The following is a 106897-nucleotide window of genomic DNA, read 5'->3' on the forward strand; positions in this document are numbered from 1 at the left end:
CTCACTTCCTTCATGTTTTTGCTCAAATTTAACTTTCTCAGTCCAGACCTACACAGACTCCCAACATAAAACTGCAGCCCCCACGCCCATCTCAGTATTATATATTTTCCTTACTCTGCTGTTTTTTTCTTTCCATCGTACATATCACTTTCTTATATCCTATGAAATTTACTTATTTATTATGCCTATTTCTGATTTTCTCCCAATAAACAATGAACTCCACAAGAGAGATGTATTTCTATCTTGTTCACTTCTGCATCCCTAGTATAGGGTAGGTATTCAAGAAATATTTGTCTCATGAGTAAGTGAATAAAGATGGACAATCATCCTTTTTTACTCTAGTATTTAGAATTATTGTGGTTCATAGATTCTTTCCAAAAAGATTTCAGTTATTTATACTCTCAACTAGTAATATATGAGTATGCATATTTCCCCAATATTTATTAGCATTGCATGTTATCAGTTTTTTTAACTTTATGCAATTACAGTTCATTGACTTTATAATTTACAGGTTTATTAATCACTTATTTTTCTTCTAGGAATTGCATGTTTATATTATGTGGTCACTTATTTTGAAATTTTTTTTAACTTAATGGGCTCTTTTACAAATTAACTTAATCCTTAATCTATCAGATACAGTCTAAATATTTAATTCCATTCTCTCTTGGTCTTTTAAACACTTGTCTTGAAGCATTTAGATATTTTTCTGTTCAAAAAATGTAAGAATATGAATGTTCCTTTTTATTATCTAGATGAAACAAAAGAAGTTTATTTTATAGCCAAACTTTATGATGTCTTTTTGCAAGAAAGGCTTATTTTCAAGGATCAAGGCTCTTAACCAATTAGCAGTTGTATTGAGCAGCAAGGACAGGAAACTGTCAACAGATGACTTTGCACAAAATCTTGCCTTTCAGGAAAAGGAAAAAAAGAAAGATAATTGCTAGGCTAGCTTTAGATCACTTGACCTTACTGACTTTGTAAGTCAGTGAGAATAAAAGATTTGTTATGGTTGATTTTTCCTCTGTTTTTTGATAAAACAGAAAAGCCACGTAGTTTTCAGGATAACCAAGTCATGATTCTATGATCAAAGGATAATAATTTTTATAAAATGGTACATTTCATTTGTATAATGTTTATAGTTTCTCTGTACTTCCATAAACATTACCTGATTTGCTCACCAAAAACAAAACCATTTTACAAAAAGTAAACCAGAAGTTCATACAAGGTAACTCTGGCAACCAGTATCCCATATTGATTCTATTACTGTCAGATCCCATGGCACCCAAGGAAGATTTCCTAATCAAGTGAATTATTTAGAATTTCAATAAGTTAAAATATTAAAGAAAATGATATTAGAATATTCAGTTGAACAGGATGGACCTCAAAATAGATTATTTCTCCTTTTTTGTCCTAACTGGTATCTGGTACCACACTGGTATCTACTTAATGCCTACTCTTGACCTGGGTCAGTGTGTGTGATTTACAGAATGCAAGTTAACAGTGTCCAGAAAAAATGCTTCTGGCAAATCTTACTCTATTATTTTACAATCCCTTAAATTTTGAGGTCCTTCTTTCTCCATAATACATTTGTCTTGGGTCCATAGGTTGAAGACATTTTTTTTTAAGATGCAAAAGAACAGCACAACTTTTAGATAGTAATCAGGGCATTTTTATTTTAAAAGTATATAAGATCACAAAGTGATGCCTATCTATGTATTCAAAAGCTACTGAATCATATTCAAATATATGGCAATCCTATTTTTATCTACTTCTATTTTCTTCTTAGAGAAGCCATTTTTTTTTTCTTAGAAAAGCCATAATGAAGTTAAATAAGAGATAATCTGTTAAGTTCACATTTACAAATATCCCTGGTGAGGTGTCCATATGCATTAAGATCCACAGATTCTCTGAAACACTGGACTTGCTTAGCTCTATAAACTGAGGCTAACTCCATATCCGCCGACACATTCCATACTCAGCTGGTCCCTGCCATTCTTAATTAAGTCCATTTGTGTCGGATATTTTTAATCTTTCATGCCATCTGCTTCAAACACTGTTTTTGTTAAGACCAGGCTGAGTTACCCTCCATTCAAAGTCCCTATATTTGCTTCCAGTTTGTGACTGCAGTGTGTCAGAGTTTGTGTTTCAGATATTGGTTTCATTACTTTCATAAACTCAGGGGAGGCATCAACTTTCTCCTTATTTCAAATTATTCTGGCTTTGGGCATTTCCTTAGTATTAGGCCTGAGACATGAGAAGGCCTTGTTCAGTCAGGAAAGAAAAAAAAAAGCTAGCTGGCAAGACTATGTATTAACCTCAGTTTGAAAGGTAACTCATATCAGCATCACCTCATGCCAATAAACAGAGGACTTTCAGCAGTCTGAGATGGAAATGTTCAGAGAATAACAGTGTTTTTCTTCTGTTGTAAGTGAAGATGGGGCTTTTGGCTTGAAACCACCTGTGGGAATGGCTTGCACTGATTTGTTCCAGAATACCCATTTTTCTTGGAGAAGGAAATGGCAACCCACTCCAGTATTCTTGCTTGAGAAATCCCGTAGGCTGAAGAGTGTGGCAGGCTACAGTCCATGGGTTTGCAGAAGAGTCAGATAGGACTTAGTAACTAAACAAAAACATCCATTTTTCTGCCAGTAACATCCTGCCAACTAAATAAAAAGAAAGATATGTAGAGGTTTTCTTAAGATGCCAATAGTCACTTGCTATTAAAATAGGCTTCTTCTTGCATAACTTGTTTTTCTATTACTAGAGAAAAATTATTAACCCACATGTTCCTGAATTTCAGCTTTAACTCAGTACAAGTCCAGAGCAACAGAAATTTCTTTGGAGGTGAAACAAAGCAAGAATGTTGAAAATAAAAGCTTGTAGCATTGTAATTTTCCTCAATCTAGGTCACAGTTATCTGCCTAGGATTTTATTTTTAAGACAGAGACCATCATATCCATTTAGTTTTCTTCCCCTGGATCTGCCCAGGATTTGAAGATATGACTTGATAACACTCAGTTCAGTTCAGTCGCTCAGTCGTGTCCGACTCTTTGTGACCCCATGAACCACAACGCGCCAGGCCTCCCTATCCATCACCAACTGCCAGAGTCTACCCAAACCCATGTCCATTGAGTCGGTGATGCCATCCCAACCATCTCATCCTCTGTCGTCCCCTTCTCCTCCTGCCCTCAGTCTTTCCCAGCATCAGGGTCTTCTCAAATGAGTCAACTCTTCGCATCAGGTGGCCAAAGTATTGGAGCTTCAGCTTCAGCATCAATCCTTCCAGTGAACACCCAGGACTGATCTCCTTTAGGATGGACTGGTTGGATCTCCTTGCAGTCCAAGGGACTCTCAAGAGTCTTCTCCAACACCACAGTTCAAAAGCATCAATTCTTCTGCGCTCAGCTTTCTTTATAGTCCAACTCTTATATCCATACATGACCACTGGAAAAACCATAGCCTTGACTGTGATAACATTATTTGAATAATTAACCATAGGGCCTGTGCCTTCTCAATTTGATCAACAGACTTCTTATATTAGGCAAAGAGAATAGTGGGAAAAAATTTGACCACACCCCTGGCATGTGAGATCTTAAGTTCCCTGACCAGGAATTAAACCCATGCCACCTGCAGTGGAAGCACAGAGTTTTAACCACTGGACAGCCAGGGAAATCCTTGGAATTTATACTTCTATCTCTCCTTACAACATAATTCCCTCCCAATATTCCTTATTGATCTTTTCTTTTTTTTATAATTCAATGAGCCCTGTGATTTTCCTCTTTCTCTCACTTTTCATTCTTACCTTATGCAAAACAAATAAACAAAATACATAATTCTAATATCTCTATTTTGGGACTTTTTTCTTGCCAATAATCAGGCCCATTTTTATGGCACTAGCTGATATATTACGTAGTCTCCCCTCCTCTTATGTCCCACCCACCCCAACTCGAGCATCCACTACATCAGGCTGGCCCCTTGTGTTCCACTCTAACATACCTGATGTGAAGACAAAGACTTGAAGAGTCTTACTACATGCAATTCCTGATCCTGCCTGAAACTAACTCTACTTTAAACTCTCTCATCACTTTCCCAGCAGGTTCACCGAGTGCAACTGCCTATCAGAATTGCCACAGAAATTGGGTAAATGTACTTTCACTTTTCCTCTTCATTGAAATGGATTATTGAAATTGCAGCTGACCCCATGTGCACATCAATAAGTCACTGGTTTTACAACTGAGACTTCTCAGTGGTTTAGGGGTACTCCTCCCACACCTTCTCTAAACCCTATTTTAGAAAAGGAGACTATAGGGGAATTCTTGTTCTAACACCCCCTTCCCCCATCTCTTCCGGAAGCTGCCAATGTACTATCTCTAGAAACCTCAGGCAAGTCTGAGAAACCCCTGATCCTACCCCCTGCGCTAGCTCTCAAAGGGCTTTTATAGGTCAGATCTTGGCAGAAATTTCCACTCACTTTTTGGACTGTTCGGGCTTAAACAAAATCACTAATAAATATCAAATCACCCTCACAATACCTTCACTTTCACAACTGCTCATGTCCTACACTTGAAAGAAATAAGCCAGACTTTCCAGACCCAGTTCAGATGCTCCTAAGGGAGCATGAGAAGCCAGGATCCTCTTGGTAGATTTTTCCTGACAAGAGTTCAGGAACCAAGGAAACAAAGAGCCCCTGGTATTTAAAGATCTCTCCCTGTTGGTAGCAACTGGGTCACAAAAGGAACTCTGAAACAGAGTAGATAATTCTACAGAGAAACTTTCACATACATTTGCATTCAGAAGATATGGGAATGAGGTGCTCTATTTAGTTATTAGAATATAGCTTATTAACTGGAATATTGGTTTGGCTGAAGTAACAGTGAGATTCTAAATAACAGTGGCTTTTAAAACATAGACCATTTATGTATCTTGAATACAAAAGGGCAGGTTTGCAATTCAGGCTGGTGAGGTGGCCCCACAATCTTGAGGCTCTTTTTTCTTTAAGACTTTTATCTTCAACGACTGGTTTCCATCTGAAGGTCTACAACGGCTGACTCATCTCCCACCATCACACCTGCTTTCCAGCCAGAGGAAGGAATCCAGGGGACAGGAGGGCACCCCTACCATCTGAGGGCACAGTGAGCCATGGCACACAGAACCTCACTCATATTCCACTGGCCAGAACCAAGTTCATGGTCATACCTGTTCTGCAAGGAAAACTGTGAAATAAAACTTTAACTGGGTAACCAAATACCCAGTTTAAAAAAAAAAAAGGAGAGAATGGATTCTGGAGAACAGCCACTAATTTCTGCCACCACCTACTTTCCAAGGATAATATAACATCCACAGTCAATAGAGTGGCTCTGATATTAATTTCCAACCTCCTCTCACTAAAAGTTGAGTAAAATAATTGTCTGGAATTACCCTCTTTTCATTGCTATGATTCCAAACATTTTTCCAAATCCTCTTCTGTGGTCCACATGTTTTCCAGCCATTATACTTTCATGCCAAATACAGATCCTTTCGAGTCTTCTCATCTAACATTTCTAAATGTTCCAAAAGGTAAGATTTTTTTTTACCAACTACATTTCTACAGTTATTGGTGATCCTGATTTGATCATAAGAGCCAAACAATATATGAATTTTAAGGAGGCAATTTGGAGGGATGGGAATATTTATGAAGAGTCGGGTTTCTCTATTTCAAATTTCAGCTCAACTTTTTAAACTATCTGCTCTTTGACAAAATACCTTTCTGAGCTACGTATTTTTCAGTTTTAATCAGGGAGCTGGGACTCCCTCTTTGCATAGCCATTGTAAAAATCAAATAGTCTGTTACATAATATTTTCTAGCACACAGCAAATGCACAGTAAACAGTCATCCTTTCTGCTTTAATTCTTGACACACTTCACAGAATTCCTGCCACAGCCCTTCATCTGGAAATGGTATCCCACATCCTCTTTGCTCTGTGTCATGAAGAACTGAAGACAGTCCTGACTTTGGAGTGACTCAAGCCCTACTTTACAGTGGCATATTGCTCGAAGAATTCTGTCCCAGAATTCAGAAGTCTTGTTTCCTGTGAAACAAAACCTTATCCTCTCTCACAGTTCCTTACACAATAGTTATAGGGGAGTTGGGCTTCACCATTTAATCGTTCCATATCAACTGTCCACAAATGTGCTAGGCAAGATAAGTTACTTACCAACATCTATCATTTGTAAACCTAAAAGGAATTTCAGGCAGCAGATAAAGATACATCTAGGACTGCAACAGTAGAAACAACACAACAATGTAAACCAATTGTATTCCAATTAAAAAAAAGACAAAATCAGAAAAATGAAACAAATGAAAACAAAGAATGGAGCATAAAAAGGTCTTCCCGGGTGGCACTAGTGGTAAAGAACCCACCCTGAACACAACTGAAGCAACTTAGTGCACGCACACACACAGACACAGGGCGTAAATGAAGCCAGGAGTGAAATCGGTGTCCAAATAGTCACACCAGAGCTCACAGTTGCCTCCCTCTGCCATAGGACTAAACATTGTATATTTTTTGCAAGGACTTTCCTTAGTTTAGAGATGGCCATCTTCTTGCTCTCACAGTGTTCTCCTTGTATGTTAGTACAAATTCCCCTTTATTGGAGAACACCGGTCTTATTAGATTACTAGTCATTCAATCATGGAGCCATCCCTTAAAGACCTCACTTTACTTGATTGTCTCTGTGAAGACCCTGTTTCCAAATAAGTGCACATTCCTTATTTACTGGGGGAGTTAGGACTTCAACCTCTGAATTTTAATGAAATTGGGCAAGCAAACCCTACCATTTATTATGCTGTTGCTATTTAGATGCTAAGTTGTGTCCAACTCTTTTGCGACCTGGTGGACTGAAGCCCCCCAGGCTCCTCTGTCCATGGGATTCTCCAGGCAAGAATACTGGAGTGGGTTGCCATTTCCTACTCCAGGGGATCTTCCCAACCCAGGGATTGAACCGACGTCTCCTGCTTGTCGAGCAGATTCTTTACCACTGGGTCACCTGGGAAGACCCTCAACCTCTGTATTTTAGGGGGATGCAATTCAACCCATAACACATTGCTTCTGATAGAACAAACTCAGAGCTTGTTGTCTTGCTTTGTGTTTTAACTTCTCAATATTTTGCTTTGGGATTTCACAGGGTCTTAGGATGAGCATTTAAACATCAGTTACTGCATAGAGCACCCCCCGTCACACAGGCTAAGGGATCACTAGGATTCTCTGAGAGGCAGCTTGCTGCCCCTTTGATGAATGAAGCTCTGAGTGCGTGCCCATGTGCTAAGTCACTTCAGTCGTGTCTGACTCTTTGCCACCCCATGGACTGTAGCCCACTAGGTTCCTCTATTTGCGGGATTCTCCTAGCAAGAATACTAGAGTGGGTTGCCATGCCTTCCTCCAGGGAATCTTCCTGATCGAGGAATCAAACCCGTGTCTCTTATATCTCCTGCATTGGCAAGCAGGTTCTTGACCACTAGCACCACCTGGAAAGCTCTAAGCTCTGAAAGCAGTTGGTAATGGAGACTTTCTCAGATTTGTATCTCTTGTCTCCTCCTCTATAACTAACATATAATACTTTCTTCCTCAGTGTTTCCTAGCACTCTGTGGAGTTCATGGTCACTTCTCTATTCTAGTAGATTCCCAGCAGTGCTGCTCAGAGCAATAATGTATCAGGATATCTGTAAAGTTATGGTAAAGGCCCTTTCACACCATGGAGGGAAATGTCAGTCAAGAATCTGTCTGAAAATCCAGAAGATAGTGAAAGGTCTTTACGTTTTAAATTTTTCTTAGTGAAAATAAGAAGCCACCACAATCTACTCTTTGTGGCATTAATGCCTCAACATTTCTCCAGAAAAGCAAGGAGTGAAAACCAGAATTTTAGAGCCAAAAGGCTTTAAATGTCATCTCCTCCTTCATTTTCAGGAGAAAGAATAGAGATACAGAAAGATGAAGTCTCTTGTCTCCCAATCCAGTCATCTCTTTATTAAGCTTTCTTATCTTTGTTAAACTCAAATTTAACTGCTTCAAGCACCACCTATGGTCAGGCTGTGAGAACAGCACAGGTGCCTTCCGTCTGAATCCCTCAAGACCACATGTGTTTATGAATTCAGGAAGTGTTTGGACTTCAGAAAGGCAATTTAGCACACACACACAATATATTCCATAATATCTTCAGTGGGGTTAGGACAGCACCTTCTAACCAAACACATTAATATTGCCTTAGTGGGCTGTGTGAGCATTCACATTACATATGCATACTCACATTGCTGCTGCTGCTAAGTCACTTCAGTCGTGTCCGACTCTGTGCGACCCCATAGACAGCAACCCACCAGGCTCCCCCATCCCTGGGATTCTCCAGGCAAGAACACTGGAGTGGGTTATCATTTCCTTCTCCAGTGCATGAAAGTGAAAAGTGAAAGTGAAGTCACTCAGTCGTGTCCAACCCTCAGCGACCCCATGGACTGCAGCCTTCCAGGCTCCTCTGTCCATGGGATTTTCCAGGCAAGAGTACTGGAGTGGGATACTCATATTATGTGCAATTAATAAGAATCATACATAGCTTCATGGCACTTCATGGGCCAGATTTTGCCACCAAAGTAAGTTATGAAAACTTTTCTGTGTTCAGAGTTTTTCATGCTCTCTGTGTCTCAGGATTGGGAATAAGAGTTTGTCAGCTCTCCTTCCCTCAGAAGAGAGATTCTTGAGCTTGACTGCATGAAGGGACTACAGGAGGTGCCCCAGCCTACAACTATTAAGATTCTTTGGGTTGTGGCCTGGGAATCAGAATTTTTGATAAACAACCCAGCTGATACTGATGCAAATGGTGGGGGCTAGGGAGGAAACAAACTTCAAGGAACACTGCCTAGAGCACAGAGTCCGGGCATGGGAGACAGGTGGGAACCCCAGCTGCCTTATTTTCATCACATGCCTCTCCCAACACCTCCCTTTGACATCCGTTTTACCCTACAGTCAAGTTTCACAGAATTTTTCCATGACATTTTAATGGGAAGTGGGTGTCCAAAGGGTGTGTATATACAGATATTCAAAGGTATGAGAGAGAAAAACAAAGCTGAATGAGGAAGAAAAATCTCTGTTCTCAGAATGTTCACTGAATTATGTCACATGTATTCATTCCTTATTTGAATGCCTTGCTGTGGATCAGACACCGATTCAGACGCATGTACAATCACAGAATAATAACTAATGTTAGTATTATTATATTATTATTATTAATTCTCTTTCCCCACATCTCTTCTCAATATTGATTTTTCTGAGGGGTGGGCATCAGCCACTGAAGCATATTGCACCCCTCCAGGCTATAGCTCCATCTGCTGGAATACAGGGCAATTAACCATTGCCCCACTGGTGCTTAATACAGATGATCCTGCACATATATCCCTGGTGGCCCAGATGGTAAATAATCCGCCTGCAGTGCGGGAGACCTGAGTTCACTCCCTGTGTTGGGAAGATTCCCCCCTGGAGAAGAGAATGGCAACCCACTCCAGTATTCTTACCTGGGAAATCCCATGGACAGAGGAGTCTGGCAGGCTCCAGTCTGTGGGGTCACAAAGAGTTGGACACAACTGAGCAACTAACACCACATATATGAAATCATAATCATATGAAATAAAATCTGTATGACTGTGTCAATTGTGCTGATGGAAGTTATTTGTTTGTTCTCTGTAGGTGAGTGTATGACAGAATTATCTGTGTGACCCCATCGGAGAGCATTAGACTAATCTATTGATACCCAGTTGAGAAGGCTTTAGTGTAAATAGGTTAACTTCCCTAATATAGCCTGCACTTGCTGGGGATGAAGAATTGACCTTCCTTGCAAATGCCTTCCTCTAAGCTTGGTCTGCTGAGAAAAGCCCCAGGATGGCTATTAAGGCCTCTGGGTGTTGACTCTAAGTAAGGAGCTAGGCATGGAGCCCAGGTGACCACGAAAGCTTATTAATGGGCTCTCTGGGTTTAGCAGTCCCTCTGGGCAGTCTGAAGTTGTTTTGTGATCTCTGATTTACCCCCTCAGCTGTCTCCCCTTTCCCCTATAATTTTCCCCACACTACCCATTTCTCCCTAAATTCCCTTTTGCATTTCAGTCATCAAAGCTCACTCTCTCAAGTCTCTTCCTTTGAGGCTCTGTACCTCTCGATTTCACTCTCTAGGCTTCCCAGGTAGCTCAGTGGTAAAGAATCTGCCTGCCTATGCAGGAGACACAGGAGACTTAGCTTTGATCCCTGGGTCGGGAAGATCCCCTGGAGTAGGAAATGACAACCCACTCCAGTATTCTTGTCTGGAAAATTTCATGGACAGAGGAGCTTGGCAGGCTACAGTCCATGGGATTGCAGAGTCGGACATCGCAACTGAGCACAGTCAGCTGACATGTGGAGCTCTGATGGTCTCTGCAGAGCTTTCTATGTGGCTTTCTGACTGGGGCAGGATCTCTGTTGGAAGGTGTGTGTCTCTACAGGAGGGAGTGGAGGTGGGCAGGTGACATTTAGATACATTAACATTCACAGGTGGGTATGTAACTGATGCTAAATTTTAGACTGAATGGCTTCTATGGAAATGGAGGATTGAGATGGGGGAGACAAGGAAAGAGGGTAGGGAGGAAGAATGAATGTTTGAGAAGGTTGGAATGGCCATGACCCTTGGATGGGCCCATGAGCTGACTAGAATGGCACTAGCCCTCTCCGCGACATCAGCTCCAGGAGAGCAGGGACTTCACCTATATGCTTTCTGGAGTCTCCTCAGGAGTTGAGGAGGGCCTGACAAGCAGCAAATGCCCAATATTTGTTGAACGAGTGAATGTTGTTGTTGTGAGATTGCTGTTGCCTAAAACTGCCATACAAGTACTTAGAAGTTTGTCAGTTGGGCAGTGTCTTTTAGACAACAAACATTTAGGAATGGCTGGAAATAGTTTGGGGAAGTAAAAATGAGCCCATTAAAGTTGGCCTTGAAGGACAGACTAGGAGTTTTGAGGTGGAAGAAGAGGTTGCAGTAATTCTGGTTGCAGGGAAGGGGCATTTTAGGAGCCAGACTCTACGGGACTCTTCACAAATCCTGCATCAGTCATCACAGCTCAGCTCCTTTCTAACTGGGTAAACAGGGGCAAGAGGCTCTTGTCAAATCTCTGAATTCTTCTCCTTGGCTGACTTATAAATGATCAATGTTGGGGCATTCAGACCTGAGGGCTTCTCTTTTTTCTCCTCCATGCCAATGACCCTAAACACCATATATATGCAGATAATCCCATTTTTTAATCTCTCATCCACATTTGGGTACTCAACTGTCTAAGTGACCTCTAGATTTGGCTGTGTGCTCGCCTTTTTTTTTTTTTTTTTTTTTAACAATCAAACTGGAACTCTTGATTTCATGTGCCATTTCTTTTTCTCAAAACCTGCTTCTACTCCAATCATCCCAGCTCAGTTCCTGGCCCTGGCATTCACCCAGAGGCTTAAGCTAGAAACCTCTTTTTACAGATATTTTTTATATGGGCTATTATTAAACTCTTTATTGTTAAAATATGGCTTCATTTTATGTTTTGGTTTTATGGCCACAAGATACGTGGGATCTTAGGTCTGCAAGCAGGGATTGAACTCCCGGCCCCACTCCTGCATTGGAAGACAAAGTCCTAACCACCAGACCATGAAGGAAGTCCCTAGAAACCTCTTTAAATCTTCCCCTTTCCTCACTTTCCTCCACATCCATGAGCAAGTCACAAAGGCTCTGTCTCAAAAACAGCCCCTTCATCTCTTCACTGGTGTGCATTCCACCTGCTCCTTGAGCCCAACCCCCATCCTCTCCTGCCCTGACTCTTACAGTAGCTGCCCAGCTGGTCTCCCAGGTTCACCTCTTGCACCCTCACCAGCCTTACATCACACTAAGCTAGAATGATGTTTGAAATTTTAATTCAGATTTGTCTTTGCACTATTCTCATTCCATCCAGTCTTCCCATTGCATGGAATAAGCTCCAAATTCCTTGCCATTGTGCAGAGCATTTTCCATCTGCGGCCTCTTTCCACCTCACTCCCCTCAACTCCCCTACTCCCTTTCCAGCTCCTGCTTGTTCTGAAGCCTCTGCACTCTCCCTTCCGTCCTTTCTTGGTTGAATCCTTTCTCACCCTGAACCTCTCAGCTTAAATGTCACCTAGTTAGAGATGCCTTTTTTTTTTTTTTCTTTAAAGGAATTTTTTATTTTTTTAACTCATTAGGTCTTTTTTAAACTTAGAATTTCAGCCATGAAATTAAAAGACGCTTACTCCTTGGAAGGAAAGTTATGACCAACCTACATAGCATATTCAAAAGCAGAGACATTACTTTGCCAACAAAGGTCCGTCTAGTCAAGGCTATGGTTTTTCCTGTGGTCATGTATGGATGTGAGAGTTGGACTGTGAAGAAGGCTGAGTGCCGAAGAATTGATGCTTTTGAACTGTGGTGTTGGAGAAGACTCTTGAGAGTCCCTTGGACTGCAAGGAGATCCAACCAGTCCATTCTGAAGGAGATCAGCCCTAGGATTTCTTTGGAGGGAATGATGCTGAAGGGGAAACTCCAGTACTTTGGCCACCTCATGCGAAGAGCTGACTCATTGGAAAAGACTCTGATGCTGGGAGGGATTGAGGGCAGGAGGAGAAGGGGACGCCAGAGGATGAGATGGCTGGATGGCATCACTGACTCGATGGATGTGAATCTGAGTGAACTCCAGGAGTTGGTGATGGACAGGGAGGCCTGGCGTGCTGCGATTCATGGGGTCACACGACTGAGCGACTGAACTGAACTGATCGTTAATTAACAATGTGCTGCTACTTTCAGGCGTGCGTACATGCTAAGTCACTTCAGTTGTGTCCGACACTTTTCAACCCTTGGACTGTAGCCCGCCAGGCTCCCCTGTCCATGGGATTCTCCAGGCAAGAATACTGGAGTGGGTTGTCGTTTCCTCCTCCAGGGGATCTTCCTAACCCAGGGATCAAACCCACATCTCTTGCATCTTCTGCGTTATAGGCGGATTCTTTACCCGCTGAGACACCTGGGAAGCCCTAGTTTCAGATGTACAGCAAGCTGATTCAGTTATACATATACATGTGTCTATTCTTTTCCAAATTCCTTTCATATTTAGGTTGTTACATAATATTGAGCAGAGTTTTCTGTGCTATGCAGTAGGTCCTTGTTGGTTATCCATTTTAAATATATGCCTTTTAAAATCAATCCAAAGTAGTCCAACCCACCTATCACTTTCTCACACAATACTCTACTGTTTACTTCTCAGGACTTCTCACAGTCTATGATTATTTTATTTGCTGATTTTGTTATCCCCAATTAGGATGTAAGTTACATATGATCAAGGACCCTGTCTTACACAGTGGAGGATCTCAACCTCTTAGAAAAGTATCTGGTGCAGACTTGGCACTCAGTAAACATTTCCTGAAAAGATGGATGAGCTTCCGGGGGCCTCCTTTTCTTTTCAAGTTTATTTATTTTTAATTTAAGGATAAATGCTTTACAGTATTGTGTTTCTGCCAAACATTAACATGAATCAGCCATAGGTATATGTATGTCCCCTCCCTCTTGAAACTCCTTCGCAGCTCCCTCCCCATCCCACCCCTCTAGGTGGTTACAGAGCCCTAGTTTGAGTTCCCTGAGTCATACAAAAATATGGAATGCTTCATGAATTTGCATAGGGGCCATGCTAGTTTTCTCTGTATCGTTCCAATTTTAGTATATGTGCTGCTGAAATGAGCATCCTCATTTTCTTATTCTGTGACTTAAAGGTAAAAGATACAGCCCTGTTTCATAGAGTTGTTATGAGGATTAAATGTGAAAAAATTCTAAGAGATCAATAAATGTTAGCCACTATGATTATTACCAATACTACTACTAGTAATAGTCATACTAGTAGTACCACTATTCTTTCAACAGCCCTTATGAGGTCGCTAAAATTATCTAGAATTTACAAATAAGGAAATGAAGATTAGACATTCAAATAGCTATGTTAATATCACTTAGTATGCCTTAGAGCTTGAATTTTAAGAGTGAGGAGTTGGAAATGACTGAAGAGCTCATTTCTTAGTGATTAGAAGAGAGGTGTTTCCGATGGCATTACCAAGCCTTGGACAGAGGGACTCTAAAGGGAAGAGATATGGTATGCTGAGCAGGTATCTGGATATCCAAGGTTTGATGCCTAGTGAATATCGGGGATAGAAGTCTCACTCACGTGAGAGGTCAGCAGTTTTAGATTTGTGTATCCAAGAATATAACCTCTCCATTGTGATCATAATACCATTATCTAGAAAGCTGTTCATTTAGTGTTGGCAGAAACACACATACACGTACTCCTTGAGGTCAAAAGAGAGTGGCAGCTCCTCAGATGGGCCCCTCTCTCTTCCCTGCCCCCTACTGGAATTCCCTTCTGTTTTCTAATCCTAGATCCTTCCTCACAGCATCCTGTATCCCTTTTGCAGGCTCACTTTGTGGGCCTCAAGCATTAACTTCAGGACCCAGAAGCAGGCCTTTGAGGTCTGATGTTGTATTATGCTTGGGTGATGTGAATTTTTTGGCATAAAAAAATAAAGTAGGATACCAAAAACTCTTTCTCTTCTTATATTGATGTCTTTAAAAATAGCTAAAATTGGTCCAGCACTTACCATATGTCAGGGACTATTCTAAGTACTTTAGATGAATATATAAAATGTTTGTTTTCAGGAATAAGGAAAAGAAGAGTGGTGAATAGAAGAGACAGAACAAAGACTATAAGGCTGATGGATAAAGAAGATGGATAAGGCATTGTTTTATGGATCATAGTAAAGAATCTGCCTGCAGTGTGGGAGACCTGGGTTCAATCTCTGGTTTGGGAAGATCCCCTGGAGAAGAGAACTGGCTACCCACTCCACTATTCTGGTCTAGAGAATTCCATACATACACACATACAGGTCAAAAAATATATATAACCAACATCCCAAAGACCCATCCTGTGATCCCTCCCTTCCCTGAGACAGAGACTATCAGGCCCAAGTTTCTCATAACCTCCATGCTATTCTGCCTCTTTGGCAGCTTCAAACACAAAAGCCATTGAATATTAGGGACCTTAGGCATTGTCTAATCGACATGCCTCCCCCTTGTTTTGAGTTCAGAGGGGTAATGACTTGTTTAAGATCACACAGAGAGTTACAAAATCTGAATCTCCTCTTTCTACTGGTCCATGCGGTCACAAAGAGTTGGACACAACTGGGCTCCAAAATCACTACAGATGGTGACTGCAGCCATGAAATTAAAAGATGCTTACTCCTTGGAAGAAAAGTTATGACCAACCTAGATAGCATATTCAAAAGCAGAGACATTACTTTGCCAACAAATGTTCGTCTAGTCAAGGCTATGGTTTTTCCTGTGGTCATGTATGGATGTGAGAGTTGGACTGTGAAGAGGGCTGAGTGCTGAAGAATTGATGCTTTTGAACTGTGGTGTTGGAGAAGACTCTTGAGAGTCCCTTGGACTGCAAGGAGATCCAACCAGTCCATTCTGAAGGAGATCAGCCCTGGGATTTCTTTGGAAGGAATGATGCTAAAGCTGAAACTCCAGTACTTTGGCCACCTCATGCGAAGATTTGACTCATTGGAAAAGACTCTGATGCTGGGAGGGATTGGGGGCAGGAGGAGAAGGGGATGACAGAGGATGAGATGGCTGGATGGCATCACTGACTCGATGGATGTGAGTCTGAGTGAACTCCGGGAGTTGGTGATGGACAGGGAGGCCTGGTGTGCTGCGATTCATGGGGTCGCAAAGAGTTGGACATGACTGAGCGACTGATCTGATCTGATCTGAGCGACTTTCACTTCCACACACTTTAGAATCAAGCGCTTCAAGGAAGAGATGGTCAACAGTCTCAAGTCTCTCTTAAATTGGAGGAAGAAAATTAGGTTCATATTTAACTTCAGAAAAGTGTTTATGTAGAGAACTTAGAACTCAGATTACTAGCAAATTGAGGGAGGAAGTATAAATGGACGGTATAGAGAGTCTTCCACACATTTGACAGCAAACAGAAGTAGGCAAGAGGCATGATTGCTAGAGAAGCAGCAAGGTAAAGGGAAATATTTGCTCAATTTGAGAGACCTATGAATTTTGAAAGGTGGAATGCAAGAAGCAAAAGAGGTGGGAGAAGAGTAAAGATATGGAAAGGGAGGGGGATAATGATGGGTGCAAAACACCCTTCAACGTTGATGTGAAACCAAAGCTGAGGTTCTTAAGCTGGGATGCATCATGGAGTCACTTGGGAGGGTTAAAAACAATCAGTGCCTGGATCCCACCTCCAGAGCTTCTGATTTAACTGGTCTGGAAGTGCCTGGGCATCAAAACGTGTAATATTTCCTAATTGATTCTAACATACAGCCAAGTTTGGGAACTGCTGATCCAGGACTCAAGAGACTCTCTCCTCTTTGAATCTGAAAATAAGAACTAAGAAAATGATGTAAGGATAGATCATTTGAATTGAAGACAAGTTTAACTGATGAAACTCACACATGTTGGCTTGGATCATCTTAGTAAAAAAAAAAAAAAATTAAACAGTTGATTTGATTATCAGTGGAGTGGGAAGAAGGAAGTTTGAAGACAGAGGCTCCTCAAATAGCTATCATGAGGGGCACATGGAAGAGACTCCTGCAGCAGAGGAGTGACAGACAACATGGAATAATGATGTTGTTGTGCCTGGGTGTTCGTTGAGCCAGTATTTCACACAGGTTGGTCCTCTTATAGCTGGGCTTCATAGACTGATTGAGATGTAGAGAGAGTTGATGGAGGGTGATCCACGGGCTCAGGAAAGTCAAAGGAAGAAGTCAATTGACCATAGAGTCCAGTGTTGGGCTATGGTTGGTTAGGAAACAAGCTGAGTAGATTTGGACAGTGGGAGAGAAGACCTGTAAGGTTGTGGTTAGAGAAAGGAACTTTAGCAACTGAAATCCCAATTGGAAAATAATCCTTAAGGATCTATACCTCTTAGTGAGCATTAAAAATGCAAGTATCATGTTTCCTCTACAATTCAAGGAGGCTTGGTGAAAGGAACAATAGACACAAATTCTCAGATCAATCATTAGACAGAGCTCTGCCAACAGCCAGTCCATCTGTCCATCTTCGGGGCTCAGTATATACTAGGAAGAGGCTTACTGTGATAACTTCTCAGGATTTGTATACCTGAATCACGACATCAGCTTGTCAGGTTGCTTAGCTATACATATCACACACCAATAAAAATATCTTTCCTTACCATAAGTTTCTGTGACTCCACCCCTCCCAACATTTTTTTGATGTCTTCTCTCTCCTCCATACTCCCATCCCCCAGATGGCTGTCGTAATCTTGATTTTAGAAACAGGCATCTTGAGGGGAAAAACCTCAAGGTTCCCATTTGTTTTCTAGCATTAAACTAGCAAAAAAATTTACTGGCAATTCGTTTAAAGAGGTGGAGCCTTATTAAAACCAAAAACAAGTGGCTCATGGGAAACTTCTTGTGCACTTAAGCATAACTCCTCATTTGTGTCAGCTAAAAGTTGTACTGACTTATATTGTCCTGTATTTGAACCAAATTCAAGTATCGCATAATCATTACCAGTTTCACAATTTTTTTCTTCTTTTTTTCTGTTACTGAAAAGTTGAGTTTAAGGTAAAACTTTAACCTGTAAAGTCAGCAGGGCCAACTAGTCCTCTCTCAGCTGACCTGTTTGTTTCATTTGAAATGAAACTCACTTTTGCTCTTAATTCTTTCTCCTTCTCTCCTCTCCCCTACTCTCACCTATTACCTGGAAATGTCATTCAGGTCAGAGTTCTCAGATGCAATGTGGGATGGTTATCTTCCAGACCAGATGGCAAGGTATTTGAAAGTACACGGTGCTGTGGCTGCAACATTTAGACGCAGGTGTGTAAGGGAGAAGTGTCTTATGACAGAATCTTATGTTTAAGGCAGACTTCACAGAAATTTTGAGTTGCTTAGTTACAAGTGAGTTTGGTTATAAAAGTAGAATGTGTGTGTATGAGTGTGTGCTTAGTCATTCGGTCATGTCCAATTCTTTGCGACCCCAAGGACTGTAGACCACCATGATCCTCTGACCGTGGGGTTCTCCAGGCAAGAATACTGGAGTGGGTTGCCATCTCCTTCTCCAGGGTATTTTTCTGACCCAGGGATCGAACCCAAGTTTCCTGCATTGTGGGGGGATTCTTTACTGTCTGCTAATATATGCAGATATATATATATCCATCTCACTGGTTTGCAAATGAAATCTACTGAAATCAAAGAAAACTTTATTTAAAAGTTACGCTATTACTGGCAATAATAATCATAATGCTTTATACTGCCACTGTGCTTCCACATACATTTAGTATGAGTTCTTCAGAACTATACGGGAGGGACTTCCCTGGTGGTCCAGTGGCTAAGACTCCATGTTCCCAAGGCAGGGGGGCCTGGGTTCAATCCCTGGTCAGGGAACTAGACCCCACAATCCACAATTTAAAAAAGATCTTGCATAACACAAGTAAAAATCACTCATGCCTCCAGGAAGATCGAAGATTCCAAGTGTCACAACTAAGACCCAGTGCAAATAAATAAATATAAAAAAGAACTGTGCAGGAGGTGGTTGAACATTCATTCACTCATTCACTCAAGCCAACTGTCCTATCTTGTGAGAGGGGCAGAAGTCCAAACAGCCACTTTGAGCTGAATGGACAGAGAGTTTGAGGAATGACCAGGTACTTACAGAGGCTGATTGCATCCTAGGACTCAGAGGTCAAGAAGTGATGCACAAGGCACTCAGGAGGCTCTCATAATTTACACAAATGATTCACACTAGAGTGAACAGCATGAGATTTACTGCAACCTGACAGCTGGGCAGGAAGGACGCTATTTTAGAGCCAAGTCACCAGGTGGACATCACTGGGATTCATGTTTAGCAGCTCACTGGAGCAACAGATTCTCATCTTGTCAAGGAGAAGGATTCATGCTCAACCACAAAATATCTTAGCGACTCCCCTCTCCCCATGCTTGTTGTTGTCTTCTTTGTACCCATTAATTGAGAAATCAGTCAGTCAATCAGTGCTCAGTCACTCAGCTGTATCTGATTCTTTGTGACCCTCTGGACTGTAGCCCACCAGACTCCTCTGTCCACAGAATTTTCCAGGCAAGAATACTGGAATGGGTAGCCATGTTGTCCTCCAGGGGATCTCCCTGACCCAAGGAATGAACCTGATCCAAGGATTGAACCCAAGGATTGAACCTTGGGTCAGGGAGAGTCTCCCACATCTCCTGCATTGGCAGGCGGATTCTTACCACTGCATCATCTGGGAAGCAATTGAGAAACACATAATGATAAAAACCAACTAGAAATCACTAAAATACATTGCCTTAGTCCATTTTAGCTGCTATAACAGAATACACAGACTGGGTGCCTTAAATCACAAACATTTATTTCTCTTAGCTCTTGAGACTACAAGTCTGAGATCAGGGTGCCCACATGGTCAGGTTCTTAATGAAGTACTTCCTCTTAAATGTCCCATCATCTGGCAGAGAAAGAGGGAAAAAGAACTAACTCTCTTCCTCTTTAAGGATGCTAATCCCATCATGGGGCTCTACCCTAAGACCTAATTAGCCCCCAAAGGCCTCACCTCCAAATACCATCACCTTTGGGCTTCAACATATGGATGGGAGGCTGCTAAGTCACTTCAGTCATGTCCAACTCTGTGTGACCCCATAGATGGCAGCTCACCAGGCTCCCCCATCCCTGGGATTCTCCAGGCAAGAACACTGGAGTGGGTTGCCATTTCCTTCTCCAATGCATAAGTGAAAAGTGAAAGTGAAGTCGCTCAGTCGTGTCCGACCCTCAGCGACCCCATGGACTACAGCCTTCAAGGCTCCTCCATCCATGGGATTTTCCAGGCAAGAGTACGGGAGCGGGGGTGCCATTGCCTTCTCCGATGGATGGGAGGAGGGGGACATAAACCTTCAGTTCACAACATGCACCTCCCCCCATTCCCTCACAAGCCCATCCCCTTGCCTGTTCTCCCAGGCCCTAACTGGAGATTGCTTCCTGCTTTCCCAATGACTATGGGCCAACTCTGATCCTGGCAGACAGCCACCTTCTCTGACATCCAGTGGGATGCTAACACACCTTCTCCAACAAGGCCTGAACCCCTTCTTCCAAGTTGTCATCCCATGGGTCCTCTTTCTTAGTCTTATGGTGCCCTTTAAAGTTCCTTTTACATCTTTGCAGTTACTCTTCTATCATAGTTTAATAACTCTTTGTAATAAACATCCCCTGCTTTACATCTCTGTATGGTTTCTATCTCTTGGTTGAACCAACATTAACACAAGTTCTTTTGGAAAAGTAATGACACATACGTGCATGAAATAATCAATCCACAAACAACAGCTAGAATAGAAAAGAATTCCTAACTTTCTCACAACCGCTATCTATAATCTTCCAGGTGTCCACAGTCAGTAGATTGGGAGACCCTGGGCTAGAACTTCAGGTTGGCAGAAACAAAAGCAGAATCCTGGAGCTATTCAGAGAATGACATGAATGCCCTGGGGTGGGGTGGGGAAGCTTCGAGTGTTAGGGAACCATGTTGATGTTCATGGTCAGGCCTGCCTCCTCCTCTTGATCCAGAATCTATGAACACCATAAAGATGAAATGTGTCTTGGATTGAAGAGGTGGGGAGAAGGAAACTGGGTCTACTCTGTCAGGATGAGTTCAGACCCTGGACTGGGATAGAGCCTGCAGGGGGGGGAGGAGAGGCAGCAGCAAACCTAATAGTGAAAATCTGAGACGGGCTGGGGATAAAAGGGCAGAGCTGACATCAGCCATCTGTCAAGCTCCTGATTGACAGGTGAGCCTCTAAAACAGGGGGTACCAGGCAAACTGCTGGAGAGTACTCAGTGTACAAGTGGAACAAGCATGACTGGAAAACAGGTCCTCTGACTCCTAAATAGGATTTCTGTTTATCACACTGCCCATCCTAACAGGGCTTACTATTAGGGGCAGAACAGAAGGTTTCTATCATTTCTGATGTTTTGGAACAGATTAAATAGTATAGAAATCATCTTTTTGCAGAAGATATTTATGGAATTTGTCTTTCAAAATATCCAGATCTGGCTTTAGGAGGATTAGAGTTAAGGAAATATTTTAAATTCCTCTTCGGTTTTCCATCTAATTGATTTGGTAAGGTTTTTTTAAAGCCATTCCCTGAGTCAATTTTGGTAATTTAAAATTCCTGAAAAAGACTATTGATTTTATTAAAATATTCAATTTCTTTACTTAGTGTTGTAAAGAGTATTTAACTTCTAAAGTGAAAGTTGCTCAGTTGTATCCAACTTTTGCAGGCTGTATACAGTTAATGGAATTTTCCAGGCCAGAATACTGGAGTGGGTAGCTGGTCCCCAGGGGATCTTCCCAACCCAGGTCTCTCACATTGCAGGAAAATTCTTTACCAGCAGAGCCACTAGGGAAGCCCAAGAATACTGGAGTGGGTAGCCTATCCCTTCTCCAGAGAATCTTTCCAACCCAGGAATCTAACTGGTGTCTCCTACATTGTAGGCAGATTCTTTACCAGCTGGGCTACCAGGCAATCCCATTTAATTTTTAAGTATCCTCTATATCATCTGTGGTTAAAACCTAGTTCCCACATTAAATGATGTTATTGTGTTTTTCTCCTTTCCTTCATGGTCACAGATGCCAAGGATTTGCCTATTCAATATCTTTTCATAGAACCACCTCGGTATTTCCATGCCAATTCTATTGTCCATTTCTTTCTTTCTTTCTTTCTTTTTTTAATTTAATAGGAGAAGTGTTACAAGGAATCTCAGGTGCAGAGATATGAGTTAATCATACTCCCTTCTATATGACTCACTTTTACAACTGTTCTGTACTGGACTCTCTATTTCAGTTCTTTTATTTATTTTCTACTTTACTGTAACCCATACTCTCATTCCTTTCCTCTAAATAGACTTCTTCCAGTCCTCGGATCAGTATCTTTTTTAGAAAAATGTAATGTCTTTTTATTTTAGCCTGTAATTTTTGAATTATTCATATTGCATGTTTCTGTTAATTTCTTATTGCTGCCATAACAAATTATTTCAAACTCAATGGCTTAAAACAACAAAATCATCATTTTACCATCCTGGAGATCAGGAGTTCAAAGTTAACATCAAAAGTCCACCTAAAGTCCCTGGTCTAAAATCAAGGGGTTGCCAGGGTTTGTTTGTTTTTTTTCCCAAAGGTTCTGAGAGAAGAATCTTATTTCCTTGACTTTTTCAGTCTCTAGAGGCTAAATAGGTTCAGGACTTCTTCCTTGCTTCTCTCCAATCTCTTGCTTCCTTCCTCACATCTCCTATTCCTGACTGTGAGCCCACTGCCTCCCTCTGATAAGGACTCCTATTATTGCACTGGTCCACCTGGATAATGCAGGCTACTCTCCCTCCATTAACATTCAGATCAGATCAGATCAGATCAGTCGCTCAGTCGTGTCCAACTCTGCGACCCCATGAATTGCAGCACGCCAGGCCTCCCTGTCCATCACCAACTCCCGGAGTTCACTCAGACTCACATCCATTGAGTCGGTGAGGCCATCCAGCCATCTCATCCTCTGTCGTCCCCTTCTCCTCTTTCCCCCAGTCCCTCCCAGCATCAGAGTCTTTTCCAATGAGTCAACTCTTCCCATGAGGTGGCCAAAGTACTGGAGTTTCAGCTTTAGCATCATTCCTTCCAAAGAAATCCCAGGGCTGATCTCCTTCAGAATGGACTGGTTGGATCTCCTTGCAGTCCAAGGGACTCTCAAGAGTCTTCTCCAACACCACAGTTCAAAAGCATCAATTCTTCCATTAACATTACTTGATCCCATTTGCATAGGTTCTGGGGATTAGAAGGTGACCATCCTCAGAGGGCCATTTTTCAGCCTGAAACAGTACTCATCTACTAATTCATCTCTTCTAACCACTGTGTAGTACTCAAGGCATACATGCACCATCCTTCACCTATCCGTGCTCCTAGAGATGAACACCTGCTACTATTTACATCTCTTCACTAAATATACTCTAACAAGTCCCCTTAAGAATCTGTGTGAGATTTCTCAAGGCTCTACAGAGGGACAAGGAGAGTGAAAGGAGCTGATAAAAATTACCAACCCCTACCCTCTGGAATGGTACAAGGGTCCAGAAAGGTATCAATACAAATCCCATGTAAAGACTTTAAATTTTTTATTTTCTGTATTTTTGAGTGCACTGTGTCTTCGTTGCTATGCACAGGCTTTCTCTAGTTGCAGCAGGTGGGGACTACTCTCTAGTTGTGGCGCTTGAGCTTCTCTCTGCAGTGGCTTCTCTCGTGGAAGCACCGGCTCTAGAGCTCAGGCTCAGTAGTTGTGACACACAGGCTTAGCCGCCCTGCGATATGTGGGATCCTCCCAGGGATCGAACCTGTGTCCCCTGCATTGGTAGGCACTGTTAACACTAGATCACCAGGGAAGTCCCCCATGTAAAGATTTTTGCCAATTCCACCTTGGTAGGAGACTTGAAAACAATTTTCCCTACAGGACAAAAATTTCATGCCCTGAGTTATACCCAGAAGTATTACTAATTGCAGTGTGCAGACAGGCCATTTCTCCAAAATGTCTATTGCTCTCCACCGGTAGTGCAAGAAGTTTCTTATTTCCCACATATGCCTGCTAACACTTGGTAATACCTGTGTAAGATCAGGCCAGTCAAGATGGCTGTTCTCTTGCTCTCTGCACATCTCCTGCTCCAGCAGACCCTGCTTCATTCACTTGCCTATCCAATACTCTTGGTTATAGGGTTTAATTAGTCACTGCCTTCCTGCTTGCCTCCTGCTCCAGCCACTGGTTTCCCTGGTAATTGATGAGCTAATCTGATGTCAATTCCACCTATAAAGGGAGCCTCCTCCTCCCCCATGTATCGAAGATGGCTGTCATTTTCTGCTTGCTGTCTGCTGGTCACAGTGGGATTTCAATCCAGGACCCTTTTGCTCAGGACATGGAAGATTCCCCTGTCCAATAAACTGTTGATGTCTCTGTCGCTATCTCTGGGTTTTCTTTCTCTGGTCAAAAGGTTGAGCAACCGTAAGACTTGCTAGCCTGCAGGGTGCGGCCCAACAACCTAATTTTCTAATAATTTACTATTTTATGGAAGTTAATGTATTCTCATTATTGTCATCAAGTTTCTATAATAATTAGTGAGGTTGACCATCTGTTGATATGCTTGTTATCAGTTCTGCTTTTTACTACTAGGAATCTTCCCTCATTTTCTTCCAGGGTATTTCATTTGTGGTGGTGGTTGATGTTCTTGTTTTTATCCATTTTCCGGAATTTGTTGTTTTCTCAATTCATTACTTGTCAGTTATAAATACTGCAAATACCTTCTCTCAATATATTATGCATCTCAACTTTTCTATGTTGCCTTTTATTTAACAGAAATCTTTAATTTTGACATAGTCAAACTCACTCACTTTTTACCTTAGCGTACAAGTACATGCTTTCTAACTCTTTAATTTTAACATTTATTTTCATTTCTTCCTTCTTTTTATTGTTTACTCTTTTTTCTCTAGAATATTAAGCTAAATGCCTACATAATTTTCATCTTTCAGTTTTTAATCAGTGAATATTAGTTAATATTCTTTTGGTGAGAGATGTTTTTGAATTTGACAAATTTTAAATAAAATTTTGTTGTATTTTGCTTCATTCTTTAACCAAATATTTTTTCTGCTTTGAGCTATTTCCCATCCACTACTTTGCAGATGTTAGGTGCATTCCCATAGTTATATTTTATTATAACTGGACTAAAATAAATTTAACACTGGAATATTATAAAAATATATTACTGGAAATTGTCATCTTCATGTCATAAAGAGGAAAAGTAGAGTATCCAATAACAAGTGAAAAAAAATTGCAAGTATAAGTCAAGCCCAGCCATTTCTTCCTATCATAATTTCACTTTCTTTTTCTAAGTTGTTAAATTTTAAAACTTGAGATTGAAGTGTTGGTTTTACTTTGTATAATAATGATTTGTGGGAACACTTAAAATCATTTGATATAGAAACAGTAAGATTAGAAAAGGAAATTGAAAGTCATTTTGTAAGCTTGCTGCTGCTAAGTCGCTTCAGTTGTGTCCGACTCTGTGCGACCCCATAGACGGCAGCCCACCAGGCCCCCTGTCCTGGGATTCTCCAGGCAAGAACACTGAAGTGGGTTGCCATTTCCTTCTCCAATGCATGAAAGTGACAAGTGAAAGTGAAGTCGCTCAGTCGTGCCCAACTCTTAGCAACCCCTACCAGGACCCCTACCAGGCTCCTCCATCCATGGGATTTTCCAGGCAAGAGTACTGGAGTTGGGTGCCATTGCCTTTTCCGTTTCTAAGCTTAATGTTATACAATTTTTAAATCATTGCAGGGAGGATAAGCTCATTTATACAGAATGCATATTTCAGCCAATGCAGCAGATACAAACTGCAGCTTTAAGAAAACAAAAGAAATACAGATGCTGAACTATATTTTGTTTGTTTGTTCAACAAATATTAAAGGCCTATCACGTGCCACTGTTCTGAACACTGGGAATACAGCAGTTAACAGAGTAGGTAAGATCGACATTCGAATGGAGCTTTGGAGTGAGAGATGCTGTAATAAAGAAATAAACTGGTAAATAAAGTAATTTTAGTTCAGGTATTTCCCAGGAAAAAGATAAAACGTGGTGGCCTGTGAGCCAGTAACTTACCGATAAGAAGTAGCCTTCCCTCCACATGGTGACGCACCTGGGCGGAGCCACAGAAAATGCACACGAGCCCCCTTAATGCCCTGCTCTTAATCCAGAAGGCAACCAGAATCTGGCTCGTTAGCATGGACAGCTAGGAAAGAGAGCAACTGTTCCACAGGCTTGTTCATCACAGAATTCATTACACAAACAGGACTGACTGTTACACTCTTCTGTCACAATAAGAGATGCAACAGGAAGAGGTAATCTTTTCACAGGAAGGCTAATTCTGAAAAAAGTGTTTATGGATTGTTTTGTTTGTTTTTGGAGGGCATGAGGAAAAAAGTAGTCGAGACAGAATAGACTTCTCAGTGATTATAGCCACTTCTCAGGGCTGTTGGAAGGGTAACCACAACCCAGCTCTCAACACAGGAATTCAAACATCCCCATACAGCATATTTCTTCTACCCCAAACTTTTCATCCTATCAGAGGGGTTCCTTCTCAGTTCTTCCCCCTCCAATTTCCAGCCCAGCTAGCTCTAGGCTTTCACATTCCTAGTCTTTCCCCAGGCATCTAAATCTCTTCTATTTCTTACTTGAACAGTGTATTTCCACCCAATCCAACAACCCTCTTAACTCCTAGGCTCACATCTAAACCTCAGCAAAAGAGGCAGCCACTTCAGATACTAAGGCCACCCATTAGAAGGCACTGACAAGTTAGAACAAACCCCTTTTTCACTTTTATCTCCTATTGTGCTTTGGCATTATATTTTCAATAATAACTGGTGTGTGTATGTGTGTGTGTGTGTGTGTTTCAGGTTTTAGAAGCTATATAGCCAGCATGTGATACAGTAACTTCATGGTACTGACAAGTGTCTGTACAAATTGTTAAACTGCTTCTGATATTGTGGCTTTCCTTGACTGAGGGGCTTCCCTGGTTGCTCAGACAATGAAGAATCTGCCTGCAACGCAGGAGACCTGGGTTTGATCCCTGGGTCAGAAAGATCCCCTGGAGAAGGGAATGGCAATCCACCCCAGTATTCTTGCCTGAAGAATTCCATGGACAGAGGAGCCTGGTGGGCTTGTAGTCCGTGAGGTCACAAAGAGTCGGACACGACTGAGTAACTAGCACACTTTCCTTGATTGACCTTACAAGTTATTTAATTGCAATATATAGTTTGTCTCATGGTGCTTCCTAATTTAAGACAATTAGTCTGAAGATAAGATGGAAGAGAAGACCATATTTACCATAGCATCTAAAAAGTAAAATACTTAGAAAAAAATTTTAAATGTGCAACTTGATGTGAGAAACTTTAAAGCTCTCCTGAAGACTTTGAAGGCGTTTAAAGCATACTGCCCCAAAATATGCCACTCTAACATAATTATTTTGAGCTAAAGGCAGTTGAAAAGAAGCAAACACACACAAACTTTCTTGCTCTTCCTTCCTCTATTAAAAAGGAGAGGAAAATTTTTAATCAGTCAGTCAGTTTAGTTGCTCAGTCATGTCCAGCTCTTTGTGACCCCATGGACTGCAGCACGCCAGGCTTCCCTGTCCACCATCAACTCTCAGAGCTTGTTCAAACTCATGTCCATTGAGTCAGTGTTGCCATCCAACCATCTCATCCTCTGTCATCCCCTTCTCCTCCTGCCTTCAATCTTTCCCAGCATCAGGGTCTTTTCCAATGAGTCAGTTCTTCACATCAGGTGGCCAAAGTATTAGAGTTTCAGCTTCAGCATCTTATCAGCCCAGAGAAATTTACATAACAAACCTTACTGACTAGTCCTTATCTTCTATTAGGTTCACCCATATGTTTGCTGTAAAAAGCAATATTGCATAGGAACCTGGAATGTCAGGTCCATGAATCAAGGCAAATTGGATGTGGTCAAACAAGAGGTGGCAAGAGTGAACGTAGACATTCTAAGAATCAGCGAACTCAAATGGACTGGAATGGGTGAATTTAACTCAGATGACCATTATATCTACTACTGCGGGCAGGAATTCCTCAGAAGAAATGGAGGGGTGATCATGGTCAACAAAAGAGTCCGAAATGCAGTACTTGGATGCAATCTCAAAAATAACAGAATGATCTCTGTTCATTTCCAAGGCAAACCATTCAATATCATAGTAATCCAAGTCTATGCCCCAACCAGTACAGCTGAAGAAGCTGAAGTTGAACAGTTCTATGAAGACCTACAAGACCTTTTAGAACTAACACCCAAAAAAGATGTCCTTTTCATTATAGGGGACCGGAATGCAAAAGTAGGAAGTCAAGAAACACCTGGAGTAACAGGCAAATTTGGCCTTGGGATATGGAATGAAGCAGGGCAAAGGCTAATAGAGTTTTGCCAAGAAAAGGCACTGGTCATAGCAAACACTGTCTTCCAACAACACAAGAGAAGACTCTACACATGGACATCACCAGATGGTCAACACCAAAATCAGATTGATTATGTTCTTTGCAGCCAAAGATGGAGAAGCTCTATACAGTCAACAAAAACAAGACCAGGAGCTGACTGTGGCTCAGATCATGAACTCCTTATTGCCAAATTTAGACTTAAATTGAAGAAAGTAGGGAAAACCCCTAGACCATTCAGGTATGACCTAAATCAAATCCCTTATGATTATACAGTGGAAGTGAGAAAAAGATTTAAGGGCCTAGATCTGATATAAAGAGTGCCTGATGAACTATGGAATGAGGTTCGTGACATTCTACAGGTGACAGGGATCAAGACCATTCCCATGGAAAAGAAATGCAAAAAAGCAAAATGGCTGTCTGAGGAGGCCTTACAAATAGCTGTGAAAAGAAGAGAAGCGAAAAGCAAAGGAGAAAAGGAAAGATATAAGCATCTGAATGCAGAGTTTCAGTGAATAGCAAGAAGAGATAAGAAAGCCTTCCTCAGCCATCAATGCAGAGAAATAGAGGAAAACAACAGAATGGGAAAGACTAGAGATCTCTTCAAGAAAATTAGAGATACCAAGGGGACATTTCATGCAAAGATAGGCTCTATAAAGGACAAAAATGGTATGGACCTAACAGAAGCAGAAGATATTAAGAAGAGGTGGCAAGAATACACAAAAGAACTGTACAAAAGAGATCTTCATGACCCAGATAATCACGATGGTGTGATCACTGACCTAGAGCCAGACATCCTGGAATGTGAAGTCAAGTGGGCCTTAGAAAGCATCACTATGAACAAAGCTAGTGGAGGTGATGGAATTCCAGTTGAGCTATTTCAAATCCTGAAAGATGATGCTGTGAAAGTGTTGCACTCAATATGCCAGCAAGTTTGGAAAACACAGCAGTGGCCACAGGACTGGAAAAGGTCAGTTTTCATTTCAATCCCAAAGAAAGGCAATGCCAAAGAATGCTCAGACTACTGCACAATTGCACTCATCTCACATGCTAGTAAAGTAATGCTCAAAATTCTCCAAGCCAGGCTTCAGCAATACCTGAATCATGAACTTCCTGATGTTCAAGCTGGTTTTAGAAAAGGCAGAGGAACCAGAGATCAAATTGCCAACATCCACTGGATCATGGAAAAAGCAAGAGAGTTCCGGAAAAACATCTATTTCTGCTTTATTGACTGTGCCAAAGCCTTTGACTGTATGGATAACAATAAACTGTGGAAAATTCTGAAACAGATGGGAATACCAGACCACCTGACCTGCGTCTTCAGAAATATGTATGCAGGTCAGGAAGCAACAATTAGAACTGGACATGGAACAACAGACTGGTTCCAAATAGGAAAAGGAGTACGTCAAGGCTGTGTATTATCACCCTGTTTATTTAACTTATATGCAGAGTACATCATGAGAAACGCTGGACTGGAAGAAACACAAGCTGGAATCAAGATTGCCGGGAGAAATATCAATAACCTCAGATATGCAAATGATACCACCCTTATGGCAGAAAGTGAAGAGGAACTCAAAAGCCTCTTGATGAAAGTGAAAGAGGAGAGTGAAAAAGTTGGCTTAAAGCTCAACATTCAGAAAACGAAGATCATGGCATCCAGTCCCATCACTCCATGGGAAATAGATGGGGAAACAGTGGAAACAGTGTCAGACTTTATTTTTCTGGGCTCCAAAATCACTGCAGATGGTGATTGCAGCCATGAAATTAAAAGATGCTTACTCCTTGGAAGGAAAGTTATGACCAACCTAGATGGCATATTCAAAAGCAGAGACATTACTTTGCCAACAAAGGTTCGTCTAGTCAAGGCTATGGTTTTTCCAGTGGTCATGTATGGATGTGAGAGTTGGACTGTGAAGAAGGCTGAGAGCCAAAGAATTGATGCTTTTGAACGGTGGTGTTGGAGAAGATTCTTGAGAGTCCCTTGGACTGCAAGGAGATCCAACAGGTCCATTCTGAAGGAGATCAGCCCTGGGATTTCTTTGGAGGGAATGATGCTGAAGCTGAATCTCCAGTACTTTGGCCACCTCATGCGAAGAGCTGACTCATTGGAAAAGACTCTGATGCTGGGAGGAATTGGGGGCAGGAGAAGGGGACGCCAGAGGATGAGATGGCTGGATGGCATCACTGACTCGATGGATGTGAGTCTGAGTGAACTCCAGGAGTTGGTGATGGACAGGGAGGCCTGGCGTGCTGTAATTCATGGGGTCGCAAAGAGTCGGACACGACTGAGCGACTGAACTGAACTGATATGTTTACCTATCCAGTTTACCACTCCTTAGAAGCCTAAACCCCTTATCCTTTGCTTTGTCACTTCTTAGAAAAATTATTGTTCTTTTGCTAAGATACTACATAAGCCCCAGTTCTAACCACCGCTTTGAATTTTCATCACTGAAGTTTCTCCTGTGATTAGCTCAGCATTTGGTAATAAAGTGTTTTCTCTCATTATTCATTTGTTATTCTAATATGCAGGGCACCCACTGAAGAACCTACATATTAGAGGGGAAGTTTTTCCTCCCCTATAACTTCAATGTATATAAAGACATAATCTTAGATATCACGGATAGAAAGACTCAGTAACAAAAAGGTGCCAGTTGTCCCAACATTAACTTCCAAATATGGCATTCAGTTCAATACAGTCACTCAGTCGTGTCTGACTCTTTGCAACCCCATGAATTGCAGCACGCCAGGCCTCCCTGTCCATCACCAACTCCCGGAGTTTACTCAGACTCATGTCCATCGAGTCAGTAATGCCATCCAGCCATCTCATCCTCTGGCGTCCCCTTCTCCTCCTGCTCTCAATCCCTCCCAGTATCAGAGTCTTTTCCAATGAGTCAACTCTTCGCATGAGGTGGCCAAAGTCCTGGAGTTTTAGCTTTAGCATCACTCCTTCCAAAGAACATCCAGGACTGATCTCCTTTAGAATGGACCTGTTGGATCTCCTTGCAGTCCAAGGGACTCTCAAGAGTCTTCTCCAACACCACCGTTCAAAAGCATCAATTCTTCGGTTCTCAGCCTTCTTCACAGTCCAACTCTCACATCCATACATGACCACAGGAAAAACCATAGCCTTGACTAGACGAACCTTTGTTGGCAAAGTAATGTCTCTGCTTTTGAATATGCTATGTAGGTTGGTCATAACTTTCCTTCCAAGGAGTAAGCGTCTTTTAATTTCATGGCTGCAATCACCATCTGCAGTGATTTTGGAGCCCAGAAAAATAAAGTCTGACACTGTTTCTACTGTTTCCCCATCTATTTCCCATGGAGTGATGGGACCAGATGCCATGATCTTCGTTTTCTGAATGTTGAGCTTTAGGCCAACTTTTTCACTCTCCTCTTTCACTTTCATCAAGAGGCTTTTGAGTTCCTCTTCACTTTCTGCCATAAGGGTGGTATCATTTGCATATCTGAGGTTGTTGATACTTCTCCCGGCAATCTTGATTCCAGCTTGTGCTGCTTCCAGCCCAGAGTTTCTCATGATGTACTCTGCATATAAGTTAAATAAGCAGGGTGATAATCTGCAGCCTCGACATACTCCTTTTCCTATTTGGAACCAGTTTGTTGTTCCATGTCCAGTTCTAACTGTTGCTTCCTGACCTGCATATAGGTTTCTCAAGAGGCTGGTCAGGTGGTCTGGTATTCCCATCTCTTTCAGAATTTTCCACAGTTTATTGTTATCCATACAGTCAAAGTCTTTGGCATAGTCAATAAAGCAGAAATAGATGTTTTTCCAGAACTCTCTTGCTTTTTCCATGATCCAGTGGATGTTGGCAATTTGATCTCTGATTCCCCTGCCTTTTCTAAAACCAGCTTGAACATCAAGAAGTTCACGGTTCACGTATTGCTGAAGCCTGGCTTGGAGAATTTTGAGCATTGCTTTACTAGCATGTGAGATGAGTGCAACTGTGAGGTAGTTTGAGCATTCTTTGGCATTGCATTTTTTTGAGATTGGAATAAAAACTGACCTTTTCCAAAAACACATAAAGTTCATGTGGAAAAAAATTTAAATAGCTAGAAAAACTAAAAGAAAAAAAGGAATGTGGAAGATTCAGTTTACCAGATATTAAAACATACCACAGAATCTTAATAACTACATGTCTGGTATATAAATATAAAGACCTGTGGATTAGAAGAAAATTTCATAAGTTTTCAGTACAAATACATTCAGTAATATAGTATATGATAAAGATGACATTTATATCAATAAAGATGGGTCTTTAGATTAACAGAAGAACTGATTGTCCACATAAAGAAAAGATAAAATAAAATTAGATCTGTACCTCACATTATACATAAGGATAAACCTTCAGTTATAGCAAGTATTTAAAAACAAAAGTTTTTTAAAATTGCAAAAGGTAATATATGAATTCCTTGCTAAGCCTGGAGGAGGCAAGTCCCTTCCTTACATGACTGAAAGTCCATTTCATGAAATTAAAGAAGATAAATTACATATGTATTTTTAAATCCATTAACATAGCAAATATGCCATAAGAAAGGTAAATGACAAAATGATAAACTGGAGAAAAATTGCAAATCATGTAACAAATATCACTCTCCTGAATAAACTATAAATTCCTAAGGCACTCCCAGAAATAAAGAAGACTAGAAAGAACCCAATAGAAAAACAGGTAGTCTGTGCCATACCACCCTGGATGCACCAATCTCATCCAATGAAAAAGCAGGCAAAGCACATAAAAGACATTTCATAGAAAAAGAAATATTCGTAGCTAAATGGGTTACAAATTAATATGAGAAATACAGATAAAAATGGCATTCCTTTATCATGAAGGGGGAAATGATGCAGGCCTGTGCAGGAGAATCTGGTGATATCTGCCTAAATTATGGGCTCAGTTGCCGTTGGATCTGGAAATCCCATATCTGGGCTTTTTCCCAACAGTTACATCTGCACACATAGTAAGTGAAAGTGTACAAGACTATTTATTGTGACAGGGTTTGGATGGGACCCAAATAAAACATGGCATATTTACAAAATTAATCCTATGCAGCTGTGAAAAAAAAAAACCAAAATGAGTGCCTTTTCTGTACCAATGTACAGAGGTGTTCAGGCTGTCCAGTTAAGCAGAGAAAGCAATGTGCAAAGCTCAATACAATGTGGGCTGCATTTTTGTGTAATAAAATGAGGAGGGTGGGAACAGTATGTTCTGTCCTTATCTGTCAGCATCTGCAAAAAGAAATATTGGAAAGATAAATAAGTCAACACACCAAAAGTAGTACGAAAAGTAGGAAGTGAGAGAGGACAGGATTGATGGGAAGGGACAAGTGTGAAGTGGACTTCTTCCTGTGTACCTTTTAAATCATTTTGATTTTGAACTGTCAAAGTATTACTAACTTGGAAAAAATACAGTGTTCTTTGAAATAAGAGGTTATTTTCATTTCAAATGAGACAAACAACATGGTCTTGAACTCAAAAAAGACAGTTTTTTAGTTTCCATACTTTCAGATCAGATCAGGTCAGATCAGTCGCTCAGTCGTGTCCGACTCTCTGTGACCCCATGAATCGCAGCACGCCAGGCCTCCCTGTCCATCACCAACTCCTGGAGTTCACTCAGACTCACGTCCATCGAGTCAGTGATGCCATCCAGCCATCTCATCCTCTGGCGTCCCCTTCTCCTCTTGCCCCCAATCCCTCCCAGCATCTGAGTCTTCCAATGAGTCAGCTCTTCGCATGAGGTGGCCAAAGTACTGGAGTTTCAGCTTCAGCATCATTCTCTCCAAAGAAATCCCAGGGCTGATCTCCTTCAGAATGGACCTGTTGGATCTCCTTGCAGTCCAAGGGACTCTCAAGAATCTTCTCCAACACCACCGTTCAAAAGCATCAATTCTTCGGCACTCAGCCTTCTTCACAGTCCAACTCTCACATCCATACATGACCACTGGAAAAACCATAACCTTGACTAGACGAACCTTTGTTGGCAAAGTAATGTCTCTGCTTTTGAATATGCTATGTAGGTTGGTCATAACTTTCCTTCCAAGGAGTAAGCGTCTTTTAATTTCATGGCTGCAATCACCATCTGCAGTGATTTTGGAGCCCAGAAAAATAAAGTCTGACACTGTTTCCACTGTTTCCCCATCTATTTCCCATGGAGTGATGGGACCAGATGCCATGATCTTTGTTTTCTGAATGTTGAGCTTTAGGCCAACCTTTTCACTCTCCTCTTTCACTTTCATCAAGAGGCTTTTGAGTTCCTCTTCACTTTCTGCCATAAGGGTGGTGTCATTTGCATATCTGAGGTTATTGATATTTCTCCCGGCAATCTTGATTCCAGCTTGTGTTTCTTCCAGTCCAGCGTTTCTCATGATGTACTCTGCATATAAGTTAAATAAACAGGGTGATAATACACAGCCTTGACGTACTCCTTTTCCTATTTGGAACCAGTCTGTTGTTCCATGTCCAGTTCTAACTGTTGCTTCCTGACCTGCATACATATTTCTCAAGAGGCAGGTCAGGTGGTCTGGTATTCCCATCTGTTTCAGAATTTTCCACAGTTTATTGTGATCCACACAGTCAAAGACTTTGGCAGAGTCAATAAAGCAGAAATAGATGTTTTTCCGGAACTCTCTTGCTTTTTTCATGATCCAGTGGATGTTGGAAATTTGATCTCTGGTTCCTCTGCCTTTTCTAAAACCAGCTTGAACATCAGGAAGTTCACGGTTCACATATTGCTGAAGCCTGGCTTGGAGAATTTTGAGCATTACTTTACTAGCATGTGAGATGAGTGCAATTGTGCGGTAGTTTGAGCGTTCTTTGGCATTGCCTTTCTTTGGGATTGGAATGAAAACTGACCTTTTCCAGTCCTGTGGCCACTGCTGAGTTTTCCAAATTTGCTGGCATATTGAGTGCAGCACTTTCACAGCATCATCTTTCAGGATTTGAAATAGCTCAACTGGAATTCCATCACCTCCACTAGCTTTGTTCATAGTGATGCTTTCTAAGGCCCACTTGACTTCACATTCCAGGATGTCTGGCTCTAGGTCAGTGATCACACCATCATGATTTACAGCATGACTTCTCAGCTGTTTTCTCTTTATGGTAGAAATCATGGTGGATATTTACATCTAACCTCAAAATATCTCCCTCCTTGCACACTCACACCCTCGCACTTATCCCCATCAGTCCCTCTTCCCACCCACCTTGTCCTCTCTGAGTGAATTAGGGCCTTCACTTCCAAGCCTCTGACACCAGCTGTGTTCACTCCTTCATCAGATTTGTGTGCCATTTGCAGAAAGCTGAATCCAAAGCATTAAAAGCCATCATCCTACATATGTCCAGGATATAATTTTAAAAAGAAAAGAAAGCTGCCATGAAACTAATATACTTTGATAATGACAATAAAATTGTGAAGTGAGGGTTGTCCTTGATTGGCTTCTATCTCCCATTCTAAGGACCACCTTCCACACTGTGCTGAACTCTTCACTGGGATGCTGAGTTCCCACCTGATACCCAACACCTTCCCATGATTAGTAAGAAGGGCTCTGATGTGTTGGGAACACATAAGGTAGCTGTTATTTATTATGTATTCATTTATTCTCTCCCTGCCTATTCCAGCTAGTGCTTTAGAAAGCTGGCAGGATTATTTTCTGGGTTTTTGTCTTTGTTTTTTTTCAATGGAAATAGAACCCAGGGAACTAAATAAATTCCCAATATCCCAAGAACTGCAAGTAGCAAAATCAGGATTGGAGTCCAGGTTCATCTCATGCCTAAACTTGCTTCTCTTGCCTGACCCATGTACACACTGTGCCTGTATTTTCCTCATGGAACAAGTAAGATTCCTCCTTCCTCCCTCCCTCCCCCTCCCTCCTCCTCCCTCTCCCTCCTGCCTGTCCAATATTCCTGCTGCTGCTGCTGCTAAGTCACTTCAGTAGTGTCTGACTCTGTGTGACGCCATAGATGGCAGCCCACTAGGCTCCTCCGTCCCTGGGATTCTCCAGGCAAAACACTGGAGTGGGTTGCCATTTCCTTCTCCAATGCATGAAAGTGAAAAGTGAAAGGGAAGTCGCTCAGTCGTGTCCGACTCTTTGCGACCCCACAGACTGCAGCCTACCAGGCTTCTCCGTCCATGGGATTTTCCAGGCAAGAGTACTGGAGTGGGGTGCCATCACCAATATTCCTAGTGAGCTATTAAATGTGCTCTACTCATAAGGGCTAATAAAGTTGTAATAATGGCCTGTCATACACAAGAGGTAAGGTTCATTGAACACTTACTGTGTGATAGCCACTAAACAAAATGTTTTATTTATGCAATACTATCCTTACTAGATTTTTAAGAAGTAGGCATTACTATTACTTTCATTTTACAGATGAAGACATTTAGGCTTAGAGGGCAGAGTGTTCCCAGGTTACGGTTAAGAAAAGGCAGAGCCTGGATGGGACCAGGCAGCAAATTGTGAACCTGGTCCTTGACCATCACACAGGTCTGCATCCCCCATTCATCCCTCCAAAGACACCTGTAGCTGAAGACAACAGTCTTGGAAAGCACAGGTATAATCACAAGAAATAAATCTGAATTAGTGAGCTCCTAATCTCTAGCTGGGAGATATTTGGTGCTTGAAGGGCCTTTCTTAAGGACTTTCCCAGGTCTTTCAAATATGCATATTTCCTCTGTAGACTAGTCTTGGCTGCCCTGAAATCAATGCATGTTGAGTTTTTATAGTGAATCTAAAGAAAATTATCTTTCTCCTTTAGATCTCATGGGATTCACGGTATATGCTTCCAAAGAAACCATATCCATAGCTCAACAACTTGTATCCCTACAACATCTGGTCAGTCGGCAGCTTCCAGGGCCATTTAGTCTAATTTTTCAGCAACAAACCTCTTTTTTTCCAGCTCTTTCTAAGTGCAGCTTTCCCTTAGTCAGAGAGAGAAGCTAGAAATGCATTCTCAGGCAAGCATTTTCTCAAGAATGTTCAGGAAACTTTAAGTCCATAAGATGCTTTAGTCCCTTCCCAAAGTGTGAGTTAAATCATCTGGGGAAAAGCTTTCAATGGACGGGCACCACACATGCCTTTTTTTCTCACTGGAACTTAACCACACTTACCTCACACAAAAAAGGAAGGAGTGGTAGGAGAATCCTTTATGTCCTCTATTTCTCTTCCTCCGTTTCAAAGTAGACTTGGTCTCCACCATCAAAAGAACAGAGGGATCACCACTGAAATGCAAAAAGAAACAAAAACATTCATTCTCTGCTGTTGTGATTCAATCGGCCCAGCTATAAACATATTGTTAAAAGTAGTTACCCTCCTTATAAGCAACTACTGTTATTTGAAGGGTCATTTTGACTGTATACTATTTTTACCTTTTCCCTGAGCTACCAGGGAAGCCCTTACCTTTCTGAAGTTTCTTTATTTGATTTGATTTTTTGGCTGTGGCATGCAAGATCTTAGTTCCCTAACTAGGGATCAAACCAGTGCCCCTTGCAGTGGAAGCAAGAGTCTTAACCACTGGACCACCAGGACAGTCTCTCAAGTCTCTTTAGAACAATCCATTCTCCTATACAATTTCATTATTTATATAATACCTACTTGTTTACATATCACCTATGGCTGCTTTCATGCATAGAGTTGAGTAATTGGAAAAGACACCATATGGCTCAACACCACATGGCTCACAAAGTCAGAGATATTTCCTATCCGGCCCTTCACCCAGAAAAGTTGGGCAATCCCTGCTATGGAACGTCACTGTCTTCAAGACATAACCCTTAGTGGTTAAGGGTTTTATACTGGAGTCAAAGCAAGAAATTCCAATGAGAATTCAGTGAGCCAGGTTTCTTAACTTCTTCTAAATGTCAGCTTTTTCATCTCTAGAACAATATCTACAAGAATAACACTGGCTTGTGGGGTTGTGAGGATTCTGTGAAATACCCACCACATGTAAAGCACAAACGATAATACTTGGGGCTTCAAAGATGGCATAATGGTAAAGAATCTGCCTGTCAAGCTGGAGACATAGGTTTGATCCCTGGGTTGGGAATACCCCCTGGAGAAGGAAATGACAACTTGCTTCAGTATTCTTGCCTGGGAAATCCCATGGACAGAGGAGCTGGGCAGGCCACAGTCCATGGGGTCACAAAGAGTCGGATATGACTTAGTGACTGATCCCAATGATTAGTAATCCCAAGAATCTTTTCATGTGCTTGTTGGCTATTTGGCTATAGTATTTGAAGCAAGTCCTCAAGAAGAATTTGCTATTATTATCAATATTATGATGGAGATGATGATTGACATTTTGTCTAAGATTTATAGGCCTACAAGCATAATTGGAGAAGGCAATGGCCACCCACTCCAGTACTCTTGCCTGGAGAATCCCATGGACGGAGGAGCCTGGTGGGCTGCAGTCCATGGGGTCGCAAAGAGTTGGACACGACTGAGCAACTTCACTTTCACTTTTCACTTTCATGCATTGGAGAAGGCAATGGTCACTCCAGTACTCTTGCCTGGAGAATCCCAGGGATGGTGGAGCCTGGTGGGCTGCTGTCTATGGGGTTGCACAGAGTTGGACACTACTGAAGTGACTTAGCAGCAGCAGCAGCAAGCATAATTAAAAACCTGAGAAGACTTTTTAGGGGTAGAAACTTCTTGGTTTATCATTTCTTAAAGTCCTATGACCAGAGAATGGCTTGTCAGTGCTCCCTGGGGACCCTCCGGAGACATCAGGCAGGCGTTAGTATGAAGAGCCTGTCTTCCTCCAGTCCCTGCCTTCCTCCTCCTTCCTCACCTCCCTTTCATCTCTTGCTTATCACTCTTTTTCCTCCTGTGGTCTGGCTCTGCCTGTGAACTGCTTAATGTTTCAAGTGCAGTGTTTCCTCCCCCCTCATTTCCAGCAAAACGTACTTGTCCTGCCACTCAATGAGTTGGGGATCCAACTCCTAGCTCATTGAAACCTGGTTGATCTGATAGATGAGCTAGTCTTGCTAACATATGAGTGTCTGAGGTTACCTCTTAGCACTCCAGTAAGGTCTTTTGGACCTTTAATGCTTTACCCAAAGCAACCATTCTAATCAGTCTGGGAACTGCAGGCACTGGGGCAGCCAGCTAAGGAAGAGTTTTTAGGGCCAGAGATCATTTGGCACTCTTCCAACTCACAGTGTATAACTGTCTATAAATAAAATGCACGCTAAGTCACTTCAGTTGTGTCCAATCAACTCTTTGCAACCCTGTGGACCATAGCTCACCAGGCTCCTCTGTCCTTGGGATTCTCCAGGTAGGAATACTGGTGTGGGTTGTTGTGTTCTCCTTCAAGGGATCTTTCCAACCCAGGGATCAAACCCACACCTCATAGCTCTCCTGCACTGGCACTCAGATTCTTTACCATTAGCAACACCTGGGATGCCTTCACCAGGGAGCAAACCCATGCCCCCTGCATTGGAAGGGCAGAGTCTTAACCACTGAACTACCAGGGAATTCTAAATAAAATGAGTCTAGGATAATTGATAAAGGAATACTTGGGCATTTGTTCTGGTTAGCACAGGTAGGGAAGAGATCTGGAATCAAACACTTATCCTCTTACAGGTGCTCATGACACTTCATCAAGCCCCCCCGAGTTGGATCACTAGCTTCATCATTACTTCACCCAGCTTTTCTCCCCAGCATCACGTCCCATCCTGAGGATGTAGGCCCTGCAAGAGACCCAGGATCTGGGATGAGAAATGGGGACAGCTTCTTGCTGCAATCAATTCTTGGTGCTCTAGCCATGAGAACACTTAATCCAAATTGGGTTTTCTTCCAGGAATTTGAACTTTGGTTATAATCCCAGGTATGAACATTCCAGAGACAAGAAAAGCAAAACTCAGATTAGCTGCTCAAGTTCCCACAGTAGATAAAATGGTGAGTCTTAAATTCAAATCTCTTAGACTCCAAAGGTGGCTCAGTGGTAAAGAATCTGGCTGTCAAAGCAAGAGACACGAGTTCGATCCCTGTGTCAGGAAGATCTCCTGGAGAAGGAAATGGCAACCTACTCCAGTATTCTTGTCTGGAAAATCTCATGGACAGAGGAGCCTGGCAGGCTAGAGTACATGGGGTTATAAGAGTCAGACACTACTCAGCAACAAAAAACAAAACAAGACTCCTAGGCCCTTTATCTGACTACCATACACACTACCTCTTGGGAAAAAAAGATGGTTTTAACCACCAGTGATAAGCAATCAGGCTCTTTCACCACCTCAAAAACTAAATTTAATAACACGGGCCCTTCTTTAAATGTTTATAATAGAGGGACCAAAGTATTGGCCATGTTCACCCAATAAATTCAACACCTTATTATAAAAATCTTACCCAATTCTTATAGCATGCACTGCTATAGAATGAACAAAGAGAATAGACACTGCTGCCTATGCTGCATCAGAATACTTTATAAGTTAGTTTTTCCATGTCCATGCACTTGTGCTAGATGGAAACCTCCTTCGCCCCTGGAGCTTCCAGGCTCTGAAAGCATAGCCTGGGCCATATTTTCTTTCCTTCTGTCCTGCTGCTGCTACTGCTAAGTCACTTCAGTCGTGTCTGACTCTGTGCAAGCCCAGAGACGGCAGCCCACCAGGCTCCCCCGTCCCTGGGATTCTCCAGGCAAGAACACTGGAGTGGGTTGCCATTTCCTTCTCCAATGCATGAAAGTGAAAAGTGAAAGGGAAGTCGCTCAGTCGTCTGCGACTCCTAGCGACCCCATGGACTGCAGCCTACCAGGCTCCTCCGTCCATGGGATTTTCTGGGCAAGAGTACTGGAGTAGGTTGCCATCCTTCTGTCCTACAACTGAGCAAGTCAACTGTTTCTATTCACCTGTTAAAAATTCCTGTTATGTTTCTTTGTTGAATAGGAAGGAAAGACTGACCTAGAGTGTTTAGAATTAGAGTTCTGATGAATCTGATAATGAATGCCAAATGATATGGTACTTGCTTTCCATTGGATAGGTTTTAAAAAGTCATGTGACAATTCATTCCTAAAAGCCTAGTATTTACAATATGTAAGAAATAACATCCTTTGCAGCTATTTAAGCTTCCAATAACAAATTTCAGAATGTCAAGTTGAAGATACACATGGCAGTACTTACTTTCTCAAGTAACTTTAAGGTATCAAAGTAAAGAAGTTTGAAGATCAATGGGTATCTGTGTTAACCCCTAGTACAGGGCCAGGGAATGGAGAGGAGTAGTCAGAGGATATGCTGGAAGTGGTGACTGGGAAGTCTTGAAGGGCTAGGAGTGCCCACCATGGTGGCCACTTTCCTGAGGGGGACCAGGGCTCAAAGACAGGAGAGAGCCTGGCATATTTGGATATGACTGTCATGTAGCTTCAACACAGGCAAGTGGCTTTATAAAAAACAAGACTACGAAGGATGGTGGAGGTTCACCTAAGGAAAAAACAACCTATGCTAAAGATACCTTCTTATGAATTTCCTTCTTTATGATTCTGGGCTTAGGGTGATGGCTGAAATGGACTTGGATCCAATGAACCTGGGTTGCATCCCATCTCTCCTCCTCTTATCTGTGAGAAGTTGACCAAATGATCCTCTAGGTCTTTATTTCAGTATCTGTAAAGAGAAGAAAACGCAGAGTACTTATTCACAGAGCTGCTTTTAAAATTAAGTAAGATAACCCATATGAAGCATTTGGTACAATGTCTGGTATATAATAAGCACTAATAAATATTGGCTACTTATATTATTTCCAACACTATACTGATCCAATCACTCTCCTGCTTAAAATCCTTGAGTTGTTTCCTTTTGCCTTCAGTAAGCCCAAACCTTCTAAAATTATCTGAAGCTTCCCCCTTCTGGTGTTTCAGTGGCAACTCCTATCCAGGCCACTTCCTAGAACTGGAATGAGAGGAGTAATATCGTGGTAAAGAAGTATCACCATGAGTAAGTTCAAATGTCACAGATAATGTGGCACTAAAGGACCTGGTGACCCCGTCTAAGTCCAGGAAGTCAGGGGATCTCTCCCTGGATCCAGCTCTGTCCCCACCACCTCTCTTCTGTCCTATCTCTGTCCCCACCACCTCTCTGCTGTCCTAGCTCATGCATCTACAGTATGGTTAGTGCCTTGGGGTGTCAGATATTTGATAAACTTGTATTAAAATGATGCCGAGAAAAGGCAACACCCTCCAATTCTGAAATGACAAGTCTTTGTGGAGGGATGCTCAGCACAGTGAAATAGAGAGAGGGAAGTTACCCAGCAATTTTGAAATATGTGGTTGGAATTGCCCCAATCAAAATATTTTTTAGTTCCTTTTCATCACTTTTTCTTCTGTTTTATTTTATTCTGTTTGAGGGAGAAGTTTCTCAGATGGGAGTGGGAGGCGTGGGGGGGAAGCCATTAATGTGAGTCCTACCCTAGCTTTCAGCACTCCTTCCCCAATGTCTCATCTCTACTGGCAGAGGGGAGACTAACAGCTTTGTCTCACCGGTGACTGGAAGCCCTGAAAGTGTTTGCAACATCCTGATTCTGATCACAGCTCTGTGTGTACATGCTCAGACCCAGGGCTCGCTGACTCTGTGTGTGTGTGTGGAGGGGTTTCAGGAGAAAGAGGGCAGGACTCCCTATTTCTGCCCCCAAAACTTCATATCTCACTCATAACACCAAAAATGACAGAGGACACATTTCAGGTATTTCTTGTAAGACTTATCTAAAGGAATGACCATCTGATCAAATGAGACTATCTAGGAAAATTTCCATATTTCTGGCTTTCATGAATAAGTGGATCCTATATCATCACTACGGCAGGAGTTATGAGTCCAGTGTTTCACCTTATAAACTTGAGGTCCCCACGAAATGGTTAAATGGAGATAATCAGAAGGCAGTTAGATACACAGGTCTGAAGAACAACGGGAGATCAGCATGGGAGGTACAGATAAGGTTGTAGTTAAAGCTGCAGGTGCGCTTGCCCAGGTAAAATAAACATTGCTAAGAAAGGAACATGGACCTGGAGTCTGTCCTACAGAGCGAAGTAAGTCAGAAAAAGAAAAACAACTATTGTATATTAACACCAGACATCCTGGAGTGTGAAGTCAAATGGACCTTAGGAAGCCGGCACAGCATGGCTCATAGCTTCATTGAGTTACACAAGCCCCTTCTCCACAAGGCTGTGATCCCTGAAGGGAATCTAGAAAAATGGTACAGCTGAACCTATTTGCAGGGCAGGAATGGAAACACAGACATAGAGAACAGACATGCAGACACAGTGGGGAGAGGGGAGGGGAGGGGAGGACGAATTGGGAGACTAGCGTTGACACATATACACTACCATGTGGAAAATAGCTAGTGAGAACTTGCTGAATAGTACAGGGAGCTCAGCTCTGTGCTCTGTGACAACCTAGAGGGGTGAGGTTGGGAGGGGGACTCAAGAGGGAGGGGATATATGTACACATATGGCTGATTCACCTTGTTGTTCAGCAGAAATTAACATGACCTTGTAAAGCAACTATACTCCAATTTAAAAAAAAAAATGAAAGGAACTAACCGACCCCCAAGAAAGTGCATCATTTAAAGATATGAAGCCACAGAACAACTGACAGAGGTTAGAATGAAAGCCAGGGAGAATAATTCCCCTAGCAACTAATAGAAGAGTGGTTTTTTAAAAGGAGGACATGGTTAGCTGAGTCACATGTGAAAAAAGTCACAGACAGGACTCATTCATTCATTCATTGATTCATTCTTTCAAAAAATATTGAACGCCTGATCTATGCCATAGGTGTCTAGATGCTGGGGATAGCAGTAACTATGAAACAATCTTGCTTTCAGGTAACTTAAAGTATTGAGTGAGACAGAAAAGAAAATAGACAATTTCAAAAACAAATATAAAGACGTAATGGTATCAGGAGGTGACATGGGTACGTCTGGACATCACTTTTAGTGGAGAGACAAGGGCAGATACAATCTTGTGCAGATGTGGCATTCAGGGGACTTGGTTCTCAGCTAATAAGAGACCTAGGATGATAGCTACAGATGGACAGCAAGGGTAGAAGTGGTATTTTTGAAGACAGAAAGAATTTGGGTTTATTCAATGCAGGGAGAGATTAGAGATCAGAACTAAAAAGGAATTCACTGATCTGCACGTTGTCTGGGGGAGAGTGAGGAGGATGAGAGAAGGGTTTGGGGGGGACTGAGATCCAGGGTCAGGTGGACAAAGCAAACTTGTAGATAAAAAAAAAAATCCTGCCTTTCACAGGAGATAGCTATCAAGAAGAGGACAGATGAATGGAAAGATAGAAGGATGGAAGGAGGGAGGAAGGGAGAATGGGTGGAGGGATAGAGAGATGGATGGAGGGTTGGATGTAGAAATGATAGAGGGATGGAGGAGGGATGGAGGGAGAGACGTGCAGATAAGCTCTGGAACCAGAATGACAGATTTTTAAGTCCTAGAAACAATCAGGTAGAATTATTAATCTCATCATTCACTCCTCTCATATTCAAACAAAAATAGTGAGTAAAAGGATTTACTTCAGTGAGCAACCTCAAAGACCTTTCAAAGAATCTGGTAGACTTTGCTGGAAATACATTAATCAGCAGGCTGATACATGGGAACTGGGTTTGTGGGGCTCTGCTGGGAAGTGCTCGCAGCCTGGGCCACAGTCCTTGGAGGAGAGGGTGCGCTTTCTCATATCAGCAAGCGTGAGGCACAAAGGTCACCAGGCCTGAGGAAGCAGTACATCCATTTCCTCCCCACAGCTTCCTCTGTAACACTACGCTCAGCCTCTGCCCTGGCTGTTTCATCGAAACCTGTCTCTTGAAGGTCACCAATGACATCTTTATTGCTAATTCAAATGGCCTTTTCTTTTACCCCATTCTCATCATCCCTCCACTCCCCCGTGGTCTATTGTTTATCAAAGTCCTTTCAGGGACAGCTGACACAGTTGACCTCTTTTTGAAACTCTCTCCAGCCTACATGACGCTGCATTACTGTGATTTCCCTCCTCTGTGTGAGTAACGGGTAATCCCTAGAGGATGGAAAAAGAGAGTTCACAGTAGAATTCGGTGAAGGATGGAGTTGTGCTGGTATTACAGACGGAGTGCTTACAATGGCCACCGCCCAGCAAAATCTGCCCTCCCCTCCTGCTAATCTCCACTCACCTGCCCCCTCCACCCCAGCCACCTCTTCCTGCTGTCCTGGAAACATACCAGGCACACCAACCATCACTCTCTCCTGGTATCCTCCTGGCTAGAATTTTCACTTCTGCTTCCAAAGGTGAGAAAAACAATGGGATGGATAAAACTCCAAAGATATGTTAAATATTGTAAGTAAATATCCTATGAGACATGTCAAAGGTAAACATAATGAGTGAAATATATGATTTTACAAGCATGGAATAAACAAGAGTGCTGCTTCTAGAAAGAAAATGATGGAAGGACCAAATAGGAAAGTCCTGATCATGTCATCCCCAGGTGAACAGCTATGTTCATCTCAAATTGGCCTTCCCTTGGGGATATATGGTCCCCAGTCTGACTCCACATGTGCTCCACCCAAGAGAACCAGGAAAAGCTCATGGCTGCTCAACAGGCTCATACATGAACCACAGCTATAGGCAGGAGTGGTTGGCCTCGATTCCCTCTGATAGAGCAATTGTTATTGGTCCCCAGACATTTTCTCTCTGTTGAGCTACAGGTTAAGTTCAAATCTGGTCCTATAACTTAACTCAGTGAGAAGGCTGGTACGTGTGTGTGTGTGAGAGAGAGAGAGAGAGAGAGAGAATATATTAACATTGCACAACCCAGGATTCATCTAGTGCACCATCCACCTGCTTACACAACATCCTAAGTATGCCAACCTACACCAGCTCTTTCCTCTCTTCCCTCTTGCTACTCTCCATGTGTTATGTGTTAGGCTGATTCAACAATCTGTATGATTTGAGCCGTTTAATTTGACCTGTGAGCCTTTCTGTTCCATAACAGAAGAGCTTGCCTGGTACTTGAATGCTCCTACTACATCACAGCCATTTCCCACAACAATCTCTTTCAAGTCTTTCTCCAGGCAAGAATATGGGAGTGGGTTGCCATTTCCTTCTCCAGGGGATCTTCCCAACCCAGGGATCAAACCTGGGTCTCCCACATTGCAGACAGATTCTTTATCGTCTGAGCCAGCAGGGAATCCCCTTTGCCAGACTTCTAATTCCACTCTACTATTTTTTTCCCTTCATAAATATCATTTTCAAATGCATAAAATGTACTTATTCTGTTCATTGCTGTCTGTCTCTGCTATTAGCATATAAATCCTCTTGCTCCCTTTCTGTTACGTAGTGATAGTCCACATTCATAACACAGCGTCTGCTGCTGCTGCTGCTAAGTCGCTTCAGTCGTGTCCGACTCTGTGCGACCCCATAGACGGCAGCCCACCAGGCTTCCACGTCCCTGGGATTCTCCAGGCAAGGACACTGGAGTGGGTTGCCATTTCCTTCTCCAATGCATGAAAGTGAAAAGTGAAAGTGAAGTCGCTCAGTCGTGTCCAACTCTAGCGACCCCATGGACTGCAGCCCACCACCAGGCTCCTCCCTCCACTGGATTTTCCAGGCAAGAGTACTGGAGTGGGGTGCCATTGCCTTCTCCGAACACAGTGCCTAGAACATAGTAAAAATATTCGTTGCTATGTGAGTTGTCATAAACCAGGCAAAGTAAAGGAAGTGGCAGCATTGCTGGGGTACACAGGTTCACGCACAAGTTTACGAAGATGTGAAAGTCCACATCAACTCCAGCGCTGAACAACGACAGCGGGAGGTTAACAGTGCACAGCTCTGGGAGAAGGCGACACAGCGAGCGGTGAGGGCAATGGGGGAGACAGGGAGGAAAGTACGCTCTAATGGCGGTCTTTGGGTGTATGGGAAAAGGCTGAATGGAGGATTGGACCATTAGAAGAAATAGGCAACTTTAATTGGTTATATCAGGTTAAATTTTGAGAAAACCCTTTTCTAAATTTAGGTGCAAATTCCACTGCTTTTAGGCGTTAAGCAGATAGTGAAGTAAAGCAAGGGTAATAGAGTGTGGTGTGGATTTTGCAGAACTGGGGAGCCCAGAGCCCATTAAAAACAGCAAGCCTTCCTTGGCTTCAGCCAAGAATTGAGACAGGAATGTAGAATCAATATCACCACATGCAGGAATGTTAGAAATCTCATCTTTTCCCAAATTTCTCAATTTTCACAACTCTGAACTTAACAAAATCTATTATTTTGGCCTTTAGTTTATTATTTCTGGATTATATTCAAGGCCCTCTGATACTGTTGCCAGCTGCCCTTTCCAACCTGTATTATCTCCCTTACTCAGCATGGATCTTCCACTCCATTTAGCCATCTGTACCCTATGCTCTCAACACCCTTTCACAGTCTTAACTGCTCTCAGAAGATTGCCGTCTCATAGAATGGAACCTACCCCTGCCCATCTTCCTAATCCATCTCCCTCATGTCCCACTCTTTCATGACATACAGATTAACACTCAACACATTCTAATAGTTTCTCAGATCACTCTAGTCTACAGCCACGTGTCCTGTAGTTTTTATGGCTTTTGGCATAGATCATCTACCACCTTATGACGTTAGACGTCTTTCCTGTGTATATATACATTGTTCTCCCAACTAGACTGTAAGCTCCTCAAGGGTTAGTGTCTGGGACAAGAGTACACACAGTCCTTGGTGTTAGAAAGACTGGTCTTTGTCGCCTACCATTAATGTGACATAGAGCTAGTGACTGAACTTTTTCTCAATCTCAGTTTCACCTATAAAATGCAAATAATATTTCTTGATAGAGAACTTGCAGGGTTTAAAGGAAATGAATAGAAAACAGATGTTTGCAAAGGATAGAAAAAGTGTTTGGCACATTGTAAGTATTCACCAGCATTGTTTTCATTTTTATAAAAATTCTTTTGCTGTTTTGTATGCCCTACAGTGCCTGGTATATGTCTTATGCAACAGAATAATCATAATAAGTATTTGTTGATTTGTCTCATGTAGAGAACACTATCCTGACTCTAACAAAGGCATTTTTGCCCAATTTCAAATTTGGAAAACTCTAACAGAGATTTGAAAAACACACATTTCTCTGATGATTCAATATGAGTTTTGCCCTTAAACAGGACAGCGAGACAAAGGATTTCCTCATTTTTGTCATTAGAGTTTATCTTAAGCCCATGGCCCTCAAATGGGGAGGTGGAGACAGATTTACTCCCCAGGACAACCCTTGGCAATATTTGGAGACATTTGGGATGTCACAGCTTGGGGTGGGGGTGTTCTAGGCATCTAGTGGTATGTGGCAAAGATGCTGCTGAATACCCCACACTCTCATCCCCCCAAAAAAGAATTATCCAGCCTCAAATGTCATTAGTGCCAAGGTTTAAAAAAAAAAAACCTCAATCTAAGAATGAGGCAATCACCATACTTAAGATCACTCCCTTTCTTGAACTCTCTGCTATTCCAAATTCACAAGATGGGGAGAGAGCAAGAAGCTGGAAGAGATCAACAGAAGATTGAGTAAGCGGTGGCTGGTCCATGGAGAGACAAAGAATGAAAGGATTCCCAGCTCAGGGGCTTCTAGGATCACTGAACTCGTGGCACCCTTTCCATTTCCAGTGCCTCAGGACACGGCTGCCAACGTGTTTCTGGGTATCCTCTTCTTGAATAATGTCTCCTATTTCGCCACACAAATATGGAAACCAACATGAAAGACCTCTATGAAGGGTGCTAGATGAAACAGTCTTGAATCCAAGCTGATCATTATGCTAATGTAAGCCTGACTTAACTGGATCAGAACCCTTTGCAAATGTAAATTCATTCTCATAGTTTCCCAAAGACATAACTGCTTTTATAAGAAGGTCAAATGTCTATCTTATACTCACACATCGAGGCTGCGAATAAATGTGGTTATAACACTGGTTTCCTCTCTCGGAAATTTCCTACATTGGTGGCTTGGTTCTTTTCTTTCGTTAAATGTATTCTAGCTGAATGTTTGTGAAATGTTTTCTCTTTGTTCTTTTGCTTTCCTTTTTCATGATCTCTCCTCCCTCATTCTTTTCTTTTTTCTCCTTTGTCACTTTATTCTATATTTCTTTCTTCCTTTCTTTTCAACTATAAGATCAAGAAGAAAAGACCTATTATGGTTCCTTTCTAGTCCTCTTTCTACGTGAGCGCTAGAGAGTCATCTACTTTTAAAAAATTAACTTTGTGCTGCCATCTCGTGGTGAATTGAGATATTCAGCCAATCAAATAAATGCAGATTTCTGAATAATTGAAATACCTACAAATACACAACCTCTAGTAACTGAGACTCAGTGTCATTCATCTTACCTCACGATTTACGAGCCAGAACCTAAAGCTAAGGCCCCCTCAATTCCCACAACCCTCCTTTTTCCCAAAGCCTGTGATTTCTCCTAAGAAAGGAGGCAAATTTATTATTATCAAATGAGTCTTGAAAATTCTTGAGTATAGGAAAAAAATAATAATAATAATAACCTGTCCATAGGCCTATGGCACATTTTAGCTCTTTAGAAGGAACTTAGCAGGTTTCGAGTATTCAGAATTATTTTGTACCAAGTCATCCATGTAGATTCAAGATCTACAATATTAATGTAGGGGAACTGCCCAAAGTCATGATAATGATGTTAACCTAGATAAGCAACCCAAAGCCAGATACTCTGGGACAGGCACAAAACAATATAGAAAAGTTAGCGTGAGACTTTTGAAGGTCAAAATTATTTATTTAAAATTATTTAAAGGTCAAAAGTATTTGCTCAATGAAACCATACAAATGTCTATTGACTTGTTGTATCAGGGGAGTTACACAAAATACAAGGGTGGTATTTAATGAAAGCTCTAAAGAGATGTACCCCACAGATGATGCTAGGACCTCAAGCTGAGCAGGTCCAAAATGAAATTCACTAATCTATTTGCCCACCCTCAGCCTTCTCACCGGAGAAGGCGATGGTACCCCACTCCAGTACACTTGTCTGGAAAATCCCATGGACGGAGGAGCCTGGTAGGCTGCAGTACATGGGGTCGCAAAGAGTCGGACAGGACTGAGCACACTTTCTTTCTTTCTAAAGAGATGTACCCTGCAGATGATGCTAGGATCTCAAGCTGAGCAGGTCCAAAATGAAATTCACTCATCTATTTGCCTACCCCCAGCCTTCTCACAGAGAAGGCGATGGCACCCCACTCCAGTACTCTTGCCTGGCAAATCCCATGGATGGAGGAGCCTGGTAGGCTGCAGTCCAAGGAGTCGCTGAGGGTCGGACACGACTGAGTGACTTCCCTTTCACTTTTCACTTTCATGCGTTGGAGAAGGAAATGGCAACCCACTGCAGTGTTCTTGTCTGGAGAATCCCAGGGTTGGGGGAGCCTGGTGGGCTGCCGTCTATGGGGTCGCACAGAGTCGGACACGACTAAAGCAACTTAGCAGCAGCAGCCTTCTCACATCCATCACACACACACACAGCCATACTGTATCTCTTTAAAATTCTTATCTGATCATATGTCTATCCTTAATGTCCTTCGTTGGCTCCCTTTGTCCTCAGATTACAGTCTGAAATCACCAACATGGATATGATCCCTGTGTACTGCCCTAGGCCCCTGTGTCCATCTGCATGTGCTGTCTTCTGATTCGAGCACTGTGCATTCTCTCACTAGGTGGGTTCCCCGTCTACATGCACTTGTACTTCTCCTTTTGTAACAATCCTAATGCTGATCATTCATTGTTTCATCTCTGTTTTTCCTGTTACAAGAGAGTAGAAGCTCTGGGGCATTTTTCTTGCTGCATAGTAATGCTCAGGGATATTGATTTAACCTGCCTCTGAATGTGGTTCACAGCAACAGTGAGATAAGATCAGACTTTAGAGTGAGGAAGACTCTAGGGTGCCTTCCAGGGAGAAACAGGCCCACCCAGCAAGGCTGGATGATCCTGTGGCTTGTCTAATGGCAGTCCTGGAATCAGAATCCTGTTATCCTGACAAGCAGTTCCAAGGACTCTCTGAGAGGAAAGATGGAGAGATGGCCACTACCTTTGGTATAAACATTGGATGTGATAAGGGTTTGGAGGATGAGTGTAAGTCTGGTCCCTGATGCCTCCTTAGTGAAAGTGAAGGTGTTAGTTGATCAGCTGTGTCTGACTCTGTGACCTCATGGACTGTAGCCCGCCAGACTCCTCTGTCCATGGGATTCTCCAGGCAAGAATACTGGAGTGGGTTGCCATTTCCTACTCCAGGGAATCTTCCCCACAGATGGAACCTGGATCTCCTGCACTGCAGGCAGATTCTTTACCATCTGAGCCACCAGGGAAGCCCCTTAGTGAAAGCATGAGCTTTTACTCTGTGCTTTGGGAGTTTACCCTGAGTTCTGTGGTTCTCTTTGTTCAGAAGCTTTCAATGTTCCACTCTATGCCTTTGTGGTTTGGGGAAAGCCATTCAAAGTGATTTTGGTGTGCTCTGAAAAAAGGAAAAGGGAAAGAAAACTAATCTTTACGTTTCCAGGTTTTACGCCCACTCTATAAAACATCTGTTACTCTCCCTAATTCAAAATGAGGAAATGTAGCCAGAGAACATAAGCAACAGGGCCTCTGGGGAAATGAGCTCTGATGACTGTGGTCCTCCATGGTGCCAGCCTCCATCTCTAGGGAGGGGGTGCGTCAGCCCTGGGAACTGGAGGGAGGAGCTCTTAGGAGACCCTGGGGATGCTGGAGACCTTCCTGTTGTTGATGGTAAATTCAGCCTTGGGAATTAGCTAAAGGCAGAAGTTTCCATCACCCAGATGTGATGCTGTGATTTCTAATAAGAAATACATCTTTGGCTTTGTCCTGGTTCCTGGCACAGAGCTCCTGAAACTCTTGTAAATTCCTAAGTGGTAAGTACACTAAGGGGGCTTCCCTGGTGGCTCAGACTGTAAAGAATCTGCCTGCAATGCAGGAGACATGAGTTCGATCCCTGGGTCAGGAAGATCCCCTGAAGAAGGGCATGGCTATCCCCTCCAGTATTCTTACAAAGAGTTGGACAAGACTGAGTGACTAACCCTTTCACTTTCAAGAACACTAGGAGCATCTCTTGTGCTAATGATGAGACTCTGAGAGCACTCCTGGATGGGGGCTGGTCACCAGAAAGACCAAGTCATGATTAGATGCTTGGCATTTTCAGCCTCATCCTCTCAACCACACCTCTCTAGAAAGAGGAGAGGGCCTGGAAATGGAGTGAAGGTGCCATCATGCCTATATGATGAAGCCTCCAGGAAAATCCCAAAGTAAGGGGTTCAGAGAACTTCCCGGGTGGTGAACACATCCCTGTACCAGCTGGTGATGCACCCCAACTCCACGGGGACAGATGCTCCTGAATCCACGACCCTTCCAGAATTCACCCTATGTAGCACTTCATCAGGCTGCTCATCTGTACCCTTTAACAAACTAGTAAACAAAAGTGTTTCCCTGACTTCTGTGAGCTGTTCTAGTAAATAATCAAGTCCCAAGGGGGAGAAGATCAGGTGTGTAGCCATATCCAACAGAAGCCGTGGAAACCCAATGACCTCCACTTGCATTTGGCTTCTGATGTGGGAAAAGGGGAAGTCTGTTGGGACTGAGCCCTTCACTTGTGGGGTCAGACGCTACCTCTAAGTAGACAGTACAGAACTGAGTTAAATTGTAGAACACCCAGATGGTGTCACAGAAATTGCTCAGTATGGGAAAACCTGATTCCCATTTCATGTCAGAAGTGTGGTGAGAGACACACAGGAGGGAAGATTGGATAGTTTTCTAAGCCACCATCCCAAGCTGGAACCCATCCAGAAATCGAACCACAGTTACGCCAACTGTGTTGGGATTCTAGAAATTCTGTATTATGCCAGTTTTAGTTATCTGTGATCTATTTGTAGTCCTATACATTTGTGATATGCAATTTTGTTGTTGTTCAGTCGCCAAGTCGTGTCCAACTCTTTGCGACCCCATAGACTGCAGCACGCCAGGCTTCCCTGTCCATCACCATCTCCCAGGGTTTGCCCAAATTCATGTCCATTGAATCAGTGATGCCATCCAACCATCTCTTCCTCTGTCACCCCCTTCCCCTCCTGCCTTCAATCTTTCCCAATATCAGGGTCTTTTCCAGTGAACCAGCAGTTCGCATCAGGGGGCCAAAGTATTGGAGCTTCAGTAAGTGTTTTAAAATCAGAAGGACTTGGGGAGCTTTCTTCAGAGATGACTAGGAAGGGAGGGACCCAGGAGGGGGCGCTGGCCTGGCCCTCAGAGGACAGGAAGGGTTGGGAAAGCAGGCTGAGTCACTGCAGGCTGCAATCAAGAAGGAAAAAACCGAGGGACCCCAGAGATGTGTGCTTGACAAGAGGCTATAAGCTGAGTAAGAAGTAGAGAATCGGACAGGACAAAGTCCTCTGACGGGTGTGGGGCTGGAGAGGGAGGAAGTGGGCCTCACACCTGGGTGGGAACAACTCGTCAACCTGTCAAAACCTATTTCCCATCAAGGAAGGGCTGGCCGCTTCCCAGCTGGCATGGTGAATGGTGTGTACTGATTGTAAAGGGTGAGGGTCAGGCTTGGAGAGCATCTTGGAGAGGATGCTTGTTTCAAGGCCACAGGGACGGACAACCAGAGAAAGTTGCTGCTCCCTGTCACTGGTTCTCTGTGGATTAGTGGTTACCAGCCTGGGCCGTTGGTACAAAGGTAAGTCAGAGTCAGCAAAAGCAATAGACTTTACATCACAGATAAGCCTTGTACTCTTGGTGAGTTTATTGCACAATACACTGTACCTGAAAGGGAAATGAGTTTTGAGGCCCTCCTGTCCCTCCCGGCAGGAAGGAGTGAGAATTGAGCCCCACACACTCTACCTCTGCTTCCGTAGATAAACACCCCTGCTCCCACCCTCCATGCTCTTCCTTACACTTGCCTGGCCAAACCCCACCCTGGTTAACCCCACCCTCTATCACTCTGTGCCTGCAGCCCTACCCCCACACAGGGCTGGAAAAAACACCCCACTGTGGCAGCTGGTCTTATTTTAAATTCCTGGCAGCAGATATCTGAGATTCTGCTAGGCCCATCCTAGCCCAAGCAGTTCTGTCATATTTCCCGAGTCAGCTCACTCCTGTGACCTTGTAGATGATGTCACGCATCTTCTCCCCTCTTCAAACTTCCATCACATTCTCCCCCTTCCTGACTCTGCTAAACATTTGCTTCCATTTTATGGTGAAAGTTGAAGCAACCAAAAGAGAAATTCCACACCCTGTCATCTTCACATTCACCCAGCCACCTCACCTGCCTCGGTGCTCGGACCATTTGCCTTCCCTTCTGTAACTCTGGAGGAGCAGCCCATGATCATTAGGTCAATAAAACCAATTTTGTACATTATGTCCCATCCCTTTTCACCTACTCAAGGACACCGTGGCCCACTTGATCTCATGCATCACTCATTTCCCTCCTCTCTTAGCCCAGTCCCAATAGCATACAAACTTGCTATAATAGCTCCCATGTCACACACACACATCTTCTGAAATCTACTTTCCCCTCCAGTTATTATCCCACTTGTCCCTTTTCTTTTAGAGCAAAATTCCTTAAAGAGTTTTTAATCCTTTGTGATCTCCACTTCCATTCTTCCCATGCTCTCTAGAACCCACTCCAGTCAGACTTCTGCCTGACTCTCCCACTACAAGAGTTCTGGCCAAAGACAGCAACCGGCACACGGTCAAGCCCCAGGGTCACTGCATAGTCTTTTTTGTCGCATCTATTAGCAGTATCTGTTGTTCCTCTCTCCCTTCTTGAAACACTAACTTCATTTGGCTGGTCGATCATGACTTCCTCTTGGTTTTCCTCTGAATGCACTGGCCTCTTTTTATTGTCCACTGAACTTCATCCTCACATGAACTCTGGATGTGGGGAGTGCCTCAGGGTAGAGTCCTCTGACCTTTTTTCAGCTCAGACTACATTCACTTCCTCAGCTTTCAGTGTGACTCTGGCCAGCAACTCCCGTACCGACATCTCTAACCAGACTCTCCCCTGAATTCCGGGATCCTGAATCTATCTGCTGGACACCTCTGATAACCCATGGACAGTGCTTCAGCAATTGGCCTCCAGAATCTATTTGTGATGGAAGCCTAGCCCTTCCACTTAGCAGATGCGTGAACAGAAAAGTGTTGATGTATTAAGTGTGACTGCTGGTCTTGAAAAGGCTTCTTTGTGAGGTTGATCCTTGGTTGGTATCTAGCAACCTGGATTTTGAGACTGTTCACTCCATTTCCCAAATTGATAAGAGTGCCTCCCGTCCCTGAACTGGGCAAGCAGTACAATTCACACCGAATATCTGCTTTCCTTCTGGGAGCCTGGTATTTGTACACATGCTGGGCAGAGATCATCTACACGACCAGCCTCCAATAAGTATCCAGGCACTGAGTCACTAATGAGCTTCCTTGGGAGTCACTTCACATGTGTTGTCACCACTCATTGTTGGGGACATTAAGTGCATCCTGGGTGACTGTACCAAGAGGGGACTCTTGGAAGCTTGTGTCTGGTTTCCCCTCAACTTTGTCCTCTGTGCCTTTTTCCTTTGCTTATTTTACTTGGTATCTTTTCACTGTAATGGATCACAGCCATCAGCATGACTGCATGCTGAGTCCTGTAAGTCGTCCTAGCAAATCACTCAACCTGGGGTAGGTCTCAGAGATGCCCAACATACATATGTCTCTGAACTAGTCACTTCATCTTCCTGTGCTTTGGTTTCCTCATCTGTAAAGTGGGAATAATACTAGTATCCAATCCCAGGGACAGAGGAGCCTGGAGGGCTGCCATCTATGGGGTCGCACGGAGTTGGACACGACTGAAGCGACTTAGCAGCAGCATGTGAGGTTTATACAAGTAAACACATAAAGAACTTAAAACAGTGCCTGACTGATGGTAAACACAAATATTATGTCATCTCAAACATAAGTGTCTAAGAATATACAGTTAGGTAAGATGAGAGCCAGGGTAAGAAGCTGAATATCTCTGATTTTTTGGTTTTACTGTGGACATTATACTCCTGTCATGTCTCAAACATTTAAATTACACTGGACTCCATATACATTCAGCTATCTGAAATAATTCAATTCTGTAAGCCATCTGTTGGTTTACCTATAGAGACAGTGATTAGAAGTTCATCACTCAGTTTGTTTTCTTGAATAGTCATATAAATACATATGACAAATTCAATCTGTAAGAATATGATTGCAAGACATTTAATCAACTATAATCTATTTTTATCCTAGAAGGCACTGTGTTGTGGACAAACTCAGACATCGCTATTCGAAAGGTGACACTTTTACAACAGAGTCTTCAGTGTTTCTCCCTAAGCATTAATGAAGGCTGCTCTGTGCCAAGCTCTATAAGGTACGATGTTGCTGTTGTTCAGTTGCTCAGCAGTGTCCGACTCTTTTCAGCCCCATGGACTGCAGCACGCCAGGCTTCCCTGTCCTTCACCATTTCCCCGAGCTTGCTCAAACTCATGTCCATTGAGTCAGTGATGCCATCCAACCATCTAATCCTCTGTTGTCCCCATCTCCTCCTGCCTTCGATCTTTCCCAGCATCAAGGTCTTTTCCAATGAGTTAGCTCTTCGCATCAGGTGGCCAAATTATTGGAGCTTCAGCTTTGTTATCCGTCCTTCCAATGAACATTCAGGCCTGACTTCCTTTAGGACTGACTGGTTTGAGCTCCTTGCAGTCCAAAGGACTCTCAAGAAACTTCTTCAACACCACAGCTCAAAAGCATTAATAATTTGGCACTCAGCCTTCTTTATGGTCCAACTCTCACATCCATACATGACTACTGGAAAAACAATAGCTTTGACTAGACGGACCATTGTCAGCAAAGCAATGTCTCTGCTTTTTAATATGCTGTCTAGGTTGGTCATAGCTTTTCTTCCAAGGAGCAAGCTTTTTTTAATTTTGTGGCTGCAGTCACCATCTGCAGTGATTTTGGAGCCCAAGACAATAAAGCCTGTCACTGTTTCCCCATCTATTTGCCATGAAGTGATTGGACAGGATGCTATGATCTTCGTTTTCTGAATGTTGAGTTTTATGCCAGCTTTTTCCCTCTCTTTCACCTTCATCAAGAGGCTCTTTAGTTCCTCTTTGCTTTCTGCCATAAAGCAGAAATGATGTTGCTAAGAAATGTCATTTAGTATTGCAGATAGTGACCATCAGTGACCTTTCCACGTAGCAATATGGGCAACAGAGGGGCTGCCCATGAGACACCACCCAGCTTCCTCCAGACTTCAGGAAATCCCAGACAGGACTTCAAACTCATTTCTTTCTCACACACGCCACAGAGCAGGGCAGGGAGGCTCATTATTCCTGATTAAGCATGCACTGGTTCTCCCCACATTACCTCTCCCAGGTCTTGCTCCAGGTGCTCTTATCTTCCTGGTCAGGACCAGGCATGTCAGTCTACATGACCCATCTGTTTACGTCTGTCTGTTACTCTGTGATTCTGCTCTCCTTGATACCCTTCTGTGATAGGGGGAGTCGACTAGTACAGCCAAACCAGATTCAAAAAGGGAATTCTCCAGGAAAGCCCTGTGAATATGGTTATCTGTTCATGCCTCTCAAATAAGGAATCCCAGCCTATGATGTTCCCTTACTCTCACTTCCCTCTTCTCCTCCTCACATTAGCTGACAGTGCAGGGAACCTAGGCTCTGAAATTTGTGAGCCAGAGCCCTTCAGTTCTGATTACAGCCAGTAGGGGGCGCTTGTGAGGCGAGGAAAGGTGGGTAGGCGCCAACCTGTGGAGCCACCTTGTTTCCAGAACAGGACAGTTGTGAGAAGCAAGTGGCCATCCAGATTTGAGTTTAGAATTAGTGTTTCGAGTAATGAATCAAAGACAACTTCACCAGGTCTTAGTATGTCCTGATTCCTGTCCTCCCCCCACCTCCATCACTTCCCAACACAGCAGCCAATGATCCTTTAAAAAAATAAGCCCCTGGAGAAGGAAATGGCAACCCACTCCAGTATTCTTGCCTGGGATATGCCATGGACAGAGGAGCCTGGAGAGCTGCAGTCCATGAGGTTGCAAGAGAGTCGGACACGACTTAGCAACTAAACAACAACAACGTTTGTATACAGCACATGGCAACCCTCTGCAGTATTCTTGCCAGGAGAATTTCATGGACAGAGGATCCTGGAAGACTACATTCCATGGGGTCGTAAAGAGTCGGACACAACTAAATGACTAACACTTTCGCTTTTTCGCATAACTTAGATGGTAATTCTACTTCCTTCTGCAGATTCTGGTTTTGTTGTTTTGTCCGCTCAGAAAGTCAAATAAACTACGATTTATCCACATGATGGAAAGTTGTGCAACCATTAAAATGTTTGCAATAGCAAATGCTTATTATAAACAAGAACAAAATACAAAAATATTTTGTGTAATCCAATTACACATGTAAGAAGTGGAGAATAATAAAAGCCCAAGAAGAAAGCTACTAAACATTAAAATGATTTTCTTTGGTATTGAAAAAAGTGAGTCCCAAAGTATCACATCTGTGCTTAAAGACTTGCAGTGGTTCCCATCGTGTTCTGAGTAAAAGCCAAAGGCTTTGGGTGGCCTACAGACCCTGCGCGACCTGCCCCCGCTTTACTCTCTGACCTCATCTCCTCTTGCTCACTCAGCTGCAGCCCACACTGCTCCTCAAACACACCAGGCACATCCCTGCCTCAATGTTTGTTCTGGCCACTTACTCCTCCCAAGTCTCCTTCCTCAATACAAACATGGCAGTTCCTTCACTTCCTAAGATCTGTGAGGTGTGCCTCTGACACCTGATTCACTTCTCCCTGCTTCATTTTTCTGCATTGTTCTTAGCACCATCAGACATACTGTAGACTTGATTATTTACAGTGATCACTTTTCTCCACTACAGTGTCAGACCCAGAAGAGGAGGGAGTTCCCCAGCTTTATTCATTGTTTAGTCCCCAGCACCTATAACTGTGTGGGGTCCATGGCAGGTGCTCAGGAAGTTTTTACTACAGGAATGAATAAATGTATGGGTATTCAAACACATAGTCTAATTCCTGTGCCCAAGTGTCTTCTTAGTTGCAAATTCATTTCCAAGAATAGAGTATCCAAAACAAGAGAAGAAACCAGTCAAAGAAAAGACTGGAGAAAAACAGACATTTGTTGAGAATGACTTTGCACACTGAACCTTAAATAGCTTTCAAAACGGAATTGGTAGCTGAGAGTGTTACAAGCTCTAGAAATGACCGCAATGGGTAAGCTGCCAATCTAGGAAGAGCCAGATTTACATAGGTGCCAGATGCTAATGCCAGAAATTCTAAGGGATCTATCTCTCTCTCTCTTTTTTTTTTTTTTCTTTTAAGGTAGCCTTTTCTGGAAAATCCAACTTACATTTTAGTTCAGGTCAAGGATTCATATAAGTAACACAGACTTCAAACATTTTCTCCCATGGTTCCCGTATTTGTCAGATAAAGTTCCCCAATTTTTGTTTCAAAAATAAGCTAGTCATAACTGTAACATGAAATGACTCTGAGGATAGATTTTGTCTGGACTTGACCTATTCCATGGGTTTTGACAAATGTATAATAACAAGTATCCAGCATTATGGTATCAGAGTAATTTACTGCCCTAAAAATCCTCTGTGCTCCACCTGTTCATCCCTCCCTCCCCCCGCCTCTTGGTAACTACTGACTTTTTTAAAACTGTTTCTTTAGTTCTGTTATTAACAGGATATCATACAATTAGAATCATACATCACGTAGCCCCTTCGGATTGGCTTCTTTCACTGAGTAATATACATTTAAGGTTACTCCATGTTTTTTCATGGTTTCATGGCTCATTTCTTTTTAGCACTGAAGAGTAGTCTATTGCCTTGATGTTACCACAGTTTACTTATTGAAGGATATCTTGGTTGCCTCTAAATTTTGACAGTCATAAACTTTGTGTGGACATAAGTTTGCAACTCATTTGAGTAAATACTAAGATGTGCCATTGCTGAGTTGTACAGAATGTTTCTCTTTTTAAAGGGACAAAAAAATGTTGCCTTCCATCTTCCCTGGGGCTGGGCACTTATCATCAAATTTAGATACATATTCAAATTAGTCACTCAGTCGTGTCTAACTCTTTGTGACCCCCATGGACTGTAGACCACCAGCTTTCTCTGTCCATGGGGATTCTCCAGGCAAGAATACTGGAGTGGGTTGTCATGCCCTCCTCCAAGGGGATCTTCCTAACCCAGGGATTGAACCCAAGTCTCCCACATTGCAGGCAGACTGTTTACCAGCTGAGCCACCAGGGAAGCCCAAGAATACTGGAGTGGGCAGCTTATCCCTTCTCCAGGGGATCTTCCCAACCCAGGAATCAAACCAGGATCTCCTGCACTGCAGGTGGATTCTTTACCAGCTGTGAGCTACCAGGGAAGCAGGGAGGAGTTACAGATATCTTTCTCACTTTAAACATTTCTTCAGTTTATCCTTCTAGTAAAAATTATAGTTAATATAATAATAACTCTTACAAACATCCTTATTGACCCTCTTCCTTTTCTATTAATAGCTGACCTCGCTTGCTAAATCTCAGATTATCACTACCAACTGAACCATCAGTACATCTTGTAGACTTGTATTCTAATGTTCGGTGATTACCAAGACAGTAACAATACAGAGGGGACTTCTAGTCATCAAGAAAAGAGTCCATGACGCTTAATATACCATCAACTATATCTGCTATATCCCAGTTCTTTGGCAATAGGTGTACCATATGTGTTTGATGCTATAAATTTTATTAATCAGTATATTTTATAAACTAAAATACTGATTTTTCTATCATATTGGAAAATCATGTTTAATATCTACAATACATAATGAATTTGTAGTCATCACTCTTTGTGACCCCGTGGACTGTACAGTCCATGGAATTCCCCAGGGGGGAGGACTGGAGTGGGTAGCCTTTCCCTTCTCCAGGGGATCTTCCCAACCCAGGGATCAAACCCAGGTCTCCGACATTGCAGGCGGATTCTTTACCAGATGAGCCACCAGGGAAGCCCATAATAAAGTTAAAGATGAGGACACTATCATGTCATAGATTGTGGTGAGTTCCACTTTCTCTCAAGAAAGAAGACTCTGTTCCCGAGGTTTGAAAACAGGGGTTGCTCCAATTATTTTGTGTCCTCTGCCTGGCGCCAGTCTGTCCTTAGGTGGCGCCAGAGTACAGAGGATGCCTTCCAACGTGCACAGCAAGTTGAATCAAAATGTGAAACACACACGTAGCAAAACACGAACTGTAGAATTTAGGGGAAAGGTATATGGATGTTCACTGTGAAATTTTTAACTTTTCTGTATGTTTGAAATTTTTTATAATAAAAAATCAGAGAGGGAAAAAATGGATTTTTCTAACAACGGGCTGTGCGTACAAGTAATCCTCTGTGTTGTGCTCAGTCATGTCTGACTCTTTGCAGTTTCCTGGACTGTAGCCCACCAGGTTCCTCTGCGCATGGAATTTTCCAGGCAAGAATACTAGCTGGGGTTGCCATTTCCTCCTCCAGAGGTTCTTCCCAACCCAGAGAGGGAACCCCAGTCTCCTGCATCTCCTGCACTGGCAGGCAGATTCTTTACCACTGCGCCCCCTGGGAAACCTGCAGTAACCTACACAGAAAAGTTTCATTCATTCATCTCTGAGCTATATTCATCATCTTTAAAACTTTTATACATTCAATACTTTGGCTCTCATGACACTTTAAGAGTAAGGAATTGTGAATTGTGGTATTTTCCTGACAAGAACTTCCATTAATATTGACTATCCAATATTAGTCATGACATGTCTTGTAATCCAAGTTCAAATACAAACTCCTTGAGGGCAGGTTCCATTCCTCTCTGTGTATTTCCCCAGCTCCTAGCTACACTAAGTGCCCAAGAAACCCCTGATTAATTTTAAATAATGTGGAGAAGTAGCACAGTTTAAAACTGAAAAGCCAAGGGCTTGGTGATTACTGAGAATTTAACACGGTGAAATACAGAGAGGTACTTGATGAATTTGAAATGCGTCGATGGATTCGTCTAACTAAAAATGCCCTTGATGTCATGGTGGTCCTTGGATTTCATTTTAAAATGCTATTGTGGGCGCCCACTCTCTAATTGCTAGAAAAAATCCAGAGACATGTACACGTGCACCCCACATCCTAAATCCCACATTGCCTAATGATGAGCAGATACTCAAAATTTAGCCTATGAATGATGAACGTCTAGAGAAAGTCTTCAGTGGCAATTTGAACTAGGAAGTTGTAAGTTCTTAAATCGCCAAGCATCTTCTCTTATGACTTGTTATATATACTAATCTATGTATTTATATTTCTGAATTCTTATGTTACCTAATGTGGTTCCTTCTATTGATCACATTTACCCCAAAGTTACACACTTTCTATCAACTCTCAGGTGGTTCATATTTTCTCAAAGGGTCATATAATTAATGAGATTTTGGAAGAATTAGGCTTACTATTTAAAGAATTTTTGCTATATAATAGAGTGTAGCATAAAATTTTCACAGTTTAACAAATTGTGCAAACATATTAATTTCACTGTATGTGAAACTATATTTAAACATATTGTATCTGACCAAATGCACTTAGAAAAATCTCAGACATATTCCTTTATGTTTAGCATGTTCTCTTAACTCATAAAATCCCTAAAGGATGATTTGCTACAGGCCAGCTGGGGTGGGGAAGGGTGTGGAGCTAATCATATTAAAAGCTGTGACTCAGACCCACGTGAGCTGAGCTTTCCTTTCTATAGCAACTTCAGATTTATGCTATATTCAGCAAATATGGACCCAGTTGCTTCAAATATTGAATATCCTCTGGGATGGAACCCGAAGAAGCACTGGTGACCATAGTCTCACAGGTTCAAAAATGAATGAGAAAATTTGCCCTGAGATTTAGGGTGGGGTGGGAACAGTCATGAAATGACTTGTGCATGAAATTCCATTGGGTGGGGCCCTTGGGAAGGCATTGATTGCTCCTGGAGAGAAATTCATTGTAATGAGAGAACTGAAGAGGCTATTGAGTCATTTTGTCTTTCATATAGCAGCAATACTCTTATTTGAGCTAGTTTTCAGCAAATGACTGAGTAATGGAGTTAAATTCAGGTAGAATCATATAACAGGATCTAGAGAATATATTCTCTAACCACCCTTTCTTCCTGTGTAATGTGATATCCTGTGTAATTTGATATTTTAGTATTATTTACATAGACTTTTATTGAGTTCAGTTCAGTCGCTCAGTCATGTCCGACTCTTTGCGACCCCATGAACCGCAGCACGCCAGGCCTCCCTATCCATCGCCAACTCCCGGGGACCACCTAAACCCATATCCATTGTGTCGGTGATGCCATCCAACCGTCTCATCCTCTATCGTCCCCTTCTCCTCCTGCCCTCAATCTTTCCCAGCATCAGGGTCTTTTCAAATGAGTCAGCTCTTTGCATCAAGTGGCCAAAGTATTGGAGTTTCAGCTTCAACATCAGGCCCTCCAATGAACACCCAGAACTGATCTCCTTTAGGATGCACTGGTTGGATCTCCTTGCAGTTCAAGGGACTCTCAAGAGTCTTTTCCAACATTACAGTTCAAAGCATCAATTCTTCTGCACTCAGCTTTCTTTATAGTCCAACTCTCAAAACCATATATGACCACTGGAAAAACCATAGCCTTGACTAGACAGACCTTTGTTGGCAAAGTAATGTCTCTGCTTTTTAATATGCTGTCTAGGTTGGTCATAACTTTCCTTCCAAGGAGTGAGCGTCTTTTAATTTTATGGCTGCAATCATCATCTGCAATGATTTTGGAGCCCAGAAAAATAAAGTCAGCCACTGTTTCCACTGTTTCCCCATCTATTTCCCATGAAGTGATGGGACCAGATGCCATGATCTTCATTTTCTGAATGTTGAGCTTTAAGCCAACTTTTTCACTCTCCTCTTTCACTTTCATCAAGAGGCTCTTTAGGTCTTCTTCACTTTCTGCCATAAGGGTGGTGTCATCTGCATATCTGAGGTTATCGAGATTTCTCCCGGCAATCTTGATTCCAACTTGTGCTTCTTCCAGCCCAGCATTTCTCATGATGTACTCTGCATATAAGTTAAATAAGCAGGGTGACAATATACAGCCTTGACATACTCCTTTTCCTATTTGGAACCAGTCTGTTGTTCCATGTCCAGTTCTAACTGTTGCTTCCTGACCTGTATACAGGTTTCTCAAGAGGCAGGTCAGGTGGTTTGGTATTCCCATCTCTTTCAGAATTTTCCACAGTTTATTGTGATCCACACAGTTAAAGGCTTTGGCATAGTCAATAAAGCAGAAATAGATGTTTTTCTGGAACTCTCTTGCTTTTTCCATGATCCAGCGGATGTTGGCAATTTGATCTCTGGTTCCTCTGCCTTTTCTAAAACCAGCTTGAATGTCTGGAAGTTCACGGTTCACATATTGCTGAAGCCTGGCTTGGAGAATTTTGAGCATTACTTTACTAGCGTGTGAGATGAGTGCAATTGTGCAGTAGTTTGAACATTCTTTGGCATTGCCTTTCTTTGGGATTGGAATGAAAACTGACCTTTTCCAGTCCTGTGGCCACTGCTGAGTTCTCCAGATTTGCTGACATATTGAATGCAGCACTTTCACAGCATCATCTTTTAGGATTTGAAATAGCTCAACTGGAACTCCATCACCTCCACTAGCTTTGTTCATTTTGCTATATAAAAATACATACACACAAATACAGAGATCCATAAACTTTGGTTTTGGAAAAATACCCTGTTTTTTTCTAAGTCCTGCTTAAAGTAAAGACAGCCTCACAGGATTTTTCAGAAGACACATCTCTCACAGATTGTCCCTCTCCTCCCCAGGCAAGGAGTGTGTGTGTGTGTGTGTGTGTGTGTGTGCCCGCGCATGCACGCACTCAGTTGCTCAGTTGTGCCTGACTCTTTGCAATCCTGTGGACTATGGCGCACAGGGCTCCTCTGTCCATGAGATTTTTCAGGCAAGAATACTGGAGTGGGTTGCCATTTCTTCCTCCAGGGGGTCTTCCTGACCCAAGGATCAAACTCAAGTCTCCTGAGTCGCTTGCATTGGCAGGCAGATTCTTTACCTGGGAAGCCCAAGCAAGGATTACTACAAACAAAAAAAGAACAGTCTTGAAAACGATGGGGAACAACCGACATCATTTCTTAATTCAGAGTGACAGGTGAGGTCATTGTGTACATTTGGGGTATTTCCTCTAGAATATGTGGCTTTGTTTAAGGCTTAAGGTCGCTGAAAGCCTGATTAGTCAAAAAAAAATACATTCTTAACCTGAGAGGTTGAAATTATTAATCATTAGAATTCAAGTGTAAATATTACTATAGACGTTTCCAGAGAACATGAGAAACTGCACTCTTCTTCCTTCTGTAGACTCTTGTGTGTGTTTGTTTTCTTGTATGTATATATCAATCACCCCCTTCCTACTGCAGCCTCGTTCTCAGCCTTCCCTTTTCTCAGTAAGTAGACAGTGAATCTAAAACTTGAAGGTGTTAGACATCTTCAGAGTACCTCTTACAGAAGCAGAAGACTGTGGCCCCACCTTAGACCTGTAGAGAGGGAAGTCCTGAGGCTGGAGCTGGAATCTTCATTTTAAATAAGCCACAGTTTCATTCTAACCTGTGAGAACTAGCTTTGTTGTTCACTCAGTCATGTCCCACTCTTTGCGACTCCATGAACTGCAGCATGCAAGCCTTCCCTGCCCTTCACTATCTCCTTGAGTTTGCTCAAACTCAAGTCCATTGAGTCAGTGATACCATCCAACCATCTCATCTTTTATCGCCCCCTTCTCCTCCTGTCTTTTATCTTTCCCAACATCAAAGTCTTCTTCAATGTATCAGCTCTTTGCATTTGGTGGCCAAAGTATTGGAGCTTCAGCAACAGTCCTTCCAATGAATATTCAGGGTTGATTTCCTTTAGGATTGACTGGTTTGATCTCCTTGCTGTCCAAGGGACTCTCAAGAGTCTTCTCCAGTACCATAGCTCAAAATCATCAACTCTTCTGCACTCAGCCTTCTTTATGCTCCAACTCTTACATCCGTACATAACTACTGGAAAAATCATAGCTTTGACTATACAGACCTTTGTTGGCAAAATGATGTCTCTGCTTTTTAATATGCTAAGTTCGTCATAGCTTTTCTTCCAAGGAACAAGCATCTTATAATTTCATGGCTGCAGTCACTGTCTCCAGTGATTTTGGAGTAAAAGAAAATGAAATCATCACTGTTTCCACTTTTTCCCATCTATTTGCCATGAAGCAATGGGACTGGATACCATGATCTTTGTTTTTTGAATGTTGAGTTTTAAGTCATCTTTTCCACTCTCCTCTTTCACCTTCATCAAGACACTCTTTTGTTCCTCTTCACTTCTGCCATTAAAGTGGTATTATCTGCATATCTTGAGGTTGGTGAGAACTAGCTAGAGCCCTGTTTTTCCTTGTACACTCCATTCCTCCATCAACTCCCCTTGACAGAGGAAGAAGTGATTTACAAAGGTGCTTCCAAAATTTTATTGCTCACTGAATCACTTGGGAATCTTGTTCAAATATAGGGTAGGGTTTGGCTCAGTTGGTCTGGGGTAGGGCCAGAGCTTCTGCATTTCTAACAAGTGCCCAGCTGATACTGATGCTGCTGGTCCAAGGACCACATTTTGAGTAGCAAGGATTTAATGCAGGAAATCTGTGACTTTTACAGAATGCTCCTCTCCATCCCCATTTATTGTCACTGGGGAAAATGCCCCTACTTTGGCCTCTTTAAATTGTTGGTTTGCTTCTTCAGCAATAAACTGTGATGGCTGAACAGGCATTTACAGAACAGTATTCTAATCAAATAAAATCCACAGAAATATTAGCTATCATTTCACAATGTACCATCCCAATGTCCTGCATGGTAATTAGGCATAACTGCCAAGCAGGTCATATAATTGCCATAATTAATATCACCTTTACACAAATATCATCTTTAGAATTTCTCTTCCCATTGGATCAAGTTCCTCCCAGTGCATAATCATGTCCTCACCCAATGATGTGAATAAAGCCTAAACTGGAGCATAGAAGATTTTCCAATGCCATTTGGTGTTGATGTGGTAAATAGTTTAGGAAACTAGAAAGGTGTTTGAAAGGTAAATAATTAAACCAAAGAAAATAGGATCAGAGGAAGTTAAAATCAAGACTTCCCAGATTTCTAATCTCGTCTAGACTGACTTTCTCTTCACGAGCCCACTGAGCAACAAAGCTACATCCATGGTGAAGGGCCAATGTGAACATCTTCAGAAAGGGAGTAAACAGATCTCGACACCTACGGCTGGCAGAGAGTAGGACAGAGGACAAGGGTTGGTGCAGGGTATCGATAGCGAAACGCTCATATGAAAAGAAACTCTGTTCAAATGCAATGCATGTCTTACATGAATGTTTAAGGTTGAGGGGTGAGAAAGGAAAAGAGTAGTCCTAGAAACAAAGCTTCTAGATTTGGCCTAGACCTACAGTGGGTTCAGGGCTGAACGGATTCAGGCACATCACTTCTTGGGAAGGAGACTTTTAAGTAAAATCCAAAAAAAAAAAAAAAGCAATAGAATGGTAATCTTTATTTTCTTTGAACTATCTTATTCTCAAGATTGTATTTTAGCTACTCTAGTGAGTAGATTAGAACAAGAAATGAATGATTAAGGGTAGTTAAGGGTGATAGTGGAGAAGGCACTGGCACCCCACTCCAGTACTCTTGCCTGGAAAATCCCATGGATGGAGAAGCCTGGTGGGCCGTAGTCCATGGGGTCGCTAAGAGTCGGACATGACTGAGCGACTTCCCTTTCACTTTTCACTTTCATGCATTGGAGAAGGAAATGGCAACCCACTCCAGTGTTCTTGCCTGGAGAATCCCAGGGACGGGGTAGTCTCGTGGGCTGCCATCTATGGGGTCGCACAGAGTCAGACACGACTGAAGCGACTTAGCAGCAGCAGCAGCAAGGGTGATAGAATATGCCACTTTGGCATATTAAATATTTTGAGCTAAAGGCAACTGAGTAAGTACAAGAAAAGCTCTCTACGTGCCCCCCCATTTGCCTAAACGCAAGACATAGATCTGTGTCCCCAGTGGCCCCCTCAGTCCCTCTTTACCAGGAAAACAAGTTAATCACCAGAAACAACCTTAGACCCTTATCAGGTCAGAGAAAACATCACAGTAACCTACGTAGCAAATTTTAAGGGCCCTTCTCTTCCATTAGTCCCCCCATAGATTTACCTTCCCTGAATTTGCTGCTCTAGAAACTCAAAGACCTTTGCTTTGTCTGAACACTTTCTACAAATTTATCATTCTTTTGTTTAGATGCTGTATAAGCCCCAGTTTCCAACCACTCCTGTGAATGACTCATCTCTGAGCGCCCTGTGTGGATGCACACTGCCCAGGATCATAAACTTGAGTTTGTTTTTCTCTTGTTCATCTGTCTTTGTTGTCTAATTTGCAAGGCTCTAGCCAGAGAACCTGGAGAAGGCAATGGCATCCCACTCCGGTACTCTTGCCTGGAAAATCCCACAGACGGAGGAGCCTGGTGGGCTGCAGTCCATGGGGTCCGCTGAGGGTCGGACACGACTGAGTGACATCACTTTCACTTTTCACTTTCATGCATTGGAGAAGGAAATAGCAACCCACTCCAGTGTTCTTGCCTGGAGAATCTCAGGGACGGGGGAGCCTGGTGGGCTGCAGTCTATGGGGTCGCACAGAGTCGGACAGGACTGAAGCGACTTAGCAGCAGCAGCAGCAGCAGCAGCAGCCAGAGAACCTAATACTGGTCGTGTGTTCCTCCCTTATACAGCTGACTATAGACAAAATTAGGCTCGTGAAATGTAACCAATACAATTCTGTTAGAGAAATTCAATGAAGACTGTCACGCTATAAAATAATATGCTAAAATATACCACAAGATATGAGCTTTAATGATGCTTTCATTACATTATAGAGAACAGAAAGGTTAGAAAATAAATTGGAACAAAAGCCTAGAAACAATAAATGCAATTAAAAAGTAATGATCTTTTGATGGCAGTTGAACAGAATAGAAAGGCCATGTTTCCCTGGGGCCCATCTTTCAACAGGCTGACTTATTCAGGTGGTTCTCGGCCCTCTGTCTGGGCCATGATGGGGAGGGATGTGATGATATTTACAAAGCACTAGAAACCATGTTTTAGAGCTAAGACCACACGTTAGAAACTTTCCTCACTGTAATTTAGTTGATGTCTAGATCTATTCCATTTATTGTCACAAAAACATTGTTTAGAAGTCTCTCCTTAATTTTTTTTTTTCCTGAGCAGGATATTTTAATTCTTAAGTTTATAACTTGCCATTCTCTCTTAATAACTAAAGTTTTTAGATGTTAAGAGGAATTTCCTATTAAGTTACTCAGCATGGTGTTTGAGCAACAGTGCTTTGAGAGAAATCATGTTAGAGTACCTGAAACAACCTCCCTCACAGCCTGGGCTTCCCAGGGGCTCAGGTAAAAGAATCCACTGCCAAAGTAGGAGATGCAGGAGATCCCCTGGGTCAGGAAGATCCCCTAGAGGAGGAAATGGCAACCCACTCCAGTATTCTTTCCTGTAAAATTCCATGGACACAGGAGCTTGGTGGGCTCCAGTCCATGGGGTCGCAAAGAGATACAACTGAGCGACTAAGCACACACACAGGCCTTCACAGCCCATCTTTCCAGAGGGCCCCAAGATGTGTATGCTTACTGGGACTGTTTAGCTGCTCAAGTCCCAGGGAGAAATCCTTACAGGACTCCCACCCCAGTCATGGTTGACAGCAGCCCTCCAGCATCCTTCTGCCTCCCTGGGCTAAGACCATTGATGCCCACCAGCTCCGAATTTCTCTGAAGCCCCTGTACCAATTTTTGAAGAGAGCAGCTCCGGCTCTTTAAGGATCCTCTCTGTGGCTGGGATCTCCAGGTGCCCATGCTGCTGCTGCTGCTAAGTCGAGTCAATCGTGTCCGACTCTGTGCGACCCTGTAGACGGCAGCCCACAGGCTCCACCATCCCTGGGATTCTCCAGGCAAGAACACTGGAGTGGGTTGCCATTTCCTTCTCCAATGCATGAAAGTGAAAAGTGAAAGTGAAGTCGCTCAGTCGTGTCCGACTCCTATCAACCCCATGGACTGAAGCCTTTCAGGCTCCATCCATGGGATTTTCCAGGCAAGAGTACTGGGGTGGGGTGCCATTTCCTTCTCCCCCAGGTGCCCATGACACCTTGCAATTTTGCTGAAGTCTCTCCAGCCAGACTTGTGTGTCACAGAGAGGTGGTAGTTTCATTCAAGTTAATGCTACAGAAGATAACTAAGGCGGGGTGGGCACCGCGGGAGAGGAATGGGTTGGGAATTTTGCAGTATGCCTTTATGGTGCAGGAAAGTCAGCCTGCACAGGTAGAAGTTGTGCTGGTCCTGGAGATGGATCAATGGGGTCTCAATCCAGGTCAGCCATTTATTTACTATGTAAGTTAACCCACAAACCCCTTTCTATGTGTCCTAAAAAAAGAGAAAGTGTTAGTCCCTCAGTTATGTCCGACTCTTTCCGACCCCATGGACTGTAGCCCACCAGGCTCCTCTGTCCATGGGATTCTCCAGGCAAGAATACTGGAATGGGTAGCTATTCCCTTCTCAAGGGGATCTTCCCAACCCAGGGATTGAACCCAGGTTTCCTGCATTGCAGGCAGATTCTTTTACCATCTGAGCCACCAGGGAAGCCCATATCCTATCTATAAATTGAGGTGTGTATATACCATATATATTATATATAATTTTGAAAGTCTGTGATGTGTGGCAGCTATGTGAAACTATGCTAAGAGTGGGTGGGGCTCACTTAAATCAGATTCAGCCACGGGAGTCCGATCCAGCAAATCACACCACAATTATGCCTCCAAAAGAGGACTTACAGACTCAGGAGGCAGTAATTAAGGTTCCTGATTGAACATTATTCAGAGGTTCCTCACCTGCTTTAAGGAATCAAGACAGACACAGCCTGAAACATACCTGAAAGAGAATGGGCTAAATTTAAAGGAAATCAAGGCCTATGCAAAGAAGCTCTATAACAACTAAAAATGAAACCACAGTTCTCCTCTCCCATACTTCACTCAGGCTCCAGGGAGGCAACCTAAACCTCACCATGTCTAACTTTACCTCACAGGAAGGACTAGAGCCCCTAGATGCTATTTGGTAGGAAGCTACAGGCCACAAGAAGAGCTTGCTTTTGACCAGCTGGTCTTAAACTTGCTGCCCAACCAAAACACCTGGGGAGTTTTTTTTAAATGACCCACAAGGTGCTGGTAAACCAGCCCTTAGGGAAGGAGGAGGAGGGGAACTTTGTGATGTGTAGTTGTTTGCTGATGGCTGTGGTAGAATTACCACATGGGGGCCAACTTTAAACCACCAAACTGATGTCCCTGAACACAGTCAGGGAGAGAAGCAGAAGCGGGACGAGCCAGCCCCAGGACAGCAGTGAGGTGACAGGGCCTTTCTGGAGGGTGGGTTTTCAATGGACCGGGGTAGGTTCCAGCCAGGAACGCGGAAAACCAGCCCCTGGTGCTCCTGACTCACAGCGGTGTTTGAACACCACAGACCCTGGCCATGGGCATCGCTGTCTCTCCTGCCCGCACCTTTCCCTGCCTGCTTTACAGCTCAGCTCACTACATTTCTTTTAGAATGATATTGCCATATTTGGATCATGTGCTTTGGGTAAGCCATCTCCTTCTTCTCAAGGCTCAGTGGTAAAGAATCCACCTACAATGCAGGAGATGCAGGAGACCTGGGTTTGATCCCTGAGTTGGGACGATCCCCTGGAGAAGGACATGGCAACCCACTCCAGTATTCTTGCCTGGAGAATCCCATGGACAGAGGAGCCTGGTGGGCTACGGTCCATGGGGTCGGAAAGAGTCGGACATGACTGAGGGACTAAACAACTCCTCCTTCTCTCTGGCTCCAAGTTCCTTCCTGGGTATGTGTGAGGGGGATGGGTGGAGGGGGAGATTGTCTCTAAAAGCAGTTCATTTATTCAAAAACATGTGTTAAATAATACATTCAAGGCACATGCTGGGCCCTCAGGAAACAAAATTGAAGAACATGCTCTTACCTTCAAGTACCTTGGAGTCTGGAGGGAGGAAAAGAAGTCAGTCAGCAGTGGGGGGTTGGGGGTGGGTATCAAGGGAGTGCAGCGAAGGGGGATGGGCACAGACACGATGGTGAACTAAACCAGCAGCTTTATAGACAACACCACACGCCCCACCTGCCTTGCAGCCAGCATAGTGACCTGAAAATGGGAAAGCTAAGTGGAGTAATGAGACAGCTCTCCCCTGTCAGTTTTCATTCCAGCCCCAATAAAGCCAATGCCAAATACTCTTCAGACTACCATAATTGGGTTCATTTCATATGCTAGTAAGATTATGCTCAAAATCCTTCAAGCTAGGCTTCAACAGTACGTGAACTGAGAACTTCCAAATGTACAAGCTGGATTTAGAAAAGGCAGAGGAACCAGAAATCAAATTCCAACATTCACTGGGACATAGAGAAAGCAAAGGAATTCCAGAAAAATATCTGCTTCATTGACTGTGCTAAAGCCTTTGATTGTGTAGATCACAACAAACTACAGTTTCCACAACAAACTGTGGAAAATTCTTTTAAAAATGGGCACTTCAGTTGTGTCTGACTGCAATCCTATGGACTATAGCCCACCAGGCTCCATTGTCCATGGGATTCTCCAGGCAAGAACACTGGGGTGGGTTGTCATTCCCTTCTCCAGAAATGTCACCAATAGGAGATGGTAAAATATTTTATGCTGCCCCCCATAACAATATCTTTGCAACCATATTTTGGAGAATGTATGACTTGTGACATAATAACTAAAGGAAAATGCACAAGGTATACTAATAACTGTGTACCACAAAAATCTCAGTTTCTCAGGGAAGAAAACATGTGGAGAAAAAGACTAGGAAAAGAAATTATAAAATGGTAATTACAATTCTTGCTAGGTAGTAAAAAATACCACAGATTTGTATTTCTTCTTTTATGGTTTTTACTTTCCAAATTTTCTAAGTAAGCATTTTTATAATAGGGGGAAGAGAAATATTGCCTAAATATTGTTAAAGTGGCAGCTGAAGAGAACCAGACCAGAAGCAGAACAATTAGTTTGTTGGTATTTACTGTCCATTAGATGTCTGAGTCATTGTTCATGGCACACAGAGCTGTAAGCAGTATTCTTAGAAATTCTCTGGACTTCAATCCCCTTCCATTCCCCTAGTATGGTCCCCATCAAGATTTCACAAATCTCTGGACTTTCATCCCATCACCTGCACTCTCAGCACTCTTAAGTGACTTGAACTTTCCTAGCTGCTGCAATTCTAGCTTTTCCCACAATATTGAGGGAGCCTCCATTCCACTCTCCTTGGGGATAAGAATGCTTATAATATTTTTTTATATCCCCAGGAAGAACCATGTGATCACATGTCTGATCAGAGTTGCTGCTGTGGTCAGAAACTCTGTGGTCAGTTTCTGTGGTCAGTGTTTCTGCTGTGAGCACTGCTTTTGCCCAGTGCAGCCCGAGATGGCCATGGTGCATACCAGGAGACTGTTCGTTAGCAACGCATGGTAATAATTGGACTATGGTGGACTAGCTTGGGGACTCCAGGGAATTTCATCAGTGGCCTGGCATTTTGAAGCTGAGCCAGGCCCATCAGGCTCTTTCCTTGGAGACTTGAATTGGGAAAGACAGAGAGGAACAAGCAGCTGGCAGAAGCTAAAGTTGAAGGGATACACAGATGAAGTCAGGAGGGAAGGCTGTGTTCATGATAAGTCATGGCCATCCAGTCATGAGAAAGCAGAAACTATGAGCAGGCTGAGTCAATGATGCAGGGAAAAGGCATGCAGAGTAGAGGGGAAAGGTGAGCTGTAGCGAGAGGCAAACCCACAAAATAGCATGGGGGAGAATCAGAGTGAAGTTTCAGACACTCCAGCTATTGAGGCTCTTAGAGGTTGCTGCCTTACCGCATGCTGGCTGGCATGCTGTTTCCTATTTTTTTACTTTGGTTCTTCTCCCTAGGTTCCATGTGTTTCCTTATAATAACAAACCCACCCTACCATCTTGCCTCCCTTTGTGTTAATATTATGCTACAGAGGTCTCTGTTTTTCTTGAAATCAGAAGCACTAAATTTGAATTTTGGTAGATCCATTTACTTATTTACTGAATTGTGTATCCACTTATTAAATAATATATTAAAATTGTGTGAATATTCTATTCCCTAGGGACATGAAAATATGTGATTTGATACTTGTTCTTACTGATTATCTGTATGGGCCTTCACAGTGGTGATAAAACATAAATATGAGAGGTATAAAGGATAGAATGGATATGATTGAATACTGGGGATGGGTGAGAGAAAGTATAAGGAAAAGACATGAGAGAATTTTTAAATTATGTTTCAGAACTTTGTCTGGGCCACTGACAGAATGACAGTGCTGTTCTCCAAAATAAAGAATTCAAGGATGATGAGCATTGAATTTAAGGACATCTAGGTCTTGGTATCCAAAATGCAGCTGTGGAAAGAGATCATGACTTAAAACATAGATTTAGGAACAATAAATATTACCAATAATATTTGGATCTATGACTTTCACAATGAGAAGAAGGCTGAGAACTAAATTCTGGGCACCATTTAACGGGAGGCAGAGAATTAAGTTTCTAGAAAGGGGCCACATAGGAGTGAGTGATCCATTAGTAGGAGAACCAAGAGATGAATATGTCACAGATGCTAGAGAGTGGTAGATCGTTTCAAGCAGGAGGACATAATCAACAGGGCAAGTGCCACAGAGATATTGAGAAAGGTAAGGTATGGCCTGAAAGGTGCCCATTATATTTGTAATATGGAAGTTCCTGGTGACCTAGATGAGAGGGCTGAGTGAGAAAACCACCAAGAGAATAATGAGCTGAGGATCAAACAGTAAGCATGAATTATTCATTCAGTAAGTTAGACTCAAACAGGGGAGAGACAGAGAAACACCCCAGGAAGGAGATGTGAGGGGATGCAGAGTCAGGAATTAATGGAGCCCATCCATTGGTCTTCACCCTTTCCCACAAGGTGGAAAAGTTTAACTCTCTTGGATTCCAGCTGAGCATAGCTGAGTGTCCACACAGATCGGCTCCTCTGTGTTCTGGGCTCCTCCCCACTCCCCCCAAGTCCATGGGGAGCCCTGCAGGAGCTCCTGCATGCAGTCTCTTCTGCCTCTGTCCAGGTTCCTCTTCCTGCAAGACTGGAAGAGAACCGCCCCCTCTCCCAACTTAAACCCTGGCTCTGAGGTCTTCCTAGCTGTTCCTATAGGGAACAGCTATATATACGTCTGCCTATAGGGATGTGTATCCCATGCTCTTCTAAAGAACTGGAGAGACAAAGTGGGGATTACAGTGTGTAGGAGGAAACTAGGAGCTGTGCTCCAAAGTATGTTTTAGGAAGAAAGAAAGCAGGTGTGGCCAGGATTGGGTGTGGGCCCTCCAAGTCCCATCCCCTCCAGGGTCCCCCACATCTGTTGGCACCTATTCACATGCCTCCCTAAACAAATATTCATCCTCAAAGGATAGATTTATAAAGGGGGATAAAATACATTGTTTACTCTGATAAATTTCAGGAATCCTCTCTGCTGTGGATTCAATAAGACTTGATGTTATAATCCCTTAGTTACACTAGAGGAATTTTGAGATGAGATAACTTGAATTCAAATAAACTTGAAGGAGATTCTCCTTAGGTTCTATATGGGAGAAGGGAAAGGAATCCTTCATGCTGAGCTTGGTCCCCCTGCTGGGAAGGACAGATTGTTGTCATTTAGTCTCTAGGTCGTGTCCAACTCTTTTGCAACCCCACGGACTATAGCCCACCAGGCTCCTCTTTCCGTGGGATTTTCCAGGCAAAAATACTGCAGTGGGTTGCTATTTCCTACTCCAGGGGCTCTTTCCAACCCAGGAATTGAACTCGAGTCTCCTGCATTGGCAAGAGGATTCTTTACCACTGACTCACCTAGGAATGGATGATAAATGGAGTCTAGTTCCTGAGTAAGGAGAAGGGGTGGGGCTCTGGGGCACAGGAAGGCATAGCTTACCTGCTGAAAGAGGAAAGTTTTGGAGCAGGTGCAGACACATTTATAGATGTGGGACAGGACAAGACAGAGTTCTTACTTATGATTCTGTTTTCACAGTAAATTATAAACAAAAGCTGCTGGAACTAAGTGTTCAGGAGGTAAGAATTACTGCTACTCGTAATAGCAGATCTGGGTATTGGATAATGAAGGGGGACCAGCTCCTTTATATGCACTATCTTATTGAGCCCCCATCACAGCCTTCTGAAGTGCAATTAACCCTTAAATACAAGTTTGTTAACACAGGGCTTCTTCAGTATTCCAACACTGCTGAAAAAAACCCAGGAAATGCTAATTGCAATATTCCACTGAATATCTATGAAAGTTACATGAAAAGCTGCACAAATAGACATGTGTGTGCTTAGTCACATCCAACACTTTGCAGCCCCATGGACTCTACCCTGCCAGGCTCCTCTGTCCGTGGGATTTTCCAGGCAAGAATATTGGAGTGGATTGCCATTTCCTTCTCCAGGGGATCCTCCTGACCCAGAAACCAAACCTACGTCTCCTGCATTGGCAAGCGGATTATTTACCCCTCTGCCATCTGGGAAGCCTCAAATAGACATGCTACTCTACATTTGAAGTAATCTATCCATAAGCAAACTTTGCTTCCCTGGTCATTTCCTATTATTCCATGGAGGCCCTGGCTTCTAGGATTACAATTATATTAATGTCCAAGAAGGCACTGTAAAAATGATTTTTAAATGATATAACTTGTAAGGATCTTTATAGTTTGATCTTCTGGTTCCTAATCATGAGACCAACTGGAGAGAAACTTGTCAAAGAACTTCAGGAGTACTGAATTATTGGAATTTATCAGATATCAGATGTTTGATCAATGGAGAAAGGTAAAGTCACAGATTTTAGGGTCCTATCTTTAGACTGCTGCATCAAAAGACCTGGGATTCTGTTCAACTGAACAGCAACATATGAGCATTATGCTGGGCTTTAGGGTTTTCATACCAAAATGATGCAAATACACTCAGTGCCCATAAGAAGTTTACAGTCAGTCAGAGGAAGAAAAATACAGACAGCAATAATGATTTTGTAGACTTTATGGCAGACACAGCCCCAGGCCTAGAGATTCTGATTAATTGGGCCAGGGAATCAGTGTTTTCTGAAAGCTCCTCTGTGACTCTCCTGTGCATCATGGTTGAGAACCCCTGCTCTGGCTCCTAAGGCAGGTGTAGGTGGATCAATGAGTGATGGTACAGATGGGAAACAGATGGGGAAACAGTGGAAACAGTGTCAGATTTTATTTTTCTGGGCTCCAAAATCACTGCAGATGGTGATTGTAGCCATGAAATTCAAAGACGCTTACTCCTTGGAAGGAAAGTTATGACCAACCTAGATAGCATATTAAAAAGCAGAGATATTACTTTGCCAACAAAGTTCCGTCTAGTCAAGTCTATGGTTTTTCCAGTAGTCATGTATGGATATAAGAGTTGTACTGTGAAGAAAGCTGAGTGCCAAAGAATTGATGCTTTTGAACTGTGGTGTTGGAGAAGACTCTTGAGAGTCCCTTGGACTGTGAGGAGATCCAACCAGTCCATTCTAAAGGAGACCAGTCCTGGGTGTTCATTTGAAGGACTGATGCTGAGGCTGAAACTCTAATACTTTGGCCACCTCATGCAAAGAGTTGGCTCATTGGAAAAGACCCTGATGCTGGGAGGGACTGGGGGCAGGAGGAGAAGGGGACGACAGAGCATGAGATGGCTGGATGGCATCACCAACACAATGGACATGAGCTTGGGTGAACTCCGGGAGTTGGTGATGGACAGGGAGGCCTGGCGTGCTGCGATTCATGGGGTTGCAAAGAGTCAGACACGACTGAGCGACTGAACTGAACTGAGCTGAACAGGTAACACTGCAGTGAGAGGCTGAGGCCTCCCTGTAGAAGGCCTTGAAAACAACCTTGAGGGGAAGAGGTTATTACACCTAAATGGTAAGATTATTCCAGCAAAAGTGGGGAAAGAAGATTGGCATGCATAGGCACTGAAGGTCATGAGGTCAGTTAGGAAACTTGGAAAGGCAAAAGGAATCAAGAGTCAACTGCAGAATTGGGAAAGTAGGAATGAAAAGGAAGGAGTAAGTGAGAGAAACATGATAACAGGTAGGATGTGAAATCTAATGAGATGGAAAGAGGGGAAAAAGAGGCAGGAGTCCAAGTGGTCCTCAGAGCTTTATGTGTAGGTGACCGGATAAAGGTAATGCATTAAAACAAATAAGCAAATCAGACACTGGTGCTGGTGATCTTCGTATGGAAGAATGAAAAGTGGAGGATTCGAGGGAAAGGTCAGAGAGCAAAGTTGGAAGATAAAGATAAGCAGATAAGCCATGATGCTCCTACTTCAAAAATAAAACAAGAGTTGCCACTATTCCAGGAGCAAACCCTTTTCAAAACCATCTTTCTAAAATTAACATTGTAAGTATATTTAAACAGTTACTGGAGCTTTTACTGGTTTCCCATTGCTGCCATAACAAATTACCTCAGACTTAGTGGCTTAAAAGCAATGCAGCTATATTATCTTACAGCTCTATGGGTTAGATGTCTGAAGTGGGTCTCCCTGGGTTAAAAATAAGGTGTTGGCAGGGCTACACTCTTGTCTGAAAGTCTGAGAAAGAATCCATTTCCTTGCCTTTTCCTGCTTTGAGAGTCTGCCTGCGAACCTTGGCTCATGGGCCCCACTCCCTCCATTTTCAAGGCCAGAAATGGTGAGTCTAGTTTTCTCATATTGAATCACTCTGACTTCCTCTTCTGCCTCCCTCTTCCACTTCTAAAGACCCTTGTGATTATATTGGACCCACCCAAATAATCCATGATAAACTCCCCCATTTTAAGGTCAGTCAATTAGCAACCATAATTCCAACTAAAATCTTCATTCTCATTTTCCATGTGATGTAATGTAGTAACAGGTTCTGGCAATTAGGACATGGACATCTTCGGAGACCATTATTCCATTTACCACAGAGCTGTTTCATGTTTTTAGGCTCATGTTATAAATTCAACTCTGACTTCCAGGTCTGTCTTAGTATTTTATAATGCACATAAAACTTTGTTCCTTGTTACAGAGGCCTTACTCTATGGTATTGGAACTAACTCCCACAAGCCAGAAAATATTGGGGTATAGTTCAACCTAGAGGAATAATATTAACTTGAGTGTGAAGGTTAAAAAATTGCAAAGGATTCTATTCTGTTATTATAGAAGTCAAGAAGTTTCTTAATTACTTTCACAATTTTACTTCTATTTTTTTCATTTCGTGAGACTTGTAATCATTTGCTAGGGTGGAAGTAACAAAGAACCACACATTGGGTGGTGGCTTAAACAACAGAAATTTATTTTCTCACAGTTCTGGAGTCTAGAAGTCTGAGACCAAGGTATCAACAATGATTGGTTTCTTCTGGGGTTCGTAGGGAAGGCTGTGTCCCAAGCCTCTCTCCTTGGCTGGTAAATGTCTGTCTTATCTCTCATCATGCCTCTGTCTTCCCATCATCTTCCCTTGGTACATATTTGTGTCCAAATTTCTTCTTATAAGGACAACAATCACTGGATTAAGGACATCCCGGATGACCTCATTCTAGCTTACTTGCCTCATTAAAGACCCTGTCTCCAAATCAGTGTCATTCTGAGGGCCTGGCAGTTAGGACTTAAACATATGAATTTTTCAGGGAGACAATTCAGGCCATAACATAATGTGCTGTGCTAAGTCACTTCAGTTGTGTCTGACTCTTGGCGATCCTGTGGACCATAGCCTGCCAGGCTCCTCTGTCCATGGGATTCTCCAGGCAAGAATACTGGAGTGGGTTGCCATTTCCTTCTCCCATAACATAATAGGGTAAACCTATTACAAAATGAATCTTGCGTGCCAACTCTGCTGCTTGGTGGCTGCCTCAGAGCATCTTTTGGGAAGGATTCTGAAGGCATATCTGGGTTTTTCTGGAAATAGCATCAGGATCAACCAGCAATGACTGGTGGATGCTGGCTAGTGGAGTAGCAAGTAGAATCCCATTGATTTGAAACCCTCTGATTGACTCAACTATCACACAAGGAGTGAGATTCTTTTTGCTCAGTACAGAGTAGACTACAGTCTTGGAAGAATAATGTTGGATGCCGATGTTCAAAGCCATCGGTTATATTATAACCTAGAATTCATTGCCTAACTTCCACTAGATGTTTTAAACATCTTTAATTGTATATGGTACCAGACTGACCAGTGCCTGAGTGCTCAAATAATGATTAGAGAAACTGCCTGAGGAATCCAAGTCATTAATAAGCCATTAAAATGAATTACACATTTGTAAAAGATGCCTTTTATAGGAAAAATGAATCATTGGAGAAGGCAGCCATTATATTGTTTTGAGAACTACATAGAGATGAGTTCATTTAACAATAATGCACTTGGGCATCATCCATACACAAAAAAAAGAACTGATTAGAAAACTTTGGGGACCTGATCTTGCTTGCACTGAAAGTGGCAAAGCATCATTATTCAAGGATTAATTTGATTTTTATAAGATTAACCCTGTGAAGAAAATTGATGGGATATATAGTCCCTGGAATAGTTTGACATGTTTCTATATTATCAAAACTATGCCATAAAAGGTAGAGTTTTGAACCAGCCATTTTCAAGGCTGCCCACTACTATCATTTTTGAGGGTGAGTCTGCAGTTAAATTGAAGAAAATTTGGCTGAGAGCCCTGTTCCAATTAATCCCAGTCATGTGTCTCTGTTCTTATGCAACCATGAGGCTGAAGATGCAGGAGACAGACAGGTAAAGCTGCTCCAAACAAGAGGGCTGAGGGAGAGTGGCTGACACTTGGCATCGTTCAGTACAGGAGCCAATTCTGTTGGGAGGACTGATGTTTCAAGGCTTGCATCAGATGCCCAGAGATTTGACAAGATAAAACCAGAATGTGGGCTGGATGTACTCTACACCGTGTTTATTTTCACCACAAAAGTTAGTCTTTGCTGACAAGTATGGAGTGGGACCAAGCTGGCTTCCTGCCACTCAGCTGAAGCTCTTGGGGACAGTGTCATGTGAGGCTAGCACTCAAGAGAACGCAGCCAGTTCAGCTGACACCAAAGCCTTCCTCCCAGGCTGACCTGACAACAGGAGAGTCAGGACACAGAAGGGTTACCAAGGAACAGATGAGCAGTCACTCCTCTCCTCTCTCACACTGCCTGGGAGTTCTCCTGATAATCTTAAGTCCACAAGTATTATATCAATAGGAATCATATGAAAAGTCTGCATATATCAATCATTTAAAAAATATCAATACGAAATTGTAAAAAATAGTTAAGCTCACAAATGTTATATGAATGTGAATCCTTATAAAAGATGGGACCATATCAACCATGTTTTAAATATCAATACAAAATTGTAAAATATATATAAAAATATAAAGAATGTTCTCTTAATGGGAACCCTCCTACACTGTTGGTAGGAATGTAAATTGGTGCAACCACTATGGAAAACAGTATGAGTTTCCTTAAAAAGCTAAAAATAGAGTTGCCATATGATCCAGAAATCCCACTCCTGGGCATATATCAGGCAAAAACTATAATTTGAAAAGATATCTGCACCTTCGTGTTCATAGTAGTACTATTTACAATAGCCAAGACATGGAAACACCCTAAATGTCCAACAGCAGGTGACAGGATAAAGAAGATGTGGTGCATATGCACAATGGAATATTACTCAGTTAGAAAAAAGGAAATAACCCATTTTTGACAACATGTGTGGACAGAGTGCATCTCTAATAGCTAGACTACATTGGTCCTGAAACCCAATAGCAGAAATACAACTGGGCCTTCTTGCCATCTCTGCCAGTATCCCACTAGTAGAATCTATGCTGCCCTTGAAGCCTTTGACTCTGTTGGTTAAAAATCTTAGTTCTTTGGGAGAAATCATCAGCCAGAGGACACGATAAAGGTTCCATTGAACTTGTAGTTGTAACTACCACCAGATCGCCATCCACCAGTGGACCAGCAGCCGTGTGTTTATACTACCTCGGAAGTAAGTGCCAATGATTCACATGAAGTTCTGCGGTTTTTTCCTATACAATGGGTCAAAGAAGAGTATATTTAGAATCTAGGAGTTATACTGGGGCACCTTATGGTGACTCCTTGCCCAGTGAGAATGATAAATGGGCAATTGCAGCTATTATCCCCACAAAAAAGCAAGGTAACATCACTAGACAGTGAAAACCTGAGTCAGCCATCAGGCAAATCATTGAGGCCAGCTCAGTGATAGTTGAGTAAAAGAGAATTCTAGAATGGATGGTGAAGCAAGAAGATAATGAAAATCAGTTATGCCTATTGTATTAGCTACAGTGGGAACAATAGTTTGTTTTACTAATCCTCTTGCTTTGGTTTTTTCAAAGACATAACTGGCTACTGCCTTGAAACAGACTCTATGACTGACTGAACTTACAGTTTCTCTCTTGAATAAATAAGTGAGAAAATCTTATTCTCACAAAAATGGAGGCTCTACATTTCAGTTATGGGTGTTGGACACACAGAGAGCACAGTTGAATCTGAGTGGTGCAAGGTGTGTGCTGTATCACACACCTAGGGGCCACATCCACCTCCCTTGTTTCTGAGGTCTTTGGGCGTGGTTTCCACATACAGCCTGAACTTCAAACAGCCAAACTGCACATAGCACTTGTCTCATGCGGGCACCACATACTCCTTGCCTTCTCCCTGGCTTTCCTATTGATGCTGAGGAATCAAGCACCAAGAGAACTTCCTGAGGGTCCTGCAATCACCACCCAGAAACTCAGAATGCATGTCCCAAGGGACCAATCTGTAACCAATGGGGAAGGGAGCTGAGCAAATGTTTCTCCATCCCTCTTCCATTACTCCCACCCCCAACAATCCATACTGACAATGCCACTCACTCAAGGGAAAATCCCAGATCACCTCCCCCTCAACACTGTCACCACCCAACACAACCTCAGTAGTTTATCTCTGTCTATGAGCCCCAGATCAGAAAGGCGATGGCACCCCACTCCAGTACTCTTGCCTGGAAAATCCCATGGGTGGAGGAGCCTGGTGGGCTGCAGTCCATGGGGTCGCACAGAGTCGGACACGACTGAAGTGACTTAGCAGCAGCAGCAGCATGAGCCCCAGATGATTTTGGTAATTTACATGAGAACACAATGGTACTTAAGAGACTCCAATATTCCCTTCATACCAAAGCCTCCCAGGCAAAGAGCGCTCAAGTAAAGCAACTAAGTGTTCAAGTCCTTTCCAGTTGCAGTGTCCGGTAGACTCTCCCCCAGAAAGGCAGTGTAAATCTCCCCCAGGTCTCCCACGCTGTGGATAGCAAACAGTATTTGGGTTCTTCTTGCTCTGGCTTTACTTGATCCTAGTTCAGGTTTTCTCTTGGTAGACTGGGTGCTGATGGTTAGACCAGGATCCTCAGCCAGCGCCCCAGGCTCCCTGAGCCACCAGACAGGTAAAGCCTGTAGCTTGGAGAGAGGTGCTTCCCAGCGCTGGGCTAGTGACCCAATCCCCTGAAGCGGGTCCCGCCTATCCAATGACGCCGAGGGTCCCACTCCCTAAGGGCCACTCCTTGTTTCATCTGGTTGCGTGCCAGGGGCTTCTCTTCCTCGTGATTTATTTCATGTGGACTGTGTGAGTGCAGCTCTGGACTCGACAGTTCTCATCAGCTTAACTTCCTACATGAGCTCTAGAGGAGCCCCTTTGCCCCACCCTTTTTTTTTTTTCCTCCAGAATGAAAAACACTAAAAAACACATTTAAGTGAAAATAATGTTTTGGAGGAACAAAGGATATCACAGCTTAACATTTTCATTTTTAACAAATTACTAAAGGCATCAGAAAGACTTCTCAAGGTTCTCAGTGACCAGCTCACAGCCCAGGGTTCAACAGAAATGTGAACTTTAAGACTTGCTCCTCGAAAGTCTACTTGGCAACTGTTTCTAGAACAGGGATTCCCAGGCTTGTGAAATTTCAAAAACAAAGCTTTAGAGAATGGCAGAGTTTTATTTTGTCATGTTCGGGCATTACAGACAAACAAAAGACCCTGCCAATTTAGTCTCACCATCGTATCTGAAATGAAACGACATTTTTAACATCTGAAACTGGGAAGAGCGTGATTCAAATAAAGGAGAGCTTTTGACTAAATTAACATCAAGAAAAAAAATCACTGCCTTGTTCTTTTCTTCATTTCACTCATGATAAATGTCAGTTGGTCCAACCAGACCTGCAAGCGTCCACAGTCTGGCCGTGGGAACCATTCTTCTGTAGCGTAACTCAACCAAGAATTTGCACAGTTTCCTGTGCAGTGATGGGAACCCCACGATGGGTACCAGGATGTTACTAGCTCTCCATGGCCCATTCTGGAGACCTGCTCCACCCTCTGACAGGGATCATTGAGAAGCTTTCAATTAAGATGGGGAATGCAACCACATAGAATCTAAACACAGCTGCGCTGTGCAAAGGATACCAGCAACTTGGGATACAGAGCATTTTCAGTTGCTAGTCCAAGTAAAATGGATTCTTTTTTATTATTCCTTAAGTAATCCCTATTTAAAATCTGTAAGACACTGTTGCAAGAAGAAAAATGTAATGAAGTATTACCTTATGCAACGTGTTTTTAATAGCATAAACTATAAAATTACTAAGAAACCTCAATATCAAAAGAAACTCTTGGAATTGGAAGAGCCCCTAATAATCATTGGGTGCCGCTCTCCGTGGTTCAGGAGCCCTTGCCCCACACTGCAGCCCTCACTCCATGCCACACGGCTTACCTGGCCCCCAGCGCTGCTCTCTGCTTTTGCCCAGCTCTCCCAAATCTTCGATGCTAGCCATTGCCCCTTGCCAGAAGTCCCAGATCTTATCCCCTGCAACCAGATCTTATCCCCCAAAATCATTTTCCTCCAACTAGAATTACAAAATGAAACCTCACATGTGTACCTGGCTGATAACAGATAATGGATAAGGAGGAGTGGAGACAGATGAAGGGCCTCTGCTCAGCCACCAAATACCCCTGTTGCATATGGGATCTTATAGATTAATATTTTCTTTCCATGAAAATCTCCAGGAGCTGCCTCCTTGGGAAAATTCATTTCAAAAGTACAAAAGAAAAGGAGAAAAGCAATGAACAGCCAAATCCAGTTTTGGCTGGGTGTTTGGAAGCCTGAGGCCAGCCTGGCTGGGATTATGGGAGATGATCTGTGAGGGGAAGGGGATGTGACAGGAAGGAGTCTGGGGAAGGGGGGTAGAGCTGGGCTGCAAGGCTCTGGTCACTGCAATATGAGATCAATCAGCTGAACGACTGACTGATCTTGCCCTCAGTCATAGTTACCTGGAAACCTTGCACTTTGTAAAATTTCTGCAATCATTAAACACTAGTGTTCTTATTCTAGAGGACAGTATTGAGCCCATTTTACTATTCTTTGTATATTATCACCAGGTGATAATTTCCTCGGCTGAACCATTCCTTTCCTTCTGAATTTATTGGCTATTTTTTAGCACCTGGTTGTTCTAAAGTCTATTCATTCACCGATACACAATCCAGAAGTCTGAAAAAAATGCATTTTGAAAGTAGCTCTTCTTGTAAATTTCATATTGAAGGAGGAAAAACCAAGCTGGAAAATACCTCCAAGAACCCAACTCTCTTCTTGGTGTGCTATTTGTGAAACAATTAGAATGTGAACCTTGCTTAGGGTGCACTAGTTTTGAATTCCTGAGTGATGTAGACATATTATGAAGCAAGATTGGGCAGGTTCCTACAGACCATTTACCATGAGGAACAGAGAGTTCCCAGGAGAAGGTAGATGTTCTTGAGAAAGATAGCTCAGAGCAGTGCTATTTTGAGAAAGGAGGAGAGAAAAGATTCTCTGAACAATGATCTAAAATGTTGCATCCCCTAAATTGTCTAGGTTTGGGGTTGTGCTAATACCAGAGAACAGAGAAACTAAACCAGCACATTCTATGAGAAAGAGAAAGAAAGCAAAAATCTGTTTCTCTGTGAAGTGTAGTGAGGGTTTTAGAAAGGACTTTGCAAAACTGTGACAGGACTTGAAGCCACGATTTCAGGTGACTTGAAGAACAATTTCCAGGATAGAAATTTCTCATGTATTCTGAGACACTGATTTGAATCACCTGGAGCAAACCACATCCTCAGGGTTTCTTCACTTTTCTGCTCCCTGAGCCGTGTGGCTCAGAGTGAACTAAACTGAAAGATAGCTGAATGAAGTTTTCAAGAGGAAAGAAGTTTCAGTATGAAGTTGTTCCTCTCGGGCATCTATGGTTGTGACTCTGTCAGGGGGAGGGTGGGAGGGGGCCTTGGCCAGGCAGCCCCCCGCACCCAGCTTCCGAGCAGGCCCTGCCTCTGAGACACACATCATTTCAAAACTTACCACTGCCTCTCTTCCACTGCACCTTTTCAGTGTGGTTTTGTTTCACTTGTTCTTTCCTGGACCAAAATGTCAGAACCATATATATATATATATATATATATTTTTTTTTTTTTTTAAATACCCTCTGATCATGGTTCATGATGGACCCCTTTAAAGAGACTAAACTTTTGAAAGAACCAGAAGCATCAGGAACAGAGTAAAGAACTGTGACGTCAAGGACCGCACTAGAGCAAAGTCCAACTGCATTGGAAAATTATTGTACAAACTTGCCAGAGGTGAGTCCCTCAAGCCTTGCAGGCCTACGTCTTTCAAAGGGCAATTTAAAAAGAAACCAGATTGGATTTTAAAAAATTTTTAAAGGACAAGGTATGCCCTCAAAATCAATATCCCAGCGTAAATACTAGACTTAATTCTGACTCTGACATAATTCAGTCACCTTCGAAGAACAGACACCTGCCGGAGATGCCACGCTGCATGGGCACTTATACAGAAGGGCTGTTGAATATCCTTGCAGAGGTGCTGGAAGATGCGGGGCACTCTGGACCCTCCCCTTCCTCTTAGAGCCAGCACTCACCTGTAAGCCCTGCCTGAGCCACAGCTTCCGGGGATGACCCCTCTCTGCCAGTATTTTTAGGGACTTCAAAACTGGCTATTAGATCTCCCGAGATCAAACCAGTTCAGAACACATGCAGGCAAGTTGAATCCAGCTTCAGCCATATTGTAACAAGGAGAAGAAAGAAAATAAAGGGCCAAGTGTGCCATTGATCATGCCTAACTGCCCACATGTGGTAAACCCAGTATCTAATTGGGAAAGAGCTGGATGCTGCACTTTGTGTGGCCTGTAAGTATGGTCTGAGCCCATGAAAAAGGAAAGGAATGAATGGCTGCCTCTTCCTCTTTCTATCCCTCCGTCCACGAACCATGCTGGTATCCTGAATGAACCAGAGTCAGAGAGCTCCTAGGTTTGGCCATTTGTATGATAAGGATGTAGAGGCCTTGAGCGCTCAGCACAGAATATCCTGAGCCAGGAGAGGTGCTCAGATTCCGGGTACCAGAGAAGCTTCACTGACAACAGAGACTAGAACCACGTGGACCCTGAGGCTGTGTCAGGCAGCCTTGTCCACCAGGGAATTGTCAGCAGTGGGTCTCAGCCAGGGATGAATCTACCCCCAGGGGACACATGGCAAAGTCTGGGGACATTTTTGCTTGTCACAGCTGGGAGGATGCTCCTGGAATCAAGCAAGCAGAGGCCAAGGATGCTGTTAAACATCTTGAGACACACAGGACAGCTGCCCTCTACAAAGAGCTATCTGGCACAAGATGTCAGTAGGACCAAGGTTGAGAAGCCCTGATCTACAGCGTGTCCCCAGCTCTCTAAGGAGGAAGAGCAGGGAGAGAAGATCCACAAAGCGATCACCGGCTCTTAAGGAAGCAGAGCGTTGTCCTGAGTTTGCTCTAAGGAGGTTTGTAAGGGGTTAACAATACTTCCAGGTAGGAGAGAGGCCGTACTGGTGGGTAAGGTCTGTCCTGGGTGAGGCCCATGGACTGGGCTTGTGTTTGCTACTGCAATCCTTATAAACAATTATACAGAAAAAAAGAAGTGTGAAAGGAATTCTCACAGCTCCTCTAGGGAATTGTTCTGAAAATCCAACTTTTTATTTCAGAGTCAACAGAAAAAGATGACCTCCTGTGAAAGTACTAGCTACTCAGCCATGGCCAGCTCTTTGCGACCCCGTGGACTGTATTCTCCAGGCAAGAACACTGGAGTGGGTCGTCATTTCCTTCTCCAGGGGCGTTTCCTGACTCAGGGATCAAAACCAAGTCTCCTGCATTGGGTCAGAGACCTTTGTCTGTTTATTGACTGATATACCACAAGATCTTAGAGTTGTATTTGGCACACGGGAGGCACTCTAAATATACTTATTGAGTGAATGACAGCCTCCAATCAATCTAGGCTCCTTCTCAGGCTCCCTTCTCATTGGAAAAATAATATTTGACACTTATTAGTTGTTTATTAAGTGCCAAGAGCTGTTCTAAATGATTCTAATATCCACATTAATTGAATTAATCCTCCACCACTTCTTGAAGTGGGCATTATTATTATCCCCGATTTACAGATGAGGACAATGAGGCAAAGAAAAGTTAAGTAACTTGTCCAGGGTCACACAGCTGGTCAGTAATAAAGCTGAGATTCAAACCCAGGCCATCTGGACTCAGAGCCTGGATGTTTCCATGTGGGTGGGACCTTTTTCCCCAGAGAAGACCCTATGCACAGATTGAATGCTGCTGTGTCTCAGCATCAGTGCGAAATAAAGCTTAAAAAAAAAAAAAGATAGTATCTCCTGGCCTAGAATTAAGCCCTGAAATTACGATAAAGATGCAAGTTTAGAAAATGAAAGAGTTGAGACAGCCTCAAGTTCTGGAAGACCTAGAGGAGGCTTTGATGCTGTGAGGTGATGGATGAGTGTGTTAGGATCAGACAGCAGTGCTTTGCCTGGCTCCCTACCCAGCTTCCTGTACCTTCATCCGTTACTGTCAGCAGAGTCTCCTCTCACTGAATGCCACTCCATGTACTCAGCTGTGCCTCCGAACCTCATCAGACAGAACTGGAGGGGCCCTGCTTCAAGACACTCAGCCACATGGGTGTCAACTTTAATGTCAGGTCTCTCCTGACTCTGTGCTCCAAATAACCCCCAACTGCCTCCCAATTCCTGTCAGCTGGCGGCTATGGTTTTTCCAGTGGTCATGTATGGATGTGAGAGTTGGACTGTGAAGAAAGCTGAGCACCAAAGAATTGATGCTTTTGAACTGTGGTGTTGGACAAGACTCTTGCGAGTCCCTTGGACTGCAAGGAGATCCAACTAGTCCATTCTAAAGGAGATCAGTCCTGGGTGTTCTTTGGAAGGAATGATGCTAAAAAGCTAATAACCGTCTTAGCTTCTGCCTGTCCCTTCTCTCCCTCCCAGGATGAGGGCTTTGATCTTGAAGCTCCTTCTTCAGTTATATGCTGTTGACTTCTATCGGACCATCTACCTGACCACATCTGCGCAGATTGTCTTTACTCAGCCACTATATGCCCACGCCCTACCCCCCTCCCAGCTCTCTGACCTGCCTGACTAGACCTCCCTGATGCCCTCACCTGCCTGGACTGCCACCTGCTTAGCTCCATCCTTTTCACACAGTGTTCCTTCTGCCTAGATTCACCACCGCTTACAGCTGTGTTTGCCCTCAGCCTCTGCCCTTCCCCCCAGGGATGGGTGTGCCCAGTCTCCAGACTGTCTCTTCTGGTTTGTCTGGGGCAACCACCTCCTGAGAACTGACACCTCGTCTCTGGTGCTGCTTAGAATGAAAGCTTGACCCATGCTGAGATCAGCAGAACAACACCTCCGTCCTCCGCCCCACACAGGGCTGTGTCACCGCCTCTGTGCACGCTTTCCTAAATTCCCCAGGACAAGTTGGCCATCTTCCTTGGTGAACCTGGAGTTGCCCGGATAGATCTCTAGGAAGACACCTGTCACTATAATGATATCTAATTTGTAATATGTCTAACAAGGTACAGAACATTCTCTTCCTTAGTAGCAGGCATGAGAGATTTAGCGCAGGAACCATATTTGTTGGGAAAATTTTGAGATAGCTTGGTTTTAATGAGTTCCTACAAGAAATATCATCTGATGCTAAGGCCTCAGAGAGAGGGTCAAGCTTACATCATACAAGGAGACAGATTTGTTTCATCCTTAGAGCAGGGAGAGGAGAAGTGGAGCCATGAAGACAAAAAAGCCTCGCACTCTGGACCCATCCCCCAGGAAAGCCAACCAGCCTTACAATAAATAAATTGTTGTTAGAAAGCAGCAATGAGTTGGGATTTGGCATCCAGGTATATTTGAAAGGAATCAGAAACAACATATGTGGACACAGACCCAGAGACAGAATTGTGGGCTTCCAAACACTTTGGAATTAATTGTATATATAGATATATCTTTTTATATCTATGTATGGGTTTTCCTGGTGGCTCAGATGGTAAAGAATCCGCCTGCAATGTGGGAGACTCGGGTTTGATCCCTGGGTCAGGAAGATCCCCTGGAGAAGAGAATGGTTACCCACTCCAGTATTCTTGCCTGGAAAATTCCATGGACAGAGGAACCCACTGGGCCACAGTCCATGGGGCCACAAGACTGAATGACTAATACTTTTACTTTGATGTCAATGTATATCAATAGATAATGGATAGATAGACAAATAGGCAGATATAGTTTATCTCTTGGGGAGGCTTAGAACTTCCCAGCCATGAAGTGGAGGTCCAGGCATACCCACCTAGATGTCAGAGATGTGTGGAGATTAAGAGGATGGACAGCTGACATCTAAACAGCCTCCTCTATGAAGTATAAGACTCCTTGACAACTAAGAGTGCGTCTTATTTGTCTTTGTTCAGCCATTCTTTGACACACTGCCTGCCTGGCACAAAGACAGTGCTCAGCAAACACATGATGAATTGGTGAATGACTGCAGCTATTCTGAGCACAGCTCTGCCTTACTTGGTTTATGCAGGATCAGTTCAGTTCAGTTCAGTTCAGTCGCTCAGTCCTGTCCGGCTATTTGCGACCCCATGAATCGCAGCACGCCAGGCCTCCCTGTCCATCACCAACTCCCGGAGTTTACTCAGACTCACGTCCATCGAGTCAGTGATGCCATCCAGCCATCTCATCCTCTGTCGTCCCCTTCTCCTCCTGCCCTCAATCCCTCCCAGCATCAGAGTCTTTTCCAATGAGTCAACTCTTCGCATGAGGTGGCCAAAGTACTGGAGTTTCAGCTTTAGCATCATTCCTTCCAAAGAAATCCCAGGGCTGATCTCCTTCAGAATGGACTGGTTGGATCTCCTTGCAGTCCAAGGGACTCTCAAGAGTCTTCTCCAACACCACAGTTCAAAAGCATCAATTCTTCAGCACTCAGCCCTCTTCACAGTCCAACTCTCACATCCATACATGACCACAGGAAAAACCATAGCCTTGACTAGATGAACCTTTGTTGGCAAAGTAATGTCTCTGCTCTTCAATATGCTATCTAGGTTGGTCATAACTTTCCTTCCAAGGAGTAAGCTTTTTTAATTTCATGGCTGCAGTCACCATCTGCAGTGATTTTGGAGCCCAGAAAAATAAAGTGTGACACTGTTTCCACTGTTTCCCCATCTATTTCCTATGAAGTGATGGGACCAGATGCCATGATCTTCATTTTCTGAATGTTGAGCTTTAAGTCAACTTTTTCACTCTCCACTTTCACTTTCATCAAGAGGCTTTTGAGTTCCTCTTCACTTTCTGCCATAAGCGTGGTGTCATCTGCATATCTGAGGTTATTGCTATTTCCCCCGGCAATCTTGATTCCGGCTTGTGTTTCCTTGTATAAACCCATCTCCCTAAGAAACTGGAAACTTGTTCAGTCACTAAGTCATGCCAACTCTTTGAGATCCCATGGACTACAGCACACCAGGCTTCTGTGTCCCCCACGATCTCCCAGAGTTTGCTCAAATTCCTATCCATCGAGTCGGTGATGCCATCTAGCCATCTCATCTGCTGCCACTCCCTTCTCTTTTTGCCTTCAATCTTTCCCAGCATCAGGATCTTTTCCAATGAGTCGGCTCTTCACGTTAGGTGGCCAAAATATTGAAGCTTCAATACTTGGCTTCCCTGGTGGCTCAGTAATAAAGAATCCGCCTCCCAATGCAGGAGACATGGGTTTGATCCCTGGGTCAGGAAGATCCCCTGGAGAAGGGAAGAGGTACCCACTCCAGTATTCTTGCCTAGGAAATCCCACGGACAGAGGAGCCTGGTGGGCTACAGTCCATGAGGGTCAAAAAAGAGCCAGACATGACTTAGTGACTAAACAATTGGAAACTACCACCTGAATAATCCTCTTCACACTTTGTGAGACATCATCTCAGGAGAGTTCCCAGGCCAGTGAATTGTGTGTTGCTGCCTCGCTTATTTGGGCACCAAACCCTGGACAGCAGGGCCACCATCCCCTGGGGCCTCTAGGGAATGCTGAGGCCTGCCCTCCTGAGTCAGCTCAGGGGTGGGGCTCAGGGAGATGGCCCCAGGTGGAGGTGGGAATGCTGTCAAAACCTGGGCGAAGAAGGGTGAGGTAGGGAGAGGAGGAGCCGTTTCAGCTTCTGTGTGTGCATGCTGGTTTAGTTCTCACAATTACTCCCTTAGACTAGCGGCCGGGCGTGAGAGCCATCCACTTCCTGAGAAAGGGAGGGGCTCCAGGTGAGACATTTAAGGTACAAGAGCCGCAGAATCACCGACAAGACACCAGACTTACACTCAGCCCTGCTCTGATGCATCGCATTCCTTTGCCCGGTGTTTGAGGGTCTCCTTAGTCTGGCCCAACTTACCTAGCGAACTGACTCCCAATACCAAAGGGAGATCTTCAGAGGTTGGCCTCACACACTAACTGGAGGCCAAGTAAACTGGTCCCAAGTAATACAATTTCCACTGAAATCATATGAGCACGGACTCTGAGAGACAAAGCTCTGGTCTTATAATTGAATGAATCACCCATTTGTTGCTGGAGTTGTTAGTCACTTTCTCTGTGTTCTAACCAAAGATGAGGTAGCCTGGATTTAAAAAGCCAGTTGATCTGATTTCTCATCAGCTGATTTCTGTGTGCAGTTTCCACAAATGAGTATGTACTTTCTAGGCCATGTCACCTTCATGTAAGAAGCTCAAGCAAAACTTATGCATTATTTTCCTAGGAACAATGATAATAAATGCTCCTTACTCCCTCTAGTGAGAACATGCCAGCCTGTCACCCAGGAGGAGGAATGACAGGAGGTCTTGGGATGCCCCAAAGGAAACTCGAGGACTCTGACCACATTGTTTTTTATCAACTGAGTTCAAAGAAAGAATAAACAATTGCTCGCTTTGGGTTTTCCTTTAGCCAGAGGGTGATGCCGTGCATCGGGATGCAGTGGGGTAATATTCAAACAATCATCACTGGAGTCATGTAAGGATATGTGCAGTCTCTAGCCTGAAGAGAACACCTATGTTTCTAAAGCACCTGGGATCCTCACAGCTCTTCTGTGGGTCTCTCAAGATCGAACACTGTCTTGCCACCCATTCCCCCCTCAATCACAACTAAATATTAATAACTTTGATCTTTGTGCACTTATTCTGAGCAGGGACTGCTTTTAGGGCTCCCACATGTTGACTGGTTTAATCCTCACAATTTTATGATATATGCACACTTGTTATTCAGTGGCTAAGTTATATTCAACTCTTTGCAACTCCATGGACTGTAGCACTCCAGTCTCCTCTGTCCACCATCTCCTGGAGTTTGTTCAAATTCATGCACACTTATTCTCCCAGATTAATTTGCCCAAGGGTATGGTTCATAAATTGTAGAACCTAGATTTCAACCTCAGAAGCCTGACTCCAAGACCTGTGTAGCCAAGTACTATGTTACTCCAAAATCAAAGAACAATAAAACTGAGCGGAAGGGAAGAATGATATGTGAATGGAATATAAAATCAGCATGATTTAAATGATCTGAACTGGGGGAATACAACATAAATCAGAGGGGAAAAACCATTCTTTCATCAACTTTGTAGACCTCTTCATTTAAATCTAATATTGGCTTTACTCCCATGGGGAGATGGAGGCCACAGTTAAAATACAAGGGGAAACCAAAATAATTTGCTTTGGGGTTTCAGTGTGAGAATCATGTAAAGAATTTTTGAGGGTAATTTGATTATCCAGTCTTTTTATTCACATGTTGAGTTTAGACCCGAACCCCCCCAACAAAATATGACTCCAGTCAGTTGTGGTGACTGAGTTGGGAAAAATCTTGTAGCATTTTTCCATCGCTGAATCACCTTCAAGAGGCATTCTGAGAAGCACCAGCCATGCATTGGGCTGGCATTCAGAACTGTTCCTTCTTTCTGCTGTGGAGGCCAGAACCCTGAGCCCACTGGGGTCACTGGAATGAATGAATGAACTCACAGAATGAACTGTAGCCCATCAGGCTCCTCTGTCCATGGGATTTACCAGGCAAATATACTGGAGTAGGTTGCCAGTTCCTTTCCCAGGGGATCTTCTCGACCCAAGGATGGAACCCATGTCTCTTGCATGGCAGGCGGGTTCTTTATTGCTGAGACACCTGGGAAGCCCCCACAGACTAAGAACAAGTAAATTAAAACAGCACAGACTTGTAGTCAGACACTGGCCAAAACACCATGAAGCCGTTCTCCATCATACATAAATCACATGTTAATAAGAACTTCTTCATACAGAGTCTATTAGTATTTTCCCTAAACCTACAGCCAAACATCTGCCTGCAAATGCCCAGTACTAATTGTTCTTCCAAGTTGAAAGCCATTTCCATTGTGCAATGTTCCTCATGTCATTTGACAAGGGTATTTTGCCAAAAGCACATTGGGGCATCTTTCTGAGCACAATATTAGTCATTATCTTTGCAGCTGGTTTTAGAAGCTTCTCATAAATAGTGCAGCTCATTCTATTTTTGCTCTAAGAAGCTCATTTGGTGTCCATTTTCATGAGGAGAAGAAGGCCCACATGGGAAGCTGAAACTAAGAATGATGTATTCAGAAATTGAGGGGGAAGCGGCGGTCTCCCTTTTAGTTTAGACCAGTAGTTAGTTACCATAGTTCAGAATTACCTGAAGAACTAAAGAAATTAATCATAATTCCTAAGCCCCACCCAGATTTTTATTTTAGGGTCTATTTCTATAAAATAGTTTGCCAAATAAATGTATAAGATGAAAAAAAAAAAAAATACCTCCTCCACCCCAGGTCAAGGAGGTAGGGTACTTGGAAATTGACTTTTTTTACGTTTTCTAGGTAATTTTCATTACAGCATAGACTAGACCTCTATTATAAAAAAAAAAAAATACATTCCAGAAAGCCCTCTGTGCTGAAGTTCCTTGCATTAGTTCTAGAACTACTACCAGAAGGTAATTTTTCCAAGGCTTCATGTTTATAAAAGATGAACAATTACTATTGAGCATCTTTTAATGAGCGTTTCAGATTGTGAAATTGACTTCTTTTTTTTTTTTACTTCCTATGTATATTTTCTCTCAAAATGAAACAGAAGAGTACCTTCCTGTTTATCCCAACAGGTAAAAGACTGACATGTTTGTCATGTGCCATAAAAAAAAAAGAAAGATGAAAGTACATGCTCTCAGAGGCATCATCATACACTGCTCCCCCATTCACTGCTTTCCTTCAGAAGCCAGCAGTGTTGGGGGAATGGCCAGGAAGAGTAAGTACATCACAGACAAGTGACTGTCAGGAGCTGAATTTCTCCTCCTTCCTCTGTCCTGTTTCCCCAGCGGTGGTGCTGGTCTCACATCAGACTTGGGAGACATGGGTGGTACCCACTACCTTCAAAAAACATTCGACAAAGTGTGATTTCCCTTACTCCATGGGGAGATAATAAATTTTAAAATGCACTTTATTAGTTGATTTGATGATTGAGTTTTAGTGGTAGTATGTGTTTCGTTAATCCAGTTGCTGATATTTGTGAAGATATTTGGTTCTGATTAGTTTAATTCCAAAAAAGAGATTTCTAGAATAGTGTTTCTACATCATCCCTCCAATCTGCCTCATGATGTTAACCCTCCCATTTCCTAATTAGATCAAAAATCAAGGACTGAATCCCTGAGAGATTGGATAATAAAATGGCATCTGCCGTATGTTCTGACCGGGAGCTTGAAAGCAAAGGAATAATCTTTCCTTCTCAGTCCACAAGAAAGGGCGTGTTTTCAAAGCAGAGATAGGTTTGTTTTATACAGCAGGTCATCTAGGCCAATAGGTCCATCTGTGTTTATTTCCTACATGTTATCCTCTAGAGTGGGGAAAGCCTTATTTGTTATTTCTGCCAGTCTCAGCATTGCTTCGGAGGGAAGAGAATTTGTATACGTTAACCTGGAGGGTCAGAAAGGAAGGCGTCCTTTAGAGGCCGGGGCTGCGTTAAGTAAAGTTGCATAGCCTACAGAGATAACATGCCCACCCATTTCACAGAAGAAATGACTGAGGCCAAGGTAAGTTGAGTTTCTTTGCCCAAAACAATAGAGCTGAAAATGATGCTGTAAGAAGTGAGAAGCATGCCACTTAGTGTTCCACGTTACTGATTTCCAAACTGGGGAATTATAGCACACTTTAAAAAATCTTTCTCAATTGTCATAAAATACATAACATAAAATTGTGTCTTACCCATTTTTAAGTATACGGTACAGTAGTGTTCATATAATCACACTGTTGTGCAACAGATGCCCAGAGATTTTTCATCTTCTGAAACTAAAACTTTCTATCCATTAAATAACTCCCCATTTTCCCACCCTCCCATCCCCTGGTAACCCCCATGCTATTTTGTTCCTATGAATCTGACTACAGTAGATACCTCATGTGAGTGGAATTATACATGTTTGTCTTTATTTAAATGGCTTGTCTCACTTAGCTTGACATTTTTAGGTTCTTCCATGTTGTAGCAGGTGACAGAGTTTCCTTCCTTTTTAAAGCTGAGTAATATTCTACTGTATGTATATATTATATTTTGTTTATCCAGCTATCTGTCGATGGACACTAGAATTGCTTCCACCTCTTGGCTGTTGTGAATAATGCTGCAGTTAATGTGAGAGGGCAAATATCTCTCCAAATTCCTGCTTTTAATTCTCTCGGGTGTATACCCATAAGTGGAATTGCTAAACCATATCATAATTCTATTTTGAATTTTCAGAGGAACTATTTTCTGCACTATTTTAAATTCCCACCAACAGTGCACAAGAGTCTCAATTTCTCCACATCCCCATCAATATTTATTTTCCTTTTTTTTTATATAGTTGCCATCCTAACGAGAGTGAGGTGACATTTCATTGTGGTTTGACTAGCATTTCCCTGATCATAAGTGATCCTGAGCATCTTTTAATAAGCTTGTTGGTCATTTACATATCATCTAAGAGAAATATCTATCAAGTCCTTTATCATTTTTGTAATTGATATATTTGGGTTTTATTGATTTGTAGTTCTTTATTCTGAATATTAATTGCATATCAAATATATGATTTGCAAATATTTTCTACCATTCTGCGGGGTGCCTTTTCACTCTTTTGTTTGTGACTTTTGATGCATAAAAGTTCTGAAGTTTGATGGAATCTCTTTTATCTATATTTGCTTTTGTTGCCTTTGCTTTGGTGTCATATCCAGAAATCACTGCCAAATCCAACGTCATTGAAGATTTTTGCCCCTATGTTTTCTTCTAGGAGTTATATAGTTTTAGGTCTTTCATTTAGGTATTTTCTCAATGCCATTTGTTGAAGAGACTTTCCTTCCCCCATTGAGTAGTCTTTGCACCCTTGTTGAAAGTACCCCAGCTAGGTTCCCTTAAAAATGATTAAAGCATAAGGATTTCCCTGATGGTCCAGTGGCTAAGACTCCACACTCCCAATGCAGGGGCCCTTGGTTAGATCCCTGGTTGGGGAACTAGATGCCACATGCCACAACTAAAAGCTCACATGCCACAGCTGAAAGATCCTGCGCTGCAACTGAAAAAAGTCCCATGTGCTGCAACTAAGACCCAGCTCAGACAAATAAATATTGTTTTAAAGCACATGCATGTTTTAGGAAACAAGATCTTTCTCTGTTGTAGTTCGTCAATCCTTTACCTCTTCAGTATGTCCAATGTCATTAATATAGTAAAAAACAACAACTTACAAATTGATCAAAATTACATTGCAAGCCAGTGACAGAATTGTGGCATATCAGCGTGCCTCAGCATATCAGTTGGGCCCCACAATGCTAGAGTGTAGTCTCTCAGAGAAGGCATTTCTTGGAATCCTAGGCATATTTTTTTCTATCCTTACTAAGGATGAATAATTATATGAATTTAATCAGATTAAATTTCCTGACTACTGTGCAAAGCATAAACATATTATTTATGTCTTTTTAAAATTACAGTTGACATAAAATATTAGGTTAGGTTCAGGGGTACTAGATAGTGATTTGACATTTGCTTTCATTTTGAAATGACCCCCATGATGTCTTGTAATCATCTGTCTGCATTCAATGTTATTACTACATTAGTGACCATATTCCCTGTGCTGTATGTATATTACATGCCTGTGGCTTATTTATTTTGCAAATGGAAGTTTGTAAACATTAATCCCCTTCACCTATTTCAACGCTTCCTCTCCCTACAACCACCTGTTTATGTGCTGTACCTGAGTCTGGTTTTGTTTTATTTATTTTGTTTTGTTTTTTAGATTCCACATATAGTGAGAGCATACAGTGTTTATCTTTCTCTATCTGACTTATTTCACTTAGCATTATACTCTCTAGATCCACCCATGTTGTTACAATTGGTAAGATGTCTTTTTATGGTTGAATAGTATTCCATTGTGTATATATACCACACTTTCTTTATCCATTTGTCTGTTGATGGACACTTACATTGCTTCCATATCATAACTATTGTAAATAATGCTTTGGTGAACACTGGTATGCATATGTCTTTGAATTAGTGTTTTGTTTCCTTCAGGTAAATACGCAGAACTGAAATTGCTGGATCACATGATAGTTCTATTTTTAATTTTTTGTGGAACCTCCTTACAGTTTTCCATAGTGGCTCTACCAATTTAAAATCCCACCAACAAAGCACTAGAGTTCCCTTTTCCCCACATTCTCATTAACACTTGTCATTTGTTATCCTTTCAATGAGAACCATTCTGGTAGATGTGAGGTGGTATCTCATTGCGGTTTTGACTTGTTTTGCCTTGATGATTACTTATGTTGAACAGCTTTTCATGTATGTCTTGGCCATCTATTATATTGTCTTTGGAAATATTTCTGTTCAGGACTTTTACTCACTGGCTTCTTTTTTTCTCTAATATTGAGTTGTATGAGCTGTTTATATATTTTGGATATTAATCTCTAAATAAACATATCATTTTCAAATACTTTCTCCCATTCAGTAGACCACCTCTTCCTTCGTTGACAGTTTTTTCACTATGCAAAAGTATTTTAGTTTGATGTAGCCCGATTGCCTATTTTTGCTTTTGTTTCCCTTGCCTGAGGACCAGTGTCAAAGAGTGTGCTGTCAGTGTTTTCCTCTAGGAGTTTTATGGTTTCAGGTTTTATGTTCAACTATTTAGCCCATTTTGAGTTTATTTCTGTGTGCACTGTGAGACAGTAGTCCCGTTTGATCCCTTTGCATGTAGCTTTCCATCTTTCCCAGCACCACTTATTGAAGAGGCTGTCTTTTCCTCATCATATATCTTTGCCTCCTTTATCATAGATTAATTACCGTATGAACTTGGGTTCATTTCTGGGCTCTGTAGTCTGTTTCATTGATTTTTGTGTTGTATGTTCCCTCTATGCCAACTTTGGAATGCAGAGTTCCAAAGAATAGCAAGAAGAGATAAGAAAGCCTTCTTCAGCGATCAATGCAAAGAAATAGAGGAAAACAACAGAATGGGAAAGACTAGAGATCTCTCCAAAAAAATCAGAGATACCAAGGAAACATTTCATGCAAAGATGGGCTCGATAAAGGACAGAAATGGTATGGACCTAACAGAAGCAGAAGATATTAAGAAGAGGTGGCAAGAATACACAGAAGAACTGTACAAAAAAGATCTTCATGACCCAGATAATGACGATGGTGTGATCACTCACCTAGAGTCAGACATCCTGGAATGTGAAGTCAAGTGGGCCTTAGAAAGCAGCACTACGAACAAAGCTAGTGGAGGTGATGGAATTCCAGTTGAGCTATTTCAAATCCTGAAAGATGATGCTGTGAAAGTGTTGCACTCAATATGCCAGCAAATTTGGAAAACTCAGCAGTGGCCACAGGACTGGAAAAGGTCAGTTTTCATTCCAATCCCAAAGAAAGGCAATGCCAAAGAATGCTCAAACTACCGCACAATTGCACTCATCTCACATGCTAGTAAAGTAATGCTCAAAATTCTCCAAGCCAGGCTTCAGCAATACATGAATCATGAACTTCCTGATGTTCAAGCTGGTTTTAGAAAAGGCAGAGGAACCAGAGATCAAATTGCCAACATCCGCTGGATCATTGAAAAAGCAAGAGAGTTCCAGAAAAACATCTATTTCTGCTTTATTGACTATGCCAAAGCCTTTGACTGTATGGATCACAATAAACTGTGGAAAATTCTGAAAGAGATAGGAATCCCACACCACCTGACCTGCCTCTTGAGAAACCTATATGCAGGTCAGGAAGCAACAGTTAGAACTGGACATGGAACAACAGACTGGTTCCAAATAGGAAAAGGAGTACATCAAGGCTGCATATTGTCACCCTGCTTATTTAACTTCTATGCAGAGTACATCATGAGAAACGCTGGGCTGGAAGAAGCACAAGCTGGAATCAAGATTGCCAGGAGAAATATCAATAACCTCAGATATGCAGATGACACCACCCTTATGGCAGAAAGTGAAAGGAATTAAAAAGCCTCTTGATGAAAGTGAAAGAGGAGAGTGAAAAAGTTGGCTTAAAGCTCAACATTCAGAAAACAAAGATCATGGCATCTGGTCCCATCACTTCATGGCAAATAGATGGGGAAACAGTGTCAGACTTTATTTTTTTCGGTTCCAAAATCACTGCAGATGGTGACCGCAGCCATGAAATTAAAAGACGCTTACTCTTTGGAAGGAAAGTTATGACCAATCTAGATAGCATATTCAAAAGCAGAGACATTACTTTGCCAATAAAGGTCCGTCTAGTCAAGGCTATGGTTTTTCCAGTGGTCATGTATGGATGTGAGAGTTGGACTGTGAAGGCTAGGCACCGAAGAATTGATGCTTTTGAACTGTGGTGTTGGAGAAGACTCTTGAGAGTCCCTTGGACTGCAAGGAGATCCAGCCAGTCCATCCTAAAGGAGATCAGCCCTGAGATTTCTTTGGAAGGAATGATGCTAAAGCTGAAACTCCAGGACTTTGGCCACCTCATGCGAAGAATTGACTCATTGGAAAAGACTCTGAGGCTGGGAGGGATTGGGGGCAGGAGGAGAAGGGGACGACAGAGGATGAGATGGCTGGATGGCATCACCGACTCGATGGACGTGAGTTTGAGTGAACTCCGGGAGATGGTGATGGACAGGGAGGCCTGGTGTGCTGTGGTTTATGGGGTCGCAAAGAGTCGGACATGACTGAGTGACTGAACTGAACTGAACTGAACTGATGCCAACTTCGTTGAGAGTTTTACCATAAATGAATGTTAAACTTTGCTAAAAGCATTTTCACATATGTTGAGATGATCATATGATTTTTATTCTTCAATTTGTTAATGTGATGTACACACTGATTGATTTGCAGATAGTGAAACATCCTTCCATCCCTAGAATAAATCCCATTTGATCATGATGTATGATCTTTTTAATGTATTGTTGAATTTGGCTTGCTAATATTTTATTGAGAATTTTTACACCTATATTAATCAGTGATATTGGTGTGTAATTTCCTTTTTTTTAGTGTCTGTGTCTGGTTTTATTATGAGGTGATATGTCGAAAATCCTACAGACACTACCAAAACATGTATAATAAAGTCCATGTTTGACAAGCCCACATCCGCCATCATATTCAATGGCAAAAAGCTGAAATCATTTCTTCTAAGATCACAAACAAGACAAGGATGTCCACTCCTCCCACTTTTATTCAATACAGTATTAAAAGTCCTAGGCATAGAAATCAGACAAGTAAAGAAATGAAAGGAACCCAAATTGTCACTGTTTGCAGGTAGCATAATACTATATATAGAAAATCCTACAGATGCTACCATAAAGAACTATTAGAATTAAAAAATGAATTCAGTAAAGTCACAGGATACAAAATTAGTATACAGAAATCTTGCACTTCTATACACTAATAATAAACTATAAGAAAGAGAAATTAATAATCCCATTTATAAAGGCATCAAAAAGAATAAAATAGCTAGGAATAAACCTAACCAAAAAGGTAAAAGTTTTTCACAGACCTAAGACAGGTAATTCTAAAAACAGTATGGAAGCACAAAAGACCTCAAATAGCTAAATAGCTAATCTTGAGAAAGAAGATCAAACCTAGATATTTCACACACCCCGATTTTAAACTACACTACAAAGCAACAGTAACTAAAACAGCATGGTATTGCACAAAAAAGAAATAGGTCAATTGTGACATTCTTTCCATTTGTGGATCGCTGAACCAGTGGTGTGGATTCTGACTAAACCACACCTCTGCCCCTCCTATCCATCTCATTGTGGTTTCTTCTTTATGTCTTTAGTTGTGAAAAATCTCGTCTGCTGGTCTTTAGGTCATTCTCATAGATAGAGAGATACTTGATCTATAAGTACTTGTAATTTTGGTGTATCCATGGGAAGAGATGAGTTCAAAGTCTTCCTACTTCACCATCTTGGACACCTCTAAGGCATTACCATTTTATAGCCAAGGATGTAAACAGGCTCAAACAATGACTACCACTTGATTCATGAATGACTAGGAAGCATGTTGTCTAAAATTGTTTTACTGTCTCCACCCATCAGAATGTCAGTTTCATGAAAGTAAGAACCTTGTCTGTCTTGTTCACCTCTGTACCTCCAGTAACTGTTGCAAAGGAAGTATGCAATAAATCTGTGCTGAGAGAATGAATGGCAAAATGAGCAAATGCAGAAAATTTGTAAATCATGGAAGGTCATTAAAAATCATGTTTAACCTTGTCATCCATAGGTATCCATTCTTTATACATTTTCAGATTTGTTCTTTAAACTTCCTCTCTCTCTCTCTCTCTGTTTCCTCTCTCTCTCTCTAGTTGTATGTGTGTGTATAATAAAATATATTTAACGTATACTCTATTTTATAGCCTGCTATTGTGTCTTTGTGTGCTCAGTCACTTTAGTTGTGCCTGACTCTTTGCAACCTCATGGACTATAGCCCACCAGGCTCTTCTGTCCATGGGATATTCCTGGCAAGAATACTGGAGTGGGTTGCCCTCCTCCAATGGATCTTCCCAACCCAGGGATCAAATTTAAGTCTCCTGTGCCTCCTATATTACAGGCAGATTCTTTACCACTTGAGCTATCAGGGAAGATAAAACTCCTGGCAATAAGTATTGAACATACACCTCTATCAATAGTAATTATTATAAAGTATAAATATGCCTGTTTAAAAAAATAGAAGAGTAAAAAGTAAAGAATAAAAGCCATACCCGACTCAGTCCCATTCCCAGAAGTAACTACTGTTAAGATTGGTATGTATTATTCCATGGTTCTTCTTTTGTCTATATAAATACACACACACATACATGAAGTTATACAACATGTCATATATATATATATGTATATATGTATGTGTTACTATACATGTATATATACATAAATATAGGGAAATAAGGTCACAGAAATTTAAACTTGTCTTTTTAAATTTCAGAATATATTGATACCTTCCCATGTCAGAACATGTGGAAAATAGTAAGGGCTTTTAAATCTTAAGATGCCTTCAGGGTAGGGGGAGAAGTAAGCCAACAAAAAGCAAGCTGATTCCTGCTTCAACAAGATTCAGAATTTAAAAACAAACAATCTCTGAAGGCAAGACTCAGGTGAAGTTGAATACAGGAGGATAGCTTCAAAGTCTTTACAAGAAGCATATAGAAGCCCAGTTTTGCTTCTCTACTAGAATTAAGTGACTTCTCCTCAACTTTGGCACAAAACTAGAAATGTGCCCAGAGTATTGAGGATAAATCATGGCTAAGGGAAAGTAAGGCACATGTTGAAAACATGTAGATTATGTTAAAGGCAGTATATTCAATGGTGAAAGTCCCAGTTCAGTCCCCCAGTGGCTCTTAGAATAATATGAACCAGGTTATGCTTTTTAGGCCAGAGATAGGAAAATTCTGCTCCAGGAAAACTGATCAGCCCAAGAAATAAGACTCATGTCTGTCAGTAATTTGGAGCCCCCCAAGGCAACAATCAGATTCACCTTCTTAACCTATGGTGAGGACCACTAGTTGAACCCAATCAACATATGTGGAGCTTGAAAACTAGAACTTTTGTGTCTCATTCTAAAATATAAATGATCAACCAGGGATCATCAAACATCCAAGAAAAGCCTCAAAATTGAAAAATAGGAACCAAAGCACACACATAAACTACCAAAAAATGGATTTCAAGGAAGAAAGAATTATGAATAGGACCAGAAGTAAACTTCAAAAACTTATTATTAATATCTTTTGGAAAAATGAGAGGAGAATTTCCTTCCACAGAATAAGACAGGATGATACTCTTTAAAAAAAAAGGGGAGGGGGAAGATTGGGGGATAAGAAAAAACTCTTGGAAATTAAATATAGAAGAAAAGGATTTAGATTCAACAAAAAGACTGAAAGACAAATATTGGGAAAATCACTGCAAAGGAAGCATAAAAAGACAAAGAGATGGAAACCAGAAAAGGACAGAAAGAAAAGAGATTCAAACACTGAGAGAAAAGAACAGAAAATTGGAAGACATAACTAAGAGATCCAACATATTGTTTACCTTCAAGGGAAAACCAAACTTAGATAAGTGGTTGGGGAAGTGGTCTCAGGATGGAGCCTACAATTGGCTCCCTCCAGTCAGAAGGCAACAACAATAGAATTGTTGGTGGTACATGCAGCCATGAAGACTCCTGTCAGCCTGAGCATCACAGTTACTGAAATGCTTACCTGTGAGGGGGTGGAATGGAAAAGGAAGCACTGGCTTATAAGATCTCTGTAGCACTTGAAAGATAATCTGTGGGGGCAATGGTAATGATAAAGATCATGGAATTGTTAACCGAAGGAAGTGAATAAAAGGCTTATGTCAACCAACCATCAGCTTGATGGCACGTTGTGAAAGCCAGAGGTCCTCCATGGAAGCATCTAAAGAGATCTTTATCTCCTGCATCTTATGTCAAACTGTTGAAAATCAGGTCTGGGGTTTGATACAAGCATGACAGACGTACAGAGGGGGCTGCATGCACAGTTCTAGGAAGTCTCCCATGTTAAAAATCAGGCTCTGATAGGAAAAGAGCTGGACTCCAAGACCTGGGATTCAGACTTTGGGTAGAAAGCTCCAGACTCACCGAATGGTGCCTTCTCCTGTGGTGGAGGCAAGTCACCTCCCACTGCCTGGAACCAAAGACCTCACCTGAGGCAGACGCCTCAGAAGATGTTAGAGTCCTCCTCATTGTTCCTTCCCTCATTGCTTCTACACCTGTGACTAGGTTGAGATCTTAGACTATCCTGAAAAGGAAAGTAAAACTACCGGAAGAAATGGCTATCACCAAAAGAGCTGCAGGACCTGGCTGATATGTCCAGTTAGCACTGAGAGGTCACACACGAAAATGGGGATGTAGGGGATGTAGGATTGAGAGATGGGTGGTGGGATGAGCCACCTTCCTCAAAACCTGCAAGCCCAGTATCCAGGGATTTATGGAGTTGTAAGAGGTGAAATCCTGTAAAACGCTTCCTTAAACTAAGAGAGCCGAGGTGTGACAGTGGACACATGACCATAAGATCCACTGATCTTTCCGTTGGCTGAATCTCCCAGAAGCTGCCAGACTAAGGAGATATTAAAACAGCCTTTTATAGCCTCTTTACACGAAGTCTTTTGGCTTCCCTGGTGGCTTAGAAGGTAAAGAATCTGCCTATAAGGCAGGAAATCCTGGTTTGATCCCTGGGTCAGGAAGATGCCCTGGAGAAGGAAATGGCTACCCACTCCAGTATTCTTGCCTGGAGAATTCCATGGACGGAAGAGCCTGGCAGGCTACAGTCCATGGGATCACAAAGAATTGGACCTGACTGAGCAACTAACACTTTTACTTTTCACTTTTATAATCTCAGCTAAGGTACCAGCTTGCAGACCTTTCAGAGCTGGGCTCATGCCCTTGTGGCTCCACTTCCAGTGTCTTATTTGGGGGAGTTTATGCCCCCTGTAATAGAAATTTTAGGCTCTGCAGAATTCAATGTCTAGGTCTTTGAGGGGGTACACTTCAACCAGGGAACGTAATAAGGGTTCCACTGAAGCTTTTAGGTTCCTCATGCAGATGGACCAACAAGCCAATAATCAGTTATTATATTAGTGTTAACTGACCTTGATCATCACAAGGGCAAATAGTTGCTGTTACAAAATACTGATTAAAGCTTCAGGCTGCCACTATGAGGACTATAATTCATCTCACCTGTCTTCCCATTTATGAGTTGGCTTAGAGACTATGG

The 106897-nt window shown here is 42.5% G+C and overlaps 1 long non-coding RNA gene and 1 pseudogene across 3 annotated transcripts; both read right to left on the reverse strand.

The window, feature by feature from the left end:
• Positions 1-13667: 13667 nt before the first annotated feature.
• On the reverse strand, positions 13668-13761 carry LOC129620306 (uncharacterized; annotated as a pseudogene).
• Positions 13762-16742: 2981 nt separating this feature from the next.
• LOC129619451 (uncharacterized) lies at positions 16743-72347 on the reverse strand. Of its 3 annotated transcripts, XR_008697882.1 has the most exons (5): positions 72239-72347; positions 41539-41687; positions 37209-37319; positions 35305-35429; positions 33083-33334 (listed from the first exon to the last, which is right to left on the reverse strand). It is a non-coding gene; the product is annotated as an uncharacterized LOC129619451 (long non-coding RNA). The 3 variants fall into 3 exon arrangements; XR_008697881.1 differs by lacking the exons at positions 33083-33334; positions 35305-35429 and adding an exon at positions 16743-16924; XR_008697880.1 differs by lacking the exon at positions 35305-35429.
• Positions 72348-106897: the final 34550 nt, after the last annotated feature.

The sequence above is a fragment of the Bubalus kerabau genome, chromosome 9 (genome assembly GCF_029407905.1).
Source record: "Bubalus kerabau isolate K-KA32 ecotype Philippines breed swamp buffalo chromosome 9, PCC_UOA_SB_1v2, whole genome shotgun sequence".
NCBI lineage: Eukaryota > Metazoa > Chordata > Mammalia > Artiodactyla > Bovidae > Bubalus > Bubalus kerabau.